Source organism: Stegostoma tigrinum, chromosome 12 (genome assembly GCF_030684315.1).
Source record: "Stegostoma tigrinum isolate sSteTig4 chromosome 12, sSteTig4.hap1, whole genome shotgun sequence".
Lineage (NCBI taxonomy): Eukaryota > Metazoa > Chordata > Chondrichthyes > Orectolobiformes > Stegostomatidae > Stegostoma > Stegostoma tigrinum.
Window position 1 is genome coordinate 37,461,770 of NC_081365.1, and position 144,179 is coordinate 37,605,948.

Consider the following 144,179-nt stretch of genomic DNA (forward strand, 5'->3'; position numbering starts at 1 on the left):
TCTGCAGCTTATCTATGTCTCTCTGCAACCTACAGCATCCTTCGTCACTATCCACAACTCGACCGACCTTAGTGTCATCTGCAAATTTACTAACCCATCCTTCTACGCCCTCATCCAGGTCACTTATAAAAATGACAAACAGCAGTGGACCCAACACCGACCCTTGCGGTACACCACTAGTAACTGGTCTCCAGGATGAACATTTCCCATCAACTACCATCCTCTGTCTTCTTTCAGCAAGCCAATTTCTGATCCAAACTGCTATATCTCCCACAATTCCACTCCTCCGCATTTTGTACAATAGCCTATTGTGGGGAACCTTATCGAACGTCTTGCTGAAATCCATATACACCACATCAACCGGTTTACTCTCATCTACCTGTTTGGCCACCTTCTCAAAGAACTCAATAAGGTTTGTGAGGCAAGACCTTCCCTTCACAAAACCGTGCTGACTATCCCTAATCAATTTATTCTTTTCTAGATGATTGTAAATCCTATCCCTTATAACCTTTTCCAACACTTTACCAACAATTGAGGTAAGACTCACTGGTCTATAATTACCAGGGTTGTCTCTACTCCCCTTCTTGAACAGGGGAACAACATTTGCTATCCTCCAGTCATCTGGCACTATCCAGTAGACAATGACGAGTTAAAGATCAATGCCAAAGGCTCGGCAATCTCCTCCGTGGCTTCCCAGAGGATCCAAGAATAAATCCCATCTGGCCCAGGGGACTTATCTATTTTCACCCTCTGAAGGATTTCTAATACCTCTTCCGTGTGAACCCCAATCCCACCTAGTCTAGTAGTCTGTATCTCACTTTGCTCCTCGACAACATTGTCGTTTTCTGGAATGAATACTGTTGAAAAATATTCATTTAGCACTTCCCCTATCTCATCTGACTCCACACACAACTTACCACTACTATCCTTGATTGGGCCTAATCTTACTTTTGTCATTCTTTTATTCCTTAAATACCTATAGAGAGCCTTAGGGTTTACCCTGATCTTATCCACCAACAACTTCTCATGTCTCCTCCTGGCTCTTCTGAGCTCTGTCTTTAGGTCTTTCCTGGCTACCTCGTAGCCCTCAAGTGCCCTAACTGAGCCTTCACATCTCATCCTAACATAAACCTTCTTCTTCCTCTTGACCAGAGATTCCACCTCCTTCGTAAACCACGGCTCCCACGCTCTACAGCTTCCTCCCTGCCTGACAGGTACATTTTTATCTAGGACACACAGGAGCTTTTCCTTGAATAAGCTCCACATTTCTAATGTGCCCATCCCCTGCAGTTTCCTTCCCCATTCTATGCTCCCTAAATCTTGCCTAATCTCATCGTAATTGCCTTTCCCCCAGCTATAACTCTTGCCCAGCGGTATACACCTATCCCTTTCCATCACTAAAGTAAACATAATAGAATTGTGATCGCTATCACCAAAGTGTTCACCTACTTCCAAATCTAACACCTGGCCGGGCTCATTACCCAGTACCAAATCTAATGTGGCTTCACCCCTTGTTGGCCTATCTACATACTGTATCAGGAAGCCCTCCTGTACACACTGGACAAAAACTGACCCATCTATAGTACTTGAACTATAGTGTTCCCAGTCAATATTTGGAAAGTTGAAGTCCCCCATGACAACTACCCTGTCTCTCTCACTCCTATCGAGAATCATCTTTGCTATCCTTTCCTCTACGTCTCTGGAACTATTCAGAGGCTTATAGAGAATTCCCAACAGGGTGACCTCTCCTTTCCTGTTTCTAACCTCAGCCCATACTACCTCAGTTGACGAGTCCCCAAACATCCTTTCTGCAACTGTAATACTGTCCTTGACCAACAATGCCACACCTCCCCCTTTTACCATCTTCTCTGTTCTTACAGAAACATCTAAACATCCCGGAACCTGCAACACCCATTTCTGTCCCTGCTCTATCCATGTCTCCGAAATGGCCACAACATCGAAGTCCCAGATACTAACCCATGCTGCAAGTACACCCACCTTATTCCGGATGCTCCTGGCATTGAAGTAGACACACTTCAATCCAACTTCATGCTTGCCGGTGCCATCTTGCTTCCCTGAAACTTTATTTCAGACCACCCTACTCTCAACCTTTTCTATAGTCAAACTACAATTTTGGTGCCCATCCCCCTGCTGAATTAGTTTAAACCCACCCGAACAGCCTTAGCAAATTTCCCCCCCTGGATATCGGTACCCCTCTGGTTCAGGTGAAAACCATCTTGCTTGTAGAGGTCCCACCTACCCGAGAAAGAGCCCCAATTATGCAAGAATCCAAAACCCTCCCTCCTGCACCATCCCTGTAGCCACATGTTCAACTCCTCTCTCTCCATATTCCTCGCCTCACTAGCATGTGGCACGGGCAACAAACCAGAGACAACAACTCTGTTCGTCCTAGCTCTCGGCTTCCATCCTAGCTCCCTGAATTTCTGCCTTAAATCCCCATCTCTCTTCCTACCTATGTCGTTGGTGCCAATGTGGACCACGACTTGGGGCTGCTCCCCCTCCCCCTTAAGGATCCCAAAAACACAATCAAAGACATCATGCACCCTGGCACCTGGGAGGCAACACACCAACCGTGAGTCTCTCTCGTCCCCACAGAAACTCCTATCTGTCCCCCTAACTAATGACTACTGCTCTGCTCTTCTTCCCCCTTCCCTTCTGAGCAGCAGGGACAGACTCTGTGCCAGAGACCTGTGCCCCACTGCTTTCCCTTGGTAAGCCCCCCCCACCCAACAATATCCAAAACGGTATACTTATTGTTGAGGGGAATGGCCACAGGGGATCCCTGCACTGCCTGTCGGTTCCCTTTCTGTCCCCTGACCGTAACCTATCTGCCTTTTTCCTGTACTTGAGGAGTGACTACCTCCCTGTAACTCCTCTCAATAACCCCCTCTGCCTCCTGAATGATCCGAAGTTCATCCAGCTCCAGCTCCAGTTCCCTAACGCGGTTTTCAAGGAGCTGGAGTTGGGTGCACTTCCCGCAGATGTAGTCAGCAGGGACACTAGTGGTGACCCTTACCTCCCACATTCTGCAGGAGGAACATTCAACTGCTCTGTACATCATATTTGAACATTACTCAACAGATGAATGTACAATCAATGCTGTGTATTAAGTTGAGCCTATATCTGAGTCAGAGATCCAAAAAATGTGAATTTTGGAAGTACCATTGATTTGAACCAGATCAAACTCTCAATTCAAAGCCAGGATTCAGAAAAGACTGAGTTAAGTTCAGCCCTGTGGTATTGGATGGCCAGCATTTGGAATGATTCAGATCTGACTTCCAATTCCATATGAATGGATTTGGTTCATACAAAGATCAAACCAAATCACACAAAGGACAGTGTGCTCATCCTTACCACATCTGTGGCACTTATAGAAATGTGGCATTTTTGGTAGTGCATCTGCAATAGATTTAAACTCATTTTGTGTTTGATTTATTGCAACACAAAAAATGTGCACAACTTTAGGAGACTTCAAATGATGAAATGAAGACTTTTCTTGTGATTTACTGCACCCAAGAAAGAAATTGGAAACATTAAGATCTGTGAGAGATGTGTCATGGGCACCCAAACACATGGAATATAGACAGCGATATATGTGTGTTAAACATGAAATGTGAAGCATTTACACAACAGATTCACAACTGCAATAAGCTTTTGAAACTTATTGAAATATTTCTCTGTTCTGCACAAAATCATTTTCATTGCATTTTTACATATGTCTGATTGGTTTGTTTTATTGGCTACATTGTTGATTTACGGTAAGGATATAAATAAGCTTTTATAAGCAACACATCAAGTAAAGAGGTTCATTTAATGTTATTGTCCCTCGGATCTGATTTTGTTGCTTAAAGGTGACATTGTTAACTTCTGTGAGGCTTCACAATTGATATGACTTTCAATACCTGTTAATAAACTTGATCGTAAGATACATATTAGAATTGCTGCAATCATATTTCATGTCCAGTGGGGCCAATTTGCATATATCAACTGCAGGAAGTAGCTCACCAGCACTTCATTCTGTTCAAAATTGTTGCTTCACCTCACATCCTGCTTCAAGGATGACCAATTGAAAGAAAAATCTGTAGTTTTACTTTCCATCTGTTCCTTTTTGTTCCCTGACGTCTTCCTATACTTATACTCAAAATCATAGAATCCCTCATACTATGGAAACAGGCCCTTCTGCCCAACAAGTCACACTGACCCCTAGAGCATCACTCCCCGACCCACACCCCTATAACCATCTGAATCCACACATCCCTGAACACTATGGGCAAGTTAGCGTGGCCAATCCACAGAGCCTGCACGTTTTTGGACTGTGGGAGGAAACTAGAGCACCTGGAGGAAACCCACGCAGACACGGGGATAATGTGCAAACTCCGCACAGACAGTCGCCTGAGGGTGGAATTGAACTCGGGTCCCTGGCGCTGTGAGGCAGCAGTGCTAACCACTGAGCCAACATGCTGCCCTTCATATAATAATTTGAGGGGGGAATCTTTCAAACTATGTTCCCTTTCAATATGGAAGCAAAAGGCTCCACATTGAAGTAGCAAGCTGATGCTATTTTTGTATCCAGATCAGAAATGTCCTACATTTAGGTTCCAACACCATCAGTGATTCTGAGGCTGTCATTCATCCCTTTTATATGATTGATATTATTTTATCATATTATTTTAGATATTCACATTTGAAAGACAAATTGCTACGATGCGTTTCAGTTTTTGTTGGAGTTGAACTGCTAATGGTTGGTTACACAGTGAGGCATTTCCCTGACAGAATGACAATAAATTCTTAACTGTTTGATTCAAGTATCTTAAGTACCTCTGCATTTCAGTGCCATGGCTGCTGGTTGCAAATATTATTAATAACAGCAAAAATAATTACTTTTTGGTTGTTTTTGAATGTTTCGGAAGTGAACGGTTTAAGCAATATAATAAATAATCGTTAATCAATTCTGAAATGTGTTACAGGGCTTTTATCCAGAATCTTACCCCAACAGCATTCGTGAGTTGATGCTAACATTAAAATCACCCTTTGTTTGGTATCCAGTACTTAGAAAGATTGATGTTTGAGTCTCTCATTATTTAAAAAGTTGTTTCTGTTAAATTTAATCAAATATTCAGAACAAGCAGAATTTCAAATTTGATTTGATAAAGTTTAAAGTTTAGTTACTGTTTTGTTCTAAACTGTAGTTACATAATGAATGTTGTCTCATGTTGTCACAGAAGTAAAAATAAGGTTTATAGGGAAATAAGATGAACAAAGCAAAACCTCAACCTGAATAAAGTTTTCAGTGATACTTGAATCAAACTAGGTTGGTATAACTTGGCTTAGATTCTGAGGCTGTACTGATCTAACTGGTTGCTGTAAGCATGAGGCTAAGATAAGGTGCTGTGTGAAACTTCATCAAGAAGTGTGCAGTCGAGTTTCAGATTCCCAGAGAATCCAAAATTCAGAGCATTCCTAGATTTCAAGTTGTTTTTTTTCAGGGGCAGTAAGTGATGTCCTCATCACATGAGGGGTTTGCCAAACAAAGAAGGACAATGGAGTTGTGTGTATAGATGCTAATGTTTGGACCTCAATTTAGCATCATATTAAAATGGCTACATGATAGACACAGTGGGCAAAATCTTATAAGACACTCAACGACGTGTGCTAAGGAGTGAAACGTGGGAGGATTAAATGGGAGGTCCAGCGAGACTTTTCTCAAAATCGGAAGCCACCAGTCTCATTTTCACAAGAGTTCTGGGCATCAAGATGAGATTTGTCACTCACGGAAGTGGGGGTCAGTAAACATTAGGGTTATTGCTCACTATCAACCTCAGTAACACCAAATCTCACCTCATTCATTCACAGATTCCTGCCGCACAATGGGACAGACAGGCACCACGAATTCTTGGTACAAATGTCACAGCAGGTACTTGGTGACTCCAGCTCACCACTTGCTCTTCCTGACCTCCATTGTGAACACCCATATCAAAATCTAAGAGTGTACTCCAGGTCAGCAGCCACACACACTCCACTTCCACAGATACTGGAATCCAACACGTGTTAGCATCTCCTCACCCTCATATCACATTCTGATTCACTCACAGTACACTTCTGTACATTAATGCTGTACTTTGGAGCTCACCTGCACTTATCACTGCAATGGAATAGATCAATGAGATGAAAGTGGCTGGCACAGCTCTTAGTGCTCGTGCAAGAGGGGGAAAGTTGGTGAGGTCTCCCCAGTAGGTGATTAGGCAGCATAGAGGTTATACAGGGTTAGTAGTTTGGGACTGAGCAGGGTTGACATCAAGTTGGAAAGCTGTGCATGCATTTGTAAGAGTGATAGACCATTGGAGTAGCAGAGACTAAATGTGAAATAGCAGGAGAGGAAATGTTGGCACTTGCCCCAACAGTGAAGAGAAGGATATTGCTTTTCTTCCTACATTGCTGCATATTCTTCCAGATGGCAACATGGGTGGCAGCCTTGGACTGTCTGCAGGGGGCAGTGTCATGGCCTCCATTGCTGGTCCTGAGAGTACTAGATGACTCCCTGCACAATCCTATCCACCAGGACGTCCAGGTCCATGTTACAAAGCGGGACACCAATTTCCCTTTATCTGCCAAGTTCGGGATAAATGTTACAAAATGTACAAGGTGTCTCAAGACTGCTAGTACCTTTTATAAATGTGGCACCAGCATCAGGGATGCTGGTCTCTCCTGGGACATCCTGGCTGTGGCACATTCTTCTGGCTGCAGCAAGTAATATGATCTGGCTAGTATAATATGAGAGGGGTGTGGTTGTTATTTAATGAGGTGAATCTGGGATGATAGCATGTGAAAACTCATTACGCTTTGCCCAGGGAAACCTTCCATAAAAGACAGTGGTAGTTTGCCAACATATGGTAAGATTCAGGCAATGAAAGTTGAGGGCAAATAGTAAAATCCGATGGTGAGAAAAAATAAAAAAAACTGGACAAAATGTGAAAATGCTTACAGCCTTCAATGAAAAGTGTTGAATTTTTTTTACATAATTACATACTTTGAAACCTTGAGCTCAATAGCCTATTGAAATTTCCCTCATTAAACAATTTGATTAAAATATTAACTTCTGCACCCAGAATGTGAATTTTGATTTATTATACAACACACTCTTCATTCCTCGCAGCCCCTATATGTAAAGGACTGTTCAGCTCATTCTTGCCAACCAAGTATGTTACCTAAGTCTATAGAGTTCTCCTATGTCACGTACCATTCAATCTAAAGAACCTCCCGAATATTGTTTATAGTCCTTGGGCTCAATGATCTCCCAAATGTGACACATAATTTAAATTAGAGAACTCACTACCATAACACTGTTTAATTCACTGCAGTATACTAATACCTTATTTAATCTTATAAATATTGATGTAAAATTCAGTTTCATATCAAGTGTAGTCTCTAGTTCATCATAGGGTTCCCCATTGTAATGCACAGTTTAATTCATGGACTCCCTTTGATTGAATATTGCTGAGTTCACCCCTTTCCCTTCTGTAATGCAATCTGCAGATCATGTTCGTCTGAAGTTAGCGATGAATTACAGATACCTGATACACGGGCACATTTGATAACGAAAATGCCAATCGTAATCTTGTTCATGGTTGCAGGCCAAGTCTGGACTAGAAAACTACAGACCAATCAGAGAAGTGACAGTTTTGTTTCTAGTCCAAAAATTCAAAAATAGAATTGTTAATTTGTAAAAGAGAATTCAATGTATCAAGCTATGTATTATTGGATCTTTCCAAGAAACCAAAAGAACTGCGGATGCTAGAAATCTGAAACCAAAATATAAATTGCTGGAAAATCTCAGCAAGTTTGGCAGCACCCGTGGAGAGAAATCAGAGTTGACGTTTCAGTTCCAGTGACCCTTCTTCAGAATCTGTTAACTCTGATTTCGCCCCACAGATGCTGCCAAATCTGCACAGATTGTCCAGCAATTTCTGCTATTGGATCATTGTTTGTCCAAGACAAAGGCTATTTTTGAGATGCATTTTACTTGTTCACTTAGGAAACTATTACATTTCTTTTCAGGATTATTGGCTTTCACCCTGAAAGATCGATAGCCTATCCAAAGAGTTTTTATGCTAAAACCTTTCCTGTGAGTTTGGGGTTGTTTAATTTGGTGCTGTGAGGCACTTTAAACTTTTTCTCACATCTACAATTGAGGAGGTTCTTCAGCTAGAAAGGACCCTTTCGGAGAAATAGGATTTAATATATAAGGCCACTGAGTTTGTTCAGGTTGACTTGGACAAAACAGTTTGGCTTTTCCCAGAAATGCAAAGTAATTGTTTGTTAAGCAATCCTATAACTGGTCTATTTGCTCTTCTTGTGGAAAGAAACAGCTTCACAAAATTTGTGGGGATGGGGAGTTGAAAGGACAATATTTGCAGTGAGGATCAACTGAATGCAGCATGTAAGAAGCTATTGCTGGGATTTAGCTATTGTGGCAAAGTATTGTGCAAAATGCAGGAAAAGGTCTATTCCGGCCAGGATCTTTGCACAAAATTCCAAAGGAAAGTTGGAAGATCTTGCTCAATGTGTTTGCAATTGATAATGTTCTAGAATGCTTAAACATGCATCTGTACCTGAGCTCACTAATTCCTTAAAAATAAGATCTAAAGGCACAAAGAGTTATAGAAAAGAGCCCAAGTTCACTGGCAATCAATTAGAAATGCTTGAGATGTCTGATATTTTTTTAAAAAATTAATTCTAATTTTGATTGGAAGAATGCAAGTAACATAAGATGGAAAGATGATACAGTTGACTGGGATGATCCCAATGACATGGGTATGAAACATTTAGCTGGACTTCAGTCCTCAGGTATGTCATTAGCTGCTGCTGCAGTTGCTTCAGCCTCTTTGTATCCAATTAACAAGCATAATGTTGTTACCTGGCCACTGCATCTTTAAAATTATGTATCTGTCCTCTGGCAATTAATTGAAGTATGATAATGGGCGTCTTGAACTTTGCCTATTTTCAATGCAAACACATCACCTTACCATTATGCTGCATCAGACAAAATGTAACGAGAGCATAAGCACAATGGTAACGAGAACATTTGTTTAAAAGGAGCATTTTCACAAGCATGGTTTCATTCCCGATACATTTTTAATTTGATTTACAGATCCATATACAGAAGATTGCTTCTTCGCAAGCACATGTATTTGAACTGGAAGAAGTTCCCATTATTAGATTAGCAGATCCAAACGCTTAGCACAAAAGAGTCAATAGTTTCCTTGCAGGTAATTCACCAAGTTCTGTGACCATCTTAATAAGTGCTTATTCTTCTTTTGGTGAAGCTATGTTGTGCTAAGAGCCAGAGATGGAGTAAATTTTGTGTGCCTTTCTGCTATTTCATGTGGCACATCCAAACTAAGAAGTCCAATGGAACAACCTTGTAGACTAATAATCTAATAGGATTAGTTAAACGCTTTTGTTCTTTGCACAACATTGTCTCCCATTCTTATGAGTGCACAGTCAGTTAAAACGAGCATTTTAGAAGTAACCAAGTTTCACTATTAATAGCTTTATCCAGCATCAATTAGAAATGTTCGCATTTTCTTCACAGTGAGTTCAAATACATACACTGTATTTTCTACACTTTGTTTAAGTCAGGTATTGAACTTGTCAACACTACAGTTTTGCAAAATTGCAAAAGAAGAGGAAAACAAAAAGACAAATGAGCTTGTTTCTTAGAAACTTAAAACAAAGATCTTCTGTTAAGGGCCAAACACAAAGTGACATTGGAATGGGCCATTTTAAAAATGCTACAATACAACTTTCTGATTGGACAGTTCCGGACACAACAATATGGAATACAGGAACAATCCTAAATGAGACATAACACTTCTGAGTATTGAGAAAGTGGAGCAGTTTTTCCTCAAAACTAGACAACATACTTTGTCAGTACATATTTCAATATGCTTCAGTGCAAATCACATGTGTTTCTGCAAGGGACAGGTATTTGTCCAGTTTTGGGGAATCAAGTTGCTTATAGAAGCAGAATTATGCATTAGAAGCTGTGTAAGATGGCGAATAAAAAAATTCTAGACAACGAATGGAGACCTAATTACATTTATATTTTCTGCACTCAATATAGTTTCACTCAGGTTTGTTTCTCCCAATATCATTAGTTTTGAAGTGTTATGGGGCCTTGTAGGATTTTGACTTAATTAAGAAGATTAATATTTGGAGACAATTTTGCTATTTTTGCTAGTATTGAAATTAACCCAATGTGGAGGCCCTAGTGCATAGTGCTGTGTGTGTATGGACAACTCAGGTACAGACTTCGTTGTTAAATATTCTTCTTATACCATATGCACTGACATTTGAGAAGAACTCCCTGGGATAGTCCCATATTGTCTAGTGTCACAAGTATTCTGAGGCTGCTGGGAAGGAGTGGAGCCAATCACATGCATCCCATCCATTCCCGTGGACAAGAACTGTCTCTCGCTGAAGGCCCCATTGGGAGAGGAGGAGCAGAGTAAAGTGCTTTGGGAGGCATTAAGTTTCTCAGGGCCGGCTGCCAGTCTAGGGGAGGCAGCAAAGTTGTAACCATAAAGGTTATATGGATTGTGTAAAGAGAAAGCATTGTAGGAACTCTGTTGGACATGACTACCACTAAACATGTGAGATGAAGAGGTGTTAGAGTTAGGACTTCCTGTTTGCATGACGTACTGAAACTGGGAAGCAGTAAATGGTGGCAGTTGACTGCTGTAAGCATCCATCTTGTTATTGCCTTGTAATGAAGAAGGGGTGGGTACTGCAGAGATTAGCGAAGGTGTCTTCTGTGGAACAAACGTTTCTGTTGGCGGTTGAGAAGAAGCGCTAGGACCTTGTAGTCGATTGTATCCACCCTCAGCTAGAGCAGGATAACTCTGCAAGGTAGCCATGTTGCCTCGGGCACAGGCTGGGTATTCAGAGAGGTTGAGATTGCAGAATTGACTCTCCCTGCAGCCAACATTAAAGGTGTTTGGGGCCAGGTGGAAAGTAGGCGGGGAGCAGGATGGAGACAGTAGATGGGAAGATGCTGAAGGGGATGGAGTTCCTGGGCTAGATGTTGTTGGTGATGTTCCTGTACTACCTCCTGAAATCAAAACAGAAAACACCAGATAAATAAATAATCTTTCAAATTGAATCAACTTCGCGTCTTCTCCAAGTTATCTTACAAGTGACGCTAATTTCAAAACCCTATGGATAAGTACATATGCTTTGGACAGGACATCAAAATTTTACCCACAAGGAAAATAAATTAATTTTGTTGTTTCTATAAATTCAGAAGAGAACATATACGAGAGGATGAACAAAGAAAGGACAATTTGATAAACAATTCTACTTGAGTCATGGTTAGTTATTTTAACATTCCAAACCTATAAATTTCCAAACTTCTTGGCAATTGTTTCTGTTTTTAGCTTGTTTGCAGAAGTTAGTGTTTAAAAGTTGAGAACAAAATTATATGGATACAGCGATCTAAAGTGAACTGGAAAATTAAGTGCAAGTGAAGGATCTGTAGAGTTGCAAATGCAGATATTTAGAGGGATCCTTAATAATACTCAAATGGTATATTCTGTCCTGGGAAGGACACAGTCTGTGGCTGACTAAAGAAATTAAAGATCATATCCAATTAAAAGGAAAATTATACAATTTTGCAAAAATTAATGGCAGTTTACAAGAATGGATGGACTACAAGCAAAAATTAGGACAAACTAAAATTAAAACTAAAGCATGAAGGTCAGCTAGAAATATAAAAAAGAAGTGCAAATTTCAATTGGTACTTACAAGGCAAAAAGAGGAAATAAAGTGAGTTTTGATCCTCTAGACTGTGAGGCTGGGTTATTAATAAGAGCAAATAAGAAAGTGACAGAGGAATTGAATAGCTATTTTGCATCCACTTTCACTTTTGAGGAAACAAATAACACCCAGAAATAATCCTCCATCGAGAGGTGAAAGGGAGGAGCTTCAAATACTTGCAATCATGGGGTAAAGCTATTGCGAAGGTTATTGAAACTAAAAGTTGGTGAAAAGCAGGAAGAACCTGGAACCTCTCCAGGACCTAACAGGCTGTATCCTATGATTGCTAAAGAAGTGATTGTTGAGATAGTAGCTGCATTGGTTTTATTCTTCCACAAGTTTCCTGGATCCTATCAGGTTGGATAATAGTGATTGTGACTATTCAAGGAAGGAGGGAGACAGAGAGAAAGAAAAATAGTCCAACAACTAAGATAGGAAAAATGCAAGAATCTAATTTTGAGGAGGATATAGGCAGAATTTAGGAAATCTCAACGCAATCAAGCAGGGCCAATACGGCTTTGTGAAAGAGAAATCATGTTTGGCTAATTTATTACAGTTCTATGAGGAAATAAGAAACAAGATGTAGATGTGGTGCACTTGGATTCCTAAAAGACATTTGACAAAGTACCACATCAAAGGGTACTATACAAAATAAGTGTTTGAGTATGGGGGTAGCATGCTGGCATGAATAAAGAATTGGTTTGCTAACAGGAAACAGAGTATGCGTAAATGGATCATTTTCACAGTCAGCAAGATGTGACAAATGGAGTGCCACCAATGTCAATGTTGGAGCCTCAAATTTTTACATCTTGTATAAATGAATGAAGGGACCAAATGTATAGTTGTTAAATTTGCTCTTGACAAAGACAGGTCATAAGGTAAATGCTGAATAGAACATCAAGGAGTCTGTGAAAGGATGTAGGTTAAATGAGCACATACTAGAATAATTTGGGAAAATGTGAACCTGTCCACTTTTGCAGGAAAAGAAAAAGGGTGATGTATTGTTTAAATGCAGAAAAATTGCAAAACTCAGTGTACAGAGGGACTTAATGTCCTACTACATGAATCGTTAGCTTTGTGTGCAGGTGCTGCAAGTGATTAGGAAGGCAAATAAAATACTGTTTTTTCTCAGAAACAGAATGGAATATAAGAGTAGGTATTTTCCCCCCACAGCTGTAAAGTGCATTGATGAGATCATAATTAGAAAACAATGCGCAAGTTTTGATCTTCTTGCTTAAAAAAAGAACATAATTGCAATTAAAAAATTTAGAGATGGTTCACTTGACTCGTTCCAGTGACGAAGGGGTTATCTTTATGATGAAAGGTTGAACAGTTTCGGCTTTTATCCATTGGAGCTTAGAAGAATGACAGTCTTACTGAAACATATTTGATTCTGAGGGGCTCAGGGGGTTTGGCAGAACCTGTGGAGAGGCACAGAGAGACATACAGAAAAACTCCTTTCTGGAACTGAAATGAATCCAAAGTAGAGTCATAAAAGGCTTAAAGCATTAACTCTGTTTCTCTGTCCACATGATCTGTTGAGTTTCTCAAGCATTTTCTGCTTCCATTTCAGATTTCCAGCACTTGCAGTATTTTGTTTTAAATAATGGGTTCTGAGGGAACTTGACAAGGCAGGTGCTGAAAGAATACTTTTCTCGTGCACAAGTTTAGAACCAGCAGGTACAATTTAAAATCAAACAGTCTCCATTATGATACAAATAAGTAAAATTATTTCTCTCAGAATGTCATGAGAGTGTAAAATGTCTTGGTAGTGTAGACAAGGTCAGTGAATACCTTAAAGGCACAGGTAGATAGATTCTGATTTAAAAGTTGTCAAACTGAATCAGGGTAGACAGAAACTTGGAATTGAGGCCTCAATCAAATCAACCATGGTTTTATTACATGACAAAGCAGCATTGAGGGTTCTGCTCCTAACTTGTATATTCCTATGCTTATTGTCTGGAAAGTGAGGAAGTCTTACACCCTAGGTCAACATGTATATTGCTATTGTCTGAGAAAGCAGGAGGTAATGCTGGTCAGGAAGTGAAGTTGTTAAATGTAATGGGAGAGTAATTATGTTACAGTGATTTGAATTTATTGACCAATGGAAAGGAAAATTGGGCTGTTTGTTAGCAGACTGCAGCTTTGTTATTGTCTATTATATACCAGTATGGAATCATAGGAGGATTTCAATTGAGAAGGAGGCCATTTGGCCTATTATGTCTGTGCTAAGCCTGCAAATTGTTTTCCCCCCCCCCAAATGAAAAGCCAATTATCTAATTCTTTAATGAAAGCCATAATTTAGCCAGCCCACCTCAACTCTAATTCAGAAGGCTGTGGATTCAAATCCTACTCTGAGCGTAAAGTCAGACCTGAGATGCCATTGAGATTCTAATGGAGGTGTTGTATTTTGATTGAGATAGTAGATCAAGACCCCATCTTCCATCTTAGCTGGATATTTTGAATAGCAGAACAATTTTACCCAGTGTATTAATGTTTATCTGTCAATTGACAACACTAAAACAGATCATATAGTCATTATCACATTGCTATCTGTGGGAACTTTCTATGTATAAATTGGCTGCTGTATTTCCTACATTACAACATGTATACACTTCTCATGTACCCCAATAGCTGTGAAGCACTTTGGGATGTCTTGGGATTGCGAAAAATCTATATAAAAGCAAGCGCCCTTTCTATATATTTTTCGTTTGAAATATGGAGTTCAAGAATTCAGCTTTGTGCAATTGACTCTAAACTTGAAGACCAGATTGAGAAAAGGCAGAATACTCTTGGCCAGTCCAAATATTATAGATGGTTACTGAAATACAGCATCAAGCAGAATGAAGTAACTATGAAGGATAAATCAGAATATGAAAATAAATCAATCTGCCAAACTTGGATCCATTCCAAACCATGATTGAAAGATACTGTATTTTATTCAACATTTGGCATTTGTACAACATTTTCCCAGTGACTTTCTTCTGTCTTTTCTATGACATCATAAAAGACTGTCTTAAGCAACCAGGATTTATTACACATGTAGAATGTGTCTCCAATTGAAAACAATGGGAGAGTGTGAGAGAAGTAAAACCATGCATTGCTCTGGGCAGTATGAAATTGGCATACATAAGAACACTCAATTGGTTTTAAATGAGAGGAAAATACAAGTCATATCCATTGCCAATTAGGCTAAGGGTCAAAATGATCTATTATTATTAGAATGTGATTTACATATTCCTTTACATTGATAATTTCTACCAAATCAATTTGAAAATAAACACAATAGGCTTTAGCATTGCATTGAAGAATTCAGAAACATCATGGGAAAACACTTTGCTTGTTCCATAAAATAAACTGAGTCTCAAATGCAGCGTGTGACAGTGATCTATTGTTCTTCCATATCTGCAAGCAGATATCAAAAAGAATACACGAACAATGCATGACAGCACCACATAATAAGTTGGAAGCTCTTCCACCATTAATCTCCAAAATGATTTGCACAAAGTATTAAATTAATTGTGGTATCTAGAAGAATTCTTTTTTTCTAGAAAGAAGCAGGTGAAGAATACAATCCTCATGCAGATTGAGAAGCAGATTTAATATCTCTTGCCTCAGTTAAAAATTGTGCACAGCTCAGAGGGGAAAGAAAAGATCAAGGTACAAAAGGAGAAATAAAATTAACAACTATAAAGAAAATGTTTAAATTAACTTTGCAAATTATTATAAGCTAAATTTACATGATAAAATATGACATGTATTTAGTGTACGTGATTAAAATTTATCAGGAAAATTATTTCAGCAAGAAGTACTAGTTTATTGCCTTGAGAGAACTCTGACTGACTGAATCATACCATGCTTTCCACATTGTACAATCCTGAATAAAGACTTAGTAATCCAGCCTTGTAGTTGCAATGCAGACATCTCTGTCAGCTAAACAAAATGTCAACTCATTTAATGTGCCTGTTAAAATTGCTGGCCACTATAAGATTGAGCGTTTAATTCTCAGACTGGCTGCAGACACCTTCCCAAACATTTTGACAAAGAACCTCAAAGTAAGGAAAATATGACACTGTCCATCTGTTCAATGCTATACATTCATATCTTCAACCAGATTCAGGTGAAATAGGATTAGTTCCTTAACTTACCTGAAGAAAGAAACCTCAGAATGAAAGAAGCATGTTCTAATTAAATTAGCATCCAGCCCAGAATGATTTGTTAAGTGGTGGAGATTAATGAAACTGAGTGCTGTTTATTATCACTTTGCCTATTTTGCTGCAATTTGTCATAAATCACTTTATTCCAAAGGTTTATGTTTCACACTTTTAACACTCATCTGACAAGCTTCTGAATTTGAAATTCAAGGCTCGATGCAACTTAATATTTGAAACCTCAAGCTTCTTTCTGAGTTAGTTTCCATTCTTGCAGAGGGATGGAAATTAGGATTTAGGAGCATTGTCACTAAGTTGCTTTCTCCCATATATAGTATTATGGATCTGTCTTCATTATAGTCAAAATGAAAGAGGTTTTTTTTAATTTAGATGGATGCGTGTTGGCCAGCCAGGCCTGCATTTATCATGCTGCACAAACTGCCCTGGGCAAGGTGATGTCATCTTGAAAACACCCACAGTGAAAGGAGTTCCAGTGACAGCGTAGGAACTGAAATATATTTCCAAGTCAGGATGGTGTGTAATTTGGACGGGAAACTTGCGAGTTCTGATTGTGGTCCCATGTATCTGTTGCCCCTATGCTTCTCAATGATAGAGGTTGCAGGCATAGACAGTACTGTTAAAGGTCCCTTCATGACTTACTGAAGTACTTCTTGTAGATGGTAGACGTTGCTGTCTCAATGTGCTTGTGGTAAAGGGAGTGAATCTTGAAAGTGGTGGACATGAAGCCAATCAAGCAAGCTGATTAATTCTAGATAGATTTCAGCTTCTTGAGTAGTGCTGGAGTTCTATCCATCTATAGCAACTGGAGAGGGTTCCACCTAACTCCTGACTTCTGTTGACAGGCACTGGGGTACAGTTGGTGATCTCCTTTCTGCAGAATTCTTAGTTTTTGATCTGTGTTCACAGCTAGAACATTTATATGACTAGTCCAGTTCAGTTTCTGCTCAATGACAACACCAGAATGTTGTTAGCAAGGGATTCACAGATGGTGATGCCCTTAAATGTTAAGGGAAGGTAGGTGAATCTCTGTTTCAGGAGATGTCATCAAAAATGGTGTGGTTACTTGCCACCTATCAGCCCAAGCATGGAATTTTACCAGGTCTTTCTGATTATGGAGACAGATTGCTTCAGCATTTAAGGATTTGTAAATGGTGCTGAAAAATTATTCAATCATTACTAAACATCCCCACTTCTCATCATATGATAGAGGGAAGGTCATTTAATGAAGTAGCTGAAGAGGATTGGGACGAGGACACTACCTCAAGAAACTCCTGCAGTGATGCCTTGGGACTGAGATGGCTGATCTCCAACAACTGAAATCATCTTTGTGCTAGGCATAAAGTCCACTCAGTCAAGAGTTTTGGCCCAATTCCCATTTACTCCAATCTTGCTAGGGCTCCTTAAAGCAATACTCAGTCAACTGCTGCCTTGATGTCAAGAGCAGTCACATTTCTTCACCTCTGGAGTTCGGCTTTTTCATCCATGTTTGGACCAAAGTTGTAATGACACTTGGAATTGGGTGGTCCTGGAAGAACCCAAACTGAGTGGTCAGTGAGCTGGTTATTACTGAATGATGAAGAAGAATATAAGAAAGAGTTGTTATACTTAAAAATGAATATTTCACCTAGGCCAAATGGGATGCCAAGTACATTATGGATGAAAACGATGGAGGCACTTGCTACAACCTTCCAATCTACCAATAGCAATATGGACCGAGCAGCATTAAAAGACTGGAAAATTTCAAATGTTACATCCTTATGAAAAAAAAGTAGGTAAAAGTAAATGAAAGGTCAGTCAATTTGACCATGGTGGTGGGAAAGATCTTAAAAATGATAAATCTGGGGTCAAATTAACAGTCATTTGGAGAAGTTGGATTAATTAAGCAAAGCCAATATGTCTGGGTTCACAGCATTTCATGTTTAACTAAGTTGACTGAGTGTTATAATGAGATAAAGAAGAGGGTTGACGAGAGCTGATGAATTTAAAACTTGCAGTTGATATAATATTGCAATGTATTATGACCGGTGAGAAGAATAGTGATAGACTTTTAAAGGGACATAGACATGATGGTGGAACAGGCAGATATGTGGCAGATGAAATTTAATGTGGAGAAGTGCATAGTGATTGCTCTTGGTAAGAAGAAATAATATGATAACAAGAAGGGGCAGCACAGTGGCTCAGTGGTTACCACTGCTCCCTCACAGAACCAGGGACTCAACTTCAACTCTACCTCCAGATGACTGTATCAGTTTTCTTGCACAATGATGTGCGGGTTAGGTGGCTAGCCATTGGAAGAGTAGGGATAGGGGAGGGGTGTGAGTCTGTGTGGGATGGTCTTTGGAGGGTCAGTGTGGACTTGATGGGTCAAATAGCCTGCTTCCACACTGTACGGATTCTATGATAAAGGGTGCAATTCTAAAAGAGATCATGAACAGACAGATGTATGTAGGTATATGTGACCAAGACACCGAATGTGGTGAGACAGATTGAGGAAGTTATTTAAAAAGTATAGGAATTCCTGGACTTTATAAATAAAGGCACCAAGTACAAAGGCTATGAAGTCATGATGACTGGCAAAGTAAATAGCAACAGTAGAGAAAAACATTTTTCATATAACAACTTGATAAGTTCTGAAATAGAGTGCCTGAAAGCTTTTTAGAGGCAGGTTTAACTATTATTTAACTCATTGTTGAAAGCCAATCTCAACATACAACATAGAAGATTACAGCGCAGCACAGGCCCTTCAGCTCTCGATGTTGCACTAAAAAACCAATCTGAAGCCCATCTAACCTACACTATTCCATTATTATCCAGATGTTTATCCAATGATCATTTAAATGCCCTTAAAGTTGGCAAGCGGAAAGAATTGTGGCAATAGTTGTTTAACAAATCAATAGGACTAGTTAAATTGCTCTACCAGCCAGCTGGCATACATATGAAGGATTGAGTGGCATTCCTGTGTGCTATTAAAATTTCATGATGTGTCTAAGGTGCAGGTTTCCTATGGAGAATCTGCAGAATTCTGAGTATTACAGACTCAAAAGCAATTGCTCAAGAAATTAGAAGTTCCTCTGTGCTACTCCTGTACACATGGAACCCTCTGAAAGTCTCCATTTAAGTCAGAGAAAATAAAACACTCTGAAGAAATTAAGCAAGTATTTACTGAGGAAATGTTACATATTAAATACAATATGCTGGATTTTGTGAGGAGCAGCGATATATGCTCCTTCCTTTTTATGATAGGAGGGAGACCCATGTTTCTGAAAGGAGATTCCAGAGGTGCAGTTCCATTCTGACAGGTCTTTCATTGCTTAGGCCTATCAGAGGAAGGCAAATCATGTGCCCTTTTCACAGCAGTCAGCCACTGGTTTCTGAAATTTAAAGATCCTGACATCCACAGTGACAGCTCCTATCAAACAATAAGTCGATAAAGTGCTGAGAGACGAGGATGCCAGTTCACTCATGCCAAGGTATGCAGGTTGCCAGCTAGGTAGAAGGCCAGGTGGGTAGAATAGGGGTGCCCATGAGCAGCATGCCAGGGGATTCAGGTAATTGACGCAATGTTTTGGGTAGGTAGGAGAAATCAGAACAGACAGGTTGGAAAGGTGGTAAGGGGAGGGGTGAGGTGTGGGTGAGAGGGCAGGGGAGTGGAGCCTCCATCAGGTCCAGAGTCAGGGGAGGTGTTGTCAAGTCCCAGGGTCAGAGACAGACTGGATCTGGAATGGAAGAAGTGGGGAACTGAATCCAGATCAGGGAAGGCTGGGAGGGTTGTCTCCTGGGGTTGGAGAGGGGTCAGCTCCTGGTGGGAGGGGTGAAGAGGGGGAGATCTGGGTCTGGGAGATACATATGGTCTTGGGGAGGTGTGGTTGTGGGTCTGTTAGGGAAGTTGGAGTCAGTTTAACAGCGACTCAGAAATTCCATTTTTTTTTAAAACCAACCTGATTGAACGTGTTACGCACACCTCTGGAGGAGGTGGGACTTGAACCCGGACCTCTTAGACAGAGGTAGGTATACTAGCACTGCACCATAAGACGCCACTGTTAAAAGCAAATATGGTGATATCAGTCTATTTACATACGATTTCAAATTTTCTACAGCTTGCCCAGTTTATTTAAAAAGAGATGGCAAGTGTGAGATGTGAGCTCCAGATCTCCAGTTTCCTCATAGGTCCTTTTAACCTTCTAAACCATGATTCCTTCCATTAATTTGGGAGGCACATTACATATTCAATAGTCTAGCTTTTCCTGGATACAGTTACTTAATTTTTTGGAATCCTCCGCATTTTCTTACGTAAGTAGGTATTTTTGAGTCTTCCAGACATTGAGGAACTGCCCAGCAGAATCTTCAATTTCCCAGGCAATTCCTTCAGAGGCTGCTATAATGGGGAGTCCACAGAAATTTTCCAACTCTCTCCTACTATCTCCTTCATTAAAATGCTCTTTAAACGTTACCTCTAAGCCAAACTTCATGTCATAGGTCCTCTTGTCTGCTTATGTTATTCGGGGATAAATCTTGTTAAATGGTGCGCCTGTCAAACACTTTGGGTTATTCAATTTATTCATGGAATGTGCGCATCACTGGCTGGACTAGCATTTATTGCCCATGGGCAGTTAAGAGTCAGTCACACTGCCGTGAGTCTGGAACCACATGTATACGAAACCACGTAGGGATAGCAATTTCCTTCCTTAAAAGACTTTGGTGAACCAGGTGAGTCTCTCTGACAATTGGCAGCAGTTTAATGATTGTCAATGGATTCTTAAGTCTAGATTTTACTACATTAACAGTGCTTTCTAACAAGTTCGTCATTGTTTTTAGGAGGTAATCAAACAGTGACTGTGAAAATAGCTATTAAAATCCTGTAACGTATACAGGACAAAATGAAAAATATAGGTAAATATTACCTTGTTGCTTTTGCATGTTGGTAAAATCCTCAAATGTGAGGGTCCGAACAGGAGGTCTCCAGAAGGCATATGTCTCCATGATGGCCTCCAAACCAGTTCTGATCAAAAGAATGCAAAGAGGAAATATAACTGTGTATAGCTTCAACACACACATCAATCTCCCCATTATCCTGTTTCCAGCTGGTGTATTTTTTTCACACACTGTCTCAGTCAGATTTATGCTCCAAAATTTTCCAGAAATCTATTCTTAACCCCTTAACCAGCTTGTTTTATGGGTTTCAAATCTTTATTTTGAGCCATGTCGCTTTTATATAGTCGATTAAAAAGATAACGTTTAATTTTGCAATTGTTGCCTTCCAAAGCTTTTGCATTATTGTTGGTCTTCCACAATTCAAATATACATGTGTCAAGTATACTCCCTTCTTTCCTAAAATAATTTCTCAAAATAACATGGCTTATGGGCAAGGTATTTTATGGTGAATACTCTAAAGGACAAGAACTGGGGAGTAGATGGGATATTGGTTTAACATTTCCAGGTCATTAAGTACCGACAGATGATGGATGTTATTTTCCACACATTTACTGTCAATTCATTATTTTTGCCTTCTGATTATTTTTATATATCTCCAGTCCTAGAAAAGAAAATAGTAGAAAGTTTTTACTAAAAACATGTTATGTACATGGCATAAATTACATACAAAGAAGAAATTGTAATGAGTTTCATGAAGGAATTTGGAAGGTGTATATCAGGATTCAGAATTAATGGAAAGGCATCAAGGAATTAATAAAGTGGAGTGAAGTATGGATGGGCTAAGTAACTTCTCCTGTCAGAACTAGTTTTCTATGTATCTTTCCTAAATGTGTAGTTATTACTCACAGAACATTGTAGCCCAAGATGACGGGTATGGCTTTGAATTTCACATCTTCTGAGAATTGGTTTTCTCTGGATTCTGTAGTTTTCTCCCACAGTCCAAAGATGAGCAAGTTAGGTGAATTGGCCATGCTAAATTGCCCATAGTGCAGGGATTTGCAGGCTAGGTGGGTTAGCCATGGGAAATGCATGAGGGTGGGTGCAGATGGAATGCGCTTCATAGGGTTGGTGTGAACGCAATGGGCTGAATGGCTTGCTTTCAGATTGTAGGAATCCTACTCTATTTTAAAAAGGTGACTGAGTGAATCGGCGACTGAGAGAAAAAGGAGAGTGATGAAAAGAGAGAAGGCAGAATGATGGACAAGCAAATGATTGAGAAAAACTTGTAAAAATGGACAGAGAATTCTCTAGAGAAATGGAAAGTTTTAAGAGATTAAAAGGTATGAATAAAGATGAACAAGCCCAGTAGTGGAGAGAGATATGAAGGAGGATGTATAGGTGAGGAGAGAACACTTCAGCACAAAAAAATTAGATGATTGAGGCGAAATGATTTGAGACAATAGATGTTTAACTGAGGCTGAAAGAGCATCTCGAGAATAAAGTTATTTGAAAGGCTTTACTTTACAATGCTAATTTGATCAATGTAATATTGAGGGATTGGGATGATGGTTAGTGGGATACTGTGTGGTTATACATAGAAACACTGAAAATAGGGGCAGGAATAGGCTACCCGACCAGTCGAGTCTATTTGGACATTCAAATTAATCATGGCTGATCCTCTCTTTCTCACCATCATACTCCCACTGTGTCCCCATACAATTGACACCTTCCGCCTGTAGAAATATATCTATTTCTTTCTCAAATATAGTTAATGACCTGGACTTGACAGCATTTTTGACAAGAAAGAATTCCAGAGAATTTTGAGGTAGGGGTTCAATACTGAATGAAGAAATTTCTCCTTTATCTTAGTCTGAAATAATCTACCACATATTCTGAGACCGTGATGCAGCCAGGGGAAGCATCATCCCTGTTTTCTATTTGGTCAGCCCTGTCAGGATTTAATCACAAGTACAGGTAGTTGGTGTATGGTATAAGGAAACTTGATTCTAGCAGGAAGAAGTGTCATCACTAGACCATACTTGTGATTATTCAGTCACATCTATTGTACCTCAACTGCACTCTCACAAAATCAACTAGGGCAGGTTATGCTTGTAACTTTTTCTGAGTTGTTGCATCAAGCTGTAAGCACACATTCAAAAGAAGTTTCTCTGAAGATGTGCTGGCACAAACACAAGAAATAATAGAAAATATTAAACCCTAAAGTAGTTAAACATATGCCCTCATCTTCTAGCTTGACTGTTATTTACTTTTATGCCACTTTCGTACTGCAGTACAGTCAAATATTCTTAGATCTTTCTTCCAATCCTTTACATCGTCCTTCTTCTCCAATCCCATCACCACATCCACACCAACCCCCAACCACACACACATACATACTTCTCACTTGACTTTCACCTCAAATATTGAATGATGTGTGTTAGTGAAAGACACATCATCACATTTCCAAATGGAGGCTCTTTTAGTGATTGATTCTTTTATTTTGATCTACCAGCTATACTTTCAATTGATGTACAAGATAGTTGCAAAGAAGTGTCTGAAAGGGGGTTAACAGGAAAGGGCTGAATTGACCTTCCTTGCCTGCTTGTGATAGTTGTTTATAGCATGGAATTTCCACAAAAGTTGTTGCTTCAAGCTTTAAATCCCAACCATATAGAAAATTGTTGCGTTCATTATCCATGTAATTTTATCAAATCTATCTTTAATCACCTCCATCCAATTCATTCATTTCACCAGGTCAGTCACAGAAGGTTTCCAAATTCCCCTAACTGTTCCACACACTTGCTAAGTCTTCATTCAGCAGGTAGTTCTACTCCCGTTACCATCTATCTGACTGAAGCTCTGTCCAATTAGAGAAGCCATCCATCACTGTTTTCCTGTTACATGTGTGCTGTAATTCAAACACCTCAGACCATATGAAATTGTAGTTAAGCTTGCTAATTGTACAGTTGTTCTACACTCCACATATCCTAGTGGTTTGCTTAGAATTACTTGTTTATTCTGCAGATTTAATCCCAACAATTAATTTATACTTACCCAAGAATATAAATACAATTGGTTTCCATGGGCCAGAAAGTTTTTCAAGAGACATTGCATGACAGAAATCAAAACTTTTGACTTCATGAACTTATAAACTTCATGAAACAGAATACCAAACGTGTATTTTTTTTATATTTTGTTGCATTGTATAAAAAAAATTACAAGGGTTTTGCAGCAGTTGAATGAATATTTGTTGGTGATGAACAACAGTTGCAGCTCATCATCATTATGCAATATATTAGAAATGGAAGCCTTTGGTGCAGTAAAAGATTATGAAACACGGCAGGGGTTACAAATGCTGTTCTTCACAGAATAGCTGTGCGTTAACGGGTCTCCTTTAATTTACAGTGAAGTAGGATTTGTATAGGGAGAGTGGTGAGGTCACGTTAAATGTTTCTACCTAGGGACAGACCCAAATGGTGTGGCTACTACTGTGGAAGGAACTCCACATGAACCCGATTGAAATATCAAGATATAGTTTCCATACATATTCACCCTGGGCTCTCAGTAATGGATCAATTGCTTTGGAGACACTGGGAGTGCGACAAATTATTGTGTGGAAGGACAGAGCAGTCACTGCTGTGATGAGTAGAAAAAGACAATTTTGTAGAATACTAGAGTTAGCTTCCTGTTCAAAAAGGCAACAAAACTGACAAAAACTTTGGAACATAAAGGAACATAGAGTCACTGTGTGAGAGTTGGTCAAGAAAAAATTATGCTGAGCGAATAATTTTTGAAGTACATAAATTTAAGGAATATTTCAATTTGTTAATGAAAGGAAGTACTTCGACGTTAAGTTTAGGGTATTGGTTGTCTGTTAAGCGATGTTTCGTATTATGTTGATTAGTATCAGTAATTTTCATTGGCTATTGGGAAATTTATCTTTTCAAAAGCAGAGCAATCTCTACAAGGATTATAGAATTTAAACACAATTTTCTCAGTTTTGAATTGGTGTGCAAGGTATTTCAACAGAAATTTCAATTTTGCCATAGTTGAAGGTATGGAAGAAAGAAATAAAGGTCTAAGCTTTTAGCTGATCCATGTTTTGTTTTGGAATTCCAGTGCAAATTACATCAAGGATTATTTTTAACATTGGCATAGTAACACCTATCACAATGATAGTTCCTCTTGCCTCTATCCCAACATCCCTAATCAAATTGGCCATGCAACTTTCAGGAAGGCTCTTAATGTTAATTTTTTTATAAGTGAGCACCTTTGTGCTGATGGTATGCTAAGGTTCCTAAGATATTTAGACTCTGATTATAGTCTATTTATGTTACAGAATTTGAATATTGCTGGAAAAAAAAAGACAGCTTGTCAAATTTTTTCATCTTATTGTCATGACAATAGGTTATAATGCTATTCTTGCATCTATGAAATTAAAAATCAGTATAAACTGTTTTTCTGTTTGAATTTTGGTAGTCCTGCATCTGTCCAGATGAGTGCAAGATGATATGCTTTGATATCATCTCTTTTCCTTCAGCTGTAATCTGACTAGTGAACATCATGAACTTATAAATTTCATGAAACAGAATACCAAACGTGTATTTTTTTTATATTTTGATGTTGCATTTTATAAAAAAATTACAAGGTAGAAATGGAAGCCATTGGCGCAGTAAAAAATTGTGAAACATGGCAGGGGTTACAAATGCTGTTCTTCACAGAATAGTCAGTCAGATGAAACTATAAATGAATATCATTGAAAAGAAAAGGCACATTTTGCCAAAGCTTTTTGTCTGGCATTCACAAGACAATTTATAAGCAGTACTAAATTAAAGGGAAACAACTCTATGAGAAGACAGTGCTGATTGATTGGCCAGTGGACTCTGTTTGGTAGAGGCATTGCCATGGAGAATACACTAGTTAATAATGATGGTCAGTTCAATCAGAGATAGTAAGAAGTGCAGATGCTAGAGACAGAGTTAACAGAGTGTGGAGCTGAAGGAACACAACAGGCCAGGCAGCATCAGGGGAGCAGGAAAGCTGACGTTTCAGGTCAGGACCCTTCTCTAGATCTGAAGAAGGGTCCCGAACCGAAACGTCAGCTTTCCTGCTGCTTTGATGCTGCCTGGCCTGCTGTGTTCCTTAGCTCTGCAGCGTATTATCTATGGTCAGTTCATTGTCAAGTTTGGTTAAATTTTAAAGCAAGCAAGTCAATTCTGGTTTGTTGCTCTGAGAAATAAATCAAAGGATGGCTGTCACCTATTTCGTTCAGATGAAGTAGAGCACATCAAAGCCATCCTGCAGGATAATGGTTACACTGATCATGTAAGTTCTTGCTGTATTCATGCGAACTGATGAATATGCCAACCTTTTTGGCCCTGAAAAGTGACCTAACTCTAACCCTAAATACATATTACACTGTAACTGTCAGGTATCTTGAACATTTGAGCAACAGGTAAAGTTAGCTGTTACATGCTGCTACTATGCAGTAGTTATATGAGTGGTGTTTGCCACTAATGGGATTCCACCATCAAGCAAAGACACCATTTTGTGTCACGCAAATGAGAAACGCTGTACATGAATTCAGTGCCTGTGTTATGCCAGATATGTTGGCCATGCATGCCACTGACCGAATTGTATCAACACATATCCCTTTAGCTGTTCATGTAAGTCATTTACAGACTGTACTCAGCCACCCTCACTTGCAAAACTCAACACAGTAGATCACATTAGTTTTGATTCTGCAATCAGGTTTCTGACATTCTGTGGCTCATTTCTCCGGGCAATACCTTCACCAATAAGAGTCAACGTGGCCAGTTTAAAATTTAAACAAATCTTTTTACAGTTCACTGTCAATCATCACTAACTGGTACACTATCCATGACAACTTCTCTACCAAACAGAGTCCACTTTGGTTTTCCTTGCAAATTGTCCTCATGTTAGCAAGATGAAAGATTCAACAAAATGTGTTTTATATCAGAGACACTCAAGTTCTGTATGATCAAATGACTATTTGTAACCTATAAATGGTTCTGTGCAGTTTTTTTTTTGCATTTTTAATTGTTTAAAGTTAAGTAACCACCAGGTTATAGATTCGACACTAATAAAAAATGTTTTTAATGCTGAGTTTAAAAAAAATCTGTTACGATGGTAGAACTGCACAGGCTGCCACTCACATACAACCAGGACATTTTTCCCCCTAATTAAAGCTAGAAAAAAGCAATTATGTTCTATTAAACTTGCCATGTGTAGCTGAAATAAAATAATTACTTCTACTGTTTCATTAAGTATTTATTTAAAAAACTAATATTTCTAAGAATAATACATTTTAAAAATGTAACAATACAAATTAGGTCATGCAAGATTGTTGCATTGCAATTATGCAAATAAATTTGTGTAGACACTAAAACTATAACTTCACTTCAGAGAACCAGCTCAATTTGGTTGTGCATATTACCTCTGGATCGCCAGCTGTGTGCAAAGCAGAAAGTTTACCCTCTTACTGTTGTAAATCTTCCAGAAATCCCAGAGTCTTCAGATTTGTCACAATTCCATTTGCCAACTTTTTATTTACTTACAAAATGTTGTATAACTGAGTTAAACACTGCAACAAATTCCAAAATTTCTAGATTGAATTGACATTTTGACTAATTTCCATGTTAAGTATTCAGTTCTAAGCCTGCATGATATCACAGCATTTGTGAATAATCTTCATTACATCATTGATGAGATTAGAATTTGTTTTAACCTGTTGTAGGATTCTCATTTCGTAAGTTTTAGCAAATCAAACAGTTGATTTTGCTTCTCGACTTTTTTTGTGTTTACATCTGTTGGAAATTGATGATTTCAATGGAAAAAGAAATTTTTCTTGCACCACTGAGTTCATTGCCTTCTATTTTGATTTAAGATTTCATCCAGTGAGATAATGAGACTTTTTAAATATGATGGAATTTCCCAAACAGATGTCAATGGAACCAATGTATTTACATGGATTCCCTTTCTTCGTTGCATGATGTGTAGCAATGAAAATTGACTCAACCCCATTTATGCACAATCATTGAATGAACATTGTTGTGGATTCATACATGTAATCATCTTTAATTAGGGAACTGGCCAGGCTTTCACTTCAAGGGCGTGCACAGTGTTTCCGTTCCTCCTTTGCCTTGTTTAACGATACTCAAGTGGATCTCGGGAGTCCAGTTGATTACAGATTCAATAATGACTATTCTATCACTACAAGGTTACTTGAAAATATCACCAAAATGCTGAAGACAATGCTTCACAGTCATTGATAAATCTGATGAAGTGTCACCGCACAGTTCTGAGTGAGTCTCCAGGACTGGTTCCATCTGCCACATATTGGTCTAAAAATTGACAAGCGGTAGGGGGTGTCCCAGAAAATAACAACTGCAGCCAGAAGGGGAGAATCCCATAACATCAGTCAAAAATATTGACAATACTCTCCTGGGTTGACTCCTTTTTAAAAGGTGACTAAAATGTGTAATAATATTCGTTCTATTTCTGATCACCCTGTGCTGACAATCATTGGATAAAACAGGAGCAAGTTGCTCGTGGAGTGTTTCAGAAGCAGAGAATTTCCACCTCGAAGTATAAACTGACAATCATTAGTGGGACACCACTGTGATTCAACCCAAGTTCAACTAATGCCTTGATATATAAAAATCTCCTCTCACACATCCACTGACAGCAATAAAAGCAGAAGATTGACCTCATTACAAATGTAGATGATCTTAGTTGAATGTCCATAAACACAAATCTTACAATGGAAAGCATAAAGGACTTTCGAGATGTTTCATCATTAAGCCCTTGAAAACCAAAATTACAAATACAATGTGACAGATTACATTCACCAAATTCGATGAATGGAAAATCATAGAATCATACTGTATGGAAGAGGTCCTTCAGTCTATCAAGTCTGCACTGACGAAACTATTCTAAATCTAGCCCAGGCCCACTTTCCAGTGCTTGGCCCATAGTTCTGAAGTGCTCATTTCACGTGCTCATATCAGTACTGTTTTAAAAGTTGTGAGGTTTCCCAGCTCAATGTCTCTACTGAGCATTGCATTTCAGATTCCCACTGCCCACTGGGTGAAAGAAATTCCTCTTCTAAACCTCTTGCTCTTCACCTCAAAATTAGGCCCCCTCATCATTGATCCTTCAAATAAGGAGAATTGCGGCTTCCTATCCATCCTGTCCACACCCCTCAGTGTAATAGACCTCAATCAAGTCATCTTTCAGAGTTTACTGCTCGAAAGAAAACAACCAAGCTTATCCAGCATTTCTTCAAAATACTTGATTAAAATTTGTAATATGAAATCACTAAAACATTTTTCCTGAAGAGGAGCATCTACATTTACATCACCAAATAAAGGATGATTGTCCCTGCCTTAGATTGAGTGTTTAACATGGGTCAAAATGACTGACACTATGGAGAACTGTTCAAGGTTGTAACTGCTCCATCTAAAATCAATGCCAGAGGAGTGAGTGAGTTCCAGCCTTCAGGTTCAAGCAGACTTGTATCACTACTCTATACTGGGTTAAACTGAGGGGAGGGGAGATCTGGTAAGGAATTGAGTCAAGAGGAGGAGTAGAAATTGGTGAACATTATACTTGATTTCTGTGTGCAAAACCAGAATGAGTCCAATTACTTTTGCATGACACTTTCTTGCAAAGTGTCAACTGGAGCTCGATATAAAGGACTTATGTAACATGCAATAACATCTTCATTTTGTAACTATTTTGCTGCTTCTGTGTTCGTTTTTTTTTAAAAAAAGAAAATCTGGTTAGAGTAAATCATTTAGTCTGTTGCATGAGAACAACAAAAGATTTCTTCAATATTGGCGCTTTAATTGATTCCACATGCACCCTGTTATATGTATTAGGGCAATGTCTCTTTCCTTTTCCATACTTAGATATTTTGGACCTGAGAAGTGCTACAGACATTTTAATAAATGTTTCTCAATTTTATTCAGTCTATTTCTTGACATTTTCATGTTTTGTTTGTTTTCTCCATGTGGAATGATGTTTCTGCCTGTGTTCAAACAGCCAAGTTAGGACTGATACAACTGAGCTGGGTGCTTGGGAGACACCCAGTATAAATTTGTATCCATGTGGGTAGGAAGATTCTGAGTAATTTTCCAGGGTTCTATGATTCAACCATTTCAACACAGATTTTCCAGTTGCAATGATCCAAATTAATAAAAAATCCAAAATCTTCATTTCACATATGTCTTCCTGCTTACTCCAAAACTCTCAAAGGCTGCTTAGTGCACAAAATGGATCATAAGAAAAGTGAATAAATACCTCCATGTTTTGAAAATCTTGGCCTGCAAGATTTAAATATGTAGCACTTCTATTTCCTCCCTGCTGTTGCGAGTTAAGGAAAGGATCAGCACACGTGTTCTTTTAGACCACCAGATTTCAGCAGCCATCACTGTACTGAGATCATTAACACAGGGACTGAGAGCTAGCACTAGAAATATGCAGACCAGGCTGAATGTGATGGTGGTCAGTATTTAAGCCTGAGCTGGTTCAACTCCAATGCTTTCACAAATGCACAATCTTAATCTTATTACATCACTAGTGCTACTCAAAGATATCAGCAATTACCTTCGGGTTGCTTACTAATCGATTTCTCCTGCTGCTTGCGTAGTTAACAAGAAGTTGTTAGTACTTTGTCCAATTAGTTAACGTTAGTGGAGTTACATGGAATATAATGGCACATATTGAATGCTTTGGATCTCACATTGAGGCCTCTATTCACACCACTTGCTCCCAGATGTCGTTACCAAAGCATCAAGCCCCCTTGGTCTGCAACAAGACAGAACAGGACACAACATTTAGGAAGGGAGGAGCAGAGGTGAGAGAGAAGGGCCTTCACCATAGGCCATACCCATGCAGGATCTTTAGAGAGCATTTCTCTTTCCACACAAGCTAGAACAGTCAAAAAGGGAATTACTCCATGAAATATGCCACATCCATATTAGCATGTAAAATGAAAGTATGTGGAAGAGGGGAACATGGATAGGGAACTAGTTTGCAGACAGGAAACAAAGAGCAGAATAAATGTGTCATTTTCCAATAGCAGGCAATGACGAGTGGGATGCCACAAGAATCAGTGTTTAGAGCCTGGCAGTTAACAGTGCATGTTACTGATTTAGATCAGGGAACTAAATGTAATGTCTTCAAATTTGCAGCCGAGGGAAAGCTGGGTGGGACAGTAAACTGTGGAGGGGATGCAGAGATGCTTCAGTGTGATTTGAACAATTTCACGGCGGATGAAGTATAATGTGGATAAACGAGAGATTATGCATGTTCGTTGCACAAACAGAAAGGCAGATTATTATCTGAATGCCGACAAATTGGGAAAGGGGGAGATGCAACAAGACCAGGGTGACGTTGTATGCCAATTATTGAGAGCAAGCATGCAGGTACAGCAGGCACTGAAGGAGGCAAATGGAATGTTGGCCTTCACATAAAAGAGGTTTTGAGTACAAGAACAGAGTTGTTTTGCTGCAACTGTACATGGCCTTGGTGAGACCACACCTGCAGTATTGTGTGGGATTTTGATCCCTGTATCTGATGAAGGATCTTTGACTGCGCAGGGAGCACAACAAAAGTTTTCAGGGCTGATTCTCAGGATAGCAGCACTGCAATGTCAAGGGGACTATATTCACTGGAGTTTAGGAGAATAAGGTGGGATCTCATAGAAACCTATCAAGTTCTAATAGGACTAGACAGAGTAAACGCAGGAAGGATATTCCCATTAACTGGGGAGTTCAGAGGTCACATTCTAAGAATATGTAGGCCATTTAGGACTGAGATGAAAGGAAATCTCTTCACCCAGAGAGTGGGGAGTCTGTGGAATTCTCCAACACAGAAAGCTGTTGAGACCAAAACATTGAATGATTTCAAGAAGCAGTTCAATGTAGTTCCTAGGACTGAAGGAAATAAAGGGTGTGGGGAGAAAGCAGGAGCAGGGCACTGAGTTATATGATTAGCCATGTTCATATTGTAGAGCAAGGCAGGCTTGAAGGGCCAAATGGTCTCTGCTTCTCTTCTGCTCTATGTTTCTATGATCTGTATCCTCAGAGCAGGATGGAGAATGGCATTCCCAATGGCTCAGAATGGCACCGCAGCCACTGACTTTCACATCTGGCTTCTTCCAGGTTGCAGAAAGGAATATCTCCTACACGTCACTGTTTGATGAAGTATGAAGGGAGATGCTTGCCATAGTCCCTGCAAAGAGGGGGATATATATTACATTTTCTCTTTCTGGGGAAAGCAGGAGGAATGAGCATATGTTTTTGGCAGATGAACATGCACCCCATGGTGTCAGGTGCCACCGACCGCACACATGTAGTTTTTGAGAGTGCTGCATCCAAACTGAAAGACGAATTCCAACGTCAAAGGGTCCCATTCCCTTAATATCCAGGTGATATAAGACCACATTCAATGTAACCTGGCCACAGTACCGTCATTTCTGTTCTGCACCAGACCACTGTGCCACCAGCATTTGACTCACTTGAATAAATCAGAGGTTGACTATTGGGCAACAGGACTATCCCACTAACACCCTGGCTCATGATGCTTCATGTCAACATAAAAGTCACAAGACTGAAGTATTTGTGCCCTAAGCAAAGGTGGTCCAGTACGGCTGCAACACTGGCATCGACCCAAACTTGCAGACCAAGTACATGCTGTTCACACAAAGCAAGATTAATCAAATGCAATCACGTACTAGCCTGACAGTCCACTCTCCATCATCAGCACAGCCATGGAAGCTGTCAGTGACTGTCAAGCAAGCAGCACTTATTCAACCACTAAAGTGATTACCAATGCTCAGTTTGGGTTCAGCATGACTACACAGCTTCAGATTTCTGTACAGCCTTGGTCCAAACATAAACAAAAAAGCTGAATTATCAGGATGTCTGGAAAGGAAATGACCTTGACATCAAGGCAGAATTTGACCAAGTGTGGCACCAATAAGCCCTAGTAAAATTGCAGCCTATCCACTGGCTGAAAGCATACCTAGTGCAAAGGAAGACAGTGGTGATTACTGGATACCAATTACCTCCACTCCTCAGTTATACAGCTGTCTGGCTGGGGAAAGCAGGAGGAATGAGCACATGTTTTTGTTCAGGCTGTGATAAGGTCTGAAGCTGTGACATTCTGACGGCACCAGAAATGAGCGTAAGTGCGCAGTTCATGGGTGATTAGATGCCACAGTTCCCTTCGTAAGTTTACATGTGATGGGGCCATAATTGGATGTATGAAAATATATCTAACAAATAATTTTGTTCTTAACTAGCAACAGACATTCTGAAAGAGAAAGAACCAGAACCAACCTCATTTTTTTTATCACTAACATTGAAGAATGGCAGGAAAGACCAGGTAAAATAGATCAAAAGCAAATAAGTCCTACAAGCTCAGTGTTTCCATAAATTTGCTTTTTACTTCATAAATCAAATAATTTATTTCAAAAATTTCATATTTCTGATTTGCCCTTTTATGTATTTATATTTTTGCATAAAGCTTCTTGATTTAGTTCAGGATGTGATGCTGTCTGATAACGCATTCAGTGAAATATGCAATTAACAAAGATGCAAAGTAACAGCTGTGCGTACCATCTACAAGATGTACTGCAGTAATTCACGAAGGCTCTTTACAGAGCACATTCCAAATTCATGACCGTTACCTTGTGGAAGGGCAAGAGCAGCAGATATATGGGAATACCACAACCTGCAAGTTTCTCTCAAAGCCACCCATTATCCTGACCTGGAAAAAAAAATGCAACTCCTTCACTATTGCTGGGTCAAAATCCTTGTATGTATTATGGGTGTACCTCCACCAAATGGACTATAACAGTTCAAGGAAACAGCCTTAGTAAGGACAATTAGGGTTAGTTAATAAATTCTGGCCCAATCAGCAAAGCCACATCCCATGACTGAATTAAGGTGAAATTCAGATTGAAGTGAACATTACGGCAATTAGTTCACTCAATCAATCTGGATCCATAAATGTCTAAGAGTAGAAACATGTATTTTTGAAAACAAGGTGATACTCATGCTTTCTCTTCTAACCCCCAAGCACTCTTCCCTCCCCACCCCCCATTCAACAGTGTCAACTAAATGCATTCATTTAGCCAAGATTTAGTTTGAAGACCGGCTATTTTAAAATTTCAACCATTTTTAAGATACAGAATATGGTAATTTGCAATATGGCACAATATCTGGTACAGGCATCGATTGATCAGTACCAGATGAATACCTGCCTGCGTGTTGTACAAATATTCTGTACATATCAATGCCAGGCTTCTAATGATATGAAATAATTAAACTGCTTTCTCAGATGTCTCTATAGTGCCAGGAATACAATTTGGTACATTTATTACGGGTTATTTCAAATAACTTTCAACACTAGAATCTACCTCTTCACAGTAGATTAGGAAAAGGTTTCTATCACAATTATTATGACAGAACAATACAAACAAAATACTTGCAAATTCAGAACAATATTAAAAACTGCTGTATAATTTTCTCTTAACCACACCTGGACAGTCCTATAGTACTGTAGGGCACCTGGACCTATTTTACAACTGTAACTCAGTTGTTAGCAATTAGCTCTGGACAAGTACGAATCAAATATTGTGTCCAATGTGGTATTAATGCTAAAAGAAAATGGGGGTTACTTTTACTAGTCATACAAATGAGTTTCCTGCAGAGAACCACTGATTTATTTTGATAGCTCAGTCTTTCTGGCTGTCAGATATAGAAACCTGTAACAAGGAAGCAGGCTTATCAAGATTCTGTTTTGAGATGGACTGGATAGGATAGTTAGGATTAACTTTGAAATTGCATTTTTATTCCACTCTGCTTAAAGTTTTTAATTAAACATAAAAAGCTGATGAATAACAGCAAATAAACAGATTAGAGGAGTTAATGAAGCTGAAGGTATGTAAAAGCTAAATGAATATGTATAAATGGACACAGTCCTGAAGTTGTTATTAGTGCAGATCATTAACATAATTGCATGTAAAAAAATCTGCCATGCAACTGGGCAGTTAATGTGATGGCACATAAAGTTCTGGATTAGCTGTGCAATCACTTTGATGATCTATTTTCACCTGACCTTGCTTTAAACAAACTGTATTATAAATTGAATTCTGAAAGCAGCAATTTCACAACATTATAAAAACTAATAACACCAATTTATAATGACATGTCACCATTAACATAATAAAAATAATACTACTCCTGGTTCATAGGAGTATGATCAAACAAAGTATTGAACTGAGCATGAGACAATTTTAGGTCAGATGATGTGGCAAGAGACATGGGTTTTAAAATGAGTGCCTTTAAGGTAGAAAATAAAATAGAGACACAAAGATGTTCTGGAAGCTATTTCTAACACTTGAGGTTGAGGCAACCAAACGTATTGTCATCAATGGTGGAAGGATTAAAACTGGTGCTGCATAAAAGAGCAGAGTTGGAGAAATTCAGACATCTTGGAGGTTGTAGGAGATTACGAAGATAGCTAGGACCATACCATATTTGAAAACAAGTAGTTCAAAATGGAAGATAATGAAATGTGAGGCTGGATGAACACAGCAGGCCCAGCAGCATCTCAGGAGCACAAAAGCTGACGTTTTGGGCCTAGACCCTTCATCAGAGAGGGTGATGGGGTGAGGGTTCTGGAATAAATAGGGAGAGAGGGGGAGGCGGACCGAAGATGGAGAGAAAAGAAGGTAGGTGGAGAAGAGAGTATAGGTGGGGAGGTGGGGGGGGGGATAGGTCAAGGAGGTGGGATGAGGTTGAGGGGGAGTGGAAACGGTTTGCGACTGGGAGGTGCAGTTGTTTATTGCTAACTGAGCGGAGGTGTTCTGCAAAGCGGTCCCCAAGCCTCCGCTTGGTTTCCCCAATGTAGAGGAAGCCACACTGGGTACAGTGGATACAGTATACCACATTGGCAGATGTGCAGGTGAACCTCTGCTTAATGTGGAAAGTCATCTTGGGGCCTGGGATAGGGGTGAGGGAGGAGGTGTGGGGGCAAGTGTAGCATTTGCTGCGGTTGCAGGGGAAGGTGCCAGGTGTGGTGGGGTTGGAGGGCAGTGTGGAGCGAACAAGGGAGTCACGGAGAGAGTGGTCTCTCCGGAAAGTAGACAGGGGTGGGGATGGAAAAATGTCTTGGGTGGTGGGGTCGGATTGTAGATGGCGGAAGTGTCGGAGGATGATGCGTTGCATCCGGAGGTTGGTGGGGTGGTGTGTGAGAACGAGGGGGATCCTCTTTGGGCGGTTGTGGTGGGGGTGGGGTGTGAGGGATGTGTTGCGGGAAATGCTGGAGACGCGGTCAAGGGCGTTCTCGACCACTGAGGGGGGAAAGTTGCGGTCCTTGAAGAACTTGGACATCTGGGATGTGCGGGAGTTTAAAATGGAGGCTGATGGAACTGAAGTAGTTCAGTTAGGAGTGATAGATGAATGAACTTCAATGTAAATTATGACACAAAAAATTGCAGATTACTGCAAGTTTGTAGTGGGTGAGGTGTGGAAAAGCATTCAGCAGTCTGTTGTGCTAGTCATTATTGGAGGAAAGAAAGGTATTCAAGTTTTCTTAAGCTGTAAGTGAAATGTGGTAGGGGCAAAATGGGTGATGTTAATGGCGCTGAACACTGGTGGTCTTAATTATAGAGTCATGCAACATGGAAACAAACCCTTCGGTCCAAGCAGTCCATGCTGAACATTATCCCAAACTAAACTAATACCTCCTGCCGGTTCCTGGCCCGTATCCCTCCAAACCTTTCCTATTCATGTATCCATCCAAATGTCTTAAATGTTGTTGTGCTCGCATCCACCACTTCATGAGGAAGTTCATTCCACATGTGCTCCACCCTCTTTATGTAAAAAGAAATGGTCTCATGCCTTTTTAAAATCTCTCTCCTCTCACCTTAAAAATGTGTCCCGTAGTCTTGATATTCCCCATCTTAGGGGAAACACAACCACCATCAACTCTATCTATATGTCTCGTTATTTCATAAACTTCTCAGCTCACCTCTCAACCTTCTATATTACAGTAAAAAAAAAGTCCCAGCCTAACCAATCTTTCTTTAACTCAAACATTCCATATCTAGCAACATCCTGGTAAATCTCTTCTGAACCCTCTCCAGCTTGATTATATCCTTCCTGTAACTGGGTGACCAGAACTGGATATAGTATTCCAGAAGGGACCTCAGCAATGTCCTGTACAACCCTAACATAATGTCCCAACCCCTAAAGTGAAAGGATGAGCAATGAAGGCAAGTTGCCAAACACCTTTTTAATCATACTGTCTATATGTGATACAAACTTTAAAGTATTATGTACCTGCACCCCTAGGTCCTTCTGTTCTACTACACTATTTAAGACCCTACCATTAGATGTATAAGCCCTATCATTGTTTGTTGTACCAAAATGCAATACCTCACATTTATCCAGATTGAGGTTCATCTGCCATTTTTTAGCCCATTGACCCATTTGATCAGATCCCTCTGCAATCTTAGAAAACCTTCTTCATTTTCTACAATGCCATCAATTTTGGCATCATCTGCAAACTTATTAACCATGACTTACATGTTCTCATCTAAATCATTTCTATAAATGACAAACAAAAGAGAACCCAGAACCAATCTCTGTGGAACACCGCTGCTCACAGGCCTCCAGTCTAAAATGCAACCCTCCACCATTACTCTGTCTCCTGCCATTAAGCTAATTATGTATCCAATTGGCAAGCTCACCCTGAATGCCATGTGACCTAACTTTACTAATTAGTCTATCAGTGGAACCTTGTCAAAGGCTTTACTAAAATCCAAATAGATAATGCCTATTGCTCTGGGATCATCAATTTTTTTGGTAACTTCCTCAAAAATTGTCCCAAGAATATATGGTTGGAATCTTATCTTGAGATCAAATTTGCAAATTAGGTAACAGATTTGGAGAGAAGACAAAAAACAAAACCACAATATTTTCAGCCTTCTGATCATTTCACTGAAGATTCCAGGTGATCTCTATTTTTCACTTTAACATGGAAATCTAATATCTTCAAAATAATTTCATCATATCACACCAACACTAAACTAGCAATATAAAACAAGAATCTGGTCCAACCTGACTCAAAGCACAGTGAAGTGAGGTGGAGAGGACTTATCTGACATCACATGAAAAATAAAGTCAGTATAGTGTCAAATCTGATTTACAAAATGCACCCTCCCATGGAAATCTGTAGACATACTCAAATTAAATATGTCAACACTGGGGAATCTCACCTTTCTGTTTCAAAATATTTGCAATTTCAGCTGATGGGGAGACTAGAGCGCTGCACACATTTGTATCACATGTGCAGCCTCTCCCAGGTAACACTGCATTTGTTCTACCTAATGTAAACATGGTTTTGCCTGCTCAGAGCTTAAACTGCAGCTACCAGATTCAGACTAGGGCCTGTAGCATAATTGCATCATAATTTTCGAATGTTTATGAAGAACTGAGAGCTGCATTAACCTTGAAGGTTTATGTGCCATTTGGATATTAGTATGTCAAGTATAGCTCAAGCAATGCAGTGTTGAAAGATGCCTATGAATCCTAACCACTCCAAATGGGCAGCATGATGGCTCAGTGGTTAGCACTGCTGCCTCACAGGACCCAGCTTCAATTCCACACTCAAGTGGCTGTGCAAACTCCACACATTTTCCCTGTGTCTATGTTGGTTTCCTTTGAGTGCTCTGGTTTCCTCCCACAGTCCAAGGAAGTGCAGGTTAGGTAGATTGCCTGTGCTAAATTGTCCATAGCATCAAAGAATGTGAGGCTAGGTGAGTTAACCATGGGAAATACAGAGATAGGGTAGGAGGCTGGGTCAGGGTGGGATGCTCTTCGGAGGATTAGTATGGGTTTGATAGCTAAGTGGCATACATCCATACTGTAGGGATTCTATGATAAATGTGTGTCACTTTTAAATCTGTATTATAAGTAAGCCAAGAGGTATCTTCTTAAACAGAATGCATAGTTTTTTTGGTTGTAGTAAAGAGAAATAAGTTGTACTGTTAACATCCAGCAAATATCTCAAAATCCTTGAGTCTGTTTGTGGTAATGCCTTACTGAAGATATCTTTGCCAATAGTGCAATAGACTACTCCACAACTGTGTCATTTCTCCAACCATAAAAGACTTCCACTTCACTAAGAAAGTGACTTCTTCACTTTTATTAATTTCAAAACCCATCTCTGCATCATCAGATTTTGAATAATGGCCTTGACGTTCACTGCTGAATTACTTTGGAATTCACCATGTCTCATGCAAAACTATTCAATAATCAGACATTATCCTGAAAAGCTGGTTAAAAATAATTCAAATTCTTTGCCTTCAGAAGACCTAGTCTAATCAGCCCACGGTCTCTCATGTTCTGTACTTAGTGCAATTGCACAGCCAGTGTGTACTATCAATCCAAAGATTGTGAAATTAAATCCCATCATTATAAATTGTGGAATTGAATTTAGTCATCTGATTATACATGGGTTGTCATGCAATTTGCTGAATTACTACAAAAAGCAAACTGAAGCATTAACATTCTTCAAGATAGCAAATCGGCCACTCCTACCTTTCATGTAACTCTAGTTCAGTGCAATGTCACTCTTCACACTTTTGATGAAGCCAACAAGCCAATTATCATGAAATGATCTTGAGTAGATAGGATGGCTAGTCAAATTCAGCGCAGAGTTATCCATCTTGTGAAGTGTTTTCTTTTAGAGCTGTAATGACTGGTCCAATTCTGTCTGAATTTGTAGATTACCCTCTTCCACACTCATCCATCTGTCCTCCACTTAGGGCAAGGATTTAAAGAAGTGTTTGGTATCCTGCCTCAGTTACTCAGCTCCTGACCGTTCTGTTCCACCTTTCCTGTCCTATGCTTGCTAATATCATTATGTTTTGTTTTTCCTCCTGTATAAGCTGGACCTTCAGTCCTTGATATTGTTATTCCCCTGTGCAAGACTCCTCAAGTTCTCCTTTCTGTCCAGTTGTCACCCTGTTTCCAATATTTGTTATCCTTTCATGTTCCAAACATAAGTTGTTACCTCATAACCATGCTGCTATTCCTCAAGCCTGCTCCTGCTCAAAATGTATTACTGTGACAATCTGTCCTAGGCACAGCACTGACAAGTGTCACTGTGGCCTCCTATCACTTTGCATTCTTTTTGAACTTTCCACGGATTTCAACAACACTTCATCATCCCCCAGTGTCTCTCCACTGAAGTCTACCCTTGTGACACCGTTTAATGCTAGTTCCACTTATTTCAGTTGAAAAGTTTTGGCTTAAATAAGTTTATCTCCTCTTTATTTGCTGCTTCCTCCTTGTGTTGCAGTGATCCATCCTCAGCAGGCCCTTTTTCACAATTTACATGTCATTCCTAAATTCCAGATGCATATTGTAAGATTTCAGGGGCATGAAACTCCACTTTTACACTTTCTCCATCACTTCAACAGCTGTTGCTACAATCTTGAATCACTTGTCCAACATTACACCTTAAGTGAGTCAAAATATCCCCACAGTTTCATGCAAATTAAACAAAACTAATCTTTTTATTTTTAGCCATCAGCCAGTTTTTCATATCGTCAGCCAATCTCAATGCTAATCCCAAAGTTACATAATCAAGCTATCAAGAGTTTCAGAATTTTAATAGCTACCTGCCCAAGATTATCTTTACTTTCTGACCTATATCCTTACCTAGTTTATTTTACTTTAGTCAATATTACCAAAATAGTTTGCCCTCTTCAATCCCCTTATTAGAAATCTTAATCCACGTCTAAATCCACCCACAACCCAAGGCACAACTTTTCCAATGGGGGTCTAGCTGGCAATCACGATTCAATCATTTAGGGTAATAGCTCATGCAGAAGCACAGTCTAAACCATCACCTACACAAAGCATCACATGCCCAGTACTCTGTCATCTCCATGTTTCCTTTGTCATCATGAACAATCAACAAAATTCTCAAGCTTGTTTTTGATCCTTCTGTAGACTTTCCCAGCCCTAATTCAATGATTCTGCCAACTTTCAGTTTTCTCATATGGACTAACTGTCCCTCTTACGTGAGATGTGGAAAAACCATTCTGCTCCGCCATTGATTACCAGCATTTAGCCAGACCAGTGGAACTCTTCAGACCAAACAGTTCACTTCCATTTGACTACACCTTGTTTTCAAAGAAACTTCTCCATCATTAGTCTTTTTTAATTTTTTTCCTAGTTCCCCTTTCCCCAAAGCTCACCATTATCATAGAGTAAAAGAGATAATTTCTGACATTTGCTGTTGCACAGATAATAGTGGAAACTTAGAAGTTACTGAATGCGCTGCTCTTGCAGTCTTTGGCTATAGATTCAACATTAGAAATCCTAACCGAACTGCAAAAGGTTTGAACATCTTGTCCTTGTTCATTAGATCATCCCAAAAATAAAATCTGAAAGCTACAGCTGCTGCATTAAGGTGATTGCGCTATTGATTGTTTGATGCCATTGATACTATTGAAATAACTTCCCAGGATCTGATTTTCTTTTAACAAATGTGGAGTTTTAATTTTAATTACAAGTTAATATTAAAGATGTTTTAAGTGAAAACATCAATTAATTTTATTTGGCTTTTCTATTTGTTTTGTTCTTTTCTCCTTAACTTCATCACTATTTCCTAAACTATGGTTTTCTTTCTACATTGTAATATGAATAATGTTTTCTGTTCTTTATTTCCACACATGGACAATTCATGACTCAATGAAGATTCTTTAGTGTATTCGCGTCACTGTTTATTTCCCTGCTCACATCTGTTAGAAATGCTCTCTACTAAGTATTACACTGAAACAGACCAAATCAAACTGAATAGAGGCAGAGTGCACTCTTAAAACTTCATATGTGACTCCCATGGTGGGGAGCATTATTCCTGAATGCATACTAGTATCACAATTCCACATATTGAGAGGAATGGGAGGGATGGTGCCTCACAACACCAGACGAGAAAATGTTTACTTTAAGAGCATTTTAAAAGAAGGAAGAGGTGGAGAGACAATGAGGTTTAGGGAGATAATTGCAGATCTTCGGGTTTTGGCAACTTACAGGCAAATGGTGGGACAACAGGAATATGCAAAAGTCCAGTGTTGGAAGAGGGTAGCTATCTCTAAGGCTGTAAAGTTGAATGGGTTTACATAATTAGGGAGCAGCATGACCATGGAAGGACTTGTAAACAAAAATGGAAATCTTAAAACTGCACTGTGGCTGGTATGCAGGAACCAATGTAAGTCCACAAACAGATGAATGATAGATGATTGGAATTTGCTGTGAGCTGGATGGCGGGCAGAGTTTTGCATGAGATTAAAATTATGGGAGATTGAAAATGGAGCCACGATGGTATTGAAATAATCCAGGTATGAGGTGGCAAAGACCTAGATAGGGGTTTCAGTAGCAGATGTGTTGAGATAGAGATGTAGATGGGAATTGGTTGGATAGTGTTAAAGAAGTGAAATTGTGTACTCTTAGCAATGGCCTGAATAGGTGGACTGGTAATCAACTCAGTGTCAAACATAGCACTCAGGCTGCGGACGGTGTGGTTAAGCCTCAGATAACTCCCTTTAGAACTATGGTGACAGCGATAGGGAATGGGGTTTCTAGCAGCCTCTGATGATAATAGATTTGGCCCTTCCAATGAGGTAAATCCATATTCATCATACTGACGGGTGTAGCAAGGTCGAGCTGGGTATCGTTATGGTACATGTAGTGCCTGATGCAAAACCAAAATTTTGATGCCTGAAAACTGGAATAAAATCAGAAGATGCTGGAAATATTCAGCAAGTTCAGGCAGTATCTGAGACAGAAACACAGATAAACAGGTCAGGTCAATGACTTTCCGTCTGTATTTGCAGCATTTGCTGTTTCTGTTGTATGCGGCGACAATTTGTTTTCCAAGAGTTCTTCCTTCTTGTCCATCCCTAATTACCCTGGAGAAGTGAAGGTGGGAAAAGGGAGGACTCAGATACTGATGGCTTGCGTGTGATCAGGAGGCTGATTTGTTTTGGCTTGAAGTTGGACTCGTTCATGCATGACTGTAAACTGGTGCAAAGCTGAGTTCTTTAATATGATCGCTTTCCATTTATTTCTTTTAATTTTCAGAGGAATGCTGTCGCCTGTAATTTGCAGCAGTTAGTAAGTTCCACTCCACTCTTTGAGCAGCCCTGGTTACATTGCTCGCCGCCAGTTCCTACTGACTACACTGTGATAAAGGAGCTCCTCTTGATACAACAGCGGCTATTCCCGGCTCCGGAGGTGGGAACGTCCACTTTCTCCTCACGTTAAAAAGTCCGATCGGTTTCCACGAGGTGCTGAGTAAATGTGATACTGCGTCCAACTCTGACAATATACTTACTGCCAGATTATATCCACTGTGCTCAGTGATTTTTGTGCTTATTGAGATGAAGTGTTGCAAAGGTAAGACTCTTGATTTTCTCTGCTTTCATGCTTACCTGTAACCTGACAAACTGACACTGGATAATAAAATGTGAGGCTGGATGAACACAGCAGGCCAGGCAGCATCTCAGGAGCACAAAAGCTGACATTTTGGGCCTAGACCCTTCATCAGTGAGGGGGATGGGGAGAGGGTTCTGGAATAAATAGGGAGAGAGGGGGAGGCGGACCGAAGATGGAGAGAAAAGAAGATAGGTGGAGAGGAGCGTATAGGTGGGGAGGTAGGGAGGGGATAGGTCAGTCCAGGGAAGACGGACAGGTCAAGAAGGCAGGATGAGATAATAGGTAGGAAATGGAGGAGCCGCTTGGGGTGGGAGGAAGAACAGGTTAGGGAGGCAGAGACAGGCTGGGGTAATGGGGACTGCAGATGCTGGAGATTCCAAGATAATAAAATGTGAGGCTGGATGAACACAGCAGGCCAAGCAGCATCTCAGGAGCACTGTGCTCCTGAGATGCTGCTTGGCCTGCTGTGTTCATCCAGCCTCACATTTTATTATCAGAGACAGGCTGGGCTGGTTTTGGGATGTAGTAGGGGGAGGGGAAGAGCTGGGCTGGTTTTCTGATGCAGTGGGGGGAGGGGAGATTTTGAAGCTGGTGAAGTCCACATTGATACCATTGGGCTGCAGGGTTCCCAAGCGGAATGTGAGTTACTGTTCCTGCAACCTTCGGGTGGCATCATTATGGCACTGCAGGAGGCCCATGATGGACATGTCGTCTGAAGAATGGGAGGGGGGAGTGGAAATGGTTCGCGACCGGGAGGTGCAGTTGTTTATTGCGAACCGAGCGGAGGTGTTCTGCAAAGCGGTCCCCAAGCCTCAGCTTGGTTTCCCCAATGTAGAGGAAGCCACACTGGGTACAGTGGATACAGTATACCACATTGGCAGATGTGCAGGTGAACCTCTGCTTGATATGGAAAGTCATCTTGGGGCCTGGGACGGGGGTGAGGGAGGAGGTGTGGGGGCAAGTGTAGCATTTCCTGGGTTGCAGGGGAAGGTGCCAGGTGTGGTGGGGTTGGAGGGCAGTGTGGAGCGAACAAGGGAGTCACGGGAGAGAGTGGTCTGGATGTGAGTTTGCTCGCTGAGCTGGAAGGTTAGTTTTCAGACGTTTCGTCACCATTCTAGGTAACATCAATGAGCCTCCGAGAAGCTGGTGTTATGTCCCGCTTTCTATTTATCTGGTTAGGTTTCTTTGGGTGGCCTTGAGTGGTCTCTCCAGAAAGCAGACAAGGGTGTGGATGGAAAAATGTCTTGGGTGGTGGGGTCGGATTGTAGATGGAGGAAGTGTCGGAGGATGATGCTGTTGTATCCGGAGGTTGGTAGGGTGGTATGTGAGAACGAGGGGAATCCCCTTTGGGCGGTTGTGGCGGGGGCGGGGTGTGAGGGATGTGTTGCGGTATGTCTATAAACTGACACTGGATCTGCCGTCTGAAATAGGTCTCTGTGGAAAGAGTGCCTCAGTATAACTGGTATTATGACACAGTGTCACACGTAAAGATTCCGTAATTTTGTTTTGTTTTTAAGCAAAGAACCACTTCGTTGTTAGAGACAACAAGCTGTAGAGCTGGATGAACACAGCAGGCCAAGCAGCATCAGAGGAGCGCGAAAGCTGACGTTTCGGCCCGAGACCAACTAATTCACACGCACCCATTTCTTTCTAGCGATATCGCATTCCCTGTGATTAAGGTGGGAACGGGGGCGTTATTTTAACTGAGGTTACATTCTCCCATAGTCTGCAGCTTCCGGAGGGGGGGGGGGGGGTGGATTTCGAAAGCTGTTGGTTAACTCCTGCAAACTTCTTTAATATTGAAGTTGCTTGTCCGTGGCTTACTATGTACGGATGTTGGATATATTGCACACTTATCACACCCTCGGCCAGCACAGCACATTTTTAATGCGACACTTGTCTCGGCTAGGTTTTGAACTGTTCATTCTTAGAGGGATGTTTTTGTGTGTTTCAGACAGTGATTCCTCACCTGTTTCTGCCCGAGTCTCGGAATCCTTTGGCAAACGGGTTTCTGTCGATCTTCAGCCTTGTAATCTGGGAAATAAAAAGGATCACGTTCACTATTAAAATCTCCACCAAATGAGAGTGGGTCCTGGTCTCTCTCCATGCAGGACAGAGCCGGGAAATTGCATCGGTGTTTACATCGGCTTTAAACTGAAACTTCGTTTGAAAATGAAGCCACTTCGGCAAGTCAGCGTCTCATTAACTAACAAGTGAGAAAATGGCACTGAAAACGTTTCCTGTTACAATCGGTGCAGCTATGTAAATAATCCGGAATGCAAAGGAATTGGGGAGTCAAGAACGTTTCAGTAAAGACAAACAATAAATTAAACGTACGATTGAATCAAGGGGATTTTCCGGGGCTTTTCACTTATACCCATTTAAACGATTCTAAAGTATTTCAAGTCCTGTAGTTAGGAGGTTGATCTACAGGGTTTGGGAATGGTTGGGGGGGGGGGGAAGCTTGGAAATATGTTTTTCCATAAGGTTCATAACGGGAATTTTTTTAACATTTACATAAATTCCGTTTGTAGACGGTGGTATACATTAAATTAAAAACTCCATGGAAGATTCGCTCTCAGAAATGCGCCCCTTTTCTGTTACCGAGCGCCCCGTGAACAACCCCCATGTTGAGACACTGTGAACAGAGACGGTGTAACCCAGAAATGCACACTAAGTTCTGGTGTTGAGCGTTTGTATTGTTGGCCAGCGAGGAGGCTTCATTTAAAAATAGTCTAACTCCCAAAGTCCTGCGATGTGTGGACGAGGTGTGCTAGGAGGATATAACTCGCACCGCTAGTTTCAACATGCTCTCGTGTTTAATTGAAGTCTGCTGTCAGGCTTCCTCTCAATCTTGTTCAGAGCGCCCTTCGACCTCCAGCACGAACATTTTGCGAATCCACACACGTCAGTGGCTAAAAGATATAAACTATTAACCGGGAGGTGTAGAACACTGGCATTGGTAAGAAGGTATTGCACCTGTATAAGATAACAAAGTGTGGAGCTGGATGAACACAGCAGGCCCAGCAGCATCTCAGGAGCACAAAAGCTGACGTTTCGGGCCTAGACCCTTCATCAGAGAGGGGGATGGGGGGAGGGTTCTGGAATAAATAGGGGGAGAGGGGGAGGCGGACCGAAGATGGAGAGAAAAGAAGATAGGTGGAGAGGAGAGTATAGGTGGGGAAGTAGGGAGGGGACAGGTCGGTAGGTGGGAAATGGAGGTGCGGCTTGAGGTGGGAGGAAGGGATGGGTGAGTTTGAGTTTATGAAAGCGGAGCTCAAGAATGAATATACTCTAAAGACAAAGCGTAACCAAACAGCAACTATTACTCCTGAAGTCCATCGTGGATGCCGTTTAAAACGAACTGTTGTTTAACCGAGGGAGGTAAATCCTCGTTGGAGACTTCAGAAATTTAATTGAAAAGTTGACGCCTGTGCGTGGTACTTCCCTTTGCATCCAGAGAAACGCACAACTGTGCTGACACAGGAGAGGCCGTTCAACCCGTTATGTCTGCACGGGCTCTCCACTGGACAATTCACTGACTGTCAGTATCCGCTTCTCCCAATAAGCCTTAACAATCTACTTTTTTATATAAGTCTAATTCCTGTATGGATTGAATTTCCTTGGCCACACTCTCGGTCAGCATATTTCCGATCGACTGGCTGCCTGAAGACACTCTCCATGTTTCCTTTAGAGTCATTGAGAGCAGAAGAGGCCATTCGATCTATCGAGTCTGCGCAAATAGCTATCACCTATCTACACGAATCCCAATTTCCAGCATAATGTGGAAACCCTGCAGCCCAATGGTATCAATGTGGATTTCACAAGCTTCACAATCTCCCCTCCCCCTGCTGCAACCCAAAACCAGCCCAGCTTGTCCCCGCCTCTCTAACCTGTTCTTCCTCTCACCTATCCCCTCCTCCTGTCTCAAGCCGCACCCCCATTTCCCTCCAACTATCCTCATCCCGCCCCCTTGGCCAATCCCTTCCCTACTTCCCCACCTACACTCACTTTTACTGGCTCCATCCCCGTCTCTCTGAGCTGTCTGTCTCCTCTCCACCGATCTTCTCCTCTCTCCACCTTCGATCCGCCTCCCTATCTCCCTTTTCTGATGAAGGGTCTAGGCCCGAAACGTCAGCTTTTGCGCTCCTGAGATGTTGCTTGGCCAGCTGTGTTCATCCAGCTCCACACTTCGTTATCTCGGATTCTCCAGCATCTGCAGCTCCCATTATCTCTCCCAATTTCCAGCACTTGCCCTGTAGCCTTAAATGTTACAAAAATTTCAACTTCTTGTCCAAGCTTGTTTTTTTAAGGGTTGAGAGGTTTCCAGCCCCCACTGCTCTCCCACGCATATATTCCAAATTCCAACACCCTAAGAGTTAAAATAAAATCTCCTCAGATCCCTCCAAAACCTCCTGTCCTTCTGCTTCAAATGATGCCCCCTTGTTATTGACCCTTCAATAAGGGGAACAGCTGTTTCCTATCCACCCTGCCCCTACTGCTCCATCGGGTTCCCCCCCTCAGCATTTTTTGCTCCAAAGAAAACAACCTGAGCTTATCCAGTGTCTCTTCATAAAGAAAACACTCCATCTCAGGCAGATTCCTGCTGAATACCTTCTGCACCCTCCTTATATAGCGTGGGGACCAGGGCTACACACAACTTAAACCATTTTGGGAATGTGAACAGGTTGAGGGAGATATCTGCAGCTTGGTGAAACTGACCAGACATATGCCAATTCAGTGAAATGCTGAGAAAAGAGACTTCGTAAGCATTTTTTGTTTCTTTTGCCATTTCTTTCAAACTCTGTCGTTCCTATCCCTTCACCAGCAGGGAGAGTTTCTTCATGTGCATTCTGGAAAGATCCCTCATGATCTTAACATTTCAACCAAATCTCATCTCCAAAGTGAAAAGCCCTAACTTCTCCAAATCCCTTATTCTTGGAAATACATCATTGATCTAGAAGATTTAAACAATGTTATATCACTCAAGAAAAAACAATCTTTTTGTTAGAATACAAAAGAGGGAAAGTTTAATTATTTACCAGTTATTTTCCCCAAGAGGAGTTAATACATTTAAGTATATTAGTGTGATAATTTTAAAAAAGTCTTGAACTGCAATCACCAAACGCGTCAGGCCTTTCAATCTGCTAAAGTGGAGTTCACAACATATAGAATCTTCCCGACTCTTTCGATAACCAACGTGGTGTTTATCGTATTCAATTTGCGGGAAAGTACTTAAATAATTTAGCTTCTTTCTAGCGTCTGAACATAAAAGGTCTTCAATGTTTATTTGTCCCGATTACTCCTGTCCGCTCCATGGATTGCATTTTGATTTTTGTCAACATGATTTGAAATTCATGCCCTAAGCATTCAAATGATTATAAGCAACTGATAAAAACCCGAAAGAACCCGAGAATGCTGTAAGTCAGAAACAAAAAAAAAATTCTAATTTATTTTTGTTGACTATAAATGGTTACTGGCTTTGTACCACTTTGCGGTATATTAAACGTAGTGGTTTTTAGCGATGATAAATTTGTGACAGCTGTTGGCGATTCATATGTAAATCTGCCCTGCTTGTTTTATACAAGCGAACCACCAATGCTCAGAAAACTGTTGCTTGTAACAAGATGGGAGAGGATTGGAAGAGACGAAGTGAATGAACCGAGAAGTAAAGAGATTATTCGCAAATGATGTGGAGGTGCGGAGTTGGACGGGTGTGGACGAGGTCAGAAATCACATGACACCAGGTTATGGTCCAACAGGTTTATTTGACCGCATAAATTATGGGAATTTTCTTCCTTCTTCAGGTACTGGTGTGAGAGACGCAGTACCAGACACAATTTATAAGTAAAACATCAAAGGGTCACCTCCCTGATGAGGATGTACTAAACAAACCGAAGATGCTGTTAAATCTTTAACCAGAGAGAAGGTCTTAATTTATTAATATGTAAATATAAATCCCCGAATTCCTTCGAAGTCACTGTGCTGAACGACCCAAAAGTTTTGTCAACGTAAAGAGGTGACATTTTAGGTCAGACAATGCATGTTAGGTGTGAGGCTTTGTCCAGGATCTGTTTGTGTTTTGGTTCCGAGTCAGACTGGTTTCATTTCTAAAGTAGGAATTTATAAAACACCACATTGACTGACTGTCTAGAAAATGTGCCTTTTTCCCAACAAAACAATGCATCTGCAAATACAAATTCGCCCCATAGGATCACGTGTGTGCCTGTGTTGGGGTGAAGGAAGCGAGCGTGTGTGAGGGAGAGTGGCTGTCGCGCTTGAGAGAATCGCCGGCAGTACAGCTAGGAGCAAAATTCCTGCACTCATATCGCAGCCGTTATTTTGTCTTAATTGTGCAGAGTTGTTTCTTGCTGTTCTTAAATCCTCGCAAAACGTGTCCGATTTTGATGTATACCAGAAGTTCAGAAACGCGTTTTGTTAGAATGCGTCATGAAAATCCGCCTATGTATGTTTGCTTACTTGATCAGCCATTTATTTAAAGAGCCAGGAGTTCCGGTAACATCTGGCGGAATATTTGAACGTTTCTAGATGACACTTTCCAGCTACGTGTACAACATTCCTGTTTGGTCTGGATTAATCAGTCTGAAAGAAGTTGTCGATTCTGAAATGTATTCGCGTTCATTCCTCTGGCGATTTTAGAAAATCCCGAAGTGACCGGTAAAAATATTAAACAAAATTCCCAAACTTAAAATACAAGCAGTTAAGGACAATCCACTCACACCAAGCAGGCAGCGTTGGCCGCCAAATTAAACAAATAATGTGCAGCTCTGAAAAAAGCCTTAAAAATAAACGGGGACTCTCTCTCTTCATATCTTTAATCTTTACATGTAACACGCCCGTTGTTCCATTCTGAGTAATCGCAGCTACTCACTTTTGAGAATAAACATATGTTTAAAATTAATCGCACGCATTTTCCCCTTTCTAAAGAATTCAGCACCAGACACGGCTCATACGCTCATACCTGTCGGTTTCGATTCAACCTCAATAGGCTTCAAACAATACATCCTGTAAATGATTATTTCAACGAATATTTTAGAAACGTATCCTTCCTTTCGGCAACAGGAAACCTACCTGCTGGTTCTGATATGCTGTGACTGTGGTGAAGACGGTCTCCGGGAAAGTGAAGGTTTTCACCCCTTCTCCTGCAGGCACTGGCTTAGTCGGGCACAGCTCGCTGCTGAAGTCTTTTCGGATCACATGCACCCGCGGCTGGTACTTGTGCATGGAATGAAGAATTATCTGTTCGAGTTGGGGCGACGAAGAATAAAAAAAAATTATTGTCAGCGAAATGAAACTAAAGGTAAACGTGGTTTAAAGTAAGCTGTAAAGCAAAGCTAAATAGTGGTTTACAGATTAATCTATCTCGATTCAAATTAAAGCTATTCACGTGAGCAACGAGCACATCCACTATTTCGCTACAATGCGCAGTTATTTTCTTCCCCTCACCTTATTAAATGATTTTGATAACTCAACAAGAGGAAGACCTTAAGCAGACGGCATGCAGCTTTATACAGAATCCGCATGATCTAATGATAATGTGGATCAACTGGGTAAAGACAAAATATTTCATACTTTTACTAGTGCCAGTTGTTCGCTAACGTGTTGACAAATAGGAATTGTTTAATAAATATTAATTGGAAGATTTTTTTTCTCCGGCAGGTATTGAAGTGATTAATGTTGTATAGATTGGGGAATATATAGAGAGTTACTTAGCTTTAACTGAGCTAACCGATAGTAAGCAATGTTACCTGTCTTTCGATTTGTTACTAATATGGACATGTGAAATATAACAGCTTAACGTCGAGCGAGTGTTAACCAGAATTCAATACTGATTTGTCTCACCCTGCATTTACACGTGCTGTAATTAGCGCCCGCTCAAAAACCTCAGGACACACTCTTAACGATCATTCTCGCCCCAATCGGAGCACAGTTACAACTCCGGGACTTTTAGGCCCCTCAACGTTACTGAATTGCTAAGATCAGAACCGCGTAAAGGTAAAACGCTGATCCGACCGAGACAGAAGAAAACTCAATGCAAGTGATTTGCATTTCAAAGTAACACTAATCTACACTGACACCTATTTTCACTTTGTTACCCGGACATGGAGTACTAACTATGGCGAATGTGGACCATGAAGGGGTTGGGACTAGCTGAACTTCTCATGGTAGTCACATTGAAATGCCCTTATACATTGGTCACATGAGTTTTAAAACGAAACTTGCTTGTAAATGCTTTTAGAATTAATTATTCGGTTTTTTGCTGAATTCTTATACATAAACTACCCAACAGTCCAAATTTGTATTGCAATTTTTCGCTCTCATGCCAAAGCATAGCGCATTACCAAACGGTTTACTATCAATTCCAACTATTAAATGACAGTAAATGTAATTGAAAAGAAATGGCACAGTCCCCCTTTTGCTCCTTTCCTCTTATGGTTGTTATCCATGTTTTTAAACAGCGATGGGCGAAAATGTGATTCCGCTTTCACCTTATCGGTACTACTACTGAGCGCCATCTGAAGCTGCAGCATTTGGGCAATACGAAAAAGGAGAAGCGTTTTCTCAGAGCTGAGACTCAGCACGTAGGCTGATTAAATTAATTCAACGAGAAGTCGGAATGTAGCAATTGCTGATATTACACTGTTTTCAGGCCAATCTCTTCCGAATGGAGACAATTGCAGCAGTTATTGAAGAGAAATAAATAATCTTCAATCATCTGTTGAAAGCGGACGTTGAATCAGGAAGAATGTTCTATTTTAATTGGCCGACATAGTTAGTTGAAAATGGCGACCATCTGCAGCTTGTTGCACATAAACAAAGAAAATTAAGTATACGTCCATGTGCAGCCAATTATTAAATATAATTTGCAGAGTGTCAAAGTAATGACCTGATGTCTAGCCAAAATTATTGCACTGACATTCTTAACTACCATGAAGTTTAAATTATAATTTCATTGCGTTTATAGTGCAACTCTGTCAATGTCTTTGTTTTCTTATGGTTTGGTGGCAAAGTGCATTAAAACATTACTGTTTCACCTCTGTGAGCTGGTTTGTAATTCAATCCAGACAGAAATTAGATTTGTTCGCTTTTTCCTGTGGAATCTAGTGCATAGCTGATTGGGATACAAGTCTTTCGTTTCAGGAGCTTACATTCAGTACAGACCCAAAATTGAGAATGTTTCACCCCTTTGCTTAAAGGGCTTGGCAGTGTACTGCATTAGAGCACTGTCATCAGGGCACGTTTCAAATAGCAGATGAAAAAGAAAAAGGTTTTTTTCCACAATGAAGGTAATGATGATAGCATTATTTTGTAACTACAGCCACCCTGGCTTCAGAACTGTGGATAGAGTCCAGAATAAACTGAAGAGAGAATGAATGAATGTTTTCTTTCTCTGAAGGAAAAATAAAATATTACATCTGAAGAGTTTTATCACGGGTCTGTGAAATGGGTTTGCTAAGGCTCAATCCAGTTCCAACTTGGCCTGTGTCCAGACTAATACTCACATTTGGAATTTGTGAACAGTTATGAAAATAAAGACAGAACATTATATAGATATATCTACTACACTTTTTTTGTTTATGTAAGGAAACTTTGTTTTTGAGTTATTGTGAGCTATATGGCACAACAGTAATGCAATTTAAATGTATTGTAAGTTACTACCTTAAGCTCACATCGATGTTCAATAATTGTAGCTATAATTTAAGGTGCTTGCAGGTGCAGTACAACCTATCCTGGTACAAAGCCATGTGTAAAATTGCTATAGCTGTCCTAGGAGCCTTATATATTCACAGATTATTTTTAATGTAATAAGAGATATCCTGAATATGCAATAATAATATTCTGTTAAACAAGACCCATGAGTAGAATCTATGCAGGTGCTCAAGTTTTCAAGCTTAGACCTTTGATGTCAAGGATCTGCATGCAGCCCTAAACAAAGTTGACCTAGCAAAGTAATGTTTACGTAGATACACCCTGATTGTGACAGGCTGATAAATGAACAGCAAACAGGAAGGCCTACAATTTAATAGATATTTTAAAGAACTTTTCTACACAGTCAAACAGAAGTCTTGATGGTTATCATATAATCATCTATATTTTGAAGACAAAGCTAAATGAAAGAATTTTGCATGGATTGGGCAATGCAGAAGGCTAACCTTCTGGAAGGAGGTCATTTTTTATAACAACTGCTTGTGAATGTGACCACCAATTCAGTTCCCATTAGATGTTGGTCCACATGATATAAGTGCTCATAGAATCAGCACTAACTTGGAGTAAACAAAAGTAGTATGGAGAATGGAAAACACCACTGAAGCAGTACAACATGTTCTTCAGAAGCTGGAGTTGAGGCACATTCTGGGAGTGGAAGATTTGGATCACATCTGGTCTGTGCTATTTTTGACCTCAGAGGGCATGGTGTCATCACAAAGTGCAGAGCAGATTAAGTTTATGATTATTCCCTGGTCATTGGTTTTAATTTTAAAAGTAGTTTTATGCTAAACATGTAATGGTGGGTCTGATTTCATATATCACATACATTTTCTGACTGCTGATTTATACTTTGAAAACAGTTCTTATAATTTGCATCCCAAATGTCAAACAATACATTTGAATAATTTGGTGAAATCAGGGTCTGTGCACTAATCAGAAAATACAACTGTGGGCCAGTGAAAAGTAGGATTGGTTCTGCATGTTAAAAAGTTAGGAACAAAAAGATCACAGTTAAAGTACACAAAAGAGCAAGATCTTATAATATACTGTATATCAGGTTAGCAATGATTCAGGCTAGAATTTATTTATTCAGAATTTATTTAGAATTTCCTAGTTAAACTTTAATTTTTCACAATTTGAGTTGAAAACATTGGCCTGGAAGCAAGTGAGAAACAGCAACGATTTGAAAATGAATCACTAGAATGATATTGTCCAGAATTTATTGATAATCATGGAATTATAGAGTGGTTACAGCTCAAGAGGATGCCATTCAGCTCTTGTGTTCATGTTAGTTCTCTGTTGAGATACAGCACTAACAAATTCATCTAGTTTTTTACTCTTCCACCAATGAGAACTATTTTTCTCTACCTACCCTGTCTAGATATCAAATTCTCTCTCAACATTCTCTTTATACCAGCTTCACCATTCAATTCATTTTCTTCAGTTTCTTTTTCTGCATCCTCTTCAAAACCATCCATCCTAAAATAAACTATCGAATTGAAATACAACGAAAAGACATAACAGAACATAAAATTCAGTGGTAAATTGTTACAAAAGTGATCCACTATTGAGTTTGGTTCTGTGCTGTGCTCAGTAGCTCATTAACGCAGTAACAGTGACACTTAGTTTAAGTGTGTTTGCTGAATTGTTGATATTGATCACCCAGTTTTATCACATAAATATCAGAATTAAATAAGGTATTTCAAAACCAGCCTATGTTATTAAAATATAAATCTTTATCTACGTACATGCCCTTGATCATCCAACTCATTGTTTGTAAGTTTGAGTTTATCAAAGCTGATGACTTGTCGCATCCATGTGTCCCCAGAAGCTAGAGAATCTGGATGGATGTAGACTCGAGCAGGCACTGGCGAATCTGCATTCCCAGCAACCATCCACTTTGAACTGTGATAAACATATCTGCAATTAGGAAGGAAACAAACAGCAAAAATCAGGAAATTGAATCTAGAATAGCTTGCTTCCATTTGTCTTTGGAATTACTGAAGTGAAATGGAAACTTTAAAAAGTAATATCACTTAACGACTTGTTCGTGAGTGTAAGGTTAAAACTATATTTGAACATGGATAAATTGTTATTTTCAAAGAATATAAATATCTGTAATTTACACGTGGTTGCTGTTTGGCCACAGAAAATGCTGGTAGTTGCTTTTTACTGCTGTAAATGTAAGAACTCAAACAGTACCTCCTATGTCTATTTCAGTAGGCAGAGTAGGAAAATAGGAAATAAATTTATTGTGACACTCCATAGTAGCTACTTGCCCCTATTGCTTGCGCCTGACTTTTTTTTAAATTTAGGTCCTCTAGCTTATCTTCACTTCTATTCAAACATGGATAATGATTGAACAAAACAATTTATTGAATTTCTAATGCACCATAACATATCGATTTTCCTATTTTGCAATATACAGGAAGGCAGGCTTGTATTTTTGAAAGCTGCGGTGCTCAATGTGAAATAAGTCGCCGGTTCTGAAAAAGCTTGAACTTGCCATTAAAGGGCAGCTTGTTTCTTGTTTTTGAATCATACACTGAAAGAATTTGTAAAAGTACACTTTAGGAGAAACTTTCCCAAGACTTTCTCAATAACAATTTTGATGAACGTGGGACAATAAAGGAAAATGACATTTATTAGTGCTAACCAGTGATTAAATTTGTGGAACAAGCTGAGGGGTTTGCAATATCTAAATGAGGAAATGTAATTCCTGAGAATGCCAAGGAGTAAATGTGAAAAACATTCAGTGACATCAAAGGAAGGGCAACCTTATCTGTAGTAATTCTCATAATCAAATACTTATTAAAAACTGAAAGAACTGAAGATGCTGTAAATCAGGAACAGAACCAAAGTTGCTGGAAAAGTCAGCAGGTCTGGCAGCATCCATGAAGAAAAAATCAGAGTTAATGTTTCAGGTCCAGTGACCCTTCCTCAGAGTTCTGAAATGTGAACTCTTTTTTTCCTTCACAGATGTTGCAAATACTTATGCTTCAGCTAAGAAACATAAATGTTTACACCTGTATAGATAGAATGAAGAAAACATTTATTCCCTTTTGCAACACATCTTCAAACAACTTAAGGCATTATTGCAATAAACGTTATACTATGTTGTACATAATATCTCACTATTAAGCTTGGGCAGAGTCACTGCAGTAACGCGAATAAGCAGTAACAATATCAGGCTTCAAGGCACTCTAGAAAAGTTGAGCATGTCAGGAGCAGTATAACATGGACAAATGTGAAATTAAACATTTCAACATTAAAAACAGAAAGGCAGAGAATTATTTCAATAGTGATATTTTTAGAAATGTGAATGTACAAAGAGATTTGACTGTCACCGTACAATCAGTCAATAAAAGCAAACAGGCAGGTGCAGCAAGCAATTCAGAAAACAAACGATATGTTCTAATTGCCAGAGAATTTGAGCTCAAAAGTAGGGATAACTTATTGCGGTTATACAGGGCCTTGGTGAGACCGCACGTGGAATACTGTGCGCATTTTTTGTCTACCTACTTAAGAAAGGATCTGGATGTAAGTTTGCTCAGTGAGCTGGAAGGTTCATTTTCGGACATTTCGTCACCATGCTCGGTAACATCATCAGTGAGCCTCCGGTGAAGCGCTGGTATTATGTCCCACTTTCTATTTATATGTTTACGTTGCCTTGGGTTGGTGATGTCATTTCCTGTTTTTTTTCTCAGGGGATGGTAGATGGGCTCCAAATCAGTGTGTTTGTTGATGGAGTTCCGGTTGGAATGCTATGCTTCTAGGAATTCTCGTGCGTGCCTCTGTCTGGCTTGTCCTAGGATGGACGTGTTGTCCCAATCAAAGTGGTGTCCCTCCTCATCTGTATGTAAGGATACGAGTGATAGTGGGTCATGTCTTTTTGTGGCTAGTTGATGTTCATGTATCCTGGTGGCTAGTTTTCTGCCTGTTTGTCCAATGTAGTGTTTGTCACCTGGATGAACACAGCAGGCCAAGCAGCATCTCAGGAGCACAAAAGCTGACGTTTCGGGCCTAGACCCTTCATCAGAGAGGGGGATAAGGTGAGGGTTCTGGAATAAATAGGGAGAGAGGGGGAGGCGGACCGAAGATGGAGAGAAAAGAAGATAGGTGGGGAGGTAGGGAGGGGATAGGTCAGTCCAGGGAAGATGGACAGGTCAAGGAGGTGCGATGAGGTTAGTAGGTCGGAGATGGAGGTGCGGCTTGGGGTGGGAGGAAGGGATGGGTGAGAGGAAGAACAGGTTAGGGAGGCAGAGACAGGTTGGACTGGTTTTGGGATGCAGTGGGTGGAGGGGAAGAGCTGGGCTGGTTGTGTGGTGCAGTGGGGGGAGGGAACGAACTGGGCTGGTTTTGGGATGCGGTGGTGGAAGGGGAGATTTTGAAGCTGGTGAAGTCAAACAACACATACGGACCAAATTCTGAACTACAGGAGCAACCATCCCAACACTCACAAACGAAGCTGCATTAGAACATTATTCCAACGAGCCACCACACACTGCAGCACAGAGGAACTATGCAGAGCAGAGGAAAATCTCCTATACAGCGTATTCAAAAAGAATGGGTACCCTATGAACACCGTCCGCCGATTCCTCAGCAATAAACCCAAACAAACAGACAAAACGGACTCAGAAACCATAACCACTCTCCCCTATATCAAAGACATTTCCGAAATGACTGCCAGACTACTCAGACCTCTTGTAATCAGGGTAGCCCACAAACCCACCAACACACTAAAACAGCAGCTAATGAACTTAAAAGACCCTATACAGACAACAAATAAAATGAACATCATCTGCAAAATACCTTGCAAGAACTGTGACAAACACTACATTGGACAAACTGGCAGAAAGCTAGCCACCAGGATACATGAACATCAACTAGCCACAAAACGACATGATCCTCAATCACTAGTATCCTTCTGGATGTGAGTTTGCTCACTGAGCTGGAAGGTTAGTTTTCAGAAGTTTTGTCACCATTCTAGGTAACATCATCAGTGAGCCTCCGACGAAGCGCTGGTGTTATGTCCCGCTTTCCATTTATCTGGTTAGGTTTCCTTGGGTTGGTGATGTCATTTCCTGCATTGGTGATATCATTTTTTTGAAGTTCAAAAATCTGGAGAATAAAACAAGAGAGACTTCCAAAAAAATGAAACCAGATGGATCCAACACACCACGCTTCTACGGACTACCAAAAATTCACAAACCAAGAGCCCCTCTCAGACCCACAGTGTTGCTACCTGGAACACCACCCTACAGATTAACCAAGGAACTACACCAAAGACTAAAACACCTAGTAGAAGACTCCCACCACTCCATTCGCTCCACCCAAGAATTCCTGAACACCAAAGACACCAAGATAGAAGAGGATGAAATAATGGTCTCCTTTGACGTAACAGCTCTGTTCACATCCATCAACCTGGCCAAAGAACACTGACTACACTATTAGAAGAACCGAAGACACATACACCAGACACCACCAACCTCATCAGCAAGGACAACATCATCAAGCTAGTGGACCTATGCCTCACCACCCACTTCGCTTTCAATAACAAAACCTACAGACAAACCAACGGTACACCCATGGGATCTCCGATATCAGGGTTCTTAGCAGAGGCAGTAATGCAGAGACTCGAACTAACAGCTCTGCCAATCATCCAACCCAAACTTTGGGTCCGCTATGTGGATGACACCTTTGTCATCACTAAACAAAACAAATTAGAGGAAACCTTCAAGACGATCAATAATACCCTTTACTGGCATAACATTCACAAAAGAGGAGGAAAACAACAACAAACTGCCATTCCTAGATGTCACAGTAGAGTGAACAGCCAATGGGGAACTTCAAACCAGCGTCTACAGGAAAACAACACATACGGACCAAATACTGAACTACAGGAGCAACCATCCCAACACCCACAAACGAAGCTGCATTAGAACATTATTCCAATGAGCCACCACACACTGCAGCACAGAGGAACTACGCAGAGCAGAGGAAAATCACCTATACAACGTATTCAAAAAGAATGGGTACCCTATGAACACAGTCCGCCGATTCCTCAGCAATAAACCCAAACAAACAGACAAAACGGGCTCAGAAACCATAACCACTCTCCCCTACATCAAAGGCATTTCCGAAATGACTGCCAGACTACTCGGACATCTTGGCATCAGGGTAGCCCACAAACCCACCAACACACTAAAACAGCAGCTAATGAACTTAAAAGACCCTATACAGACAACAAATAAAACGAACGTCATCTACAAAATACCTTGCAAGAACTGTGACAAACACTACATTGGACAAACTGGCAGAAAGCTAGCCACCAGGATACATGAACATCAACTAGCCACAAAACGACATGACCCACTATCACTCGTATCCTTACGTACAGATAAGGAAGGACATCACTTTGATTGGGACAACACATCCATCCGAGGACAAGCCAAACAGAGACACGCACGAGAATTCCTAGAAGCATGGCATTCCAACCGGAATTCCATCAACAAACACATTGACTTGGAGCCAATCTACCATCCCCTGAGAAAAAGAACAGGAAATGACATCACCAACCCAAGGAAACCTAACCAGATAAATAGAAAGCGGGACATAACACCAGCGCTTCATCGGAGGCTCACTGATGATGTTACCTAGAATGGTGACGAAACATCTGGGAACAAACCTTCAAGCTCAGTGAACCAGCTTACATCTGGAACAAAATAAAGACCCACTCTCTTGTGGACCGAGATGAGGAGAGCGCTGTGTTGGAGGTGAAAGGAGGACGTCGGGTTGGCTGTGCACCCTTGCGACCAGTGGATCTTAATGCTGGCTTCGGCCTAACGCTGGTTCAGGGGAGTAGCCAACCTGCAACGATGGCTGCGGCAAGTGCTCGTGCCCCAGGTCAGGGGGTCTGGAACACCATCCGTGTTTCTGTAAAGAAGGTGGATGAAGGTGCACCTGTGGACCGCACCTTCTTCGTGAAGAGGGTCCTGTTGGACTGTTGTGGGTTCGCTGCTGCGGACATTTACCGCCTGCAGGATTTCCCCGGAGGAGGTTTTTACGATGTGACCTTCAGGAGTGCCAAGCTTTGCGAACACTTCCTGGAGGCTTTCAAGGAGAAAGGAGGTGAGGGCCCCCTCTCTGTATTGACCGCTGTCCCACTGTTTGTGATGCCAGCACAGAGGAGCCGTATGGTGACTGTACACATGTACAACCCGCATGTGCCAGCAGTTGATGTCCTGACCTTCCTTGGAAGGTACATGAAGGTTGAAGGGGACCTAACTGACATTGTGGACCCCTTTGGCATCTGGACCAGTAAGAGGCAGGTCAAGGTGACGCTGAGGATGGGCGCGGACGGGAATGCCGTACACCCACCGTCCAGCTTCGCGATCGGCGGGAGCAGGGGCTACCTGACCTACGCAGGGCAACCTAAAGTCTGCCATGCCTGTGGTAGGTCAGGTCACATGGCGGCCGACTGCAAAGCCACCATCTGCAAGAACTGCAGGGAGGAGGGACACCTTGCAAAGGATTGCCCACAAGAGAAAAGCTGCAACCTTTGCGGGGAAGCGGGCCACCTCTATAGGGCATGCCCACAGCGGGGGCCCCTACACCCAGGTCGCCGGCAGGGGCAATGCGGGGCAAGCCCCCCTGGAGGAGAGGAAGGCACCAGGGCCCAGCAAGGACCACACTAATGTGCAGGAGGGCCAAGCCGTACAGGAGGGCCCAGCCCCGCAGGATGGGCCTGAGGCCAGCAAAGTGCCCCTGCAGGCTCCGCTCCCCCTCGACAACCCGGAGTCGATGGAGGCGGCAACAGGCGACCCAGGGGAGTGGACGACAGTCTGGAAAGCGAGGAGGAAGGTGCGTCGGCGGGCCCAGGAACCACAACCATCAGGCGGGAAGAGGCAGCTACAGGGGAGCTATAAGAGCTCCTCTGACGAGGGGGATTCGGAGGGGGCCTGCCCAAAGCAGAAGCTAAAGATCTCAAGGGAGAAGGAAAACAGCACCCCACTTCCAGGTGATGGGAGGCATCCTGAGGCTCCCTCCGACACCCAGTCACGTGCCGCTGAGGCACTGGAGGGCCGTCCGGAACTTCCAGGCGGGAAGGAGGAAACAGCGCATCCCCAGCCTGAACCAGAGCCGGACTCTCCTGCCTCCATACCCCCAATGGGGGCTGCCATCCGGAAGGCAGCACGGACGGTTTCCTGAGCCCGGAGAGCGTCCAGCAGTTAGCCCGGGCAATGGGCATGAAGGGACAGATGGAGGGGCTGGACCTTGGACTTGGGGAGGGTACTGCGGTCACTGCCCACAATGGGGGTACGGGTTGCGAGCATTAATGTGCGCAGCGTCAAGTCAACCGCGAGATGTGTGCCCACGTTGGCCTACCTGACCACTATCAAGGCGGACCTCCTGTTTCTGCAGGAGTGCGGGATACCGCACCTCGGCAGGCACGGGAAATGGTCCGGCGCCTGGACCTGTGGGCCTTCAATCTGGTCGGGGGGTAACGACTGTCGCTCCTCAGGCCTGGCTATTCTGCTGCGGGGGCGCGACTTCACCATCTCTCAAGTTCAGGAGGTGGTGGTGGGGGGGCGCCTCCTAGTGGCTGACGTCACCTACAGGAACGCTCCCCTGAGGCTGATCAACGTGTACGCCCCAGCGGTACGGAGTGAGCGGTTGGCCGTCCTGCAGCAGCTTCCACCCCTGCTGGCTATGTCCAGGCCAGTCATCCTAGGCGGAGACTTCAACTGCATCATCGATGCAGATGGAAGATCCGGCGTGGGGACAGTGGGTGGGGGGAGTCAACAGGACGTCACGCCCAGATTCCTGATGGGCACGGTGAAGGACGCCGAGCTGCTCGACGTCTTCAGCACCCCTGCAGACAGAGCGCAGCGGAGGTACACCTGGTCGCGGCCAGACGGGTCTACTCGCTCAAGGATAGACTTCCTGTTTGTGTCACGGGCGTTCTCGGTCAGGTCCACTGGCGTCAAGCTGGTGTTCGTCTCTGACCGCTGCCTCCTGCTGGCCGACTGTCACTTACAGGACGACCAGCCAGCCTCTTTGAGTCTCCGGGCAACTGTTGGGAGACAGTGAAGGAGAACATCAAGAGGTTCTTTGTCCTCAAGGGTGTTCAGAAGGCAAGAGAGAGGCGGGGAAAGCTGTCGCGACTCCAGAAAAGGGTGCAGAACCTACTCCTTCTGCAGTTGATGGGGGTCGATGTCACGGAGGACCTCCGTGAGGTGAGGGGCCAGCAAGCCTCGGTCTTCGCCGTGGAGGCCTCCAGGATAATCTTCCGGTCCAGGGTCCGCTCCGTGGAGCAAGACGAGACGTGCTCGCGTTTCTTCTTTCAGAAGGTGCACAAAGAGAGCTCTGTGCTTAGTCGGCTGAAGGAGGATGATGGCACGGTGTCGTCGTCTCAGCCCGACATTTTGAGGATCAGCGGATCCTTCTATGCCGGACTGTACGACACGAAGCCCACGGACAGCACGGCCTCCGAGTCGTTCCTGTCATCTATCACGGAGGTCTTAGACGACGGCACGAGGGAGTGGCTGGACTGGCCGATATCTCTGGATGAGCTGACCTGAACCCTCAAGTCCTTGGAGAGGAATAGGACTCCCGGGAGCGACGGCTTACCGGTCGAGCTGTATTCCGCTCTGTGGGACCTGGTCGGCCAGGACCTGCTGGAGGTGTACGATAGTGCGCTTCGGGCAGGGGAAATGTGCAAGTCCATGAGGAAGGGCATCATCACCCTCATTTACAAGAGGAAGGGGGAGAGGGAAGAAATTAAGAATTGGCATCCCATTTCACTATTGAACGTGGACTACAAAATCCTGGCCAAGGTCATAGCCAACCGGGTCAGGTCTGTCCTGGAGTCAGTGATTCACCCTGGCCAAACCTGTGCTGTGCCGGGCAGGAAGATCACTGAGAGCCTCACGCTCATCAGGGATACGATCGCCAACGTACAGGACAGGCGGGTGGACACCTGCCTCGTCAGCCTGGACTAGGAGAAGGCCTTCGACAGGGTCTGTCATGCTTACATGAGGGATGTCCTCTCCAAATTGGGGTTCGGGGAGGGCATCCAGAATTGGATCCGGCTGCTCTACACCAACATTTTTAGCGCAGTCTCGATCAACGGGTGGGAATCAGACAGTTTTCCTGTTAGATCTGGAGTCAGGCAGGGCTGCCCGCTCTCTCCTGCCTTGTTCGTGTGCTGTGTGGAGCCCTTCGCTGCCTCCATCAGGAAGGACGTGAGCCTGAAGGGCGTGACTATCCCAGGCAGCGGAGGCCTTCAGGTCAAGACCTCCCTGTACATAGACGATGTCGCCGTCTTCTGCACCGATGGTCGGTCGGTGAGTAGGCTGTTGGACATCTGTGGCCAGTTTGAACTGGCCTCGCGTGCCAAAGTCAATAGGGGTAAGAGAGAGGTCATGTTCTTCGGGAACTGGGACAATCGCTCCTTCTCCCCTTCACTGTCAGGACAGACTACCTGAAGGTGCTGGGTGTTTGGTTTGGTGGAGCTGGGGCATGCACTAAGACTTGGGAGGAGCGTATCACCAAATTGAAGCAGAAGCTGGGCAGGTGGACGCTCCGGTCCCCCTCCATCCCGGGTAAGAACCTGGTTGTCAGGTGCGAGGGGCTTTCGGTACTGTTGTATGTGGCGCAGGCCTGGCCTATTCCCTGGACCTGCGCCGCTGCGGTCACCCGGGCCATCTTCCACTTCATTTGGGGGTCGAGGATGGACCGGGTCCGCAGGGACACCATGTACAAAGACCTGGGAAATGGGGGAAAGGGCGTACCGAACGCCACCCTCGCCCTGACGGCTACCTTTGTGGGCGGCTGCATCAAGCTGTGCGTAGATCCTCAGTACGCAAACCCCAAGTGTCACTACTTACTGAGGTTCTACCTGTCCCCGGTGTTGCGAAGGATGGGCCTGGCCTCATTGCCGCGGAACGCTCCGAGTATTTGGTCCGTCCCGTACAACCTGTCCTTCGTGGAGAAATTTTTGAAAGGAAACACCTTTGACCACAAGGCTGTCAGGCAGTGGTCAGCACGTAGTATCCTCAGGACCCTTCGGGAAAAGGAGAGGGTGGATCCCGTCGTGTGGTTTCCCCACGCAGACTGTCAAAGTCGTTTGGCAGAATGCCGCATTGCCAGAGCTTTCAAACAAGCACAAGGACATTGCTTGGCTGGCGGTGAGAGGGGCTCTGCCAGTGAGATCCTTTATGCATGCCCGGAATCTCTGCACCACCGCACGCTGCCCTCGAGGTGGCTGCGGGGGGGACGAGACTGTCGATCACCTCCTTCTGGAGTGTGCCTATGCGCAGGAGGTCTTGAGGGGGATGCAGTGGTATTTGTTGAGGTTCATCCCGAGCAGCTCCGTGACACGGGACTCCGTGCTCTACGGGCTGTTTCCCGGGACGCACACCGAGACCAACATCAACTGCACCTGGAGGACCATCAATGCGGTGAAAGACGCTCTTTGGTCTGCCCGCAACTTGCTGTCCGCCCGCTGAAAGAACTGACCCTGACCGAGTTTTTGCAGACTGGCGCACTCCAAGGTCCAGGACTATGTGCTGAGGGACGCGCTAAAGCTTGGGGCAGCCGCAGCCAAGGCGCAGTGGGGAAAGACCACGGTATGAAACCCCTCGTCCAGAATAGAAACAAGGGTCCTGTCTGGTAACTGGGCCCAGCTGGGGCCTTCCCCAACTGGTCAGGGGGCCAACAGGGACTGTGCGGGGAGACGACTGCCGGGGTATTTTCTTTGCTTTGTTTTTTTTGTCTTTGTTTTGCTTTTTTCCTTTAGTTGGTGTACGTACCCCTTGGGTAACCCGGAGCGGCTTGCATGACTGGGTAGGTGTATAAATGTTTTATTTTTTGTACATCTTATGAATAAAGTATGTTTTTTTCAAATTAAAAAAAGTGACAAAACGTCTGAAAATGAACCTTCCAGCTCAGCGAGCAAACTTACATCCAGAACCTCAACCTGAGGTGTAAATCTTCTCAAAACTCGTTAAGAAAGGATATGCTTACCATCAACGGAATAGAGTGAGGTTTCATAAGGTTGATACTGGGGATGGCAGGACTGTCATATGAGGAGATATTGATTAGAATGGGCCTGTACTTACCAGAGTTTAGAAATATAACAGGGGATCTGAATGAGCTCTATAACATTTTAGTAAGGCTAGATAAACCATATGCAGGGAGTATGTTTCTCCTGTTTGAGAAGTCTAGAACCAGGATCATAGTCTCGGGGTATGGGACTGTCCCTTTAGGATTGAAATAAGGAAACGTTTCCTCCCTCATTTCAGCTTTCCAAACATAGATTGGGACTGCCATATCATTAAGGGCTTGGACGGTGAGGAATTTGTTAAATGTGTTTGAGAAAATTCTCTTTATCAGTATGTACATGTACCTACTGGAGAAGCAGCAAAACCTGACCTTCACTTGGGAAATAAGGCCGGGCAAGTGAAATGAAGTGTTACTGGGGTAGCGCTTTGGTACCAATGATCATAACTGTATTAGTTTTAAAATAATTATGGAAAGGGATAAACCTTGTACAAAAGTAAAGTTCTTAATCGACATAAGGCAAAATTTAGCAGTATGAAACAGGAACTTTCAAAAGTTGATTGGGGTAGTCTATTCATAGGTAAGGGGGCAACTGGCAAGTGGGATGCTTTTCAAAATGAGGTAACAAGAGTTCAGAGGCATTAAGTTCCTGTTAGAGTGAAAGGTAAAGCTGGTAAGAGTAGGCAACAATGGATGAATAAAAATATTGAGGCCCTGGTCAAAAATAAGAAGGAGGCATATGTTATACATATAGTCAACTGGGATCAAGTGAATCTCCTGAAGAGTATAAGGGACGTAGGGGCTTTCTTAAGAGCAAAATTGGGAGGGCAAAAAAGGGATAGCAGAAAAAGTTAAGGATAATCTAAAGAGATTCTGCAAGTACTCTAGGAGCAAAAGAGCAATTAGAGAGAGAATAGGGCCCCTTAAATATCAACAAGGTCATCTATGTGTGGAACCCCATGAGATGGGAGAGATACTAAACAAAATTTCATGTCAGTTTTTACTATGGAGAGAGACATGGAGGCTAGGGAATTTGGGGAAATCAATATTGATGTCTTGAAAACAGTCTATATTATGGAAGAAGAGGTGTTGAAGGTCTTAAAAAAAATATAATCCTAGATAAATCTCCAGGACCTGATCAAATGTATCCCAGGACATGGTGGGAAGTTAGGGAACATTGTGGGGCCCCTAGTAGAGACATTTGTATTACCTGCACCCACGGGGTGAGGTCCCAGAGGACTGGACAGTGGCTAATGTTGTGCCTTTGTTTAAGAAAGGCTGTAAGGTGAAGCAGGGAACTATGGACAGTGAGTCTGACATCAGTGGTGAATAAATTGTTGGAGGGGATTTTGAGAGAAAGGATTGATGTGCATTTGGAGAGAGAAGGACTGATTAGGGATGGTCAGCATTGCTTTGTGTATGGGAAATCATGTCTCACAAACCTGTTAGAGTTTTTTGAGAGTGTAACCAAAAAGATTGAGGGCAGAGCAGTAGACATTGTCTACACGGACTATAGTAAAGGCTTTGATAAGGTTGTGAATGGTAGACTATTTGGTAAAGTTAGGTCACATGAGATTCAGGATGAGCTCACCAAATGGTTACAAAATTGGCTTGATGGTACGAGACAGAATGGTGGTGGAGGGTTGTTTTCTTAACTAAAGGTTTGTGACTGGCAATGTCCCACAGAGATTGGTGCCAGCTCCACTGCTGGTTATCATTTAAATGCTTTGGATGAAAATTTAGGAGGCATGGTTAGTAAGTTTTAGGATGAGACCAAAATTGGTGGTTGTGTCAACAGTGAACGAGGTCATCTAAGATTACAAAGAGATCTTGATCAGTTGGGCCATAGGGCTGATGAGTGGCAGATGGAGCTTAATTTGGAAAGATGAGAGGTATTACATTTTGGTAAAGGCTGGCCGTATAAAATTAATGACAAAGCCTTTGGGAGTGCTGTGAAACAGAGTCCCTGAGGTTCAAGTACATAGTTCTTTGAAAGTTGCATAATAGGTAGACAGGATGGTTAAGAAGGTTTTTAACATGTTTGCAATCATTGCTCAGACCAATGAATATAGGGCTTCGGACATCATATTTCGGTTGTACAGTACTTTGGTGAGGTCACTTTTGGAGTACTGAGTACAGCTCTGGTCACCCTATTTAGGGAGGTTATTACTAAATTAGAGAGTTCAGAAAATATTTCCCAGGATGTTGCCAGGCTACAGGGTTTGAGTTATAAGGAGAGGCTGGATAGGCTGGGGCTGTTTTTCAACTGAGTGTAGGAGCTTGAAGGGTGATATTGCAGAGGTTTATAAAATCACGAGGGGCATAGATGAGGTGAATAGCAAAGGTCTTTTTGTTATGGTGGATGAGTTCAAATAGGGGACATATTTTTAAGGTAAGAGGAGAAAGATTTAAAAGGGACCTGAGGGACAACTTTTTCACACAGAGGGTGGTTCATATATGGAAATGAACTGCCTTAAGAAGTGGTAGAGGCAGGTACAGTTACAACATTTAAAAGGCATTTGGGCTGGTACACGAATAGGAAAGGTTTAGAGGGATATGGGCCAAGTGCAGGTAGGTGGGGCTAGTTTAGTTTGGGAAACTTGGTCAGCATGAATGAGTTGGGCTGAACAGCCTGTTTCTGTGCTGTATGATTTTATGAGTCCATGACACTCAAGAGGATGGTCACCATGTGATATCTGCTATCACAGGGGACTGTGGAGGCCAGGTTATCATGCATATTCAAGAAAGAGACAAATAAGTGTTTGGATAATAAAGGCATCAAGGTGTTTGGGAAGAAAGCAGGAATATGGTACTTCCATGATCATTTTGAATGGTGGAGCAGGCTCAAAGGGCCAGATGATGTACTCATGTGCCTAGTTTTGTTGTTTCTATATTTGCTTGCCACAGTCTAGCATAGGCATGCAACTGGTATAGAATAAAAACCCAAAGATCCGTGGATGCTCTAAATCAGAGGCAAAAACAGAAATTGCTGGAAAAGCTTAGCAGGTCTGGCAGCATCTGTGAAGACAAATCAGAATAGAAGAGAGATAACAAAGTGTGGGTCTGGATGAACACAGCAGGCCAAGCAGCATCTTAGGAGCACAAAAGCTGATGTTTCAGGCCGAGACCCTTCATCAGAAAAGGGGGATGGGGAGAAGGTTCTGAAATAAATAGGGAGAGAGGGGGAGGCAGACTGAAGGTGGATAGAGGAGAAGATTAGTGGAGTGGAGACAGACAAGTTAAAGGGGCAGGGATGGAGCCTGTAGAGGAGAGTATGGGTGGGGAGGTGGGGAGGGGATAGGTCAGTCCGGGGAGGACAGGCAGGTCAAGGGGGCAGGATGAGGTTAGTAGGTAGGAAATGGGGGTGTGGCTTGAGGTGGTAGGAGGGGATAGGTGAGAGGATGAACAGGTTAGGGAGGCGGGAACGAGCTGGGCTGGTTTTGGGATGCAGTGGGGGAAGGGAAGATTTTGAAGCTGGTGAAATCCACATTGATGCCATTGTGCTGCAGGGTTCCTAAGCGGAATGAGTTGCTGTTCTTGCAACCTGCAGGTGGCATCGTTGTGGCACAGCAGGAGGCCCAGGATGGACATGTCGTCTAAGGAATGGGAGGGGAAGTGGAAATGGTTTGCGACTGGGAGGTGCAGTTGTTTGTTGCGAACTGAGTGGAGATGTTCTGCAAAGCGGTCCCCAAGCCTCCGCTTGGTTTCCCCAATGTAGAGGAAGCCACACCGGGTACAGCGGATGCAATATACCACATTGGCAGATGTGCAGGTGAACATCTGCTTAATATGGAAAGTCATCTTGGGGCCTGGGATGGTGGTGAGGGAGGAGGTGTGGGGGCAAGTGTAGCATTTCCTGCGGTTGCAGGGGAAGGTGCCGGGTGTGATGGGGTTGGAAGGGAGTGTGGAGCGAACAAGGGAGTCACGGAGAGAGTGGTCTTTCCGGAAAGCAGATAAGGGTTGGGATAGAAAATTGTCTTTGGTGGTGGGGTCGGATTGTAATGCTGTTTTAGGTCATCGGGCAATTGTTAAAATTTTCCTGAATGTTTTGCTTTTAAATCAAGATGACACACAACCACCAAGAAGGGACCAGAGCAGATAAAGAAAAAACCATGCTGACACCATTCTCCCATTGTGAAGGGATAACCGTTTGGGCCATAGAGTAGATTGGCAAGATCAATTTTGGAGATATGGTGTTACTGTCTGCAAAGTACTCAGCATTTATTATTTTCTTCACTTTGATAGTATTTACAACAGCAACAAAATGAATTTATACAGAGCCCCTAATGGAGGCAAAATACTAAGTTTTTTTTGTGGGAATACAAGGTTAAAGAAATGATACAGCCAAAGATTAGGAAGAGTCACTTAGGAGGTAGAATTCAAGAAGACTATTAAAGGGCGAGAGAAAGAGAAGGAGAGGTTAATGGAAGGAGCTCTGGAGCTTATGGACTGAACTACCAATGGCAAATCCAGTAGTGGTGGGAGGGAGGGAGTGGAATGTGCGTAGAGAGACTAGAATTTGAGGAATATAGAATTTTTATTGTATTAAAGACAGAGATGAGTTTACGGGATTTGGAGGGGGAAAGTCATAAAAGTTTGAAGATAAGAATGAGAATTTTAATGTTCATGATTAATGTCGAAACTTCTGTCATTCACTTGACAGTAAATTTAGTGGTAGCACAGCCTCAGTCTATCTGAGATGATTTGCACTATGGGAGTGTTCTAAATATGGACTTAAATCATAGCTGCCAAGTGCAGTCCTGATTTTTCAAAGGACATCTGTACATTCTCGAAGGCTTGCAAGTACGGTCAGCATAGTTGTGTCACAAAAATCTCTGGCTGTGATGGACTGATGATATAGCCAAATAGGAATGATATGGTCTGTAAAGATAGGCTATTTGGTATTAACAGAAGTCAATGTTGATGCTGAATATTTTTCATTATGAATTAATTGTCTTTATTGAGTCATGAAGCAGTATGAAGAAAATTAACATTGTATCCAATCCTTCATTTTGACAACTTCAGTAAAATTTTTAAAAAAGCACTATGGGTAAAACCTGTGAGAGCTTCAAATGTAAAAGTAAATAAATTCTCGCTGCCAAAGAAAGCTATTTGGTCAACATTAAATGAAATATTAGATGCCTTACTCTGTCATGTAGAAAAATGTAGGTCGGATAGGTGGATACCCATGCCGTTCAGAAAAGATATAAGATGCAGCAATATCTTGTCCACTGCTATAAGTTTCATAGTGGGGCTTCAGTTGAATATTTTCTGATTCATGTGCTGTCAGTGCTGATCCCTTTCTACCTAAAACTTCTGAGTCAGAAAAAACAGGGCAAAACTAATCAGGTATATGATGGCTCGTCTACTGTTACAATTGGCACATCCTATAAGCACCCAGTGGGTGTTTGTAAAACTGGGCCTGTATTGTAAGTTCATTATGTCAGTAAAAAAGTGTTCATGGGTCCTTGAGTTTAAAATATTTGAAAAATACTGCTTCCCATATATTGTAAGTATTTCTTTTTTTTGCTTGAAGAGGAGCATTGCACATTTATGTTGGTATGGAACAATATTGACGTTTCAGTCAAACAATATAAAGAGGATTGAAATGATTTAGCTTTACTGTTACATGTACTCAAATGAGTACAATGCAAATTTGTCACCCACTTACAGCACCAATTCCTCAGATGCAAGTTACAAACACTAAACAACACACATTGCCAATTTTGTGTCATAGGAAACCACATGTACATCATAATAATCCATTCTAAAATTAACTAAATTAAGCAGGTTAAACTAACAGCAAAATTAATTGAGAAACTGTAGCAGATTGTAAGCCTTTGAAACGATACTTCATTTGGACTATTATAGTGAATAATTCAATGATATACTTTGAAATCATTTGGAAATTTCTTTGAGGATAAAATGAAAATCAACCTTAAAGAAATTGAAATGCCTCGTTAAGATTCTTGCAACTTAATTTAATTTATAAAATATTTCTGTTGTAGGCCTCCTTCCAAGGTACATCTTCTCTTGTAAACAATGGGTATTTAGAATATCAAATGGTAACAGAAAAAACAGATTGAAACCCATTTCTTTGGGACTAAAATTAAATATATCCACACAGTTGAACTGTACTGCCCAAACCACTGTGAACATACCGGTATCTCTTGTTGTCAACAGGAATGATATCCATTGCTATATAGTATTGTTGGTGAGGATCCAGCCCTGTGATCTTCACTCTAATTGCTGGGAACATTCGCCTGTGAATACAATCAACCATATGTTCTAATTATAATTAGTTCCTTAATAGATTTTATGTTTCCCCTTTCACTTCAAGCCCCACAAGCCATTACCATTCCCGGAGATAACAAAGTGTGTGGCTGGATGAACATAGCAGGCCAAGCAGCATCTCAGGAGCACAAAAGCTGACATTTCGGGCCTAGACCTTTCTCCAGCATCTGCAGTTCCCATTATCTCTGATCACCATTCCCTGAGGCTGTGTTTATAGACAACACCATGGCTAGGTAGAGCAATGAACATGCCTATTTGGAAATGCAATGCTGCAGTATGCTGTTGTCTACCAAGTAATCTAATTCAATCTCGCTTCAACTGAAAAACTTCCTTCCTACATAACACCACACACTAGCCTCAGGCATAACACCATACAATATGTGTAGTGAATTATATAGAGAGAGAAATCACAAGATTGGTATATCCAACCCTGTTCATGCTCCTCATTCTAGAAGATTGGTCAAGTTCCTATTGAATGACACTTCATTTCTCTTAATAATATTTTCTTGGTGTCTGATGTGATTGGTAAAAATAACTCAGAAATTGTTTGATTATGAAATTAGTCATCTTGACAGTGAAATATGCAACAGATTCCAAGCAGGAGAAATTATGTGTTTGTGTATGTTTGAACTGCTTATGAGCGGATGGATCCCAATGCCCATTTTTAACAGTTGCACCCTATTGCCTGAGGTGGGAACATACACTCCATTCCCTGACTGGGAGTATGAACAGGTTACTATTTGGTACAACAGTAAATGCTGAAGAGTGACCTGCAAATTGACTTCTCCAATGTCCCTTCTTTGCGTCAGGCCTGCATGTTTTGTTGTGAGGAAAGTTCTTTTTTTAAAAAAAAATATATATATAATGTCCCCCTGTTCGCCTAAATTCTGAGAAATGTTCATTGCACCCACCAACTCTTATGCATGGTTGCCTCTCAGGCAGTAAAGAAACATTTCTAGTATCTGTCACCACTTCCTTAAATCTCAAAGCATGGGAACTTTTTGGATGTTAGCTCATCCTCTAGTATATAGCTGTGTTATAGAGTTTGGCTATTAGCCAAGCTTGAGGCAGAACATTCAGTATGAAATCAAAATTGCACACTATAACCATATAATGCTTTAGTCATTAGTTATTTATCAAAATTCAGAACCCTGTGAAGATTTCATTTTATTGAATAATTCTTGGTCAGCTCCATACTGGTGGTATAGCATAATTTTATATTCTATGACACCAAACCAAAAAAGGGGACTGTCAGCTTTACTAATTATTCCTAAGGAAAATCAATCTATTTCAGTGTGTAAACTTATCTTGGTTTTGAACATTTTGTTTTGATTTGCCATGAGCTGATACAAGGGATATTCTGAACCATTGGAAAACTGAAAATGAGTCCAGTATTTTAACGTGTATCCCTTTTAATACCCCATTTGACCTTTATAAGTTAGAACATAATCAACAACATAAACACATTATATCCTAGATGAAGGAAGCTCTATTTGACAACAGATCCTGGGAGAGAAAAAGAGTAGGGTAGAAATTAGAGATAAAACAACAGCAAAGGTGAAGAGCAAATGTTAATTTACTCCAGAGCATACAAAAGGAAAATCAAACTTGTTTAGAATTTCTAATATTTGATAATAGCCAATTTATAAACCTTAGAAAAAGATACCAGGAGAAACTTGTTACCACATAATTGAAAGTTGATGTATCCAAGAAGGGTTAAATCCTGTTTGAACTTGATTTGCAAGCTGCCCATTCTTGTCCACATTCAAATTCACTTTCAAAGGGTTTTTGAGTACCAGTCATTTTACATATGGCTTGCTGAGCACAGAATAGGTGGTGACATGTATGCATAATGCAAGAGAGTTGTGCGCTCAGAATTCATTGCAATGAAATTTAATGCCATTTTGCATTTTCGCCTTTGCCCTCACTCAAAAAAATTTCAACAAGGGAATAACTGAAAGTGAAATTGTATGGCAGAAAGAGTTTAGAGAAGGGAATTAAAGGACTATTTTTATTAAGTTTGACTGCCTCAGGGATTTCCTTCCTCTTTAAACTTTTCAATGTTATACACTTATATTTAGTTCTAAATGAAATCAGTGCGGGGCAGGTTCTGAAAACCATTCCTTGAAGTGGTCAGAAGCAATATCTGTGTGATTATTTCCCAATTCTTTTTCAGTTATAATTTCAATGACTTATTTGAAATATTTTCAAATTAATGACCAGTTCAAGTTTGTTACTTGAAAAACAAAAATTGTTTCATTAGGCTTATGCCTAGTGTGGGAAGGCAATGGCCTAGTGGCATTATCACTAGACTAATAATCAGGAAATTCAGGTAATATTTTGGGGACCCAGGTATGAATCCTGCAACGGCAGCTGATGGAATTTGAATTCAATAAAATCTGGAATGAAGAGTCTAATGTGGGCCATGAATCCATTGCTGATTGTTGGGAAAACCCGGTGGGTTCATTAATATCTTTTAGGGAAGGATTCTACCATCCTTACCTGGTCAGACCTACATGCAACTCCAAACACTCAACAATATGGTTGGCTCTTAACTGTCCTCTGGCTAATTAGGGATAGGCAATAAATGCTGGCCTAGCCTGTGATGCCCTTATCCCATGAATGAATAAACAACAAAAAAGCATGATTTTGTTTTGGAGCAATGCCAAAAGATTATCAGGCACAAGAATGCAAGATCATTCTTGTGTCAGTAATCCCTATTTATTCCAAATTTCAGTTAAGCAGATTGGAGAGTGCAGTAAAATTAGAGACCAAGTCAACTCAAAGTTCACTGGTACTTTTTCTAGCCGCTGGATTAAAACATTCCATGAACAGTGGCCTAGGAGCTATGATGCTGTGGACCTTGGAGGAAGCCAAGATGAATCATCCACTCAGCATTTCTGGTTGAAGATTGTTGCAAATGTTTCAGCCTTTTGTACTGAAGATTCTTAACTGCAATTTTTAAAAAATCAGTTTCTACCATTTGCCATGGCAGGATTCAAACCTAGGTCTCTAGAACATGAGATAACAAGGTGTAGAGCTGGATGAACACAGCAGGCCAAGCAGCAGAGGAGCAGGAAAGCTGACCCTTGAAGAATAGTCCTGCTCCTCTGATGCTGCTTGGCCTGCTGTGTTCAGCCAGCTCTACATCTTGTTATCTCAGATTGTCCAGCATCAACAGTTCCTACTATCTCTAGAACGTTACCTGGGTCTCTAGATTAATATTACCACCTCTAGCTTATCACCTCTCCTTTTGACTTGGTGCATAAGCAGACTGTCTTGTGTGAACTTCGTTTAATCTTTTAAGTTTTTGTGTTGAAAGGAAGTAACACTTTGTGAAAAGACCAATACTTGGGAGATTCTTAAAATGAGCCAACAAGCAATGCATATTAACTACAGAACCTACCAGAAATTTGAAGGCACCCAGTTGTGCTTTATCTTGGCTAATTCCTTGCTTTTCCAATCAGCATTGTAAAAGTTAAAACTTCCACCTGCTTTTCACCAGAGAACTGTTGCCAGGAAGCGGCACATGAATGTTCTCTTGTGCTGGGGTCTTGTCTAATCTGCAAGCCTGCAGTTCAGTAGATTAGTAAGTGTTCGTTCTGCTACTGAATGTCAGTATAACAAGTGAAATAGGGACTACTCATTAAATAGCCCCAGTTGGGGGAAGTTGTCATTTCAGGCATGGAAAACAGCCTGAACTTCCAAATCTGTTTTCATTGCCCAAAATCTGCATGAAATGCTCGTACAGGGAGCTGAAGGGGAGATGACAAGAGTGGCAGGGGTACCCAATGGAAAGCAGGAAAAAACAATCTTTTAGGAGCATAAGGCACACAGGCACAAAAGTGTTATCTGTTGTGACAATGGTGTACACAGACCTTCTGCAAAAAAGGTTTGCTCCAGTAATCTGTGCGTGTGAGCACTAGCAAGCACCATCCCTGTGCAACAGTCAGGATCACAGATTCCATATTCCAAAAGCACCGGCCTGCAAAAGGCTTATGCCAAAGAAACAGCTCATACAGCTTAGATCAACATTTCTGTTAATAAATCATCTCCAAATATGTAAATATTGAGGGAAAAGGTTAAGTAAATTATTTAAACATTTTAATTCATGAGAACTGTGATTTGAATAGGTTCTTTTTCAATCCCTATATTCGAAGCCAGCTGTTGGCAGTTTCAAATTTCATGAATCCAAGTTTTGTTAGTTCTTGGCTCGGTTGCAAAGTCTTCTGTGTAGAATGGGTGGGGAGAACCAATGATGTTTCTTGTGAATTGTATAATTTACCATGAATCTGAAACTTTGTAAACATAACAAAATGTGAATATTTTCAAGTGTTTGTACTTGATTTATTTTTCTGATCATTGTTCTGTTCTTGTCATGATAATGCTTTGTTGCTCATGCTCAGCTCAACAGGCACTGGGGCTTTCAGTTAATCTGTCCAATGAATGTTACGTTAATTAAGTGTTAGCAAGTGATTCATTTATGGAATAGACTGCAACCCAACCTAATTCTACTGTCTTACTTCCCTGTCTCCAGACATTTGCATCGACAGAAGGCTTTTCTGGATAATTGGGAAGCATAACTCTCTAACTCACGGTGTGAGAGCGACTTGGAGCAACAATAAGATATGTTTAGTACCTTTAGCAACATTCCAAGCTGTTTGCAAGAAATTGGAGTTCAGCAACCAGAAGTTATAAGCATTAACCCAGAAAAAGTCAAAAAGACAGACTTCAAGGATTCTTTTGAAAGTGAAGAAATAGGTCGATAGGCAGCGTTTAGGGGAGTGTTTCTCAAACATGTTTACACTGTGATTCCATTTTGAGGTTTAAAGTTAGATGTTACAACCCCTCAGTGAGAACAGAGAGAGCTGGGGTGCATCAGAGATGGAACGCAGTTGTTATGAGCTGGCCAGAGTTCCATGTCAGCTTCTGCCGCTTTAGAACACGTAGGTCTAATATTTCAGCTTATGGCCTCACTTAAAGTCCCGAGCCCCACTCTGAAAAGCCATGGTTTGAGAGAGGGATAATTTATGAATGGATAAGGTCACTAAAGGCTCAGCTACTGAAAGAGGATAGAATGAAGATAGGGGTGAGTGGGAGAGAGGGAGGACACAAAGAATAGCCTACGGTCAGAACAGCAAAGACTGCATGTTGAGAGACCAATGAAGACAGGTGACGAAGACACCAAGTTAAAAACAAAATTTGCATCAATACTCCGGGGTTGGTGAGCTGACGGAGATAGTAAATTTTGAGAGACATGACACAGCTCTGAAAGACTGGAGAAACCTATTATGAGTATCAATGCACAAAATAAGCCTTGAAATAGTACTACAGACTGATTTTTTTTTAAAGTTGTCTATATTTAAACCATCAAAAGGCAATCTTCTCTCATACCTTCCAGCTTTGGTAATAATCATTTCAGTGCCAATGTCATGAAATCTTTTCCAAAGATCAACACATTGCAATTCCATCTGAATCTCATCCATGGAAGAGGTTGGAAGAGACGTGGTGGAGTTGGGAGTGAGTTCGGCAGGAGAACTGTAGGAACAAGCAGTGTGTTGGGTTGGGCTCTCGCTGTCTGCTCCTGGGCTCTGCTCTTGATCCGAGCTCAGCTGGGACTCTGCAAACACAATGCAGGAAATCTCATTCAACAATACTTAAAGGAAACTAAGCACGTGAGAAATATGAAGCAAAAAATATAAAAGTTTGAAAATTAGATGAAGTTAATTAGTACCATGCAATGGAAGAAGGGTTAACACTTTGTGTACTTTGCTTCATTATAACCATGAAGACAGAAATGTTAATAGAGGATACTGGTAGTCTAGTGTCTGTCAATGTTCCTCCACAGGGAATGTAAACTTTAGTTATCATTCTTTCCTTTATTAGTTTAAATTCTTCTTGATAACTATCATCTCTTTTTAAGGGAAATGCTTATCACCTCATCATCAAAGGGAATGTCCTCAACCGTCTTATCCGCCAAAGTCTACAAGTCACTAAGCCCCATTGCCTTGTTACATTATATCCATCTCAAAATGCTTCTTCGAGTGCACTTCAGTCACCTTATAACTCCTTTTATTCTTACACTTTTCTGACTTCCAAATAAGTGCTTCATTGAGTTTAACAAAGTCAAAGGGATCAATAAATGTGAGTTCTTCTTTAAAGCTTCTTTTTGCCATGTGACATTCTTATTATTTATCTGCTCATTGTCAGCATCAGCATCTTACTATGTTTTTGCATGTATAAATGCTCATTAGGTAATAACAAGTTTAACTTCAGTGTTTCCGCACCAAATTGATAAGGTGAAGATTTATATAGGTGCTAATAATACCTTCACATCACATTAGCATGAGTAACTCATGTGAATCACAATTATATTTTCTGTATTAAATATCAGATAGAAATGTTGCTATTTCATCTACTTAATCCAATCTACCATGTCGCAGAACCGTGAGAGTTTATAGACTGCAGTTCCTTTTAAGAGGCTACTAATACAAAATTATTTGTAAAGTTGTCAAAACAGGACTTGCAGAGAAGAGACTTGGTGACATTGGGATTTTATAACGACAATCTAGGTCTACAAAAAGACCTGTGTAGGTCTGTTGCCAGTTCTCAAAACTTTAGTCCAAACCCTTACTGAACTTGTTCCACTGAAATAGATAAGAAAACTGGACCATCTAGATTCTCGTTCTCCGTTTGTATAAATCTTAAAACAATGAGCAAATTAACAGCAAGGTAAAAGTTTCTTTTCAATTTGCATATTATACTTCACATAAATCACTTTCCCCACCTCATTCCCCAAAATGTAAATACAACAGGTTCCATTTTGCTGATGATTTACTTTAGCATTCTCTCTGCAGAGCACTTGTGAGGACTTACGCTTAACTGTTTATCTCGAGACAAATGCCAGCATAATGATCAAATATAAGATACAACCAGTTAAAGAGCCATCTGTAATCACTAGATAATACAATATTGCACCATAAACATTTATCACATTTGAAACTGTTTTATCCAGTGTAATTAATAATAAGGACAGTTACAAATCAAGCAGTGGCAAAGTGAAAAAGAAACTGTTTTTAAATGCAGCGAGTGGCTAGAATCAGGAATTAACTGCCTGAGAATGTAGACCAGGCAGAATTGCTTATATACCTGAACAGAAAATAAATTGCAGGGCAAGAGGAGAAGTTTGAAAGATTGTGCCTAGCTGAATTGCTCCTGCAGAAAGCTGGCATTGCCATAATGGGCCAAATGCATTGTAACCAATCTTTCTATGAATCTATGCATATTTCATGCTTAATAACAGAATGCCTGCGTAACCAAGATGATGGTAATATGCAACAATAAGATCATAGAATCATATCAAAGAATCCCTACAGTGTGGAAGCAGGCCATTTGGGTCATCGAATCCATAGCGACCCTCTGAAGAGCATCCTGGTCAAAATATTGCTTATTGTTTTAACTTTGTGGGGAGGAAAATTAACTTGGATCGTTACATTAACCACCTTATACTCAATTCATTTTTTTAAACTTATGCAATCACAAAATGCTTTGAAATATAGGATTGGAAAAGTGACTCTTCTTCCAAAAAGTGTTAGTGGGAAAATGTTCCATAATTCCCAAAACATGACGTAAATAGTTACCTTGCTTTAAGTTTATTTATATAGAAAAAAATGCCTTATGCAAGCTCAGAAATAATATCCTTCTGGATTAAATTTACTTAATGGAATTTACCTACTAAGTACAATATCCACTATACCCATTAATCACTGAGAGTCGACTTGATGCCACTCACAACCGTATGCCAGATTCTTGAAAGGCAGCAATGACCAGAATCAGTTACCTCATATAAATGACTGTTATTTTTAACAGTAGACGAGTGTTTACAAGCTCCATTTAGCTTAAATTAATAATACTTTTAGCCAAAATAATTACTTATATCCATGAAAACTGAAAGTTCTATTTTGAAGGGAATGGTGAACATACAGCTCAATTCTGATGAATGCATCATTAGGTTGCCAAGAAAATTTATTCTTGGATGAAAATTCTGCTTGGATGAGGATTTTTGGAAATTGCAAGTTAAAACTCGCCAATTGGCAGAGTATTTGCACCATAGCCTAATAAATTATTCAATCAATCCAAACGACATTAATAGAAAACACTTAACAAAACATGCATTTTGCATTTCTGTAAATTGTATTTCTGAAACATGTTGATAGCTCCGAGTAAAACATTTGTACCTATAATTACGTGACTGTCTCTAATGATAATTATACTTATAACTATAATTTGTAAATTTGAATTTTAGAATCAAGATAAAGGCAAGACTTAATTTTAAGGAAGGTTTTGTTTTTAACTGTGTTGAAAGAACTTGCAATTATGTAGCAACTTTCATGATCTGAAGAAGTTCCAAAGTGTTTTGCAGCCATGAAATACAGTCACTCGAGGGAAATATTGGTAATCAATTTGTGCACTGGAAGCTCCCACAAACAACAAAGTTACAATAACCAGATAATCTGAAATGAGTGATATTGATTAGGAGATACCTACTGACCAAGACACCAGGGATAACTCCTTGACTTTTTTTCAAAATGGTAATATGCAATCTTTTACAGCCACTTTTACAGCATTTGAGCCCTTGCTTTAATGCCTTGCGGAAAGATAATATCTCTGATGGTGAATCACATCATTGATATATTTAGTATAAAGTTGTGACTTAAGTTTCCAGAAATGGACTGTGAACCTACAATGTCCTGACTCAAACAAGAATGGCATTACCATTCATCGATGATTTCAATGAGGAACCATAATAATGGGAATGATCCCAAATGATTTTGCCAGTTTGAATTCTATGTAGGGATTAATGATTCAGATATCTGGTGTAGAATGACTTTTGTAAGAATTGCAAATAAAGTTCCTCACTTTCAAATGCCAGACCACAGAGTTTGCAATACATTCTGGAACCAATGCAACTGGGAGAAAGCAGCATTATTATTTCGTAAATAAAACATAACATAAAGTTTCATTTTTATAAAATGTTGGGGGCAGCTGGAAGCTTATATGTAGTTCCAAAAGAATTTGTTAAAGACAGAGGGCTGCAAATATACTTCATGGAGTCATTTTAGGTTAATGTAGCATTTACGTCAGTAAAAGTGCAACTGTTATCAACAAAGTTATCACATATTGAAGTGTGTATCTAAAACAGCTAATTATAATTTGACAAATTACAATGATTGTTTGGTAAGGATAGAATTATAATTTTGGACACTGTTCGCAGAAGAAAAGCAAACTTGGCTTTTTCACTAGTCTGCCACCAAAGTTATGGTATGCAAATTGAAAATTCCTGCAGAAATAGTCTACAGATTGTTCAAATCAATCAAATCAAAACTAATCTTTTACCAACGTTACACCAGGAGATTCAGGGAAGTCCCGTGGAAATTTCAGGTTCCTATCTGCAAAGAACCTTTTGTGTATTTGTGAGCAGTTTTAGATTGGCAGCAAGAATTAAGCACAGTATTATGGTTCCAAGTTATAACCAAAAAATACTTATAGAGATCAATTTGCATTTAAATGTAAAAGCATTTTTGAAAATAAACATGATCCAAGTTTTAAAGCACTGAGAGGGATGGACATACATTGCTATACAACTTAAACTTAGGTTATGATTTCAGAAACAGAGACCATGGAGAGAATGATGTGGGGATGCCAGTGTTGAACTGGGATGGACAAGGTCAAAAGTCACACAACACCAATATATATGTAAATTAGAGATAGTAGGAACTGCAGATGCTGGAGAATCTGAGATAGCAAGGTGTAGACCTGGATGAACACAGCAGGCCAAGTAGCATCATAGGATCAGGAGAGCTGATGTTTCGGGCCTAGACCCTTCTTCAGAACTGATTTATTCTCTTATAACATTTAGCGTGCAATGTATTTCCTTCTAAATTATGGCTAACCTCCACTCCTTGTTCTATGAAGTTGTGATGGAGAATCTGAAAACACACGACTTATGCAGCCAGGACCTGTCATTTTAACTTTTGGCAGCAATTCATCTTCACATGTTGATTTAACAATAGGCAATGTAGCAGCCAATTAATGGTAGAGAAATCTAACTTTTAAAAATTTGGCAGTCTTTAATAATACATTAAATATCAAACATCTGGCAGATTGAAAAGTAGCAATTAATTATTATAATCCTACTGGGATTTATAAAATGCCTGATGTTCTCTCATATTTATCAGGTTTTTAGAAATGCTCAATTGAATTACAATCTTGTAACTCCTTGATATTCACCAAATCTTCTACATGAGCCTTGTTCCTTGTGAATGTTGTCAATACAAAGCAACTTTTCACTATAGAGTACTCAAGTTGAAAGATATTAATCCACTTGGGTTTCAATGTCACTTAAATATAAGACACTGTCAAGTGGCATATTGAATCTTTGTATGAGCACAAAACAGTGAAATGTGATTAGTTTCAAAGATCTTCTGCACCATGAAGTTGTAATGTTTACTCACCTCATGGTATAGTATAGAGGCTAGTAGTTTCCCAAAAGGGAAGAAGCCAGAGAAAATTAAAATGAAACAGATTTCAAAGCCTCTCACTCTTTTGTACCTCTGAGTTGATGCAGCGTTTGTGGAGACTGTTAAGTTTTTTTTTGGTTATGAATTGCTCATGGGGTAGGAATGTCCAATTGAGTAAAGGGAAAAAAATAACAAAGAGGGCTGTTAACTGCTCAAAACTGCAAATTCAGAATACCAATATTTAAAGTTCCCACTTTACTTAAGTAATTCCCCATGATATTAGATAACTTAAGAAAATGTTACAAACAAAACTTATAAACTATATAAAATTCCTCAATTATGTGAGCTTTCTTAAAACACAAAAACAACTTAGGTAGCTTGAAAAAGAATGTAAAGTTGAATTGTGGAACTGGTTTGAGTCACAGAATTCTGTGACATATGGCTCTACAGCTCAAATCCCTCTGATACCAAAAAATGCTTTTGCAATTTCATCAGTTCTCATTCCAGCTGCCAGGTGGGAAGCAAAGAAGCTTGCCTTAAGGGCAAAAAAAAACTGATGGAAGTTCTGTTCACATTTCATATATTTAACAATCATCTTTGGGTTGAACAACAGTGTGACCCCAGGATGTCATGGAAGCAATTTCCAATGTGAACAATACTTTGCCTAAGGACATTGAGCAAAAGTCAAAAAGCAAAAATTAACCAAGATCTAGACTTAGAAAGCCACATTTAACTTGTGCGATTATTTGATTGTACATGCCTCCAACCTACCTTCTGTCCCTATAGAATTTAGAGGCATCAGTTATTCAATTTACATACAAAGAAGACAAGAGATGAAAATGAAGTTAAGTGCTTTCAAATGTCTTGTTAAATTTTTAAATGTCAGAAATTTACTTCGAAAAATTTTGATGAGCAAACAAGCTGGATGTTTCTATTGTAAATACTTTGCCTAGATTTTGTAGCTTTTTATCTTTTCCTTTCCTGAAAGTCAGTCTAAGAATAGTTTGACGTATCTCCACTGTTCTCTAGCTCCTTGTTAAAACTGATATTTAAGTAAGTGAGCCTAATTAGTGCATGGCTGTTTAATCATTAGGAGGTTGCAGCATTGCATCTAAGTCTTGTGTCCCCTTGATATCCACAAACATGGTCCTTTCTGTGGTCTCCATTGAATAATGATATGGAACAGAATCCATTGTTGATCTGTTCCTGTGATATTAATTATCCTCTGAATGACTTCTAGCTTCAAGTTATTTGCATATATTTATGTAAATACAGCATATATTTAATTGTATTGCATTTACTACTCATGTCAGTGATAACATTTACTCATCATTGATATAGCCATATCATGATCCGTAATCAGGTTGTGAGAATTTACTGTCAAACACAAAACACTTCTAACAACACCACATTATTAAAATGTTAATTGTGAAATAGATTCAGTAACCTCTGAACATCTTGCAACTTGGAAAAAATACTTATCTTTCATTTATTTTACTTTGTAAACTTAATGTCAGGAGCAAATGTTAAGGGAATTCCTCCCAGTTTGATTCCTATCTGTCATTCCAAACGACATGTGTGAGCAGTTACATTAACAATTCCATCTGGCAGATGTAACAATTGAATGGAAAAAGTACCAAAGAAGTCAGAAACATGCCTTTATTAAGAATTTTTTTTGATATTATATTAATCAGAGACGATAAGGATTTTTGTATTTGAAACATTATCTGAATTCTGCCTCATTCTGCCTCAGTTCTTTACTACATATTCATGTTCTTTACTACATATTTTACTGGAGCTTGCACTTAAAAATTCAATTGTCTGGTGCAAAATCTAAACATTTAAAATCTTTGTCACAGTTCTAATTCTTTGCAAATAAAACTCAGTTAAATTTTATATCAGTTGTAAATTTGCGTAGTGTCAGAATTTTAAATTCAAGAAAGTTGCTCAGAAAAGGTATCATGTTATAAATTTGTATAGATACACCTTTTTACATTTGCACTTGCAATGTTTACTCATTGTTAATGCTGCCAAAATCTGGTTCAAGATTTATATGTTTTAGACTAGAATGTGCCTTTTAGGGTGTTAAATGTAAAATGGAAAAGCTTAGTTAAGTCCTTTGTTCATTTGCTCTTGGGTTTCGATGTCTCCGACTAGGACAGCACTTACTGCCCATCCTTAACTACTTATGGGACAGGACATATACAGGGATGGTGAAGTTGCTAGATGAGAAAATGTCTGTTGGTATGATTCTCGACAGTGATTATATCAAGCTGTTGCTTGACTAGTCTATAAGACAATCCCCCAAATTTTGGCACCGGCTCCCAGATGTTGAGAAGGAAGATTTTGCAGGGTAGACAGGGCTGAGATCGACATTGTCGTTTCAAATGCCTACAATTAAATCAGGCCGTTTGTCTGATTTCATTCCTTTCTGCACACTTTGCAGTGATTTAGATACAACTGAATAGCTATTTCAGAGGGCAGTTAAGAGTCAGCTAAATAGCTATGAGTTTGGAGTCATATGTGGGCCAGATCAGGTAAGAATGACAGATTTCCTTCATTAAAGTGAATCAAGTGGGTATTATAACGCTTTACAGTTGTTATTCTGAGTATTAGACAATTTTTTTACTTCAAATTTTATTGCATTCAAACTGTACCACTTGCCATCAGCCACATTAAGGAATCTAGTCATTAGGTCAATGAAGAAAAGGCAGATGGTTATGTAGCTAACATACTAACAAAAGTATCTCTGGAGAATTTTATCTTAGACGATAACTGGAATAGTGTGGAGAATTAATGTTGACTTCAGAGAGCTAGGACATGCCTTTGGGTTGTTAGAAATGAATGAACTTTCAAGATTTTGAGAGATATGAGAACTCTTGGGTGGAGTGTATAAAGTAAAACTAAGTTTATAGAATAAATCTTCAAAAGCGACAGTGTGAAATTAATGGTGTTTGCTTTGTTTATTTTCTTTTGTTTGTGTATACAGGAAAGTTTGTTTCTTTTCATCAAGTACAGGTCAGGTGGTTAATCATAGAGTATTCAAAATAACCGGTCAGATTCTAAATTTTGCCCAGCACAATATTACAAACATAACAAACGTCTACCTTGAAAAATGTTGAACAAAATCACTGTACTGCCACTCAGTAGAACACTTAATAAGAATACGAGTCAGTGTAGGACTGAGTCTAATAGGTAAAAGTGGTTTCAGGTTTAATTCCTGGAGCACACTGAATGAATTATGGTGGGATGAACTAGCAAGAAAAACATTGTACTCATGGACTAAAAGGGTGAAAAGAAGCAACTAAAGATGCTTCTTAATTGGTATCCAGTTGGCAATGCTATGACATGAGTTTAGGATAGAATGGTTGCACTGCTCCTAAGGTTACTTGTTGCTGCTGATCCCAAGTTGCCCTGATATAGCAAGACTGGGCAGCATCTTTGAAATGTTGGTGGTAACTTGATGTAAGTGATTTGGTAGGTCGCTTCAGAGGGGAGTTAGGAGTCAACCAAATTTTTGCAGGGATAGAGTCACTCGTAGGTCTGACTGGGCAAGAATAGAAGGTTTTCTCACCTAAATGGCATCAGTGGGTCACTCGAGTTTTTACAACAAGCTTACAACTTGATGATCAGATGTTTTAAATCTGAAATCAAATTTTCCAGTGACTCCAGAGGAATTTTTTCCCACAGAGCAGGGTTTTGTTGGGGTGACAGTGGCTTCAATACTGTGCTTGAAAGATGGTAATAATCCGACCTTGGGATTTTGGGGGATGTGCTCCCCGCCCAGTGGATCTATGCTAGCCCCAGCAGCCGATGTGCTGCAATTGAGGCTTTTATCCATTTAAGGCCCAATATCCCAACTTCAGGAATTGCTGAACATTGGAGGTAGGCCAACACTTCAGTTCCAATTGTTCTGTCAATAGTGGGTGGGCACAAATGGTACTGCATTTAGTTGAGCTACAATGATGCAAGCCACCTTCGTAGCAAGGTATGTGGAATCGGGTCATCGGGTCCAATTAAGCAGGTCCCATTGAAGGGTGTGAATGGATGATGAGGGTGGGGTTTGGGTAATGCCACTGGAATCACCATTGCTGTGGGTGCCTGATTAGGATCTCTCCGCAAGCCTGCAAGATTGTCACACCCAAATCACAATATGCAATTTAGAAAAAAGAGCTGTAGAAGCATATGTAATCTTACTCTTAAGATCTTCGAGAAAATTTATGCTGAATGCAGGGAAGTGCACTGTAAAACCTGAAACAGGGATAAATTAGGACACTTTAAAATTATATTTGGTTCATGACTTCTTTATTTTTAAGACTAGATTCTTCGTATTTAGATTTTTCATACAGGCTGATTTCAAGAGGTGATAAGAGGTAGTCAGCTTAGCTCATTTGGCTGGATAGTTGGTTTGTAAAGCAGTGTGATGCCAACAGCATGGGGTCAATCCTCACACCAGCTGAGGTTACCATGAAGGGCTTTCCATCTCAACCTTTCCCCTTGCCTGTGGTGTTATGCTCAGGTTAAATCACCATCAGTCGTCCTTCACTAATGAGAGAGCAGCTGTATGGTCTGGTAAGACCATGGCGATTCATTCATTCAAATGAAAGAGTAGTACAGGAACCCCTGCTCTGCATGCACTGAATCACCTCCTCTGAGGTGTTGTCAATTGCCAACTGCAAGTTTTAATACAAGTAGGTTGTTGGGATAATAAAATGTGAGGCTGGATGAACACAGCAGGCCAAGCAGCATCTCAGGAGCACAAAAGCTGACGTTTCGGGCCTAGACCCCTTCGGTTGTTGGGAGGTTGACTGAAACAGTGGTTTAATTAGCTAACATCGCTCTTAAAATGGGACTAATTGTAAAAGGGAACAAAATGCCAAACCAATGCACCGACAGAACTGCACCATTCTAAAATGCAGCTTTGATGGTGCTCTGCTTGTAAGTTCTGGAGAAGGATGGATGTTTTTAAAATGGGAGGACACTCTAAAGTCAAAGAAACTGTCAAGAAACCTAGATATATGTGATAAGTAGAGTGAATCTTGCCTCATCTGTGTTCCAGACCTAGGAGCTAGAGAAGGATCTTTGAGTTGGTTTACTTCAAATTACCAAGGTAAGTCTGCTCACAGTTTGCATCAATTAACAGTGTGTCTTACACTGTATCATAACAGCATTCCAGTTGAAGTCCAGCACACACCAAAGTTTAAAAAAACTTGCATTTATTAGGTGATGTTAATAATATTTCAAAGCACTTTAGCAAATTTGTAATTTCAAATCTTTGTACTTTTGAAACCACTGTTGTAATGTGCAGCTGTACAGTTTATATACTCTCCAAATGCGCATACACACTCAGGTTATACCAAATCATTTCACTTTGCAGCCAGAAAAATGTAGCCTAAGAAATGTGATAAACAAAAACACCAAGGATGTTACTACAAAGTGGCTGAAGTTACATCAACATACTGAATAAACAGCAAGTTGGTCCAGGCTGCTAGAACATGCAAATCTTTCATTTTTTTTTCCTCTCAAACATTTTTGGCATCAGAAAAAAGCAGATAGGCAAGAAAGTAGCCAATACTGCACTGATCATTTATGGCTGAGCACACAGTAGATGCTGAAATTCTGACAATATGGTAGGAGGTGTTTACAAGTCCCAAACTCATGGCTAGTATTATTCATTGAATGTTAGGTTTTATCTCCCTATTTCCTTATTTATGCATTCCTTTTTTCACAGGGATGTCTTATGAACAACAGTCCAATATACAAACTCTTCTGCCAGAACCCAACAGGCAACTTTAAACAAGAATTTGACACCACTCATTCCTATGATACCAATATATCCAGATGCTTATACAGTATGATGGAGCAATTGGTGAAGAACAAAGAAAGAGTTTCTCCAAAACTTGGAGAAATTGCAACTTTCTGTCTAAGGGCCAGCTCAAGCAGTTGTGCAGCAAACAAATGAAGCTGCTTGAGAATGAGCAAGGAACAATTTGAGACATCCACTGACGAGTTCAGAACTTGCCGCCATATTCTGTTGCTGCACTATGTGTCAAGATTAAGCAATGCTTATGGAAAATGACACCACTTCTGACCAGAGCTCTTTCACTTCATCTTCTAGGTTCCTCATAAGTGCTTTAACTGAGGGTCTACAGAGCTTCAATTCGTATATCAACTTGAGGTAGTCGTAATATGGGTCTTCGTAAACCTCATAAATCTCTCACACAGATCTCTGAAGGAGTCCACAGTTTTGGGTAAATTATTGAAACAGGTAGGGAAATTGCCATGTTTCATACAATGCCACAACTTCTATCTACATAGGTAGTCATTGGATGAGTATACACAGTGCCTATTGTTCCAGGGTCATCAACTGACCCAGCACAGCAAATAATTAGCCAAATTCATCCCAGAAAAAAATATTGACATGCCTTCATGTTGTCTTGTCAGTAGGAAACATTTAGAAAGACAATTCAGTTAGGAAGGAAAAAGCAAATACTATTTATCTTATTTAGTGAGAAGCCAACAGGAAATCCACTTTAAATCTGTCCATATTAGTTAGCTTTTCAATTATGAAAAGTTTTTAGGCAAGACCTGCTCTGTCTTTACTTCACATCCATGCCTGTGTTCTGCACATCAAGAATTGGAACATTGACTGATTTATTAAAAAATCTGATTCCTGCATTTATCACTGACATTGAAAACTTAAAAAGCAGTCAACGATTTTTACCCGAAGATTCAGTATGCCTGGTGTTGGCACAATGGTTATGTAATGGACAGCGTCACTCATTTGCTAAAAAAAAATTTCACGCGGAGAATCTCTCTGCTTAACAAGACTGCAGTAAACAAGAATTATGCAGCTGTTCTGATTTATACAACAAAATTTCCCCAACAGTGTACTGAGCCAATAATATGAGAATGAATATCTTCTAGTACTGAGCTCTCTCTGATCCTGTCCCACAGTTTTTCCATTCATTCAAAACTTCCACAAGTCTCTTCCCAATCAGCAACTCCACTCCTTTCATAATTCTCACGTTTTATTTAAAAGTTTTGAGAGTGTCTTTTTACTCAAAACCACACTCTAGAATTAACTCATACAAAGAAATCACAAAAGGCAAGTCTTGAACAGGTACCCAAATGAAAAAAATAATCTAGTTATTTCCTGCTCGAGATAACCTGTTGCTGTTGAGATGAAAAGAAATGAGGCCGGGCAGCTGTTGCTTTGTACAACATCAACAGTCATTAGCCTCTAACTGACCTTAGGGACTATTTAGAGCGCTTCCGCAGAGGAAGGACCTGATGTGCTGTCTCACAGGGGCAAACTCGGATACCAGCTAAACAAAATGGTCACCATTTTGCCCAGAGGAGATCCAAATAAGGAAAGCGAAAATATTAAAAATGATTACACTTCAACTCCTCCACATTGAAACCTAACAAAAGATGTTACTTATCTACACAGCAAGAAGATATATGCAAATATATATGCCCAATAATAAATTTATGCTATCGATATGGAATATGGAATCTAATTTTAATGTTTTGCTAATAACTAACACATTCGATGCTATTGTATATATTGCAGGTTATGTCCTCATAGTGCACTCTGCCAGAACAAATCCCAAGTTGTTCTATAGCACCTATAATGCTCTGCCTCAAACATACCGGTCTTGTGCCAGTACTGTTTTCACTCTCAAACTGCAAATAAGTTATAACGATGATCTCAGATTGATACATATGGTGTCTATTCACAGCCAGCGCCTCCCTGTTTATGTCATTTAACTGCAATTCCGATCCTGCCAGCCAGGATAATTTTAACACAGCCAGTCTAGATGTTCCTCCAAAATGTATCCAGTCACAGCAGAACTCTGTTCTTAACCAGAAAATGACAAATGTACTGAGGAGAAAGGTGGTAGAGTTCTCAAAGTCATGTTAATAAAATAAGTTCTGCTTCAGTTTATAATTGGTATAATATGCCAAATGACTAACAGTGCAGAGCTTGTGAGTTCCATTTTATCACCATAGGTTTGCACTGAATTCAGTAAATCCAGTAATTCATGCCCAGTAACCTAGACTGCAAATGGCTTAATTGTTATAAAGTACTTCAGGAAAGGGAATGTTCTATTTCTGTCTGGAGTGGCCTACCAGTAAATCCAGTTCTGCACTACATGATGGCTCTCATTCATTAAGCCTTAACGCCCTTGAGGCAACCAAGGAAAAACAATCAATTCCGCCTCCTCAGCATCACCAATACTCAGACAGCATATCCAATAGAACCTTCAGCACATTTTCAAATGATCAGGACACCACACTTGACAATGATTTGTAATCCAAAGAATAAAAGGCATCCTCCTACAGGTAATCTCAGACTGCTTCTCATCACAGGAAGATTTCAGCTACACTATCATCCTTAAGCTACTTTGAAGCTTTACAGAGATGCTAAGCAGAAATATAACTCAGATTCTTTAACATTGGCAACCATCTAAAAAGGAAAAATCATATTATTCTTTTAATTAAAACTGCACTTCAAAAATATAGATACCTGAACTGCTTAAGATATTCATAAACTACTTTTGAAATTCAAAAGTCTCTCAGCCACTTCTGCACGTTCTTCTATCTTTGAATCCCATGGCCCAACTAGTAACACTACTACATAGAACATAGAACATAGAACATTACAGCACAGTACAAGCCCTTCGGTCCTCGATGTTGTGCCTGCCTGTCATACCGATCTCAAGCCCATCTAACCTACACTATTCCATGTACGTCCATATGCTTGTGCAATGACGACTTAAACGTACCTAAAGTTGGCAAATCTACTACCGTTGCAGGCAAAGCATTCCATTCCCTTACTACTCTCTGAGTAAAGAAACTACCTCTGACATCTGTCCTATGTCTTTCACCCCTCAATTTAAAGCTATGGCCCCTCGTGTTCGCCGTCACCATTCTAGGAAAAAGGATCTCCCTATCCACCCTATCTAACCCTCTGATTATTTTATATGTTTCAATTATGTCACCTCTCAACCTTCTCTTTAATGAAAACAGCCTCAAGTCCCTCAGCCTTTCCTCGTAAGACCTTCCCTCCAAACCCGGCAACATCCTAGTAAATCTCCTCTGCACCCTTTCCAAAGCTCCCACATCCTTCTTATAATGCGGTGACCAGAACTGTACACAATACTCCAAGTACGGCCGCATCAGAGTTTTGTACAGCTGCAGCATAACCTCTTGGTTCCGGAACTCGATCCCTCTATTAATAAAGGCTAAAACACTGTATGCCTTCTTAACAGTCCTGTCAACCTGGGTGGCAACTTTCAAGGATCTGTGTACATGGACACCGAGGTATCTCTGCTCAGCTACACTACTAAGAATCTTACCATTAGCCCTGTACTTTGCCTTCTGGTTACTCCTACCAAAGTGCATCACCTCACACTTGTCTGCATTAAACTCCATTTGCCACCTCTCAGCCCAGCTCTGCAGCTTATCTATGGCTCTCTGCAACCTACAGCATCCATTGTCACTATCCACAACTCCACCGACCTTAGTGTCGTCTGCAAATTTACTAACCCATCCTTCTACACCCTCATCCAGGTCATTTATAAAAATGACAAACAGCAGTGGACCCAACACCGACCCTTGTGGTACACCACTAGTAACTGGTCTCCAGGATGAACATTTCCCATCAACTACCACCCTCTGTCTTCTTTCAGCAAACCAGTTTCTGATCCAAACTGCTATATCTCCCACAATTCCATTCCTGCACATTTTGTACAATAACCTATTGTGGGGAACCTTATCGAACGCCTTGCTGAAATCCATATACACCACATCAACCGGTTTACTCTCATCTACCTGTTTGGTCACCTTCTCAAAGAACTCAATAAGGTTTGTACACTATTCAGTTTGTACACTAATAGTTGTACGCTATTCAGTATATTGTTTAAAGAAAGTGCTTTCTGAAATGGGGTAGCAATAACTGAATGGCAGATATTACATAGAGAGTATTATGCAAATTTAAATACTTCAACTTACAAAGCTTTTCAGTTGTCATTGATACATTTGTTTTAAGAAAGTGGGCCTGTTAGAAAAATGCAGCAAGGCTGCTGAGAATGTTGACCACCATTTTCCTCATTTTTCTTAGTGATTGTGGGATGCCTTTTTTCAGTTTTCAATAAATACTTTAATATCGTTGGTATTGCCTTGGAAGTTTCTATGTGCATTGGGAATGGGATTGCTGATGAGCTGCAGAAATAGGAAAACATTAATAGTTAAGAACTATGATGTCATTTAAATACAACTAAACTGAATAAAGTGTCCTGTAAATATCATGAATTGCAATTATCTGGAGGCATTACTTTTGATATCCTGTATTATGATACTTCCGCAGAACACTAAATTATGAATGTGGAATTATATGATAACAATTTGTAACTCAACTTTTAAGTCTGTATATGAGTCAATCCCTACTTTCCAGTCTTTAAATCTTTCTGAAAGTGTATTCTAGGCTTTCACAGAGTAAACTATATACACTAGATTCCAATCTAGTATTAAATTTCTAGTACATCACATGGGAACCTATTCTTATTGCAATTTAAGCATCTCTTAGACAAAATCGGATTAATTTCAAATCTTTTTTGTGGCCAGGCACTTAGAAGTTATATATCGTTTCACACTTCCTCTATTGAGCTCTATCCATCCATCAAACATAAGGCTGATCAGTATTCAGTCCAGAAATACAGATCAAGCGAAGTGTCTCTGATGCCTAACTGCACTGACTGCAAATAATAAGCTATCAATAGATCAGGTAATGGCAGAAATACACGTTCTAATTATTGCGCAGTGTTCATATAATGTAGGAAATTAATGATGACATCTTTGAGTTAGACAGCTTTCAGTAAAAATTTAAAAATTAAAATCTATAAAACTTAGAATTTATCTCTGTGCACGTGTCATAATTGTTACGTTGCAAGAGTGCCTTAGTGGGCTGAACTGCGACTTGTACTCACAGAGCGTGATTTGTGACCATCAGCACCAGGGCTACACTGCACATTGTCTGTCATCTTCTGAAAGTCAGTAGACAGGTTTTGTCTTGTGTCCATTTTCACAAAATTTTTCAACAAATCTCCATTAAGTGCATAAAAGGTTAAGGAAGTTCTAGCACTTTGGAAACTTGTCCGAGTCACATGCTTAGGTTATATACCCATTTATTGTCAAATTCAAGTGATATAAATCAGAGTGGGAAACATAGCAAGCACTGTTCCCAAATCAGAATATGATCTGTTTCTGGAGTAAAATCAATTTTAGGTCAGGTTTTCATGAAGTAAAGTGCTATTATAATTATATCTTTAATCAAAACGTTTTCATGACAATTCTAATTTATCTAATTAGACAATATTGGATATTGTATAAATATTGTGTGGTGAATGTGAAATACCTGATTGGAAAAGATTTTGGGAATCAGGGCAAAGAGAGAGTTAGATGAGACTTACTGGATTACCCTTGTAAAGTGCACAAATATCCAAATTGTCAATGATGCAGAAGCCCAGCACATCTGTGAGAAGACAAGGCTCAAGCATTTGCAACCATCTTCAGTCACAAGTGCAAAACAAAATTATCCATCTTGCCTCCTCCTGAGATTAAAGCATCACAGACACCAATCTTTGTCCAATTTGTTTCACTCCACCTGATAGAAGGTACAGCTGAAGGAATTGGATACAGAGGCTAGGGGCTGACAACATCACAGAAAGAGTGCTGTGTCCTTAACCAAGATGTTCCAGTGCAGTACAATGCTGGCATCTATACAGCACTGTGGAAAATTGTTACTCAACAGTTCACTTTCAATCAACAGCAAAATGATAAAAAGTTTCGTGAACAATGATACCGCACAATACTTATTCACCAACCAACTGCTCACTGATGGTCAGTTTGTGTTCTCCCAGGCCCACATGACACCTTACCTCAGTGTAACTTTGATCCAAACATGGATAAGAGCAGATTGCAAGAATAAGGTGAGAGTGACTATCCATAGCGTCAAGCTAGCATTTGATCATGTGTGGCATCAAGTAGCCATAACAACACTGTCGTCAATGGGAATGAAGGGAAAACTCATCAGTGATTGATGCAGAAAGGACTATGGTTATGTGAAGCCAATAATTTTATTCCCAGGACATAGCTGCAGGAGTTTATTCAGGTAGTGTCTTGGTCCTAACAATCTTTAGTTCCTTCATTAATGATCTTCCCTCCAGCATAAGGTCAGTAATGGAGCTGTTTCCAAATGATAACATAATGTTCAATACTGTTTGTGACTCTATTAAGATCCCTACTGATGTAAGTACTGGATAAGACATATCCTGAAATTAAACATGATTTAATAGATCATACCTTTTAAATTTGGCTAATGGCTCATTACCGAAACATATTCACACAAGGCTACAGACATTCTTTAAAAGCAGAATATAAGATTTAAAAGAAAACCCAAGGCATTGCAAGCTGTTTCTTTTATTGGCTTGGAACAGACCACTTGTGACCTCTGTCTCGACCTCTCAAAATTAAGGATAATCTATGTCTCTTCAAGTTGTAGTGTCATCGCAATAAAGTTTTGGTTACATTTTTGAATAAATTGGAATAGAAGCAGCACAAAGGGGTGCGGTCAAGTTCTCACAGAGCCAGGATTTTTGTTTAGCTTTCAGTAGCTGTTGGGATTTGAAAGCTGCTATACATCTGTCCCTGCTACAGCAAAACACTTGAGTTCCCTCTCTCTCTCCCTCTGTGTTGTCTCTTGATGTTCTTTTCTCCTGGACTGGAGAATTGCATGTGAGACAATCTCTTTTACTGAATTTACCTTTGCAAAGGATGTGTTTATGAGATGTTACCAGATTAATCTGTTATTCTGTTAAGTTTTCCAAAGGTGTTAGGTTATTCAAAATCTTCATTTTTTTGCTTGCATTTTAACTGTAATACAGGAATAAAGTGTGTTTTGCTTCAAGCCTAGTAGTTTGACAATCAAATTGCATCTGGAACACAACGCCTTACATGTGCCTTTAAAAAAAAAATAAGTTGGGGGTCAAGGCTATCTTCTTAAAATATTTTGATGGGGTTTTGGTCTAGTCTGCAACATTATTCACAGAAAACAATTATTAAGAACTTAACACAAATATTAAAACAAAGTTTCAACTTGTTTATCAATACACTTGTTACAGAGACTCACTGCTACCACTGTTATTCAAATCTTTACCCAACTGATGTTCCCCCATTTCTCTCCAAGTCTGCTGACATGAACCACTTATATGTTTGATAGCCTAAACCATTTCAGTTCTAACAACTTTCAACTTCTATACAAGCTCTTCTGGGTTGGTAGCTCCATGGACCAGAAACCAATTCTGCTGAGGTGACTGATTCCCCTGAACTGAACTGAAAAATGTAATCCTTCTTCTATGACAATAACTGCTGTTCACTGAACAGAATTCAGATCTCCTGAACTGAATCTTTTAACCTTCTGGTCTGGGACCAAAACTAATCGTTTAAATTAGTTTGCTGTATTGGTCATAAACTCAACTAGACAAATGTTTTATCAATCAATATTTCAGGTGTTTTGTCAGCCAGTCAATTGTAGTCAAATCCTTCTTACAAAAGATGTATTTAAGCTAGTGTCCAAATTACCTTCGGAACTATATTTTTAAAGTAACTTCACAAAACTGACCAAAATCTAAGTGCCCTTATTTTAAATCTAAATCCCAAAAAGTGGCAATAACATACAAAACATGTTTATTATATGCCTCTGAAACTGAAGTCATCTATATCTCTGTGCAGCAAGATTTAGATAGTAGTCCTGCTTGGATTGATAAGTAGCAAGTAACTTCTTTGCTACAAAAGCACCAAGTAATGACCATCTGCAACAAGGAAAAATCTAACCATTGCCCCTTACATTCGATGGTATTACAATTGCTGAATCCACCATTATGATCATCTTGGAGATTGCCATTGACCAGATATGGAACTGGAATAAGCTATATACATACTGTGACCACAAGACTAGGTCAGGGACTAGGAATTCTGCAGTGAATCTTCTCCTGTTTCTGTGCAATCTGTATATGATATGTAAGGCATGAATCAGCAGTGTGATGAAATACTTTCCACTTGCCTGGATAACGTGCTTGTAACAATAATGAAGAAACTCAACACAGTTCGTCGTTAACTTCATTTGCACCCCTCCAATTAGCTTCAACATTTATTCCCTCCTCCACAGAAGCACAGTGGCAGCAGCATGTACAATCCACAAGAAAGGATTTTGGTAACTCATCAAAACTTTTCCAAAAAGCATCTTCAAAATTCGAGACATTATTGATGAGAAGGATAAGGGAAAAAGATGCATGGGAACACCACCGCCTGTAAATCCCTCTCCAAGCCACACACCATCCTGTCTTCGAACTATATGGCAGTTGCTTCACCGTGGCTGGGTCAAAACTCCAGGACTGATTGGGGAGTTACAGAACATGGGCTGCACCAGTTCAAAAAGGCAGCTCACCAGTGCCTTCACATGGGCAATTAGGGATGGATAATTGTTGGCTTAACCAGCAATGCCAGTTTCTTATTAAAAAAAACTCTTAAATTGTCAAAGACTGACATGACCAAATGGTTCCTCCTGTGTTGCATTACTGCACGATTCTATTCACGTTTGAAGGGAAACAGAGGAAAGTATCATTAGCGAAGAGAATGGTTTTCCACAGGTATAGGAATGGGTCTTCCTGACATCCCCTCCTTGGGTTTGCACGTAAATATCGGTAAACTGCATCTTCCAAGGCTAGAGTACGAGTAGATAAAAATAGTTGGGCTCGCTTTTTTTTTTAAACAAGGTTCTGAAAACCCTGTGCAATCTGAGAAAGGAACCCGAGGTGGCCTACCCAACCATTGACTCCGATATGGGGATATACCCTTGGCAAGGCTTACCCAACCGGGAGGAGGCAGGACGTCTATCTACAAGTGAAAACCGCTTCCTTTGGGATTAAAAACTAAAAGAACTGCCGATGCAGTAAATCAGGAACAAAAACAAAGTTGCTGGAAAAGCTCAGCGGGTCTGGCAGCATCTACGAAGGAGAAAACAGAGTTAACGTTTCGGGTCCGGTGACCCTTCCTCTTCTTAGGAACATTAACTCTGTTTTCTTCGCCTCAGATGCCGCCAGGCCTGCTGAGCTTTTCCAGCAACTTTGTTTTTGTTCCCCATTAGGTTTATTTGCGTAGACTGCGGTACCTGGGCTTGCACATGGTCTCTGTCTTGCGTTTTCCTCCTGATTAGGTTACCGCGAACTTTATAACCTCCCTATTTTTTTGTTTAAAAACTAAACGGGCTGTAACAATGCCTATTTCTGTGTAATGAGCTGCTCTGGGAACCTAGAAAACAAAATGCAGAAATACTGTTCGTTGTGTGAAACAGATGACTATGGACCCAACTAAATCAGGTCGGTCTCAATGTTTAATTTTTCCAAATTGATTGTTCTATCGTTTTAAAGCACCCATTTTCTTCTCATTTAGGACTGGTTATCTGCCCTTCACAATTTCTGGCTCCCGCGAAAATCGTAACATTTAACCCATTTTTCTAGTGGTCAGACGCATTGTTTTGGTTTGCTTCGTTCGCATCGCAAAACACACCATTAAACAAATGATTTTAAAGGACCCAAATCAAACGCCAGGGTCTGTGGAAATTCACACCAGCGCATCAATAATTACACCTATTGTCTTTCCGAATGCAATTTCTTTGAAGCACATCCATCTCATCCACTGACCGCTTCTGCTCCCTTAGACAAAGGGACCGAGAGGCTTTCCACAGTGTAACCAGTATCATCTTTCTTAGAGTAAGAGCCCTTCTTTCAGATGGAATCGTCCCTGATTATTTAATGGGCTCCTTGAAATAATTATTCAATTTTGGAAGAAAAAGAACATGAGCAAACAGGCTTTAGTATTGATGAAAAAAAATTCACGTTTGTATCCCTTCCGTTCTTACTAATAAATAACACACTCATCTAAATGGTTTTGATGTACTTCTGCCCAGTATTGATTCCTTATGAAAACAGCACGAGATTGAACCAGTTCTGGTGGATTATTCGCTGTCAACACACTGGTGACATGGGAGAGCCAGATTGCTGATTTAATCGGTTTCAGCTCTTACAGAAATCAGCGCACCTTCAGGTTTAACCGAGTCACTGGCAAACAAATAAAAAAAACGCTAATCCGATACTATTATCTTCTCCTAAGGTATGGGCGGTTCTGCAATGCTCCAGCTCTTGAACGATCTTAAGCTACTTTGCAACAACTCTTAATCTCGAGCCCTGATTTCAACCACAGGGTGCTCGTGGCCTTTTTTAGGAATCGGTTCTTCAAATCTTGACGGTCAGAGCACAGAGAGCGGGAATTATCGTGAGCGATAAATGGCATCTCCAGGGATTGAGGAAGTTTCTATTATTCTTACTACAGAGAATGCGTGAGGACTTCCTCCCAGACCAGGCACAGGTCTCCAGCGTAGCCTGCAAACTTATTCACAGGGAGCGAGACAATGTTCTATCTCCCCCGTTTTGCCTAAAGCATTTCCAGGTTTTAGTCTAAAGTTTCAGCAGTGTCGATTCCCATGCATTGCATTTAGCGACAAGAAAATAACGGCGTGACCGTTTTGTTGCGGGCACACTCGAAACTTAATGACATATTTAACAAACTTTATCAGAAGTTATTATACTGAATATTTTTTTAAATACTGATTTTTCGGTAAAGTTTAATAGCGTGGAGAAGTCTTCAAGTTATGTTCAGACAGGGAAATTTTCTTTTATTAAACTCCGTCCCCACTGCACAGGATAACCATTTTCGTAAAACGTGCCGAAGCGGGTCAGTTTCTTTTCCAAATATGAGACTGAGCATTTGTTTGCTTGCACTGCTCTTAACTATTGCTCTTTAATTCAGTCAGGGTAGCCAAGGTATTATTGCACACCACTGCAGCAAGTGCGACTTCAACTCAGTCACCAAATCCAACTCCACTGCTGCACCACGAAAGCCCCAACACATCACTTGATAACACTGTTGATGGGCCATAAGCCAATTTACTGATAATTGGGACTAGGTTGGAGTAAATACAGGTGGAAGTCTACACAAGCCACATAGGATCATCCACTCCACAGTTTGGGTTGAAGATGTTTTAGCCTATCTTTATGTTACATTCTGACTCAGGAGTGTTAATTGAAGACTCTGCCGTCAGTTAGTTACCTGGTTGTCCATCAGCATTCTTCAATGGATCTAATCAGGTCAGAGACTTTGGATCTGATTTGTTGTCCTGTGATTAATTTGTTGCATCCATAATGTGATGCTTTTGTGGTGTTTAGTGTACAGTTAATCTGATGTAGTATCTTCACTTGGCCCAGGTAATATTCGACAAAATGTATTGTGCTCTGCATTGTAGATACTTTCTCATCAACTGTTCATGTTACTAAACACCTCTGGAGCAGGTTGGACTTTAAGTTGAGTCTCCTGGCTCTGTATTATATATGCTTTCTTGGGGTGGGCCAAGTAGTTTAATGGTGATGAAGACATTTGGAAAATGCTGGGGAATGATATTACAGATTGAGAAGTAATGTTTCAATGGTCCCAAAGGGGACATTCCAGATCTGCCTTTAATCTGTCCCATTGAAATACTGCATTGGAACAGTATCTCTTTGAATGTATGCACCCAAATGAGATAAACAATACTTTTGAAATGTTATAATGAAATTATAATTCTCACTTTTCTTTCAGATCTTAATAAATGGTATAAATTCTGTGTGTTTACCTAACCCTTGTCTAAACTGACCTTGGGCTTGTTGGAAACTCAATTCAATAATTCTGGTAAATTGTTTCTTAGTTTCTCACCAAAGAAGTATACAATGAAAGTTGTTGAATTCCTTGTTATTTAAAAAAGGCTCGCTAATGTCCCTATCAAGAAATCTGCTCTCCAGACATATGTCAAACCCTTGGCCCAGACTTTATTGTTGTCTTTTCATGATCTCAGAGCAAACAAGAATGGACAGTAAGTGTTGGGTTCTGATACCATCCACATTTCAAACTATATTTTCAAATTACTGAGAGCATCAGGGAAGTTCATCAATATAAATAACCTAAAGAGCTACAAATGCCAAATCAAGAGATATAAGTTCTATGATAGGGCAATTTTGCAGGTATATTTTAATGGAGGAGAAAATGGTAGAGAAGCTTGAGGATGGGAGAGGAGTGGAAATTCCAGAGCCTAGGGCTGAAATTAAATGCATGGGTGACCTAGATTAATATTGGAGATATGCAGAAGATCAAAATCTCAGAGGGCTGAGGGATAAGGCATAAAATGTTTTGATAACAAGAATGATAATCTTAAATTTGAGATATTGCTGAAATGACGTCCAGTGTAGACTTGATAGGTGAATGGGGCTTTGTGCAGGTTAGATATAGACAGTAGAATTTAGGAGCACTCAGCTGGACATTGGAGGAAGGATGTTGGAGGAAGTTAATGCAGTCTGCTGTCAAAGTCTGCAGCCAGGTCAAGAAAGCTGTGAAGGGATGGATTATCATAGACACATTTCCGTGAGCTGTCTCACATTATTGTATGAAAACATTATTGTGTAAACAGAGCCATCTAGCTTGGATGTGGATAATTTGCACATGCTGAAGAAAGTGATGAGAAAGATAAAAGAGGGTGTAAATGAACAACAGCTATCAGGTACAGACCACTAACAGGAAAAATTGGAACTGGAACTATATAGACAAGCAAGAACAATGTATATGAGTGTATATGAGTTGTTAGTGTGCCTTCAATTTAACAAGGTAGTTTTGGAAATCTATTAAATGTGCTATACTGGCTGGTTGAATGGTCACATGTAACAGTTCATTGAGAAAATTGCAATGTTTAGACCTACACTGCAGTTAAAATCAGAAGCTGGAAATGACAGTCAAGTCAGCAAACTCTTAAGATAACTGTTTACAACATGATAAATTTAAATCTCTAAGACAAGAGAATGGGTGCAACAGAAATATTCTTCAGTCAGGTTGATTATTGATTTTTGCTGATCACAATGTTGCATGTTAATAAATTAAGCAAACTTTGAAAGGTCTGGAAATGAGTCAAAGAAACTGGACTGGCTACAACGTTGTTAGAATGAAAGAAGTGTGGATATGTTTTGCAAAAGAGATTTTAGAGTTAATTAACAGAGAAAAGATCAATTTGAGTAACAACAGTAGGAGCAAAGCATGCAAAGAGAAGCAGAGAATGATGTTTTGCTTCCCAACATGTCTGTTCTAAATGTGGTGGAGGAGCTGAAACAAAAAACAAGTAAATGGTTTAAACAGTTTTTGCTGAGTTTCATTCAGGATTCTCTTGGTTCTTACAATGAAGTCATGGCTTTGTTGTTTTTGTTTTGGGATTTCTAAGAAGTGGATTAATACCTGAAGGCTGAAAAGTAGCTTACACAAAACACAGTTGTAAAATGGTGTATTGGACCAGTAACTTGTGTCTCCCATAATCTTTTTGCTTTAAGTATTTTTTTAAGTATTTCTGGTGATTCTGTTGATAAGTTGTATCTTCATGTCTCATAAAATGTTTTCACCTAGAGAAAATATTGAGAAACCCTGATTACCAAAGTGGAAATGCTGCCCTTAAAATACTTAGCTACTTCTTCTATCCTGTGGCTTCAAAGGACTCTGCAACTCATCTTGCCTTTGAAGAGAAAGGACAAGACTTCAGTAAGATTCTGTCCTTTCCAGACTTTAATTGATAATTACACATATTAACGAGTAGATAAACAATAAATCATAGAATCCCTACAGTCCGGAAACAGGCCATTCAGCCCAATGGGTCCACACAGACCATCCAAACAGCATTCCACCCAGAACCACCACCCCCACCCACACTCCATCTCTGTAACCTTGCATTTCCCATGGCCAACCCCTCCCCAGCACACCTGTCCCTCCACTCCACCCCACCCCACCCCATCCCACATACCCCCATCCCTACCCCAGCCTGCACATCCATGGACACTAGAGGCAATTTAGCACGGCAAATCCACCTAACTTGCACATGGGAGGAAACCGGAGCACCCGGTGGAAACCAGACATGGGGAGAATGTACAAACTCCACACAGACAGTCGCTGAGATAGAAAAAATACTGGTACTAGCCCCATATGTATTTTCAGAGTACTTGCTCTTTATTGTAGCCAAAAATAATAATTTACAATTATTATGTGAACCTAAGTTATGCATTATATTTTTACAAACAGTTTTCTCCATCAATTACAAAAGCTAGCTGTCCTCAATAACTGTCTTTGAAAACTTTAAATGGCTTCTCTTTGAAGACTTTAGGCAGACCAATGTGTCGTAAAAAAGCTGATAACTTCTGACTAAAATTTAACAGCAATAAGTTGCAGTTCAAAAATCCAACTCAACAAACTACTCCGGATAATTTTTGACTTAAATAATTTGACCTCTTTCCTGGGCACCTGTCTTCAGATAAAGAACATCTAAATGTTACAAGACATGTATCAAAAATAAGCTGGAAGAGTTTTCCATGAGTGAAGTTGTTTTTTTTAATCCAGAATGCACTGACAGAACTAAAACAGGTCATGCCATGCTAAGTTATAAAGTAAACAAATACAATTTGCAAAAAAAGAAATACACAATGTTTGACACAAAGATGACTCAGGAAACTACAGTCTCATTAAACAAAGATCAGTTGTAGGTAAATAGTTAGAAGGCATTCTCAGCGAGTAGGTAGCAAAACATATAGATGGTGATGACATACTGAGTGTGATGTATGTTGTATATGGATTTATGTGATGTGGCTTCTGACAAATGTAAAGGATTTCATAAAGAAAATGACAACAGAAATTCTGTGAAGCAATATGTTCATGCATATGTTAGGTACGTGTATTAAACAAATGTTTTATTTTGTTTATCCACATGATGATCCATGTGAAAAACACTCCTATATACTTGGTACATTGCGGAAAGTCTGGAGTGACAGTCAGACTAGACTGAGTAAAGGTGGCAGATTTCCATTCTTCTAGGATTTTTTGCTAGATCTTTCATGATCACTATTACTTACCTAATTTAGTTAAATCAAATTTGAAGTAAACAAATTTATTTTCCACAGCTTAGATTTGTTCATTTAGCATGAGCAAATACTTGGCAGTGTTTCTAGGGAATTAATTAAACAATAAACGAATGATTTGTCATGATTAGGAGCTATTGAGATGGATTGGAATTTGACAATGTTCAGACAAAGCAAACTGGGATGAGAGAGGGTAGTGTTGTTCCAAATAGAGATGTACCAATACGGCAAGGGATCAGTGAAATGACTGCTGTGTTTAATGTATGTATATGATTTGAATTTGGGAACATTAGTAAAGGTGTTTGAGTTTGCAAAAGATGCCATGACAGGATGGGGAATAGTGGAAATTCAAACAATACAAATTAAGCAGACCAAGTTTGAAAGGACTCAGTAGTTTCAAAAACTGAGATCATGATCATAAATTCAAATCATCATTGACAAAATGCAACAACAATTCCAGGTGCAGGACTTAAGCAACAAATTAAATGGATCTAGGCTACAGGACATAGTGCAGGATTTGACCCAGGAGTATTAATGAAAATGAACTGAAACCAACAGCATAATGTATGAATCTGGACTATTAGATTAAGAGGATTATTTTGATCTTAAAATATACAAGCGAGAGAGAGAGAGATATAACAAAACTCCAAGAAGTGTCAGTATGTCTGAAAAAGGAACACAGTGTCTAAACTGTGGCTCATCTAATAGAATTGGAGAACTTGGAGTTCAAGTCCCTTCCAAGAATTGAGCACATAATCAAGGCTAACATTCCTGTGAAAAACTGAAGGAATGTTTCATTGTCATAACTCAATTACTGTCTACCCTCTCAGAGCAAATTAAAGATTTAATGGAAGTACTAGACATACTTGTGTCCTTTTCAACCCATACAAATCCAATGCTCAATGTCTTAATTATCAATGTTCCCTTGACCAACACCTAAAAGAAAATTATCCGGTCATTGTCTTACCATTGCAAATCAGGTCTTGGTGTTCATGAATTGGTTGTTACATTGCAATTGTGGCTGCACTTCAAAACTAGTTCAGTGTCTGTAAAGCAATCTGGGACATGTGGAGATAAAGACAGACACTATACGTAATCTCTTTCTTTTCAGACACATGATTCTAGTCAGTGTACTACAGTAGGTATATTTGAGTATTGTAGGTTGTGTGGAAAAGTCAAACAAAACTCACTGAACTAAAGCCATGAGATGTTAAGACAATGAATTGCATAATATAGGGAAAAAGTATTAAAATTTTAAAACGTTGTAAATAAATTGAACTTGATGTTGTGTTCATGTTTTCCACTTTAGAACAGGGGACATGTGTTCCTGTTTAGAAACAGGAAAATGCACAATTTAAAAGGCAGCTACATGGAAGGTGGGGAATCTATCAAACAAATTGCTCTGGGAGCCAATGCGACAAATGTAAAAAAGTTAAGAAAGAATTAGATAAATAATGGAAGATCAATAAGGGTGATGGTTTTAGGGGCCAATTGGATGGTTATGTTCTTAAAGAATTGCATTGAAAGTGCAACACTGTCCCTTGAAAAATATTGCAACCATTATAACAATGCATCTGTAAAATATTATATTAAACCTAGGTACTTATCAAATAATAACTCTTCTTTTCCTAAAATATTGCACTGAAATTATACTACTATCACCAAAGTATCAGAGAATTTACAACACCTTAACAATAATGCACCAAAGCTACAATACGGTGGCATTGTGCAATACAAATTACAAAAATGGTATGTTCCAATGAATTACATGATAAATCACTTAGTTACAACACTGTTTACTCTTTAATGCTACATGAGCATTGCAACCCTGTCTCTGTCTGACCATCAACAAGAAGTTTCAATTCTACAACAGTTAAAATTTGTAATCTGGAAAAATTCAGTACAGATGCATGATTTGTTCAAAGCTCCTGCAGTACCTGTTACTCATAAAGCTGGTTCTGCTATGCATCTTTTCAAAGTTAAAGCTGTAACAATGCAATACACAATAGCTGCTACTTCAGCATAAGGATTTACATCATCTTCTGACTGCACATTTAGAAGCTCACAAATTGATCAAATGATTTGTGGATTTTTTTGTTGATACTTTTTTTTCCCTCAGGAACTGAAATTTCTAATATCCAAAGTGAAATTTCAATAAAAGGTTGAACAATTAAAAAATGTAAATTTAGTAAAATGAATGACTGAGTTTTCTCTTGTGTCTTCTAATAATTGCTTCATAGCTTTTATTTAAAGACAGTGCTCTCCTAATAGCTTATGTTTTGACAGACGATTTGACCCATAACAATGACTCACTGAGCTTAATTTGAAATCTGAAATCTGAACATATGTATCTAGTTCCCTAAGGGAGAATGAGAGACAGACAAAGAGAGAGAGAGAGAGAGAGATGCTGTTTGAGGTGAGAAGTAACAATGTTCTAATTGCATATCTGCTGTTATTCCAATCAACTATTAGATCATATATAAAGACAAGGGTTAAATGGAGTGAGAGGAAATCTTTGGCTCCAAAAATTCCATGGGATTCAATCACAACATTGCATCCACTGTTGTCTTTCTCATTTCTGGAACCCACCTCATCCACACAACCTTTATAAAAATGTCAAACTGAAATGTCAATTCCACTTAAATGCCACACATTGGAACTGAATCTTCAAAAAAACGTCTACATCATGCTTAAGAATCTACTTGTTCTAAAACATAGTGCCTAACTTCTAATTTTGTGTCTTTCAGCAAAGCACACTGAAAATTTTGCTCTTATAGAAGTTTTTTTATGAAATCACAGTGGTTCTATTCCAACTTAATATCTGAAACTACCAAAAAAATTTCTAGATTATTACAGCAAAGAAATAACACAGCCAAATTTAAAATGTTGCAGCGTCATTGCATAATCTAACAGATCGCACTTAAATTCCAAATGTTCAGCTTCTAATTTATATTACATTTATGATACTGACCCATACAAAATATTTAACACGTATTATAATACTGCTGCTTTCAACATAATGCAATTAAAAATCTCAACCAAATTATTGAACTCAAAACACCGCGCTGTAACTTGCACAACATTACTAGAATTACAACACTGCATTTTCAAATAAATTATATTAGACCTGCATGAGGGTTAATTCTAATTTTCCAGTTTCAGTTCTGATTTTATAGTGACATGACAGAAGTGTAAAATGTATTGCACCCACGATACAACCATTTCAGTGTATTAGAAATATTTCACCTTCCCACTTTTTGCAGTATATGATATAAAAATTACAAATCAGCATCTAGTTTAAAAAAGACACCTTAATTAAAATATACATCGAAAATAGGACATTAAAATCACACTCTCTTTTTTAAATTATTACACTGAAATTGTAATATTTCTATAGTACCACAGCCAACTTACAGGACAGGAATCTCTAAAGTATCATAATGAAAGCACAATATCTTGGTGAAAATAGCAACTTTCTTTTTACATGGAAACCGCATGTCTTTTCTGCGGGACTGCATTGAACAGACAATTGTCTTTTCGAAAATATTGCATTCAAATATGACGTACTTCGTTCAAATTGCAATGCTAGTTTTGACTAAATATCTACCGCTTCAAAACTAATACTGTGGAAATACAACCACACCTCTTGACCGTTTCCTTTCCGCTAAAATTGCCTCGCCTCTAAAACATTGCGGCCTTTTCTCCACATACAATATATAAGATAAAATTGTGCGTGAAATAAATAAATGCTTCTACTAAAATACCAACAGAAATGTTTATTAAAATGCTTCTGTTTATTAAAAATAGTATGACACTGAAACGACAATGTTTTCTTCTCAAGTGTCCTGTCCTCGCTGTTAACATTACCTCCACTAAAATAATTCCCAAATATTCCTCTCAAAACCTTGGACGTGCCATACCAAGCTATTAGACAAAAGTGTGATCCAAATATTAGCAACCGATTATGCAACCAGTTATAAGTCAAAGTCGGCGTCGCTTCCAGACACTACCTGTTCAAGTATTGTAGTCTATGTTGTGGAATCGCTAAATTTACATTTCAGTAGAATTGACAAATTCTGGAAAATTGTCCTTGCTATGCTGAATGGTGTGGAACAAAACCTACAATAAATCTTGAAATAGAATTTCTGAAATTGGCAGAACGGAAGTGTGGAACCAAAATTCCAGTTCTTTCCCCCTGACAGAAGAATTAAAAGACGGAATAGAAATACATTTTCGGAATGCTAAATATCATGGAACCTCGCGCCTCGAGTCGAAAGCAGGATGCACCTTCTAAAATATTATCGCCTTCCTCCCTGAAATATTCGGCCGTTTGCAGAACCAAGTCTGTTATTAAGTAATTTTACAAAAGCCTTCCCCAGACTTAATTTTAAGTTTTCAACTCCTCGGCCCTCCTTTGTTAAAAAAGTTAGACGTGTGCCCTAAAGAAGCCGCGAGATGTCAGCTTCCCGTGCACAGTGCTGATCCCAGTAATATATCATCCCGGCAGCTCAGGCAAGCTGCTGCCTCTTCGCAAATGCTGCAAGGATCCTGAAAGAGAGCGGAGGGCTGGGATCTTGTGCCAAGGCGACAAAGCCGCACTTAACAGAACTCACTGCGTTATTTCACCATCATTCCGAACAGGTCAGTGAGTGACGACGGCTGTCTTTGATTTTAAACAGTCCTGCACAAACTTGTACGCCAAGTATTTGGAGTGATCAGACACGGCAAACAGTTCATGAATAGAAACTGGTAATGCGGAATTTCTGATACAACAAGCGGATTGGTCCTAAATAAGGAGTAGTTGAATCAGCTCATGTTCACATCTGTGTTTCTTTCCGAGAATCTGTTTCTGGGACTGGCTAGCTTTCCTTTGCATCACGTTTGGAGAACTGGCCGAAATCGTTTGTTCTAACCACAGTTTCCTCTTTATAGTTATTGGCGGGTGGGTAGTGGGGGTGGGGGTGGCTAAATTTGTTAATAAGAAGAATTGGACGGAAGGACATTATATCATCAGTTTTGTTTTAAGAGAGATTAAAACCTTTTCCGCTATCAGCTGTCAGGAAGGTTGTGTGGCTCTCTCTCGATAGTAAATGTTGGACAACCGAAATGTAAACTGTCTGTTGGCGTCCGGCTAACAAAACTGGTTTTGTAATTCTAATTCTGAATGAAGATTCTTGTCTTCAATCCCAGCAGTGCCCAAGCACTGGATGACTCTGCAGTGGCGACTTCTTACTCGGGGCTTTAGGTGTTGTTTGAGATAACAGCAGTGAGAACCCAGCCTGGTGTTAGACAGTGGGACGATTTGCCTTTCTTCCTAAAGACAGGAGTGCTGTACCAATGTTTCATTTGCTTCTATGTTATGTCTCGATTAAATGAAAGTAATAGTTCCTGGTTTCTTCCCATCTTTAACCAGGATCCCAGAGGAAAGTTCCAAGCGTTCATCACAATTACAAATAACGGGGCGGCTGGAACCGGTGCTCGGACAGGCACCTGTCACTTCAATACTCGGCTGACATTTTCTTTATCCTATATACACACAAGCATGCGCCCTGCTTCCGTACGGCTACTTAGTTTCTCCCTTGGAAAGAGTGACTGAACGTTACACTAAGGCTGACGGCGGTAGCGGAACTGCAATCCGCAGCTATGGGGAAAAAAATGACCGGTTTCTGCTGATTCCATTCACATTAAACCCCGATCAGACTAGCCAGTGTGAAACGGGAGCCGGTGAAGTTGACAAATTGACATGGTGCATGCCTCCACACCAGTGTTTGCCTTGCTCGGCTTAATTCTTCACGAAGATTTTTTTTAAAAGATGCAACCTTACATTTTGGAATATCGGTGCATTTCTAGTCCTTGGGGCTTTTTGCGGACAATTGTGAAACGCTCTTGCGGTGACACCGAAAAAGGAAAAAAGCACAGCGTTTGATCAAATTTACTCTATAGTAAATGACCGAAGCCGTGGGCTCAGCTACATCGTCAAGTCTCGCAACAACACGAAGCATATTGTCAGGGTTTGTAAGAAGTACAAATTCTCCCGGATTACCGCAAGAATGGTGTATCATCTTTTACAGCTGCTGAAGTCTATAATAAAACAAATCCTTAATAATAAAACATTCCATAGAAACCCGTCTTCAATGGAATGGAATCTTACAGCTAACCGTGCCTATTAATTTCTCAACCAAATGCCAGGTTTTCACTCTGTTGGAGTTGATGTATAATTGTGACTTTCGATTCTGAAGTAATCATAACGGAACAGGATCTCTCGCAGTGCTGGGAATCAGCTGCGGGGTGTAGAAAGCGGCCTGCTGTGTGTTGGTGAATCATCCCGTTAGCCCGCAGCCCCGAGCTGTCACAGCGTTTACCGCAATCACAGGGCGATCGGACTCACAACGGGACAACATCGTCCCTCAGCCCTGACTCCGGCCAAACAGCGGATGCGTGTTTCTGCTGCAGGCCGGCGGCACAGATGCGCAACCTCACGGAAATGGGTCGAGACCGGGCAAAGTGGCTTATCGGAGATCTCACATTCCTCACTTAAAAATAACTTAGCAAAATGACAGAAGACTGAACAACAATGTGTGAACCCTAAACTGTGGTCTAATATTATCCTTCACCCGCTCCCCTCGAAATAAACTCCGCTAAACGCCAGCTTGGCCTCTTTTACAATTTAAAATAAAAGCTGGTAACACGTGTACTGCGTGAAATCCTAATGTCAGATCTGGAAAACGAGTTAAAAGTTCGCATTTAAAACAATATGATTAAATATTTGTTACTTTAAAAAACACAGAGAACACAAATGGTTTGGTCCTGCCATCGAGATTAACAGGTCGCCCCGAAAACGGGGTTTGGATAAAAACGGCACACGAAAAATAAAACGTTTCTTTCAACAAAACGAAACTTCAGATTCTGGGTGTGTGACAAATGATCTCCCGCCATTCTTTTTTAAAAAAACTCTTATGGTTTGTGGAGCGAAGCTGCAGTCAAGAGGATGTTTTGGGGAAACCCGAGTGTATGTGTGCGCGTGTTTTTTTTAAGGACTAACCGGAGTTGATCTCCATACACTGGCTTGAATCCACGTTGTCTGCGTGCTCCGAGTCCGGGCTTATACTGTCCACACTCAGTTCCATTGTCTTCTCGCCCCATTCCTGGATTTTCCTCTTTTTATTTGTCCCGATCAGTGCTTCCACCGAGAAGGCGTGAGCCCTTGAACTGAGGGCAGCTGCTGATCGCCTCCTTTCACTCATCGCCCGAAGTATGGTCCAAGAACCAGCAAATACCAAACTTTCCTCCCAACGCACGGAGCCTAGAGGTCGCGGGCCGGCGGTAACGTTCGGTGGCGGGTTCAAATTCAGAAACAGACTGGATAGGATTGCCACAAGGTTTGGACTTCAGGCGTACAGTCACAACAGCCGTGCAGAGCTGGTCACATCTCTCAAAGTCCCAGTTAGCATGGTGCTGACTGAGTGAGAGCCCTCATTGAACTTAGTCCACTTTCCGCCTCTACGCTGTCATCCTCCCCAAGTCTCCCCCAGCCCCCACCCCCTATCCCAAGGCTGATTGATATAAACTTCTGCAGCGTTTTACAGCAGGGGGCGAGGTTTCGATGCCAATCAAACTCTCCCGTCCAATAGTCACACGGCCAGCAGCCAGTATCCAATGACACGCCAGCAGAATTCCAAGACAACAACCGCAAATTTGGACTCTTGGTCGCCAGCGGGCACCTTGATGCTCAACAGCGACTGCACACTGCCTAGATTTAACCGTTTAGGAACCGTCCTTCTCCCAGGTTTGTGGCTAACTGGAATGAAACTTTTCTGTCTCCCTGCTGTATGTCCCGTGCACTGTTTTAAACATGACCAGGAATGTTGGCGGCTGCTGACAAATGTAGTAATAATAAAACCAATAGAAGCATTTTTCTTAAATTTCCTCGCGCATTTCGGACATCAGTAGAGAGTGATATTGAATACCTGTATTCATTTGAAGGATTTCTCTGCATGTTCCTCCAGTTCCGTCCCACCGCTACCAAGCGGTAACTTTCATCTACGGTTCTCTTTCCCTTGCAATATTGCGCTGGAACAGGGGAGTGGACTGGAAAGAGCTACTGCAAAATATTGCCTCAGACAGAATGCAGAAACTTTTCTGTGTTCCAGAAATATTGGAGCAGGCTGTACAGTTTGCTGTACTTACTCGGCGGGATTCGTGTTTGCTCTCGGGATGAGTCCTGCACTGATTACAGAAATGACCAAAAAAAAATTAAAAGGTGAAAGTAAAAGGAGAAACTGTCAAATCGACAAGACTGTTCCGTTGATTATTCTGTAATATTAGAAATTTGCAATTTAGTTTTTTTTCAGTGGAGTTAGTTGTTGGTTGACTGTAGATGTTGAGTGCCACACTCAGTTTACTATTAGTCATTTTTAATTCATGTAGCCATTACTGAAATCCAATGTGCTGTTGGGAGACTTAATGACATCAGTGGTTATATTTAACTATGTCAAAGTAAACCTGGTTGTATTTAAAACCATGCGTTTAGCACCCTGCTGCTGGCTGCATGTGCCAGTGGGAATTAGCATACAGCAAATATTATGATTTTAAAATCTGCAAAACTAAACCCCGAAAAGTTTTAAGATAAGCATCGTCGGGAATGTATTGTAACTTGTACAGATCAAGTCACAAATTGCAGACGGCTCTGGAAATACACGCCACTCCCATTGGAATCTGTGCAGAGACAGGTTAATGGTTAATATGTAGATCTCCCCATCCTACATACATTCATACACTTACATGCGCGCACACTTGCATATACACAGAAATTCCGCAAACGGCGCGCACTTAAAACTACACAGGCACACACAAATTCTGAAAGCGCGCACGCACATACACACACTTACATTCACACACATTAAAATCTACACGCCCACGCACGCAAATCCTAAAAAATCACACATGAAGACCCACAAATACACACCCATACAGAAAACACAAACTCTCACACACGCGCGCACAAGATACAGAAGCACATACATACAGAGACGCAAAAGCTTACACACCAAAGCTCAAAATTGCACACATGCACAGTCACATTCAGAAGTGCACACAATGTGTAATCGCTGGATTTTCTCACTGATTTTAAACTTGCATTTATAAATATGCTCTGCTGAAAGTGGAGAGTATGGTAATACTATTGTCTTTTACTTTTTATAATGTTGTAGATGTTAACGTAAATGAATCGATGAATCTCACTCGCTGTTATTCTCGTCGTGATTTACGCAGAACACGCGTTAGGAAATAATTCAGAATAAGATCATAAACCGAATTTCTCACTATTCAAGTCAACAATTTAAACCAAGACTAGAGGGGGATGCATTAATACCATATGCGAATACCAGATCTATATATTTGCTTGTTACAATATAAAGTGTAATTCAGGTGCGCACATCATGAATATTTGAATAAAGCCCAGCCGAAACTACTAATATGCACAGGTCTATTCATTTCTGTACTGTTGTTGTTCTTTCGCAAATTACACGTTTAACATGTTCTGAATTCCAGTTAATATCCAGTAAATAATTTTCTTCCAGCCTTACCGGTAAGTTGGACGACCCCCACTCTTCCCACATCCAGGGTCTTCCCTCACCTCTTCCGTCCCCATTCCACCGAAAATCGTTGGCGTTACTCCGCAAATATCTTACAGCGTACCGGGAATCAAGAAGAAAAAATGTCTAAATAGAACGGAGGGAAATTATGCCTTCAGGAAGGGAACGTTTTCCCTCTGTATATTTAACGAAGTACGCTGTGAGGCAAGTATTTGTTTCAAATGCTGGCAACTTTTTCTGACTTCTACAAATTACATTTCAAGCCGCGCAACTTTTATTTTCCTAAGCTGCCTGCAAGGCTAACGTGAATATCTTTTAGTCTATTTTCCATTACATTTTACTTGTACATTGAGTTCATGTCGAATAAATGCCCCCGTGTTTGAATTTCTTAATACTGAATAGCAGAATCGAGAGAGGCGTTAATACAGATAATAATAAAGATGTGTCTTTCTCACATTAGCTATATTTTCAGGATAATTAGAAGGGCCGGAAAACTAAACTACTTCAACAACGATTCTCTTTCTCATGGACTCACACAGATAAATGTAATTCTTAAATCTGATTTAGGAATTTTAATGCTAACTCTTTCGAGATTTTTGATATGAAATACACCTTTGAGACGAATATACTGCCAGCATTCATAAAGACAAGCCATAGAAATTGAGATACAGTAAAGGCTAAACAAAGACCTGAAGGTTTTGCATTAGTTATTGTCAAAAACGCAAAAGTCGGATGGCAGTAAACCATGACAGTATAATAGTCTGATGTTGTTATGAGTATATTTGTAGTCTAGATTTGAAATTTCTCTACATTAATGGCTGCAAATGTATCAGACAGTTTTACTATTCAGTACATCACATTCCGAAGCTGTTGGAATGCAATGCTGTCCGTGTCTAACACATGGGCTTGCTGTGCAAACTTGAATGCTCTTTGCATATGTGCGTTTCAATGGCCGGCAAAGAATAACGTTTGTCGTATCAATTAATTACTGTAGATCTATTTAATGATATAAATATTTAGCCATTTCTTTACTTCTTTTTTGTAATAAGATTTAGCGCAGTTTTAGTTGGTTGGTTAGCCATTATCAAACAACAACTGTCTCCTAATAGCATACTGTCAGAATTTTATCACAAATAATGGAGATCGGATATCCACTATCTGTCTATCTTAAAGATATATCCTAATATGTGACGTTTTTTATACAGGGTGATATTTTAAGTGCTATGACGCATGATTTTGATATTTAATAATTAATTTATAGGATATAGACACTCCTGGTTAAGCCAGCATGTATTGCCCACCCGTAATTACTCTCAAATTCCTGAACTGCTGCAACCCTTGTTATGTGCGGACTCTCACAATGGCATTACGGAGTGAGTTCAAGGATTTTGATTCAGCGACAGTGAAGGAAGGATGATATAGTTTCAATTCAGGATGATGTGTGGTTTGAAGAGGAACTTGCAGCTGGTTGTGTTCACGTGTATCCGTTGTCCTCGTCCTTCCAGGTGATAAATGTTGTGGATTTGGAAGATGCTATCCAAGGAGCCCCTCCTAAATTGTTGCTGTGCACCGTATAGGTGGCACACACTACTGCTATTGTTTGTAGGTAGTGATTGTTGAAGATTGTGCGCAGGATATGAATCAAGTGGACTGCTTTGTCTTGGATAGACTTAAGTTTCTTAACTGTTGTTGAAGCTGAAGTCAACAAGGCAAGTGGACAGCATTCCAACACATTTCTGACTCGTGCCTTGTGAATAGTGAACAGACTTTGAAGAGTCAGGACATAAGTTAATTGCCGCAGAATTCCTAGATTCTAACCTGCTCTTGTAATCACAGTATTTATAAGACTGGTCCAGTTCAGTTTCTAGTGAATGGTAACCCAGGACATTGCTGTGGTGGATTCAGTAATAGTAAAGTGCCATTGAATGTTAAGAGCAACAGGAGATTCTCACTTATCTGACACTTTTGTTGCGTGATTGTTACTTGCTATTCGTCACCCAAAGCCTTCCTGTTATCCCGGTTTAGGTGAATTTGAGCACGGTCAGCTTCGGTACCTGAGAAATAGCAAACGGTGTTGAAAATTGTACAATAATAAACGATCATCCCACTTCTGACCTCACAATGGAGGGAAGGTCATTGATGCAGAAACTGAAGATATCTGAGCCCAGGACAATACCATGAGGAACTCCTGCAGTGATTTTTGTGGAGCTGAGATAATCGATCTCCAACAAGGACACCAGTTTCTTTTGCGATAGGCATAAATCAAAACAACAGTTTCTCTGAATCCCATTGAATCAAATTTAGGCAGCGCTCCCTGATGCTGGACATGGTGAAATGTTACCTTGAATGTAAGGGTACTCATTCTCCCCTCACGTCTGTCCATAACTGGATATGCGTTGTTATGAGGTAAAAGCCAGGTGTACCTGAAAAATCTAACCTGGGCGTTAGTGAGCCGGCTATTGTTGTGAGTGTCCCTAACATACTTTGTATTAACCTGAGCAGAGAAAATTAGGCTAGGTTTACAGGATTTATATCTCTGAATTACCTGTTTCACCTCACGTGAAGTCACTATCAGTTCTGTGCTCCCGTCCCTCTAAATACCACAAAGCAGATATTGGCGCGGAAATGATGGGATATTGCGAACAGCAAACGGTCACAGCATTCAAGACGTAGCGGTTAACAAGGATACACGACGAGTTGGCAATCACTGGGTACTTTTTGCATTGATGGTCTCCTGAATTTATTCTATTTATGCCGCAAAACTCTTGCGAGAACGGAAGATTGTTTTCACTTTAAAATAAAGTTGGAGAGTTTTGTTTATGTGGAGGTGCTGTCACATCTGACGGTTTCAGTTATTAATGATAAGGCATGGAGTTAATCCAGTCACTCTCGCCATGGCTACAAAGTTCGAAGGAATTCCTATTGACAAGGAGGTAACTGGTGTGAGGTGACACTGGACACCAGGCCGCTTTCTGTTCATGGTGCCCGGCGCCAGGTAAACTTGACTCAGGACTGTCATGGCTGAAGTTACGAAAATGGGATCTACATGTGCGTCCAAAAGCGATGAGCGCGCCATCGTGTCAGATTTCCAACAGCTTTGGGTGATATGCAATTATTTGGCCAGATATTCTATCACATTCTGTTCGCATCCAAAGAGGGAAAGTGCGCCAATAAATGCCTTCACAAGCGACTCCCATAGATCCTCACAAACATAGGCTACTTTTGCACTCAGTCACATTGCAATAAAATCGGCTGCTTTGGGCAAAACTGGGCTCGTACGAGCAGTTCATAAAGCCAATGATTAATTTTGATGCTGCCACTGATTGAAGGGGGAATATTAGCCTGGAAAGGTGTGTGGTCTTCAATTGTGCCAGTTCCACATGACCTCTATTCATACAATGCAAGACCAAAAACAGAATTGCTGGAGAGGCTCAGCAGGTCAGGCAGTTCTGAGGAAGGGTCACCGGACCCGAAACGTTGACAGTATCTTTCCTTCACAGATGCTGCCAGACCTGCTGAGCCTCTCCAGCAATTCTGTTTTTGTTCCCCATTTACATCATCCGCAGTTCTTTCGGTTTTCGTACAGTGCAAACTAGTTACAATATTAACAGCGTACCCATTTCTGTTGAGCCCTAAACTAGCTGGTTTTATTGAATTGCTCAGCGACCGGAGTATCTGCAGATTCTGACTTTCAGTATTTAGACGCATTGCATTAGACTCTAACTCTCGTAGCGTTTTGTTTTCTCTCAGAAAACTTTTTATTCGTCGAAACCTCTTTGTTTTCTGTCCTGTGTATTGATGATGTTCTGGAGAACATCGTCAAACCACCAGATTAAAAAAAATGAGCCAACTTGGAGTCCAAATGATTGTTTTTAATAATTCACAGAATGGTTAGGGTGAAGAAGGAGGCCGATGGTCCATCTTGTCTGTTCTGGCTCACCAAATAAATACCGTCCTTTCTACCCCCACCGCACTGTTGCTGTTATAAAATGTAAATAATAGTCTAATGCCACCTGCAATGCCTCGACCGAACCTGCTCCTCACTCTCTTCCAGGCAGTGCGTTTCAGACCTGAAGCGCACTTGGAGTAATAAAAGTTATTTTTCTGCCACATAGAGTTTACTTCTTTCGAAAATCGCTTTCGGCCTGCTCCTTCGCGTTTCTGATCGGGTTCAACCAATGGGAACAGTTTCTCTCCGTCTCATCTGTTCAGACCCTCGTCAATTGACCCTTCATAATTGGAAGAAGCATGAGCAAAAGCAAATTCTCGCCGTTTTTCTGCTCACCACGTTTGCTGGCCTACAGCAACAAGGTGCCAGTTTACTTTGGGACTTGCAGATATCAATTAGTATGTATCCCATATAAAAATCATCTCGTCCCGGCGTTTTCAAATGAACGCTTTCCTGGTAGCGCGTGTTCCTGTTGGAAGTTAAAAATTGTTTATTGCAGCTCCGGGTCAGTGAAAAGCCTCAGGCCTGGCATACAATGATCTGATTTCTATTTCTGATGATCGTTTTTAACTCACAGCAGTTGCAGAGTAAAGCTACTTGCTTGGGTGCATTTCAACGCTGGCGAAGAACCGAGAGCGGAATATTGATTTTATAATTCAGTGTTTTAGAGAGAGAGGAGAGAGAGAGGTTGGGATTGATAAAATCAGGATGGGATTCTTTCAGTCAAGTTATATAGGCCAGACCGTTCTATCCAGTCAAAGGGAATTTAAAGTCTTTGGCTCAGGTCAAAACGAGCGGAATTACTCAGTAAGTTTATTTGGAATGAAATGGTCCCTTCTCCCTCCCTCTCCTCCTCCTCTGGATAGAAGGTGGGCCAGGAAATTCCCGTTTCCCCAAATCTTGAAACTCTCTGAATGTACATTAGCAACAGCCCCCAGCCCCGGGTGAAATGAATGACGCACAGAAAGATCGAAGGAAATTACTGACACTCATTCAGAAAAGTCTCAGTCTCAGTTTGGCTAGGAACCGCGATCTTAACCCGATCTATACCGGATATACCTGGATTTGAATTGGACTAACATCGCTGTATGTTTGTTGGAATAGTCATACCTCCCAAAGTCCGACTGCATCCTCGGATCGGGAATCTGGATACGACTTTTGGAGCAGTGCTATGTGAGGATTTTCTTTTCCTCTGAAGGATTCCCGATTGCTCAGACACAATGAGTTCGCACCAACAGAAACACACAAACAGTACAAACTGATCCTTCGTTTATATTCTCCGGGTATTCTCTCACCGATGATCAAATTCAAACCATACAGCTCAACTTTTTCTTTAATCTACAGCCGAGTCTAAACGATAATCCATAACTCAAAAGTACTGCAAACACATTTTGTTTTATCTTGGTAAATTCAGCGGTTCTCTTTTTACAACGACGAGCTCAGGACTTCAGTCATTAATATTTAGATTTTTGTTTACAAATTATTCAGATACATTCAGCCTGATAACTAGCCTCGAAAGCTCAACCCTTGCTAATATGTTCCAGCGTTGTTTCCCAACTTTAAAGATAATTGTCGACGCAGCCGTGATGCATTTATTTTGATCGCCCAATGCTCACTTTTGCCATTTACAGTGATCGTCAGTTTATTTCCCCGGAGAAACTTTGCCCCAGAAGACAAAACTTATTTTCGGACGCACCAGTTCCTGCCTGATCAACAGAATCGTTGCAACTTTGCCTGGTGACGAACGCAGTTCGCAGAAAATCCCCCTGACGGAGCAGTCCCCACTGTATAGACCGGTGTAAGCAGCTTCACTCGATGGCTGGGAACGATTGCATCATTAACAGAGAGGCTTAAGGATCAGAAATCCGGCCAGCTCGTGAATTTCCACCCGTATATCAAAGGATTTTACTCGCATTAATTAGATGGCTAACTAGGCTTTATTCGTACATTTTCGTTCTTTTAATACCTAATGTTTTTGAATTAGTGAACATCAACTATTTTCACCGGGGTGCTTCAGCAGCTTTGCCTCATTTTATTACACTTTGAAAATTCACTTGGGCTAGGTCGCAGCCATATTTTTAAAAATGCTCGCGACGGTCAGAAATTGTATATATATTTTTTAAAATCAACTCTTTATTTTTCAAAACTAGAAACGTGGACATTTTACTATTGCTATAATTGTTTAAACACATCTTTTATGAACGTGTAATTGTTCAGTAGAGTTGGCGAGCCTCCTTACTAAGGGGAATCACACAGTATAAATGTACTAGATTATAATTTACAACGATATTAAAAAAAACACATAACAAATGCAGGATAGACGAGTTCCTAATCCCAGCTAATTTCTTTGAGTTTTCATCCTCCGATGTTTTTTTATACTAACTAAACCGTATGAAATAAAAGGAGAAATGAGAATTCCGCCCTCAATTTATTTTAGATTTTCCCCGTCTTTAACCAATACAGTCAGACAGGTTCAGTGTTGCGGGCATATAAATACAACCAACAGTGCCAGAGGTATACTACAGTAGTTTTCCATATTACATAAAGTCTCCATTATTATATACGCATACAATCTCCAATACTATAGCTATAGTCTCCAGAATTACAGGTATACTCAGCCTGTCTTTGTTATTATTCTTATACTCAGTTTCCAGTATTACGATTATACTTAAATCTGTCTTTGCTACTGCAGATATATAATTACTGATATCCTCAGTCTCTAGTATAGGGGACATTCTCTGCAAGTGTTACAAATACACACAGACAATCCCATTGCTATGGTTATATTCAGGCAGCCTGCGGTATTACTGTATATGCATGCAGCTTCCATTGTCACAAGTTTGCTCATGCTGCCTGTAGTGTTATAAGTTGATGAAGGCAGGTAGCAATACTCCAAATCTTATTACTGGTATAGCCACAGCCTGAGACATTAAACAGACACTGTTTCAGCTTCCATCTCCAAAGAAATAATTGATAACTCTATACCTCTGACTAAAATACACTAACCCACATTTATCTTTGTTACATTTTATTTGCCAATTATTTGCCCATTCTGCAAGTTTATCAATCTCCGCCTGTAATTTGTTGAGAACTTTCTTCAAAGTACACCATTCATTCCCACCCTAACATGTCAGTGTAATCTGTAACTTTGAAATTGTATTTGAGATTCCCAAGTTTTAGCTGTTAATCTAAATTATGAACGGCTGTGGATCCAGCACCAATCATCATGAAAACAGTACGTACCACCTTTTGCCACTCTGATTAGTTAACTCACTCTCCGTCTCTGCTTTCTGTCCTTAGGTCTGCTAATTCCTTCTACCACGTGTCCACTGATTCCAAATTCTGGAAACCTGTTCATTAGTCTATTGTGGGGGCAGCTTGTTAAAGGCATTTGGAAAATCTAACTAAATTACATCTGCCAATCATTGTCTACCGTCTTCGTTACCTCCTCAAAAAAAAGTCAAAATTCCCATTTGGAAATTCAGGCTGGTTAATCACTTTTGTATTTCTAATTTCTAGGTGTCCTTCGAGTACTCTTTAAAAAATGGCTTTGAAAGAAGTCCATTACCACCTTTATCTACTCTTTCTATCCAAGTGATATCAGGATGGTTGGAATCCCCGGGGATTATTATTCTATGTTTTTCACTCAGTTTTTTTTAAATTTGTCTGTTTATTTCCTCATCGATGATATGGACTGCATTGACACATTTGATTGATCCTTTATTTGCTTTAATCTCTATCTATGCGGATTCTACTTTTGTTTTGCTGATAACTGTACCAATTTTTCCATCACCAATATGTTATCCCAGATAAGTAGTTTAGTACACCTCACCATTTTCCTTCTTTCTTTTCCAAATAAGTTGCATTCTGTATTGTTTAATTCCCAGTTCTGATTTTAGTGTAGCCATGGCTCAGGAAACCCTACTATGCTTGGTTCCTACCAATGAATGATTGCTTCCAGTCCTCCGTTACGAACATTGTACACATTAGTGTGCATGCATTTAACTTAATACTCGTTAGGATTTCCTTTCTCCATCTTTAAACATCTCCATTTTTTTTAGATTCCTGTTGTATTTAGTCACTTGTCATCAATATCCTTTGTTTTATTCTTTCCTATGCTTTTTTTTCGTTTACAGCAAGGCTGTTCATGTTTCCCGCAGACCCTTCACCCCACTGTTACTATTTGCCCCCTTCCTGTTTGCCTTTTCCTCCAGGATATAAATTCAGATGGAGAATGTTTCTGCTCTCAAAACTGATGGCAGCATCCCATGAAAAGGAACCTGTATCTCCCATATAAGGCTGATAGCCACGTTCTGATTACCCCGGCCGACTGTGCCTATGCTAATTTTCACCTGTTTTGGGCAATAATCCAGAAATTATTGCAATTGGAACAGAACCAGCAGCATTGGTGCACCAAGTTTCCAGAAATCCAGGACCACAAAAGATTACCCAGTGTTGCAGGTAAATTAATCTATATCCGATATTACAGCTAAGCGTACACAGTATCCATTATCAAAAGTACGCTCGGGTAGTTTCCGACTCTGCGTTACACGCATGCTCCAATAGTGCCCGTATTATATACTCTTGGGGCATCTCCAGTGATCCAGGTAAGTGTTCTGTCCCATGTATACTCAGGAATCCGTACATATGTACTCAGGCAGTTTCCAGTATTGCAGGTGTACTCAGTCTCAAGCTGTTTTTATTTGTTGTCAGACAGTGTCCAATCTTCCAGGAACGGTATTCTGGCTGCCCCTTATTAGGGGTATTCACAGACTGTCTCCTATTAATCCGGCACTCCGATGGTTAATACATCTAGAAAACCAGAGCCGATGTATGGACCAAAATGATTAATATGCATCTTGAAAGATTTTCATAACTAGTTCTGAAGAAGGGTCACTGAGTTTCTCCAGGAATTTCTGTTAATGTTTGTTTCAGATCTCTAGCGTTCATTGCTTTATTTCGGAATTATTCTTGATTTCCCTAAAGGATGTCTCAGAAATAAAAAAAAGTAGAATAAATTCATAACAGATTCAAAGCGGTCGAATCCTTTAAAATTCTTAATCACTCCCCCGGAAATCAGATTATTAATTCAGGGAAATAAATAATTGCATTGACAAGCTAAACTCTATTATTATTGTAATGTAATCGAATGGAACTTTTGTTTTGAATAAGGCGGACTCGTTGCAAATGCTGCACATTACTTTTCAGTAAAGCCCCCATGCAACTTTCTTTGGTTCCATTTCCACCGGCGAGTTCGTAGGTCCCAGTTACTCTGAGTGGCCTTGTCAAGTGGATATTTTTGGTGTGTTTTTCTCAAGTTTGTACACACTGATATATTAAACACGCTGTAGTGCCCTCTCCTGGCAGAGTGGAGTCGCTCAGCAGTCTTTTTTTTACAAAGGAGCTGAAAAGGCGAGGGAAACGATAATACTCGATGCACTATAATCGGTTACATATACGTTTAAAAGATTTGGAGCTTCTGAATCCAAATCACAAATTTTGAAACTAAATTTAGTAAATCAGATAATCGGTGAGCTAAAAGCTGCTGGAATAAAAAAGAGAACCAAAAACAGGTTCTTTAAAGTGCATTAAAATGTGAGGCTGGATGAACACAGCAGGCCAAGCAGCATCTCAGGAGCACAAAAGCTGACGTTTCGGGCCTAGACCCTTCATCAGAGGCCCGAAACGTCAGCTTTTGTGCTCCTGAGATGCTGCTTGGCCTGCTGTGTTCATCCAGCCTCACATTTTATTATCTTGGAATCTCCAGCATCTGCAGTTCCCATTATCTCTTTAAAGTGCATTGATGTCTTTAGAAGGAAGTCTGCTACGTGTACCCATTGCCAGATTTTTAATGTTTTCACTTATGGAATTCTGTTTTGGCTCACCGCTAGAAAATATGCTAAAGAATCATGAAATTCCCCCATTCTCAGGAAGAGACACCTACCATTAACTCTACCTATACCCCACATGATTTTATAAAACTCTATAAGGTCGCCTCTCAACCTTCTATGCTTCAGTGATGAATGTCCCAGGCTATCCAACCTTTCTTTATAACTCAAATCGTTCATACCCAGCAACATCCTGGTAAATTTCTTCTGAGCGCTCTCTGGCTTAATCATATCCACTAAACTAAGAAAAGCTACACCACAGGTTATTGGGTTTGAAGTGTTTGCGAGCAAGTGGTAATTACTTTCAAGGTGGAAGTCAGAGAGTTAGGAGTAAAGGGTAGATATTCAGAACTGGTGGAAAGTAGTGCACCAGTTAGATCAGTGTGAGATCACTGCTGTGCAAATTTCCATTAACAATTTGGACTTTGGAATAACGAAACACAACCATTATATTTGAAATTACACTAAAAAGTGGGTTGGTGATTGGAAGAGTGTGATCGATGTCAAGAAGGATCACAATAAATTATTGGAGAACATTAATAAGTTTGCAGAATATGTAAATTATTAGCGAATGAAGTTCAACAAAGAGGTAGTACATTTTGATAGTTAAAAAGGGAGGTCATATGTTAATTGGAAAGTAGTATGGGATAATAAATGGGATCTCAAGTGCAAATACACCAATCGCTAAAAATTACTCTAAAGTTTAACATAGCCATAACATAAACAAATAATGCACTCATTTCCATATAGAAAGAATTAAACATAGGGAAGTTATGATAACTTGTATCAAACCTTGGATAGACTGCCCCCATTGTACTGGGTATAGTTCTGGTCACCATATTATGAAAAGGATATAGAAACACTGGAGAAGATTCATAAGGCACTACCCAAAATGTGAGGTAATACAAATAAGGGAAGGGTGAACAGGATGAGGTTCTTTTGTCTTGAAAAAAAAGTTCTTTGAAATTATGAAAGGTTTTAATTGAGTCAGTAGTGAGAAAATGTTTCCTCTTGTGGGGAAGACCATAACAAGAGATCATTAACTTAAAATAGTCACCAAAGGGAGAATTCAATTTGGAAATCAGCAGGAACATTTTTTTAAAGTAATGTGTGAGAAAGTGAAATTCACTATCTGAATGGATGAGAAGCTAGATAAACAAATGTGGGAGCAGTGAATTTACAGTTATAATCATATATTTAGATAAGGAAAGATGGCTACTGACTCAAGTATATATTAAATGGACTGGCTTGATCAAATATCCTATTTATTCTTTTTTTATTCTACAATGATCCCCATCATTAGAGAAATAATTACTGGCAATTACCAGCAACTTCAATTCACACTTTGTGATGTATTTTGAGCACACTGGACACAAAAGAAACATGTGGATCTGTTTGAGGTCTGTGCAAAATCTGCTCAAGTAAAGCACTTTCCAACACAGAGGCAACAGACATCCAGCTGACAAGGCAGAAAATTGACTAAAATAAAACAAAGAAATGTGCATACTGGAAAACTGAAACAAAACAGAAATTGCTGGAGAAACATAGCATGCCTGGAAGCATCTATGGAAAGAAATCAGAGTTCACGTTTCAGGTACAGAGACCCTTCTCAGAACTGCTTTTCTGTTCTTCCAGCCAAAGTGGTCAAGTTGCCACTTTCACATATTACGCTCCAGCTGCCACACTTCTTCCCCATTCATAGCCTAAATATGTGTCTTTGTGGACATATTTAATACTTTTTACTACATACTTTTCTACTGCTTATTGCATTATCAGTAAATTTAGCTACATCACCTTCTGTTCCTTCATCCAAGTCACCAATATACTCATAAGTTGTTGAGACCCCAGAAATGATCTCTGTGGCACTCTATTACAGATTGACAACCTGAAAATGAACCATTTATCCTGATTATGTTTCTTGTTCATTAGCGAATCCACTTTCTGTATTAATTTTTAATGATGACACCATGATCTCTTGTCTTATGCAATAACCATTTATAGGGAATCTTGACAAACATCTGTTGGAAATCCAAATAAATAAACCTACTGGCTCAGTTTATTCACATTGCTTGTTAGGTCTTCAAAGAATACCAGCAAATGTTGTCCCCTTGTTTAATAAGGGTAGCAAGGATAATCCAGGTAATTATCGACCAGTGAGTCTGACGTCAGTGGTAGGGAAGCTACTGGAGAAGATACTGAGGGGTAGGATCTATTCCCATTTGGAAGAAAATGGGCTTATCAGTGATAGGCAACATGGTTTTGTGCAGGGAAGGCCATGTCTTACCAACTTAATAGAATTCTTTGAGGATGTGACAAAGTTGATTGATGAGGGAAAGACTGTAGATGTCGCATACATGGGCTTCAGTAAGGCATTTGATAAGGCTCCCCATGGCAGGCTGATGGAGAAATTGAAGTCACATGGGGTCCAGGGTGTGCTAGCTAGATGGATAAAAAAAAACTGGCTGGGCAACAGGAGACAGAGAGTAGTAGTAGAAGGGAGTTTCTCAAATTGGAGACCTGTGACCAGTGGTGTTCCACAGGGATCTGTGCTGGTACCACTGTTGTTTGTGATATATGTAAATGATTTGGAGGAAGGTGTAGGTGGTCTGTTCAGTAAGTTTGCAGATGACACTATGATTGGTTCAGCAAGTTTGCAGATGACACTATGCTAGTGAAGGGGAATGTCAGAGATTACAGCAGAATATAGATAGACTGGAGAGTTGGGCAGATAAATGGCAGATGGAGTTCAATCCGGGCAAATGCGAGGTGATGCATTTTGGAAGATCAAATTCAAGGGCGAATTATACAGTAAATGGAAAAGTCCTAGGGAAAATTGATGAACAGAGAGATCTGGGTGTTTAGGTCCATTGTTCCCTGAAGGTGACAACGCAGGTCAATAGGGTGGTCAAGAAGGCATATGGCATGCTTTCCTTCATTGGACAGGGTATTGAGTACAAGAGTTGGCAGGTCATGTTGCAATTGCATAGGACTTCGGTTCGGCCACATTTGGAGTACTGTGTACAGTTCTGGTCGCCATATTACCAAAAGGATGTGGATGCTTTGGAGAGGGTGCAGAGGAGGTTCACCAGGATGTTGCCTGGTATGGAGGGTGCTAGCTATGAAGAGAGGTTGAGTAGATTAGGATTATTTTCATTAGAAAGACGGAGTTTGAGGGGGGAACCTGATTGAGGTCTACAAAATCATGAGGGGTATAGACAGGGTGGATAGCAAAAAGCTTTTTCCCGGAGTGGGGGACTCAATTACTAGGGGTCATGAGTTCAAAGTGAGAGGAGGAAAGTTTAAGGGAGATATGTGTGGAAAGTTCTTTACACAGAGGGCGGTGGGTGCCTGGAACGCGTTGCCAGCAGAGGTGGTAGATGCAGACACGTTAGCGTCTTTTAAGATATATTTGGACAGGTACATGGATGGGCAGGGAGCGAATGGACACAGACTGTTAGAAAATAGATGACAGGTTAGACAGAGGATCTCGATCAGCACAGGCTTGGAGGGCCGAAGGGCCTGTTCCTGTGCTGTAATTTTCTTTGTTCTTTGTTTGTTGTTTGTCAAACACAAGTTTCCTTTCACAAAGTCTATTGGCACTACTTCAGTGTGTTATGATTTCCTAAATGTCATACTAATACCTCCTTAATAATGAATTCTAATATTTTCCCAATGAAGAGTGATAGACGAACTGGCCTGCAGTTTCCTGCTTTCTTCTCCCTCTTTTTAACAAAAATGGCATTACAATTGCAGTTTTCCAATTTGATGGAAGCTTTCTAGAATCCTGGGAATTTTGGAAGATTACAATACATCAGTAATCTTTGTAGCCACTTCCTTTAGAGCCCAAGATGCAGGTCATTAGGTCCAGAAGATTTGTTAATGTTAATCTGAAAACAAAATGTGAGGAAAATTATTCTGTAGTGATTGATTATTTTGATTTGGTTCGTTTTTATTTGTTGTGTCACATGTACCTAATTACAGTGAAAAGATTTATTTTGCAAGCAATACTGGCAAATCATAGCAAATAAGGACATAGAGATCATGGTGTGCTTAGACAAAGTGAGGCATACAATGTTACAGCTGCACAGGCAGTGTGCAAAGTGAGATTAACATTATTTATAGTCAATGTTGATCTAGCTAGAGAGGTCAATTCAGCAATCTAAGAATGGCAGGGAAGAAGCTGTTCTTGAACCTGTTGTGCATATGTTCAAGTTTCGGTAGCTTCTATCTGATAGAAGAGGTTGGAAGAGATCATTACCAGGGTGGAACAGGTCTTTCACGATGTTGGCAGCCTTCCTGCAGCAACAAGAAGTGTAAATGGAGTCCATGGATGGGAGGTTGATTTCTATGATTGTCTGGGCTGTGCACACAACCTTCTATAGTTTATTGTGGTCAGAGTAGATGCCGTTCCAAGCTGTTATGCACCTCAAAAGATTCTATAGTACATCTTTGAAAGTTGGTGAGAATCCTTATAGATATAACATGCTGTGAAGCTGGAGGAACACAGCAGGCCAAGCAGCAGCAGAGGAACAGGAAAGCTTGACGTGTTCATCCAGCTTCACACAGATTCTCCAGCATCGGCAGTTCCTATTATCCTTATAGATATGTTGAGTTTCCTAAGCCACCTGAGGAAGAAAAGAGGCGTTGTGCTTCTCAACCGCTGCAACTATGTGGGAGCTCCAAGACAGATTGTCAGTTATCATCACTCCAAAGAACTTGGCACTCTCGACCTTCTCTGACTTCAGGAAGAAGGGAGGACACACCCCCATCTACATCAACAGAGCTGAGGCAATGATCAGTTCTTTTGCTTTGCCGACATTGAGAGAGGCTGTCATCATTGCACCATCATTGTTTTATGTCTTTTGGTTCTCTGCTATTCTTGAGATACTTTGAGCTTCCAGAAGTCAGATACATGATATTCGTTCAAGGTCTCTGCACCTTCTTTGTTTCCCACTATTAATTCTTCAGGCTCACTCCGAGGAACCAGTCCTTGATTTAGATACAGACTTCTTTGTCAAATACATGCAAATGCTTTTACTGTTTGCTTTTACATATTTTTTGATAGAGGAACCATTCTCAGTTCAACCTTCCTCTTTGAGCTGGGTACAGTTTTGTCAAATATTGCATAATACTTAGTATACGTAAATTGTATAAAGATATAAAGCATTAGTAAAGTTGGTTATTTTCTCAAATTACATTACCAAGTGATTTGGAAACTATATTCTACACAATATCAAGTCACTCAGCATTTGTAAAGAAAATACATGCTGTGACACTTTGGAATGTACTGCTTCAGAGTGAACCTATTAATTGCATATTTCCCAATATTTTCTGTTTATATTTCAAAACCCTTACATTTATTAGTTTACTTCATAATTTTATTAAATACTTTTTTTCATTACTGCAAGCACCTAATGCATGAGCATAACCTGTCACATACAAAACTCAAAGTGCTAATTTTACCTTAAACAGCAATACTCTTTCAAAACAAAACCTTTAAAGTGATCTTTGAAAGGTAAGAGGGAAGACAGAAAAGGCTTTAAAAAGGACAAGTGGTATTTTGAGCTATTTACACCATGGTATTGAAAATTAAAACAAAGAAATTATGTTTACTGTGCACAGAACAGTGGTGAGGCCACTGTTGAACTGCTGCCTGCAGCACAAATGGGACCCCCCACCATGCAGGAAGAATAGGGGAGGAGCATTGAGAACATTCATGATACCTTAAATGAAAGAGTAATATTGTGAAGAAGTGTTTTTAAATCTAAATTTCAAATGTAACAGAAGGGGTTTGCAAAGTTTGCTTATGAGGTCACAAAAAGTAATTGACTGTTTTCATGGGACCTCGCATCATTAACAAAGGAATCTCAGCTTGCGACAGCCACGAGAAGAACCAAAGTGGAAGCTAGAAGAATGTTCTTCTACAAAGAGAATTGATAGAATATGGAATGCTTTATATGGCAAGTAGCCCTTGAGGTAGAAACTATATCATTTAAAAGGAAATTGGATAAATACTTGAAAAGGAAGAATATCAAAGGATAGAGAAATGGGAGGGAAATTAGATTAGACAGCTCCAGATGCGTAGCTTGGATCAACCTATGCACAATGGGCCGAACAACCCCCTGCTGCGCTGTTCATTCTGCAATATGAGAGCATTTGATACAAGTTGAAAAACAGCAATAGCACCATAACTTATTGCAATATTACTGTGACAAAATTAATAGATTTTGGTGTAACTTCTGGGTCGGTACTACAGCTTAAATTCTATCTGCACACTGACTTGAATTTTAACATCTAGCTAAAACTAAACTAAAATTGGGCAGCTCTGACATAACATTGTAAAGATTCCTGTGTTTGCTCTGTTAACAGGGCTTTAAGGAAGTCCAAGCCACAGTTGTTAAATACATTTATAGATTTTGAGATTGGGGCATCTCGCTTACAATTCATACTGGAATCTCAATAACTTCATGTAGCCCTCGATTAACACAGTTATGAAAATCACTGCAATAAGTGAAACCGTATTATTCAAAACACATATTCCCATAGAAACCCATGTAAATATTTGGATTATGGTCCCAGAATGTCAAACAAGAACAGAATACAAGCACAAAGTTAAGATAATACACGCAAAGAGACATGAAATTATAGAAAAGAAAATATTTTAACATGCCTTGCCTCATATATAAGATTGCATATCTGGAGATGGAATGCTGTGAATCTTCATTCAATTCGTCTACAGCTTCAAAATTTGGAAGTTTGAGGATCATCAGACTGCTGTTTTTTTTAAAGAGGCAGAGGGTTGAGTGTCCTTAGGGACATTTTGAAAAAAATGCATTCAGCTATAATTGAGGCTGGCAATGACCAAAATGAGCTAAACAAACAGGACATGCCCAGGAATGCTCAGTTTTGGCATGCAGTTATTTCTCCACATGGCTGGGAGTTGGGCAAGTACCATACAATTGTAAATCAGGCATGTATTATTGGAATCATGCAAAACAAAGTAAAAATCATGTTCTGGTAAAAGTATATTTATCAAACAGAGAGTCATAGAGTGATATAATACAGAAACAGACCCTTCGGTCCAACCAGTCTATACTGAACATAATCCCATACTAAACTAACCCCACCTGCCTGCTCCTGGCCTTTATCCCTCTATCCAAGAGTTTTTAAAATATTGTAATTGTATCCACATTCACCACTTCCTCAGGAAGTTGATTCCACATGCAAACCATCTTCAGTGTAAAAAATTTGCCCCTCGTCTTTTGTTTAAATCTCTCCTTTCACGTTAAAAATGTGCCCTAGTCTTGAAATTCCCCCATCCTAGGGAAAGACAACTACCATTACCTCTATCTATGCCTCTCATTAGTGTGTAAACTTCCATCAGTTTGCCACACAATCTCCTGCACGCCAGTGAAAAAAATCGCAGCCTATTAAACCTTTTTTTATACTTCAAACCTTCCATACTTGGCAACATCCTGGCAAATCTCTTTTGAATGCTGTCCATCTTGATAATATCTTTCCTATAAATGGGCGACCAAAGCTGGACACACTATTCCAGAAGAAGCCTCACCAATGTCCTGTACAACCTTAATATGACTTCCCAACTCCTTCAATGAAGGCAAACGTGCCAAATAACTTTTTAACCACCCTGTCTACGTGTGACGCAAACTTCAAAGAATTGTGTAATTGCACCCCTAGGTCCCTCTCTTCTATAACACTACCCAAGGTCCTACCATTAATTGTCTAAGCCATGCCCTGATAATGTACTTAAAAATAAAATTAAGAGATTTTTACTTTAGGTTCAAGCCGAATTTAATGGAATGTAACCAAGAAATACAGGATGTATGATGTGTGGCCGACCTTAACCCATCAGATTTCCACATGTGCCCAAGTTAAAACATAGTTCATGGAATCCAAAGAGGTCCTTAACAGTGTGTTAAAAATATCAAATCAATCATGAGCTTCTGCAAAAGTCCAGTGAGACAGTTCTTTAAAACTACAAAGAAACAACTGGTGGCAGTTTGAAAAGAATAAACAACTTGAAATTCCTGGATGAAAAGCATTGTGTATTTTATAGAGTTTGACTTACATATGCACGGCTGGAATTGCAATGGAGCTGTCCTGCTCTCCCATCAGAAATTCAATGGGAAAACTGAGGAAACCTTGAGAAAAATGGCAGATACATTTCCACCATGCTGGGCATATTGATACACTGGAACTGTATGGTTGGAGAAATGACAAATTCTGCTACATAGGTATTTTGCATCACAGGAAGATGTTGACAGGGCCAACAGTCATTGTGGAGATTGGTGGGATCATGTTCAAAGAAACAGACAGACAATCAAGATCAGTGAGTGTCAAAAATAGCGTCTTTATTGTACGTTCACAGCAGGACAATGTGAGGTGAAAACAGAATCCAAAATCATAGCTCAAAAGTAGCTTCTTTTATACATAGTTTGTGCATACATCAACATTCTAACACTCGACTGTTAATTAGTGGCAATCTTACAGAAATCTGTCCTGTAAGAAATCAGAGATGGTTTAAACAGTTGCTAAGTGTTAGTGGTTATTGGGATGAGATTAGAGTGGCTGTCCAGTTTGGTCCTTGCATAATTCAAAAGGCGTTAGTCCTATTATCTCCAAAGTTAAAATGTTGTCAAAACGTATCTGTGCACTAAATAAAAGTTTGGATTTCTATTAGTCATGGAATTCCATGACTTTTGTTTACTATCATCTATTCATTCAGTTTCACAGTTTCTTCTGTCTCGGAGTTCTGTTTACAATCGCTCATTCATTCATTCAGTTTCACAGTCGCGTCTGTTATAGTAGTGCTCTCTGTTTCATTCATACTTCCATGCATTCAAAGTCGTGAGGTCCTGGTCATAGTGCTGTTAGTTTTATAGGTAGGTTAAAATTTGCTTACATACATGACATTGAATAAAAACCTAAGTCAAGATAAATCCTGTCACTTACAAATTATAATATGCTTAATCTAATACCCGTCACAATACAATAAAGTCTGCAAAAAAGTGACAATTTGCTTTTAAAGAAGAGATCTAATCCAATTATTATCTTTGAATGATTCTTGGAGCCACACTGGCTGGAAACGGGTTTAGAGTAAGGGGTTTGGGGATTCCTTCTATTCAAGGCTAGGTTTTCAAGTGAAAAGCACTACTTTTGACATGGAGGTGTAAAGATTTTTATCTGGTGATATTTATGCAGCTTTGTTAAATGAAGCCATGCACACAACATGTTATGCATTACTGCACCTTTGAGTGTACTGTAACCTGACATGGTAATGTCCTTTTGAGTCAGTTTGAATGGGGCAGCTAGTACACATAAGTCTAATTAATATTACATGCAAACATGAACAGTGCTACATACAATCACAAATAATTATCAATTATTTGATATGAATTACGATAGATTCTATTCATAAGGGTATGAGGATATATCATTGGCAACACTGCAAGAAAGAAAATTGGAGGCCAAAGACTTTCTACCACTTGGTCTTTAAGGATAAAAATAATTGGAATACCTTCAGCCTTGACTCTTGTGTTCACATGTTAGGCTTCACCATGATAGCTGATGGGAATGTTCACAGTTTCCCCCTCACTTGTTAGTTTCTGGGGCATCTACGAGCATTCTCAAATGAGACTGGTAAGGATTAAGAACTCAGCTCTCATTGATTGCTGTACAAGTGAAGTGAAAAATCATCCATTATCTGAAGCACAGCAGTAATGTCAGAGCAGACCGAAGTAAGCAAAGATTAGATGAAATGTTGAGCAGGCACATGTAAACCAAACCATTCTGAAAGTAGCTTTATTTGAGTTTAGGCGCACATCTGTGATTATATAGAAGTCCATTCTCAATACATCACTACTGGAAAGAAACATCATTAATATCCCATCCACCTCCGTAGAGTCCAAACACAATTACTAGAGGGCAGGCTGATATATTCGCAAGAAATTATAGTGAAAACCATCTCATGGAAAATCATTGACACCAAGGTGTAGAGCTGGATGAACACAGCAGGCCAAACAGCATCTTAGGAGCAGGAAAGCTGACGTTTCCGGCCTAGACCCTTCATCAGAAATGGGGAAGGGAAGGGAGCTCTGAAATAAATAGGCAGGGAGGGGGAGGCAGATCGAAGATGCACAGAGGAAAAGATAGGAGGAGAGGAGGCAGGCAGGTCAAGGAGGCAGGGATGGAGCCAGTAAAGGTGAGTGTAGGTGGGGAGGCAGGGAGGAGATAGGTCAGTCCAGGGAGGACAGACAGGTCAAGGGGGCGGGATGAGGTTAGGAGGTAGGAAATGGGGGTGCGGCTTGAGGTGGGAGGAGGGGATCGGTGAGAAGAGGAACAGGTTAGGGAGGCATGGACGAGCTGGGCTGATTTTGGGATGCAGTGGGGGGAGGGGAGATTTTGAAACTTGTGAAATCTACATTGATACCATTGGGCTGCAGGATTCCCAAACGGAATATGAGTTGCTGTTCCTGCAACCTTCGGGTAGCATCGTTGTGGCACTACAGGAGGCCCAGGATGGAATGTTGCCTGGGGCGGGGGAAGAGTTGAAATGATTTGCGACTGGGAGGTGCAGTTGTTTATTGCAAACCGAGCGGAGGTGTCCTGCAAAGCAGTCCCCAAGTCTCCACTTGGTTTCTTCGATGTAGTGGAGTCCACAATGGGTACAGCGGATGCAGTATACCACATTAGCAGATGTGCAGGTGAGCATCTGCTTGATGTGGAAAGTCTTCTTGGGGCCTGGGATGTGGGTGAGGGAGGAGGTGTGGGGGCAGGTGTAGCACTTCCTGCGGTTGCAGAGAAAAGTGCCGGGTGTGGTGGGACTGGAGGGGAGTGTGGAGCAGACAAGGGAGTCACGGACAGAGTGGTCCCTCTGGAAAGCAGATAAGGGTGGGGAGGGAAAAATGTCTTTGGTGGTGGGGTCGGATTGCAGATGGTGGAAGTGTCGAAGGATGCGTTGTATCTGGAGGTTGGTGAGGTGGTACGTGAGGATGAAAGGGATTCTTTTTTGGTTGTTATTGCAGGGACAGGGTGTGAGGGATGAGTTGCGGGAAATGCGGGAGACATGCTTGAGGGCGTTCTCAACCACTGCGGGGGGTGGGGGAGTTGCGATCCTTGAAGAACGAGAACATCTGGGATGTACGGGAGTGGAACGCCTCATCCTGGGATGCGGCAGAGGCGAAGGAATTGGGAATGTGGATGACAATTTTTGCAGGAAGGTGGATGGGAGGAGGTGTATTCTAGGAAGCTGTGAGAGTTGGTGGGCTTGAAATGGATATCGGTTTCTAGGTGGTTGCCTGAGATGGAACAAAGCTGGTGGCCATGGGTACCCACGTGGGCCCAAGCTATGCCTGCCACTTTGTAGGTTACGTGGAACAATCCCTCTTCCAGACCTACACTGGCCCTAAATCCCACCTCTTCCTCCGTTACATTGATGACTGTATTCGGCGCCGCCTCGTGCTCCCAAGAGGAGCTCGAAAAGTTCATCCACTTCACGAACACCTTCCACCCCAACCTTCAGTTGACCTGGACTATCTCTAACACCTCTCTCACCTTCCTGAAACCCTCTGTCTCTATCTCGGGCAACCACCTAGAAACCTATATCCATTTCAAGCCCACCGACTCCAACAGCTACCTAGAATACACCTCCTCTCACCCACCTTCCTGCAAGAAATGCCATTCCCTATTCCCAATTCCTTCACCTCCGCCGCATCCGCTCCTGTACATCTCAGATGTCCTCGTTTTTCAAGGACCGCAACATCCCCCACCGCACCCCCCGAAATGGTCGAGAACACCCTTCACTGTGTCTCCCGCATTTCCCACAACGCATCCCTCACACCCCATCCCCGCAATAACCGCCAAAGAAGAATCTCCCTCGTCCTCACGTACCACCCCACCAACCTGCGGATCCAATGCATCATCCTCCGACACCTGCAATCTGACCCCACCACCAAAGACATTTTCTCCTCCCCATCCTTGCCTGTTTTCCAGAGGGACTACTCTCTCTGTGACTCCCTTGTCTGCTCCACACTCCCCTCCAGTCCCTCCACACCTGGCACTTTTCTCTGCAACCACAGGAACTGCTACACCTGCCCCCACACCTCCTCCCTCACCCCCATCCCAGGCCCCAAGGTGACTTTCCACATCAAGCAGATGTTCACCTGCACAACTGCTAATGTGGTATACTGCATCCACTGTACCCATTATGGACTCCTCTACATCAGGGAAACCCAAGCAGAGGCTTGGGGACCGCTTTGTGGAATACCTACGCTCAGTTTGTAATAAACAATTGCACCTCCCAGTCGCGAACTATTTCAACTCCCCCTCCCATTCCTGAGACGGCATTCCATCCTGGGCGTCCTGTAGTGCCACAATGATGCCACCCGAAGCTTGCAGGAACAGCAACTCCTATTCCGCTTGGGAATCCTGCAGTCCAATGGTATCAATGCGGATTTCACTAGCTTCAAAATCTACTCCCCGCACCCCCCCCCCTCCCCCCGCATCCCAAAACCAGCCCAGCTCGTCCCCAACTCCCTAACCTGTTCTTCCGCTCAACTGTCCCCTCCTCCCACCTCATGCCGCACCCCCATTTCCTACCTACTAACCTCATCCCGCGCCCTTGGCCTGTCTGTCCTCCCTGGACTGACCTATATCCTCTCTTCCTCCCCACCTACACTCCCTTTTACTGGCTCTATCCCCGCCTCTTTGACCTGTCTTTCTCCTCTCCACCTATCTTCTCCTCTATCCATCTTCGATCCACCTCCCCCTCTCTGCTTATTTATTTCAGAACCCCCTTCCCCTCCCCCATTTCTGATGAAGGGTCTAGGCCGGAAACGTCAGCTTTCCTGTTCCTAAGATGCTGCTTGGCCTGCTGTGTTCATCCAGCTCTACACCTTATTATCTTGGATTCTCCAGCATCTGCAGTTCCTATTATCTCGTGGAAAGTCATTCTGGACCTCCTCTCAATATCCATAGTCATTCTTGTACAAAATATTATGACAGCCATTATTCAACATAAAATTGCATCAACCTGAAAAGTCACCAGGCTAACATGCAATTATGGTTGTGGTTAGCTATCTCCAAGAAAGCACATTGTGCTGTTATTGCGTTGTGTGTGGTCCGTAAAGCAATAGTAATTAAAGTGATGGCACAACGCAATGGCTGTAACACTCCATGATCCATTAAGCAATGTAATTTCGGAACGCTTACGAAATGAACTACTTTAAAATGGTACACATAAAACAAAAGCAGTCATGTAAAAATGCCTGTGGTGCAAGTGCTTTTTCACACAAGTTCCGCCTCCATGAGGACAGGATGATTCGTGGAAAAGATCTCACATATCACAAGCTACACATATGTGCCTGCTGATGTGGTTTCTGGATCAGTGATTATACTTGCACTTACTTTTAAATCAGATGTGGCTTCAATTAGAACAATTTCATTTGAATCACTTGAAGTGATAAGTATATACAAGTTTGTTACTTTTTCCTCTGGATGTAATAAATTAATGAAACAAATTAAAGAAACAAGTGATTTCTGATAACGAACAACTCTCAAGTTTACTGGACTCGGGGGCATATCTGCATCCTTGTGTAAATGCACTAGCTTACTTTGCAAAACAACCATGTTTAAATAATTATATATGCAATGTATCCCAAAGATTTACCATGGACCATCCAGCATCTGAACATTTTGCAACTGGTGTTCTGCTAATCTGTAGTTTGGTTGGAACACATTGAAGTTGGAATTTAACGATACGAAATTGTAACGGCAGTAGCTCTCATGCAGCTTTTTCCACAGTTTCTATTACTATGTAGTTGAGAACGTTATTTGTTTTCAGAGCTGGGCAGAAATATGGTGCAATTATAAAATAGGCTATGGTATTTACCATACCACAGATCATCTTGGTTTGTGGAGCCAACTTAGCTAATATTGAAAAATTAAAGTTCTAAGTTAACCATCTGTATTGTGTTGGCTTTCTAAACTGAAATTCACTAGCCAACTTGGATAAATAGTCATGGAAAATATCAAATGTAAAGAATTCAGCAGAAATAGACAAAATCAGCAGCTACTCCAAAACACCAGACCAACAACAGAAAGAAATACTATGGAACCTTTGGTATCATGACACTGCAAACAAAGCTCATTAAGCTTGTGTACATGGTAAGTCCTTGCTAGCTATAAGAGTTGTGAGATGAATAGGAGGCTTACATATTTAATATGCAGGAAAATCTAACAGTGACTGGTCTTGAGTAGAATTAGACAGCAGTTATTCTCAATTCACTTTTCTGGCATCATGGATTACTCACTGGCATGTATAAAAAAAGTTTACATTTACATAACATCCGTCACAACCCCAGGATCTCCCAAACACTTTACAATGACCACATTTCAAAAGTAATGTGCTAAACATCATCACGGGAACACAGGGCAAGTATATTTTCCAAAGTTCCCATTAATATATGTGTATTCGAAGTTCCAATTGCAAATAAAACTTGTCCTCATTTAAATTTATCCACAAGGATAAACAAGCACAAAGGTGTCCTGATAGCACAAAATCAATAATTTTACTGTTTTTCAAATACATATACTGCTGAGCATTTCATTTTCTTGCCAGTAAGAGATCAATTGAGTTCAACACTTCAGTCCTTAAATACACTGCATAGCAGAGATGCAATGATCAGAAACCAGTAAAATCACAACTTTAAGTCTATATCTCAACTGTACAGATGGTACAATTAGCGTCACACCCAGCAATCAAAAGGAGAATAGAGAGAGGTGAAAGAAAAATCGGAGAAAAATAATCAGTGAGGTTTACCTGATCTTGATCAATATTTAAAAAAAGGACATTAGATGAGGACAGCATTGGACCATGCTGATTTAATCCTCTTCCTCCCTTAACAGAGAAGGCTAAATTCAAATTTTAGTTTCATCTGTAAAGGTATGGCAGATCATCCATGAATAGTATTCCAGCACAGTTGGGGAGATCATTTAAGAATAAAATATATTTTTAATTCTGCTGTATGAGATTTGCCTTTCCTAACACAAAATAGCTAATTTATAATAAGTTCACAGTCTTTCTGTTTACTATCTCCTGTTTGATTAGGCTCTTCGGACTATCAATGAGAACACATGCTACAGGCTACTCATGCTTTCATTCTAATTAACAGAGAAATTAGGCCAGTATTGGACTTAATGAAATATCTAAAACATATCACAGGCGTGCTAATGATACATGTAAGTATTTGGATTTTACTGGTTTTCATTCCAAATACCACTTCTGTTTTTCAATGAAAATGTGCACATTTAGCAACAATAATTATTCATTTAGCTGACAACGTGGAAATGGTCTTCAGAGAAATGTTAAATTTTCATAATGATTTTCCAATTATTTTAGGTTCATCTCTCTTTCCATGTAAGGGCAGGCAATTTACTCTCATCCCCTGTGGGTTTCATTTGGCAGGCAGGAAGTATAACGGAGTATTCCAGGGTATATTCCTCAAAATTTCCTTTTCTCCGTGCCAAGGCTCAGATCCACATCACCTCCCAGTGTCACAGTAAACCAAGGAAATGCAGGCAAATTATTCACACGCTGCATTCTCTACACAAGAGGTTCAGAGGCATTACTCAAACAACTCGGTGGCAAAACCTTTCTCCTCTTGAAATCTGGGAGCAAATCCAACCTCGATTAAAAAGAAACTTTTCCTCCCTGACACAGGAAATAGGAGGCACAGCATTTAGGCCATTGTATTTTTCATTGGAACATCAGTTCTAATCCAATTAGGTGACAGAAAATACACAGTGCAGGGAAGTGTGCAATTATCCACTATGACAGGAAGAATGGAAAAAGCAAGGGGTCCTCACAAATAAATCACAAAAATACATCAGTGCAACGTGCACCAATTATAAATTACATTGTACATTAGCCTTTATTACGAGGGCGCTGCTATGCAAGAGCAAGTAAATCTTGCTGTAATATACAAGGCTTTGGAGACATCACAGTTGGAGCACTGTATACTGTTTTGTCTCCTTGTCCAAGGAAGGCAACAGATGACTTACAGTGGGTGCAACAAAGATTCACAAAGGTTGTTTCTTGAGTTGAAAGGGCTGTTCTATGAGGAAATACTGATTGGAGTGGGCCTATGTTCTCTAGAGTTCAGAAGAATGAGAAACAGTCTCATTGAAACATATACAATTCTTGGAGGGTTTGAGAGGGGAGATGTTGAGAAACCGTTTCCTCTTGCAAATATGTGGTCAGAATCTCAATAAAAAGTTTTTAAAAAGTTATCACTGGAACTTTCCATCTCAAAGTCATGGGTATGGACACTAAACTGTTAACCATTATTAAGACTAAGAATAATAGATTAACCATAGTAGTAGATTTTTGGATATTAAACAAATCTGAGGATAAAGGAACTTACGGAAGAGGGATATGTAGGGGAGCAGAGATTGATGTTCAACCATGATCTTATCAAATGGTAGAGTAGGCATGATGGTTGAGTGGCCAATCCTGCCTCTACTTCCCATAATGCAGCACATTTATAATTATTTCATAGTTAGAGACATTTCATTTTCTTTGGGAGCCGGCTTGAATCTAGGTTGGCTTTGATAAGCCATGTTAAAAATTTTATTTTCACTTCCAATTAATACACTTTTGGGCAAACCCCTTATTTTCCACTCTACCCATGATTTTCTTTGTTGTATTCAGTAATTTTATAAGACGTACAAATAAATTATGATCTCAGAATTATACCAGTTATGATCAACAGATGCTTCTAGACTTAGTAAATAGTAACTAATACAGATCTTAAATATGCATGTACTATAAATAGTACTGACTACCCTTTACGTAGGTCATGATTGAATTGAAGCCCTGTGGAACAGTCAAATAGATTTTATCAAAATGTTAACATATCCCAGTAACTACAGTTCATTATCGATATAAGGTTAACTGAAACCAACCAATTTCCGGACTTCATGGTAGATGGGGTTCGCTAATTCTTTTGCTTTTTCAGCTCCACAGTTTAAGACATGCTCCAAGAAGCCTTTCTCAGCTTTAAGTCTTTCAATTTCATTCTTAATCGGTGCAAATTTCTCAATGACGGCTTCAGCCACCACATATTTATAACGTGCAGTGTCCAATCCTTTGCTTTGATGCACTACTTCCTCAACTGACAGTCCAGTCACTGCTGCGTGCATTGTTACTAGATTTGATACTCCTGGGCGTGTCTCTGGGTCATACGTCACTTCAGAGGTGAAGTCTGTTACTGCTTTGCGAAACTTCAATTGTATATCCTCGGGTGAATCTGTGATACTCACAGTTGCTAACCTCTGAGGGTCTGACTTTGACATCTTTGCAATAGGGTTTCTCAACGATTTAATTTTTTTGGTTTCACCTGCAAAGAAAGGATGAATCATGGAAAATTGCTCATTAGTAAAGTAATATTTAAGTACAAAGCAATATTGAGCTTGTAAACTTTCTCTTTCACAAATTCAGTTAAACTGAAACTGGGCCTGAACTTGTTCCACTTCAACACTTAACTGACAGAACCAATTCTATTTATTTTCCATTAGTAACTTCAAGCTCAAGTGAAAATTTCAATGCCTTGCACTATCCAGAACCAAACTACAATGTCACATCTGGCCTGTCATTAATATAGCCCCCCTCATTAATTTTAGCATGGTCTTTGACATCTCTTCAATTCCACTGCCCCTGAAATCATCACGATCTTACAGTTTGCTTTTTCCAGCATTATTTGTCATCTCATTGTTACTCATCTCCAATGATTTTCTCACTGACTTTGCTCTCATTTTGAAATGCCATCTTGGCTATGTTTTGCACTTTTCCACTACATTCAGCAATCATTACCAAAATCACCAAACAGTATGCACATATATTCAAATTCTCCTTTTATACCTTCTTGCAACCATCTCACAACCTTCATATCATTTTCTAATTACTTCGTAAAATCCATTTTTTTTATCATCTCTCTTAGCTGGTTTTCTACTTACTGTCTGAATAACTGCAATCTCCTGTATAACACACGCCCAGTGTTTAAAAAAAAGGCACTATAATAGCTGTTAATGCACTCACTCAGAATAGCTTTTGGTACAGGAAAATAACAGCCGTAATGGTTGTTGAAAATTCGGGCTACATCCTGTGCCAACTCCAGATGTTGTACCTGATCCTCTCCAACAGGGACATGGGTTGACCTTATTGTACATAAGAAGAATCAACCGAAATGAGATCTTTCCAAAAGAACAACACAGTTAACATTTCAAAGACAGATCTAATAGTAAGCCCTTTGGTCACCCCATGATACATAATGCTTGCCTGAAGCACTGCATCTCTGCTGGGAAGTCTCTTCATAAGCAAATCAGGTTCCTGCGCAATTGATACTCTTTCAACAACTGACAAGCTTCAAGGAGGCAATCACTTCATACCTAGTGCTCAATGGAAACATTGAAATATGGTTCACATTTTGAAGTGGTATGAACCTCTCACTGGTAACATCAGGCTGGCAGTGCACATCCTCTGCTGACTTCATGTCCCCACTAGGCAGAAATCTAAAATTATTCCTGCAAACAGCCCTGAAGGTCACTCATGCCGTGATGGTGCAAAAGTTTTTAAGCATTGTACATCAGTTGGTCAAGATTGCAGGATAATTTTGATTATTAATCTGTCTGAACTTCTGCTGAAAGTGGTATGATATTATCTACGAGTAGTCTCGCACCAGGTCAACTTGACACTGAATTATTTGCAGTTTCAGTGTGGAAAGAAATCTGGTTCATGAAGTGCCCATTGGTTCTCCTAGGTTTCTGAGTCTATTTTTTTTGAAGCTATCCCAAGTTAACTTAAATATTTACAGTCTAGAGACTTAGCTGCCTAAATTCCCTAAACATTCAACTGCCTGGCTTTGAAGAAGAATCTCTTAGCATGCAGATACACAGAGATCTGTCCTGGGCAGATTCAAACTTGAAAGTATAAATGAGACACTGTCTTGATAGAACCAAAATCGCAGACTACTGAGCTCAGGGGAATGGCACAGATCCCATCACACTATTTTGAAGTGCAGCAATGGATGTATCCCCGGTGTCCTGGTCAATACTTATCTCTCAATCTCAAAACGAGATAGGTTGATCATTATCACACTGCTGTTTGCATATGTCTGTTATGTATAAACTGCATGTTGAATTTCCCACATAACAACAGTGACCATACTTCCAAAGTGTTTCAACTGACCTGAAATTTCTTTGGGACATCTGTGCTTACAGGAAGATACTATACAAATGCAAGCCTTTCATTTCTTTTAAATTATTCAGAGATAGGGAGCTGTAGTATTAGTCATAATTACACTTGCCCTTGGAAATTGATGGAGCTAACATTGTTTAATTCAGGCACATAGAGATATTTAAAGCAAATCGCCAACTGTGATTTAGATGCTTAAACTGGATGAACTAAATTGCTGTCCAAAGTTGATAAATAGACCACCCAAATCTATAAAATCAGATAAATCAGTTCTAGCAAAAAACATAGTCAATGTCATGCATCCAATGATAGGTAAATGTGTTTGGCTGGATCAGAATATATATTGTAACTGATAAGAGGAAGCAACAGGACTGAACACGGAACACATCTCCGAATTTCAGTCGGGCAAGTCAAATGACAGAAGAATATCCAAGTGTTAAACAAAGCTTGTTGAATGTTAATACCTGTATTTATTTGCATCATTAGATTAAGGAAAAATGACCGGAGGTACAGAAATTTACACACAGGAATCCATGAAGATGCTGACGAGCGAATCCTCAAATCTAATTACAATTATTTGTATGCTAGTTAATATCTCTTACTTGTATAATAGAACATCTGCGGACTGCAGAACTGGGTAAGTGAACAGTCCCAAACTGCCCTCTTCCTTCTGACCAGAGCTTTTCATCTGCAAAAAGTCATAAAAATAACCAATCTTTATAAGGGTTCAGAAATTTGTTTTTAATTTAAAGTGGTTTGCTTCTATTAGTTGTTTTACTATGGTCGGACTCCTAATGTAGATTTTGTCTGGACAACTCGGGTCTTGCATACAGGGATGTTTGAAAGCCACTCTTTACTCTTCTAATAAAAAGCAAATGAAATGTCCAATTTATCACAACTGTTCACTACTTGAGCAAGAAGAAAGCATGAATAATTTTCGAGAACAACATTTTCATCTTCAGTATATCCTAAATGCCTTATATCCAAAGAGCTACTTTTGAAGAGTAGTTATTATTGCCTGGAGAAACACACTGCTAAATGTGCGCTGCAAGATCTCATAACTGGCTGTTAACTCTGTTTTAGTTGAAGGAATAGTGTTGGGTAGGACACAAGCTAAATTCACTATTTCTTTCCAAATAGTGTGGAGGGATTTTTTATATACACTTGAGCAGGGAGAGTCTTAATTTAACATTTTATCTGAAGAAATCTACACCAGGCAGCAAGGCAGCCTCACTGCTGCAATGAAGGGTTGGCTTAAATGATAAAGTCTTAGTATCAGCCCAAGAGTTTCTGCATCTAGGGTGTAAATTTTACCACATAATTGAGCTGATACATTAGTGTTAACTGCACATCGAGTACTGCTAACTCAGGTTTAGCCTTTGTAGAGCAAAGGTATGAAATAAGTTGCAGCAGTTGAAGGTCAGTCTAATCTTCTTTTTGTTCTACACCAAGAAAATAATGAAAGCCTAAAATAAATTCAAAAAAAGTGCAAGGTTTGAACATATTCCTTTTGTTTGCAGAGAATGTGAAAACAAGTCCATGTATATGAATGTTTGTCACTTATACAAAGCTTAATGTGCCTCATTGCAAGCCTAACCTGAGTTAAGATTATCAGTCAAACTTGTAACACAACTGATTTCAGATTAAAAATATACAAACATGTCAACTAGAAGCAGCTGAAAGCCATTTAAACCCTTGAACTGGCTCCAGAATTCTGTAAGATCACAGCCTCAACTCCACATTCCTGTTTACTATCTCCCTTCCCCAATTATCTATGACATTCTTCTTTGTCAAGAGTCACTCTCTCACTTAAAAATACTCAATGACTCGAATTTCACCGCTTCTCTACTGGGGTTCCAAAGAAACTGAACCCTTTGAAACAAAAGTTCTCCTAATCCCAGACTTAAGTGGAAGATCTATTAATTTTAATCTATATCCTCTAATTCTAGTGCCTCCCAGAATGGGAGCATCTCTCTGTATCCACCCTGTTAAGTATCCCAAGGAATTCTTGTCTTCTTACACTTTCAAATTTTATGGATAGATTCCAATTCCCCAATCTTGTCTCATATAATAGTATCTATCATCCCAGTTAGTGGATGGGTGAACATTCTCTGACCTGCTTTGAAGGCATTTATATCCTTCTCCAAATAAGGACAACAGCACTCCAGGTGTTGGCTCACCAGTACCCTGTTCAATTTTACTTAAAATGGCACTCTTCAAATAAAATCCCCTTAGTATAAATGACAACCTTCTATTTACCTTCCTAATCTCCTGCTGCACTTGCCTACTAACTATGTATTCCCTGTACCAGGACAGCCAGATCTCTTGTTAGCTTAGAGTTCTACAATCACT

General features: G+C 40.3%; 2 protein-coding genes across 5 annotated transcripts in view; both read right to left on the bottom strand.

Moving 5' to 3' along the window:
* Positions 1-9,134: 9,134 nt before the first annotated feature.
* tbx15 (T-box transcription factor 15) lies at positions 9,135-110,649 on the bottom strand. The gene is made up of 8 exons (XM_048540202.1): positions 110,170-110,649; positions 76,910-77,135; positions 71,383-71,484; positions 54,904-55,075; positions 50,519-50,686; positions 45,396-45,460; positions 20,909-21,006; positions 9,135-11,131 (listed from the first exon to the last, which is right to left on the bottom strand). The coding sequence occupies exons 1-8, from the start codon at positions 110,369-110,371 to the stop codon at positions 10,353-10,355; spliced, it is 1,812 nt and encodes a 603-aa protein (XP_048396159.1). The 5' UTR covers positions 110,372-110,649; the 3' UTR covers positions 9,135-10,352.
* Positions 110,650-135,449: 24,800 nt separating this feature from the next.
* wars2 (tryptophanyl tRNA synthetase 2, mitochondrial) overlaps positions 135,450-144,179 on the bottom strand; it is a 124,664-nt gene continuing 115,934 nt past the window's right edge. For all 4 annotated transcript variants that reach the window (XM_048541378.2, XM_048541377.2, XM_048541380.2 and 1 more), the window contains exons 4-6: positions 142,430-142,515; positions 140,673-140,791; positions 135,450-139,974 (exon numbers count right to left, since the gene is read on the bottom strand). In XM_048541378.2, the coding sequence (XP_048397335.1) occupies positions 139,526-139,974; positions 140,673-140,791; positions 142,430-142,515 (654 nt within the window). In that variant the 3' untranslated portion in view covers positions 135,450-139,525. The remainder of the gene's footprint in view (positions 139,975-140,672; positions 140,792-142,429; positions 142,516-144,179) is intronic.

Bases quoted from the DNA above. Each gene is read 5' to 3' on its own strand.
- tbx15 (XM_048540202.1), bottom strand. From the start codon at position 110,371: ATGAGTGAAAGGAGGCGATCAGCAGCTGCCCTCAGTTCAAGGGCTCAC. The intron at 77,136-110,169 runs GTTAGTCCTTAA...TTGTGTTTGCAG, and splicing joins GTGTATGGAGATCAACTCCG to AGTCCCAGCTGAGCTCGGAT. The intron at 21,007-45,395 runs GTGAGGAATCAC...TCTTTTGATCAG, and splicing joins CGAGACTCGGGCAGAAACAG to AACTGGTTTGGAGGCCATCA.